Raw genomic sequence first — 143,042 nt, 5'->3', positions numbered from 1 at the left:
TGCCAAGCCTGGGTAGAGTCTAGTCTTTCTGTGACTATGTGGCATGGCCATAGGTGTGGTGGTATTTTGTTCCCCAAAATATTGTGTACCCTAATAAACTTATCTGGGGTCAGAGACAGAACAGCCACAATATTAAACATAGAGGATAGGCAGTGGTAGCACACACCTTTAATCCAAGCATTCCAGAGGCAGAAATCCATCTGTTCAAGGATACAGCCAAGCATGGTGACTTACACCTTTAATCCCAGGAAGTGAACCTTTAATCCCAGGGAGTGATGGTAGAAGGCAGAAAGATATATAAGGCTTGAGCACCAGAAACTAGCAGCATTTGGATGGTTAAGCTTTTAGGCTTTTGAGCAGCACAGTTCCGCTGAGATCCATTTGGATAAGGACTCAGAAGCATCCAGTCTGAGGAAACAGGACCAGCTGAGGAACTGGCGAGGTGAGGAAGCTGTGGCTTGTTCTGCTTCTCTGATCTTCCAGCATTCACCCCAATACCTGACCTCAGGTTTGATTTTATTAATAAGACTTAAAGATTCATGTTACACAGCTGGGTGGTGGTGGCGCACACCTATAATCTCAGCACTCGGGAGGCAGAGGCAGGTGGATCTCTGTGAGTTCGAGGCCAGCCTGGTCTATAGAGCTAGTCCAGGACAGGCTCCAAAGCTACAGAGAAACCCTGTCTCAAAAAAACAAAAAAAACAAAAAAAACAAAAAAAAAAGAAAGAAAGAAAAGAAAGAGATTGTGCTACACCTAGGAAACCGTTCTCACTCTCCCTTCCCTCCTCTGCCTCTGTGACAACTGACTGACTGTTCAGTAAGTCACCCATTCCAAACCAAGAGCCTAGAAGAGATCCAGGATCTCTTCCAAATCTCTGACCCTCTGGGCCAAAGACTTCTGGAGTGCCTACCAAGATTGCTAAGCACCAGGTAACTCTGGCCTGTTCCAGAGCAGGGATGGCTCCTGATCCTTGGGATTCTCCTGTCCAAAAGATGTTCTGCACAGAGACAATCCCACACATGGGTCCGGGGCACAGGTTTATAGAACCAGACAAGGTTATTGTAACCTCTGGCCTTCAAAAAAAGCTTGTGAATGTGTGCTTTTGGGTCAAGTCTGATCCCCAATCACTACAAAATTTATTCAAATCAAGTCTAGTTCACACCATACATTGGTTTGAGCCCCCTAACCCCATCCAGGTTTAGGAGCTTTGCATTTCTGCCCCTTCCTATTTGTCTGTGTCTCTGACCCCTTTCCCTTTCCCCTGCTCATCTGCCTGCTCTGTCACTCTCCCAGTTTCCTGACTGCTCTCTCACCCTAAACTGCATATATCTCATTGTTCTGTTTGTTAAATGTTTTGTTCTTCTGTTTGTTACTACGTGTAAATGAAAGCCAGAGACACCATAGCTTCATGCCCAGCACATAGCTGTTTGCTCCCTTCCCCAAGAGCCTGGGAAACTCACAGCTTTGGCTCCAGCTGCCCCTCCCCTTCCACAAACTGTTGCAATTGGCTGTCCCCATGTCCCCCCTTCCCCCCACAACATGCTAAAATTCTATTCATCCACTCCACCCATAACAAATCCATTCTCCTTCAGCGAACTCTGTTACATCTTCTTCTCTCCTAAAAATCTCTTTTTCCAAATCCTCCACTTGCTGTTCAGCTCACTCAACCAGGCCTTCTTCCTACCTCAGGAAGCCTGCTGCTACTCTGTTTTTCAGTTTCCCTCTGCAGCATCTTCACCTCTGGACTTAGATGCATGAGGCACCACTGCTTGCAAGCTCACCACCCACCTGCCTTGAACTCTGCTGTCCGTGAGCCAGACACCATGGATGGCAGCGCACAGATGCCCATGGCCAGCTGCTCCAACCTGATAGAAGCTGGGTTATGGCCAGGAAGCGTCTTTTATTCCTATGCTTTCTTACATGCTGCTATATACTATAAACTCTTATTTCAGGATTTTTTTTTTTGAACTGAGGACTGAACCCAGGGCCTTGTGCTTGCTAGACAAGCGCTCTACCACTGAGCTAAATCTCACACCCCAGGATTTTAAGTAGATCATCTGACATGGTTTCTCTCAGAAAGTCTTGTTTGTCTTCTTGTTGGAAAAGTCCTATCTACTTTGTGTGTATGGATGGAAATGTGGGCACTGTATGCTTGTTTCTGACTGGTCTTGGGTGCCGGAGTTTACTTGTTCCATGTGCTTGGTAACAGCTCAGCTGTTATTACAACTAGCTGCCTGGGCTCAGAATTTGCCTCTGGGATTTCCTGATCCTGAATCTGATGTGATAACAGACAGTTATTTAAGTTATTTTATACTCTTCTACCTTATTAAACAAAAAAACAGGTAAGAAATTGGGTATGGTTTAAAATCCGTAAAACTTGTAACTCCAGATTAAAACTACTCTGGAAAACATCAGATGGTCTGGCAGCACCTTAATTAAATACAGCATGTGGGCAGCCACCGTGGTGACTAAGGTTGAAAAGAGGGAGGTCATATGAGTTCATCACCATTTGTTGTTGTTGTTTTGTTTTTCAAGTCAGGGTTTCCCTGTAACACTCCTGGTTATCCAGGAACTTGCTTTGTAGCCCAGGCTGGCCTTGAACTCACTGAGATCTGCCTGCCTCAGCCTCCCGAGTGCTGGGATTAAAGGCGTGCACCAACACCACCTGGCTTTATATAAATAAAGGTGACCATGGGTTGGGGATTTAGCTCAGTGGTAGAGCGCTTGCCTAGCAAGCACAAACCCTGGGTTGGATCCTCAGCTCCAAAAAATAAAAAATAAAAAATAAAGGTGACCACATGGAGTGGCCCCACCAAGGAGACATTAGGTCTCCAATAAGATAAATTTGTTTATAATTCTGTCCTGTAATAAAAAACAAGGTTTATGAAAGGTAGGATTTAAAACAATGCTGGTTTACTGAGGCATTAAAGCTGCACCTCCATGCATTCATGTATAGGGATATATCTTGCTGACAGGCAGATTTTGTAGCATGAAAGTATTCCCCTTATTATTGATTTTAAATTGTTTACTGAGATATCCCTTCTAGTCATCTTGCTTTTTACTAACATTGGTAAGTTGTAGCTAATTGGGTAAACTGTATGTAAATATACTTAACAGACAATGATGCCTGATCTTCAAATGCTTCAGAGATCTGAGAATATGGTGTTTTAATAAAAAGCTTCTCGTGATAGAGACATGCCAGCTCTTGGTAGCATCTTATATCTTCTCCAAAGAAGATGGAAGAACTTCCACCTGCTTTAAATGTAGCAAAGCCGGCCACAGAGTAGATAACTGCTTTGTACCTTAACTGCTGCCAAGACCCTGTCCAGACCATGAACAAGCAGAACACTGGGGAATTGATTGCCCTGCTTTGCCAAGACAAGGTAGACCACTCTCCCCAAATTCCTACCCCACAGGAAAGTCTGTCAGATCTTCTGGGCTTGGCAGCTAAAGACTGGTACAGCCTATGGGACTTTTGTCCCCAGCAACCACAGAGACACCTGGGATAGCTGGAGAGCTGTCTCACTTCTGCTTACTCAGGTGAAATTTATCCTTCTCAGATCTGATGGTGTTTGAGGACTAGGGTTCTGACAGGTTTGCTAGTTTAACAGCTCTCCCCTGAACTCCCCAAGTCTACAACAAGCTGGGTAAAAATGCAGACAGGTTTGCCTCAACCACAGGCTTCATAGTACAGGGTAAATAGGTTTCAGGTGTAACATCAGAGGTTCAGATAAACTGATAGGAGCACTGACTACAAACAGTTTTCAGAAGTTCTTAAATTTCTGTCGATTTTACTGGTCCCAGCTTTTTGCATAAAAGCTTTTTGCTATGACACCAAAATGTAAATCTGTTCTAGCTGTCTTACAGACACCTGCATGTTCCTGGGAAAGAGATCTGTTACTGTATCAAGGAATCTGGCCTGGCGGATCAGTCCCTAGATGGGTCCACTCCTCCTGCCAGATGTGTGCCAAGGCCAACCTGCAGGGGTCCCTCCAGATACATCAGCCCCTGCACCAGCTCTGAGGACACCAACCAGGCCAGTACTGGCAGATTGACTTCACCCACATGCCCACTCATAAAAAGCTCTGTTATCTCTTAACTGTCATTGACACCTTTACAGGATGGATGCACTCCCCACCTCCAGGGAACAGCATATATGATGGCTCAGGTACTCCTGGAACATATCATCTCCCAATTTGACATACCATCCCCCTAAGCTCCTGGGACATCAATACCACCTCTCCAGACTCAAGGGCATATCTGGTCCTGAGGCTGGCTCATTCACCCTTATCTCTTTTATACAACCAGGGCATATCTCCATTCCATTCTTTCTGGCAGTCTCCACTCTTTCCATGCCTAGCCCCCTTCAGAGGACCAATGTTAATATTCTATTTTTTTCTTCTAGCAATTTGCTTTCTCCACTTCCTCGAGAAACAGATCCCTGAGGTTTCTAGGATGGCAGTTAACTGAATGCTTCTTCACCTACACTTTCCACTGAGTGTGAGCCCACTGTCGTGACTCCCAACTCCCCATATCATCCCTTGCCAGCAAGAAGTAGCCAGACTTGAACCGGCACCTATACATTTGCAAAAAGGTTGGGATGTTGGCAATCTCCAGCTTGGGCCCCATTCCAAACCCTGTACTCAGAAAACCTGCCAAGCAGCAGCTCCTCCCCCAGAGCCCCTCAAGACGACACCTACAGGGTATTTAAAGTCTGGTCCATAGACCTTTCACGTGGTTTCTCTTCTTCCCTTGAGATCATTTGGGGATGCTTTGCTCATTAAATCTGGACTTTTAATTCAGCTTGAATTGGCTTATTGCATTGGCAGAGTTACCCACTAACCAGGGGATTTAAAAAAATTCTTATCAATGGCTGAGGCAAGAAAATTGCTGCAAAGCTGGGGTTACATAGTAAGTACCAGATCAGCCAGGGCTACATAGGAAGACCCTGTTTCAAACCACCAAAAGCTATGTTATTGCTGTTGTCTTCCCTCTCTAAGTCAACTGGCATTCAGTCTGCTTCTTTTCCTGTTGCTGCGGCTCCCTGACAAAAGCAACCTGAAGGGGAAAAGGTTTATCTGGTTCACAGCTCCAGGGCAATGTCCACTGTGTTGCAGAAGAAGTCAAGGCCACAGGAGCTTGAGGTGTCTGATCGCATCCCACTGACGGTCAGGAAGAAGGTTGATGACTAAGTGCTGTGGTTCAGATACCTCCTCCTTTTCATATGGCCCAGGACCCCCTTAGCCTATGTGGGCCGGTCCTCCTACCTCAGTTAACCTGACCAAGACAACTCCCCACCACAGGCACGCCTGGAGGCTAACCTAGACAATCCTTTACAAGTGTGCCTGCAGGCTTGTCTCCCAAACTGACCAGATCTTAAAAGTAACACTAACCATCACATCATGTAATATTTTAAAGAATACTCCCCCAGAAGCTGGGAATGATGATGCAGGCCTTTAGTCTCGAGACTCAGGAGACAGAGGCAGTTGGACCTCTGAGTTCAAGACCAGTCTGGGTGACTACACAGAGTTCTAGGATAGACAGGACTATACAGTGACACACACCCTCTCCCAAAAATGGAAAGTAAAATCACCCAGAATTCTGTGTCTTACATGTGTAACTGATCTGAGTGTTCAGAACTTTTGGGACACTGCTTCAATTGTGGACCTTTGACATCATTGCTCCCTCAATAAGAGAACAGAAGCCATGTCACTTATCCCGTAGCTGCATGACTCTAGTCATCAATTCCATTGCTATAGAGAACAGCCATCCTAATAATCTTTTTCTTGACAGAGCTGGATCTCCCTGACAGTCCATCACTTTTTTCAAAGAATATTCCAGAAAACTTGTGTCCCCTGGCCAATAGGCATAGGGAGGTAGGAAGATCCTGAAGGAGAATTCTTCCCTGCAGAGTCTCCACTATGCGATGAGCACTGGGAATCTGAAGGGAATACAGCTCTTCCCAGATTTACTTGGTAAAGGAACCATTTTCCCATGACCAGCACTCCAGGAATACATTTGGGAGGTGCTGATCTGTGCTCTTACCACGAGACTCTTTGACCTATCACTCACAAAGTAGAGTGACCGCTAATGTGCCATCCCCAGGTCAAGGGCAGCAGGCAGAGCACTGAGCAGAGTGCAGCTGGGTAGCCACATGGCACACTCAGACTTTGCCATGGAAATCACTAAGCAACAAAGTGGCAGGCAGCCTAGAAAGCGAACTACTATTGAACATCAGGTAATATTTTTCTGTTTACAGACACCACTTATGCTACTTTTTTCTCAGCTCACTGGAGTTGGGCACTGAAAGAGGCTGGTGAGAGAAACACCAGCTATCTCAGTGGCTCCAGTTTCGACTGTAAGGCCTGTGGTCTGTTTTCCACCCCATCGTGTCACAGATCTCTCCTGTGAAAGAGCCGTAATGTGCACTTACTGAGGAGCACTCAAAGGGCTCTTTGTGATCCTCTTTCAAGACCTCAAGTGAATACTTGTGGGAATTTGTTCTGCCAATGGCTTTGCATTGGTATGGATTCTTGTATATTGATACAAATGTAAAATTATTTTTCTACTTGTTTATGATAATTTGTATAGATACAAATATGAAACCATATTTGTCATATTGTACATTTCTACTTCTGTTTAAAATTTTTGTATATTGATACAAATGTAAAATTATATTTGTCATACTGTATGTATGTTCTGTTTAGGATATTCTGTATATTGATACACATTAAGGATGTTGTCATATTTCACTATACATTTCTACCTCTAATATATTTTTGTATACTGTCCCAAATTCGAGGTCACTGTTCTTATACTGTACATCTGCCTACAGGTTGTTTGTTTTTATAATGGGAAGCCTTGGTCTTTAAACTATTTAGGTTGGTAAGAATTACAGGTCAAGTCACCCATGCTTGTCACACTTAAGTCATGTTAGGTTTTCAGAGATATATATGGCTAGGTATCAGATGGATAGGTAATCTTCAAATACTTCATAGGCCTAGAGAATATGGCATTTAAATGTTTTAATAACTTAGAATTCTGTTGATGTGAGACATGATTGCTCCTGGCAGCATCAATCTACTCCTAAGAGGATGTTCGGCATTGAAGACACTCCATATGGGATTTGTCTTCTTTTTGGCAAAAATGACCTGTTGGGCATAGAACTGCCCCTGCCTTGGCTGCTAACAGCAAACACGCTGTCCATTCCAGATTAGTAGGACACAAGCAAGTGCTGAACCTTGCCAAGACAGGGTAAGATGGTCTTTCAAAATTTCCTGCTTCTGAAAATGGTCTGTCAGATATTCTAGGCCTCTGGCCAAAAGTAGAGATGCCCCAACATTGCAGAGAAACATTGGGTGACTGTCCAGGCAGCCAGCTGCCTGTCATTCCTTGCATGTTTCAGAAGTTGCTTGCTTGTACTTCCTGTTTACTCAGGTAATATTATTTTCCTTCTCTGGTCTTTGATGGGGTTGAAGGCTAGAGAGTTACAAAACTCTTGTATCTTAGCTAAGAGCACATCAGGTACAAGATATAGATCCTTCAGGACAGGTTATGTTATCACCCTTTCTTTCTCCTGGATAATTCCTGATAATTGTTCTTATTGTATATAGTTTTGTATTAGGTTTAGAACCTTCTTATTTAGAAAAAAAGTGGGGAGCAGGGTGTGGGAACTGTTCCACCAATGGCTTTGGAGGTACAAATCCTCGGGTGTGGCTTTCTGTCTGTGTATGTGACTCAAGAGCAGAAAGGGCTGAGTAGTAAGCTCTCTCTGGTGGTGGTCAGAGATCCAACTGCTGGTTCCATTCACCCCAGGGGGCAGAACGGAGGACCACGGCAGCTGTTTACTTTGTTCTGTATCCATGAATCTATTTTCTCCACATTTTGTATCTTAACAAGTCCTTGATAACCCTTTTAACAGACTCTCATGGATTTGCTTACAAACACTGACTGCACAGGTGTGGCCTGCTATTCCCATCACCTTGCTGATAGCTGCTGTATGTCCTGATGTCTTTACTAACTAATCCTACAATACAGAATGTTCCTCAAAAAAAAAAGTTTTTGCTTAACCTAAAGTATCTTAAACCAACTTGACCTTGAGTTCTTTTGTGGGGGGAGTTAATCATATTTAACAGAACATATTTGAAAAACAAACCTTCATGGCCTTCAGAAATCATCCGCAAAAACAATATTTTTTTTTAAGCAGATGAGTTTTGTTTTGTTTTGAAACAGGGTTTCTCTGTATAGTCCTGGCTGGCCTTGAACTCAGAGATCCACCTGCCTCTGCCTCCCAAGTGCTGGGATTAAGGCACATGCCACAACCACTGGCTAATCAAGTGGGTTTTTTATTGAAATATTTTCTCTTGTTGCTTCTTAAATAGCTGGTCATTCCACCACACCACTGTTGATGTCATGAGGGTGGCAGCCATCCATATTGCAGCCCATAAATTGTTCAGTAACCAGGATCTCCTTTTAGCCAGAATGTTCTCTGGCTAAAGATTGGTGCCGCATCTGCCAGGCAATGCTGACCATCTCATCAAAAGTGTTTTTCCATGGTGTTTAAAAAAAATTAACAACAAAGCAATCAAAGGCTCATACCATAGACTCAACACATTTTGTCACACACCCAGTACCCCTGACAATAGGCACCAACTTGTGAATTTTTTATTTTATTTTTTTGAGCTGAGGATCGAACCCAGGGCCTTGTGCTTGCTAGGCAAGCTCTCTACCACTGAGCTAAATCCCCAACCCCGTGAATTCTTTATGTTATAAGATATTCAGTTCAGGGCTGGAGAAATGGCTCAGAGGTTAAGAGCACAGACTGACTGCTCTTCCAGAGGTCCTGAGTTCAATTCCCAGCAACCACATGGTGGCTCACAACCATCTGTAATGAGATCTGGTGCCCTCTTCTGGCCTGCAGGCATACATGCAGACAGAATATTGTATACATAATAAATAAATAAATAAATAAATAAATAAATCTTAAAAAAAAAAAAAAAAAGATATTCAGTTCACCAAGATATAACTGAGCATAGTCCACACAGCCTGGGTCTCATGTGCAGAAGCCAGGCACTTACAGTGTCTGCCTGTCTCCTTGGCTCTCTGATGCTAGGCTTAAACCTGGGGCTTCATCCACACAAAAGCTTGACCATTGAGCTATACCCCAGTTCCCTATAGTCTTCTCTTTAGTAAAAACTTGTTAACAGTCATAGTTGCATACCATATGACTGAAATTTTTTCAAAGAGACCTCACAGCTTTTTGTTCCTAACAAAAATAGTGTGTGTGCAGGGGTAAGGGTAGGGGATAGGGTTGGGTGGGCACAATACTTTAATACAAAGTATTCAACTAGCATGTTAAAGAATTAAACATATTCCCAGTACAGGAAAAGATGGAAACACTCAGATTATGAGATAAGGTAAACAGATCATCATCCACATAATTATATAATTTTAATTCTTGTTTCCAAGCAGTTGCACACTGTATTCTAAAACAGAAGACAAAGACTACCAGGACTCTGTGGGATTTGACAAAAATAGTTATAATCCATGTCCAACCAGGCTGTGAACCTGAATTCACACCTCAATGGCAATTCTTGCAAACCGATACTGCAGAGAGGTGGGAGGTCGAAGCAGCACCAGGCCCCGTGAGGCTGCCGACTGGCTGGACAACATTTCCAGCAAGCCGGTCACACTAACAAACCCTAAGGCTTCTCCACAGCCAACAGCCATAGAAAAGTCTCCCTGTGTGACAAAGCCCAGGAGGACTCTGGAGCAGTGTGAGGTTAGTCCTGGGAAGGGGCCTGACCACAGCCCCTGTACCAGAGCTTCCCGCCCAGCTGGAGGTGCCCCTGCGGCCAGGCCCTTGGAGACAGCCTGTTCTCGGTTCTGCCTCTTCTCCATTTTCTTCTTTTCTTTCTCTTTCAGAATCAGGCTCTTAAATGGATCGCTGTGTCTGGATTCCCAGGGTCCATGGAAACACTGATCCTGACTCAGCTGGAGCAAGTCCTCCTTGGATGGGACACAGATCATGGTGCGAGGCTGCGGGCTGCCCTTCCTGAGCAGGGACAGGCTGACCCACACCAGGGCTCTGGGGAAATCATCCAGGATGGACAAACAGGCCTTTCTGGTCAATTCCTGCTGGCCTCTGCAGGGAGCCCGCCTGGCCTCAGAACTGGGCCCACACCAAGCGGAGAGTTGTCTTAGTAATTTCCTACTCCTACATGAAGTGAGAGACATACGAAATCATAATTCAAAACCGTTTAAAGCACACAAGATATTTATAACAACACTCTTCTTTTCATGTGCCCACCATTCTGAAAAACTTAAAAACTGCCACACTGAAAAAGCCAGAAAAAATAAACAAGGTTTACAGAAAAGTATGATAGACCTTAGGATTATAATCAAAGCAAATTAAAGCAAACCAAAGCAAGAGGACGAGAGTTTGAGGATACAAAACTCTTAAGATAAAGGAGGTGAGGCAGGAACACTATTCAAAATGGGAGCACATATAGAACTCTGAGAAGCGGAGCTGAGCCCACGGCAGCGCCAACGGCAGTGCTCATGGAAGCTGCAGTATCACCACGCCACATGACTGACGGCCCACCCCACGTCCACACAATCCCCACATGACTGACGGCCCACCCCACGTCCACACAATTCCCAAGAACAGAAGCTTGTCACCAATCAGGGTCACTTGGTTTAGGACAGTATTTTCAATCATCTCATCAGTGAGTTTCATGTCTCAAATCAAATACTGATGTTTTTCTAGGTCCTCTGTCAACCATCAAAGAAATGGCTCTCCTTTTTAGAAAGTCACCAAGGAACATCCAGGAACAAGGGTAACTTTCACATCCCCAAGCATGTTCAATACAGGAAACAACTCCATGTGTGTGGCGGCTGCCGACACTCACCTAAGAACACAGAGCTGGCTACCAGCGGCAGCAGCGTGCTTCTCACTGACACTCTGCTCTAGGACCATCTCAGTCGCTGCCTGTGCTGGAAAGCCTGGGACTTCTGGCCCTGTGCGTTGGTTTTCAGCTATGCTTGCCTCATGAGGTGACTGACAGATCTCTTCAGCAACACCAGCCACTCCAAGTGGTCTTGGGTGGTCTTGAGCACAAGGCATGGAGGATACAGTAGCTGCCTCTTGGGCCTGAACCCTGGACTCCCAGTCCTGAGTCAGCTGCTCCCAGGGACAGTGGAAAGGTGCCAGTGTGCCCAGCTTAACATAGTTGGGCCTTTTGGCAGGAGGGCGTCTAATTAAAAAAGGAAATCAATTTTAAACAATTGAAAAGTAGAGAAATTAAAACAGCCATGACCATTATAGCACATCTCCAAACAATACACACACACAAGCCTCCCCAAAGAAAGTATAATAAGGAATCACCAACCCTGCTCATGAAGCTCCTTTGTTTTCCTCGGTCTTTTCTGTTTTATTGCTGCTGCTGCTGCTGCTGCTGCTGCTGCTGCTGCTGCTGGTGTGTGTGTGTGTGTGTGTGTGTGTGTGTGTGTGTGTGTGTGTGTGTGTGTGTGTGTGTGTGTGTGCTCACGCGCGGGCGCGCACATTCCTGGCATGCCTAGAACTCACTATTGTAGACCAGGCTGGCTTCTAACTCAGAGACCCACCTGCCTCTGTCTCCCGTGCTGGGGTAAAAGGTGTGTGCCACCATGCCTGATCTTTGGTTTTTAAATAGATGACACATCTACAAATGTGTGGGGCCTCTGAAAACCAAATGCAGTACTGTGGTGCTTTTCCTGAGTTTCATATCCATGGTGCCCCTGAGGTTGGGCAGTGCTATCCCTGAAGATTTACAAAGCTCCTCCCTCACTTCTGACCTGACAAGTATACTAAAGCTGAGTAAAGACTCTGCCTGCACACTTATATGTACAGACAGTGTGTCTGGAAGGAAGCAAGGACACTGATATGATGCTGTGTTTTGGAGGGTGGCAGGGATACACCTGGTCAGAAGTGAGGGAGAAGCTTCACTGTAAACCAAAGGCCCTTGGGAAGAATCAAAGTACTGATGTTCTGCTAAAGCAGTGGTTCTCAACCTTCCTAATGCTGAGACCCTTTAATACAGTTCCTCTGCTGTGGTGACATAAGCATTATAAAATTATTTCCATTGCTACTTCATAACTGTAATTTTGCTGTTGTTATGAATCGTAATGTAAATATCTGATATGTAGGATATCTGAAAGTCAGCTTTGACCCACAGGTTGAGAAACACTGCTAAATGTAGTCAAACTGCTTTCTAAATATTTACATTTACACTTATAGATTAGTACTGCTCTCAGCTGAGGTCTGAGGAGCTTCTTTTTGCAGCGGGTGGCAATTAATGCAGTCTTACTTGCCAAAGTACTAAGAATAAGTGACCATTGTGTGCTTGGTCATAAACAGGACATCTGCCTCATCTCCTCCAAGGTCCAGGGAACAGTGATGCAGAAAGACACAGAACTGAAAGAGGAGATGGGTACTATGTAATACTGTCCTCTGGACACGAGCCACGCCAGTCATGGACACACAGAGGCTACCTGCACAAGACCTGCCAAGATCAAGCTTGTCAAAACTCCAGCAGGATATGGGAGGGGTTCACCAGGCTCTCCCAGGAGCTATTGGCACTTAGTAGTTGCTCAAGAAGGGGAAGTCATTTTCTTCAGCGGTATAGCCAATGTTAAGGTGCCCATGCTCCACAGTAAATAGCCCATACCCATACAGACAACCCTAATTAAATTCAGTGAGTTTAAAAAAAAAAACCAAAAAACAAGAAAGAACAAGAAAATAGGAGGAGGACTTGGGAAGAAGGGCGTCAGTAGGAATGGGGGTGGGGCAAAAGAAGACAATGGGGTAGCAGATGCAAGTATGAAATCACCAAAAAAAATTAAAAAGTAAAGAAATTAACATTGGTTATTCTAAATAATAATAAAGTATCCATAAGTCAGGGGCAGACTTAAGTCTACCCTGTGCCTTTGAGAGCCACAGTGTCTAGAGTGGTGGTAGATCCAATAGTATGCTTGAAACAAATATGTGTTAGATGAGTGAAGATTTAGACAAATATATAGAGATGCACACAGGGAGAAGGTCCCAAACCACAGGACAAGAAAACAGAGGTAACCTAGAAGGCCACCAATGAAACACAGCATATCCATGCTCCAACCTTACAGAGTCCCTCCAAGCTCCACCCTGCACCAGAGCTGGCAAGCATAACAAACGGCCCCCATTAGGCCCGTTCTCTCTTGATATGACCCAGGAGCTAAGAAGGATTCCCATAGTTTTAGTAACTGAAAAGTAAAATCATCCCACTGTAGGACACTGAACATTTCATGAATTCCAAATGTGAGTGACCACAGATAGTCCTGGCTGGCACTCCACCACACACATCTGTTTATGTCACCTGCGGCTGCTTCCCTGTCATGGTAGCAGAGCTGAGACCTTGTTATGGGGACCAAGAGTCTCCAAAGCCAAAATTGCGTATCATTGACCCTCTACAAAAAAATATGCCCACATTTGGCTTATGACCACTGTTAATTGATATGGGGAAACCAATACAATATATGATTAAATGAAAAGGCCACATCTCAAAATAGTGTGACTAATACCTTTTTTTTTTTTTTAAAGAAAAATGTGCACCTATGGAGAGCATACATGAAAGAGCCTAAATAGTGAAAAATAAATATCCTTAGTTACAAGTCCCTCAACTACAGTCTGGGAGGTACACTGACATACAGCACATGACTGCTAGGAAGCTGATGCAGGGTCAAGTCACAACTTAGCCACTGAGTCATTCATCTGTCTATCATTCAACAAATGGTTAGAACACCAGCCAGGCTCCTGCCTGTCTCTGTGGTTGTGATAATGAGCAGGGATTCCCACCTCAGCCCTCATGGTCCTCCCAGCAAAGCCACTGAAACATTCAACTATCCACTCATCCCTCAAACAATGACAGTTAATGAGGCCTAGTGCATACCACCTATGGCTGGATCCACAGGCACCACGCAGGAGACAGTTTCTGTGCTTCCAGAAGCCTACAATTCAGTGGGAATACAGGTTCCTATTGGACTTCTCTATATAACAGAAATAAAGACCCTCACTCACCCATTTCCAATGAAAGACAGGTAAGAAAAAGGTAACAAGGATAAATACTAAAATATTAAAGACAGCGCATGTCTGTCTGGATGGCAGAACCGCACCATTTTAAAGTGTTTTACCTACCTCCCTGGTTTCATTAAACTTTAATAAATCAGTACCCTTCTACAATCAGTTGTCTAATTTCCACAAGAGTGGAGATGGGTGGTAAGATGTGTGTCTGCAGCTCAGATGTCACAAATCAGAAAGTAACCAAGAGAAGGGATGTACCAGGGTCTCAAAAGGCCAACGAGGAGCTCCTGGCTACATCTTCTTCTTCCTAGCCAGCTCTTGTTTAAGAGAACTCAAGAGGAAGCGCACACCACACACAGGGTTACTGCGTGACCCCCAGGCCATCACACCATTCACGCAGGTGCTCCCGTCCCTGGACAGACAGAAGAGCAGTTCCTTCCTTACCTTTTATAGTTTTCTAGAAGATCCTTGGCTTGATCTTCAGCAAACAGAGCCCCAGCAAGGCAGTCTGGGAAATCGCCTGGGATGTTAGGTGACCTTCTATACTGAGAATGCACTGTAGCTTCTTTTAACCCCCCAACTCTTACACCTTGGTAGATCTAAAAGAAACGTCAAAAGGCCCTGTCAGTTTACTAAAGTGAAGTGAAATTGTTTAACTATCTGTATGGGAAGTGAGAAATAAGCAAAAAGCCCATCAAAAGGATAATCCCATAACCAAACACCATACAGTAGTATAAATTAATGAATGGGACTTGAATCAACATGAAAAAACCTCAATACCCAGTAAATACAACAGGTTATAGAAGCATATATACAATAAGGCATATAGATTAAAAAAAAATGTACTTTACAGAGACACAAGCATTTGATAAAGGTATGAGATATGCATGGAGGTAACAAACACCAAAATCCTAACAGTGCAACCTGAAGGAGACCGGTGTGAGGAACATGAAGCACACTGGAGAGTCTGTATGCCTCATTTCCTAAGTGGATGGCAGGCAAAGGGTACAGAGCCCCTCAGTCCATGAGGACCTATCCTTTTTGTTTGTTTGTTTGTTTTTGTTTTTTTGAGACAGGGTTTCTCTGTGTAGCTCTGTGCCTTTCCTGGATCTCACTTGGTAGACCAGGCTGGCCTCAAACTCACAAAGATCCGCCTGCCTCTGCCTCCCGAGTGCTGGGATTAAAGGCGTGCGCCACCACCGCCCGGCTGAGGACCTATCCTTTCTATGTGAATGAAATGATGCCTAAGCCTGCCTAAGACCTTCAGTTCAATTCTCAGTACTGAGAAAACAGACAAATAAACAAACAAACAAACAAAAATCCCTAATAAAAAAAAATTAAGTGGAACAACTTAAAAAAAAAACAAACCCAAAAAAAAAACCCACTTTCCTAAATCATTAATGGAATGCTCTTTACAATAGGCATGATTACCAAAAATTAACTACCTGCATGAACCTAGCAGTCTGACATTGGCATGCCTCTTACCATCTCTAGCAAATTAATACTTAAAAAAAAAAAAAAAAACAACTAACCAGAAAATACACACAACACAGATTTTAATAAAAATGTTCATGACAGTTAAGAAATAGAAACAGCATATGCTTACAGTCAGCATTTTAAAACCACAATATGCTCCATACTTCTGTAAAAGCTGAGCTCACAAATTTATTCAAGTTGAAAATGCAGTATTACTGTGTGTGAGTGTGTGTGTGTGTATGTGTGTGTGTATATATATATATATATATATATTTTTTTTTTTTTTTTAGGACAGTTTTTCTCTGTAACCTCCCTGTCTGTCCTGGAACTCACTCAGAAGACCAGGCTGGCCTTGAACTCAAAGATCTGCCTGCCTCTGCTGGGATTAAAAGTATGCATCAACCACCGCCCAGCTATTGTTACTGCTATTTTAAAAAAACATCCTACTTCAAAAACTTAATATTACCGGGCGGTGGTGGCACACGCCTGTAATCCCAGCACTTGGGAGGCAGAGGCAGGCAGATCTTTGTGAGTTCGAGGCCAGCCTGGTCTATCAAGCGAGATCCAGGAAAGGCACAAAGCTACACAGAGAAACCCTGTCTCGAAACACCAAAAAAAACCCCTCAAAACCAAAACCAAAACAAACAAAAAAAACCCTTAATATTGTTCATTACTAGGTTGTGGGAAGGTGCCTGGGGAGAGTATGTGGGACAAGGGTAGACAGGTAGATGGTCAACACATAAAGCAAGTGCGCATGCAAATATCAAGAGTAGCTGTACAGTTAAGGTGTTAATCACTATGTTTTAAATACTGCAACTATTACCTGAAATCAAAAGGCAACTTACAAATGGAATCCAGAAAGCCATGCCCCAAGCCTTGGGAAGGAGGACATCCCAGCCACTTCCCCAGCCCAGTCGGTCTTCGCCAGTCATTTTTCCTGGCTGTTGGATCAAAAGTATAGGTATCTTGGATTCATGAGGCCCTAAAACAAGCTGTGACCCTGGCACCAGCAATTCACTTCTCATCCGGTTTAAATCCTAAAGGAGAAGAAAAAAGGTCAATACAAACAGCTACTGTCTTCTAGATCTTCCTTCTAGACTTTCCTTCTAGATCTTCCTAGACCTAATAGATCTTCCTAGACCTTCTAGACCTTCCTAGACCTTCTAGACCTTCCTAGGCCTTCTGGACCTTCCTAGGCCTTCTGGACCTTCCTAGACCTTCTAGACCTTCTAGACCTTCCTAGACCTAACTAGACCTTCTAGACCTAACTAGACCTTCTAGACCTTACTAGACCTTTTAGACCTTCTAGACCTAACTAGACCTTCTAGACCTTCCTAGACCTTTTAGACCTTCTAGACCTTCTGGACCTTCCTAGACCTTCTAGACCTTCCTAGACCTTCTGGACCTTCCTAGACCTTCTAGACCTTCTGGACCTTACTAGAACTTCTGGACCTTCCTAGACCTTCCTAGACCTTCTGGACCTTCCTAGACCTTCTAGACCTAACTAGACCTTCCTAGACCTTCTAGACCTTCCTAGACCTTCCTAGACCTTCTAGACCTTCTTAGACCTTCCTAGAACTTCTAGACCTAAGTAGACCTTCCTAGACCTTCTAGACCTTCCTAGACCTAACTAGACCTTCTGGACCTTCCTAGACCTTCTAGACCTTCCTAGACCTTTTAGACCTTCTAGACCTTCTGGACCTTCCTAGACCTTCTAGACCTTCCAGACCTTCCTAGAACTAACTAGACCTTCTGGACCTTCCTAGACCTTCTAGACCTTCCTAGACCTTCTAGACCTTCTGGACCTTCCTAGACCTTCTAGACCTTCCTAGACCTTCTAGACCTAACTAGACCTTCTAGACCTTCCTAGACCTTCTAGACCTAACTAGACCTTCTAGACCTTCCTAGACCTTCTAGACCTTCCTAGACCTTCTAGACCTTCCTAGACCTTTTAGACCTTCCTAGACCTTCTAGATCTTCCTAGACCTTCTCGATCTTACTAGATCTTCTACATCATCTTACTAGATCCTCTAGATCAGTATAAGAACAAATTTAAAAGTTAAATATTCTTTTAAAAGGGAAAGTAAAAGGCTCTGAATAAGGAAACATGAGCCAGTATAAATAAAAATATCCTTTCTATAAAGATTTTCCTCTACACACAGGCTTTGGTAAGAAAAGGCCAAATTACCTTAAACTTACTCTCTGGGCTGGGATATACCAGAAGACTCAAAGTTAACTTACATATATTCATTCTGCTAATCTCATACCAAAATTAATTCTACACTTATGATGTGTTATCATTAAGTAAAATAGTACAAAAATGAATGACAACTTCTCAAAGATGAGCAATTGGGAGAAAATGCTCTGCTTGAGAAGATTTTTCAGCAGGTCTGAATTATTAAAATAATAGAAGGCACTATAAATTGTGTGCACAAATGCAATGTATGGAGCGAACAACATCCTTTCAGATTTCATTCGAAGAAGTGATAAGATGCTCGGGAGGGGAAGGGCATGTGTGCTGAGTTCAGAGGTGTGCAGCTAGAGTTTTGTCCCTCAGCTGACTGATATCACCAACATTCTTTAAGATTTGAGCTTTTTACTTTTGCTTAAGACATCATTCTTGAGCTGTGCACTGCCTCTCAAATGTCTCGTCTTTCCCATGGTCCTCTTCCAAATCCCCATCTAACTGAATGATACCACAAACCCCAGAGCTCATCATTCATAGTCAAATATTTACTGGGTGCCTCTTATGTGTTAAGAACCTGGGAACACAACAGTGACCGAGTCAACAGGACTCTGGCTCTCTTTCAGCTGACACCCTAGAGCCAAACTAGAATGTTAGGAGCTAATATACAGATACCTGTTTCCTCTTCCGGTAATCACCAAGCCTCATCAATTTTATTCCCTGGAAATGTGTTCTGAACCCTAACCCCTTTACTCCAGTTTCTGCACAATTCAGATCTCCACCATGTCACATTATGTATTTCTTTCTTTCTCTACATTCAGCTATTTTACATACATGTGTTTCTTTTAAAGCTGTCTGGCCATAGTCCTCTCCCCAGCTTTCCCCATGCACAACCTCAGTCTAACCCTCCCTCTGCACACTGCTAGTGAAATCCAGTCATGCCATAGCCAGTCTTAAAACCTTCAGTGAAGCCCACATGGTCAGTCCAAATCTTCAGAATGCCATGAGGCCTCTATACTCTAGCCTGGGTGTCCCTGCAGCATTCTCCCTTGTCCACTGTTGACTCCCAGCTCCTGCCCCACCTGCGGATTGTGAACAGGTTCAGGCCTGGGCCATTGTACATGCTGTTCTTACTTCTGACTCCCTTGACCCTGGCCCCAAAGTCTAGTTCCCATCTGAGAGTACCTTCAAACATCAGCGCCTTCACACAGGAAGCCAGCCTCAGTGTCCCAGGCATTCTAATACCCTAATCATCTTTCAGTATCTAACACAATGCCTGGCTCTGGTGGGAGCTCAACCATTGTGAACTTAAAGACAGACTATTTAAGGGGAATCAGAACAAAGAAAATATATTTAAGCCACAAGGTTTTTCACTTCAGAAAAAGATCTTTTTCTAGAAATCATTCTTTAAAAAATTTTTTTTTCAAAGTATTACAGTAAAGAATATATAAATAACAACCGGGGTAGTGATAGTGCACACCTTTAATCCCAGCACGTGGGAGACAGAGGCAAGTGGATCTCTGTGAATTTGAGGCCAGCCTGGTCTATAAAGTGAGTTCCAGGTCAGCCAGGACTGTTACAAAGAGAAACCCTGTCTGGGGAGGGGTGGCGGGGCAAGGTGTGTGTGTGAATATTTAAATAAGTACATGGGACTCTGTAAAACATAAAATCACTTTGTAGGGTCTCTAAAACAGTGACTCTCCCCTTCATGCATGAGCTTACCAGTAATCCTGGCACATTAGTTACCTGATCTGAGATTTTATTCTCTGTGACACTCCTACAGATGTCACGGTTCCAGATAAAGCTATGCGCACACTCCACGGGCACACCCTCCAGAAGCAGCTGTCTAACTTGCTCATTATCTAAGAGGGAAAAGGAACAGCCTTCAAACCACACTTTCATTCCATCAAACTCTAATGCTGCAGACTGTAGTGACAGGAAAGTATTTCACAGGCATTTACTGAACTAGAAGACAAAAAACCAAGTTATTCTTATAATTGGTTTCCTAGTCCATGAAATAACAAAAGCTAATAAGCACTTTTCTTTGATATTTACTTTTGTACAGACACACAGTTATAATACAATTGTAATACAATAAAATTATAATATAATTATAACATATAATTATATGTAATATAATTATGTTTATATAATCCAATTTATAGTATATATTTTTTACAATTGCAAGCTGCCCCTTGAATTTAAGGTAATGACACCTTCTGTTACCCTTTCCCTCGGCTCTCTGATAACTAACTTACTGAGCTATTCGCTCCTGTCTGTAAAACACACCTCTCCACTCCTTTAAGGCGAGTGATGTTTGTAAACTGTACTGTCTCTTGAGCAAGCCACGCTGCACTTAGCACTTACACTGACACAAGACACTTCCACACGCACTTAAACACGACAGAAAAAAGTCCTTCAACTCTAATTTTGTTAGGCTGAAGAATTAAAAAACAACGGGGGGTGGTGGCTATTGTTCCAAACTACCGACACAGAAACTCACTCAAAAGCACGTACCTGTGTGGGTCTGCTGGCTGAGAAAATAAGCTGGAAGTGACTAGGTAATGGCGTGACAGGGATGAGGGGAGAACAAAGTTGGAGAGAATTAAATTGATGAACAAGCCTGAGAAGAAGGCTGCAGAGAGCTGCACCAGCGTCATAAACTGCTCTTCCTCGTGGAGACTGAGCAGTGAGGTCTAAGGTGCAGTGCTGAGTGCCAGGGAAGGCCATGCTACCAGCAGCCCCATTCCCAAACAGTCCTGGCTGACCCAGAATGCTGTCCTGTGGAGCCTACCACAGATCTGACAGGCGGAACTGAGGTATTCAGACTGAGTTGTAGACAAGAGGGAGAATTCTCAGAAACAAAGGCACAGGAAAGCACCAGCTCATCTTCAAATATTCTAGATGACAGACTAACAGGAATTCGCTAAAAAAGACACAAGACGGAGAAGGACTCGGTGTGTTTCACTAAGGGAAAGAGCCAATCTGAAAAGGCTACCCCGTGGATGAGTCCAATCACATGACATCTGGAACAGGCAAAACCACAGACAGTGAAAAATGAGGGTTAGCAGGGAAGGAAGCTGCAGCCTTCAACTCACTGTATTAGGGCAGGCCAGCTCCTAGCTGAAATGTCTAGTTTTCTCTTCCCAGAAGCAGAAACATACTTGTGTAAAATGACCCTAAACTGAGTTTCTCAAGTCCCCAGCTGCCCTGTGCCATAAGTGTTCACGAGCACTGGAAGAAGTCTCAGCTGCCCTGTGCTGTAAGAGTGTTCACAAGCACTGGAAGTCACAGCTGCCCTGTGCTGTAAGAGTGTTCACAAGCACTGGAAGTCTCAGCTGCCCTGTGCTGTAAGAGTGTTCACAAGCACTGGAAGTTCATGGCTGCCCTGTGCTATAGGAGTGTTCACAAGCACTGGAAGTCCATGGCTGCCCTGTGCTGTAGGAGTGTTCACGAGCACTGGAAGTCCATGGCTGCCCTGTGCTGTAGGAGTGTTCACGAGCACTGGAAGTCACAGCTAGAATATATCACGAGCACTGGAAAAGGAAATGATGACTACCTATCTTCCAGTCTTAAGGCAACTAGATTCTTTCATGGCTTTGGTGGTATGGCAAGAACATACAGCCACAGAGTATTTCAAGAGAAATTTTTAAAATGAGCCTACACACACAGTGTTGCTCAGTATTTTCTTTCTTCCCTTTTGCTTTGGTTTGTTTGCTGCTAGCCAGTGAGTGCAGGGAAGCCAGAGTGCATGCTTACAACACACACACTTAGCAAATTCACTGCCACTGAGCCACACTTCCAACTTCCAAGGCTAAGGTTAGAGTAAGCTCTTCTCTGGCAAGGACAAGTTTAAATAATCTATCAAAGCACATCACCAACTACTAAAGACAGTAAATAAAGTAGAACATATAGCACAAATGTGGCTTGAGGGTTTCTTTTCATTTTTCCAGTACTGGGATTGAACCCAGGGCTGTGTGCTGCTAGGCAAAAACTCTTATCAGCAAGCTACACCTCCAGCCTCAGATCGGTATTTTAAAACCTCACCTCAAAGATCAGTAACTTACACAATAAACTCCTCTGTTAATGAAGTTGAAAAGTGTTATAAAAACACGTTAATAATTAACTCTTAAGAAGCAAATGCTCGGGCAAACCTCTTTAAAGTATGAGAATAGTCAGGCTCCTAGGAACCTTTTCCTTTAAAAGCTGCCAAAGATGTAGTTTATACAAGAAAATAAGGAGCTTGTTACCCAAAGTAGGCAAACTCTTCTTTTCAGGCTAGCAACATTTGAATTGATTTTGTTATTGTTGTTCAAGTCAAAACAGGCAGAGAACAACTTCTGATATAGGCAGACTGCACTAGGTCAAAGAATTAGGTATAAGCTGTCCTGATGCTGAGATCCTTCTAAGGATTGATCTTTTAATTGACCTAGCCCACCAAAGTACACCTCTACACTTCATTTTGACTTACCTTCCTAGACTAGACATTAAAAACACTGACATAATACTAATTCATGTGAAAAGTGTACTCCAGCCAGGCATTTTGACTCTTGCCTGCAATCGAAGCACTCAGCATGCTGACGCAGGAATACTGACATGGTTCAAGGCCAGCCTGGGTTATAGAAAAAGTTCCAGGCCAGTCATAGCTACATAGCAAGTCCTTATCTCAAAACAACTGAACTAGGGACTGAACTAGGGCCACTCACATACTAGGGAAGCATTCTATTGAGCTACATCCCCAACCCAAAAGTATACTTCTTTATGTAGCTCCACATCGAATAAAATATATCTCCAAAGCAATTACAGTACTTAAAACATGTCCTAATGAACTCAGCACTCCGAGGCAGAGGCAGACAGCTCCATGAGTTCAAGGCCAGCCTGCTCTACATAGGGAATTCCAGGCCAGCCAGGGATACCCAGTGCAACACTGTCTCAAAAAGCCAAACAATAGCAAAAACAAAACAAAACAACAAAAACCAGGTTGTAATGAGATTCACAACAGTCTAATGCAATGATGAATTTTACAGTGGAAACTGAATCATATTTTTTATGACAGACTTTAATCTTCCTTTGACCGACGACTCATGTTAAACCTGTTAGAAAAGACGTTAGAACTGCCCGTCCAAAAATGCACAGAGGTAGCCAGAGGGATGCGGAGTTCACCCATGGCTTTGAGGTGATTACAGCTCCATTTGTAATTCTCAGGAGACACTCCAGCTTCCACATTTTGCTAGACCATAAACAAGACAGCAGCAGCAATGAAGTCGTAGGCTCCAGTCACTAACTTACCTATGTGTCTTCAAATCCTCTCAGGCACCATTTATGTGGAACTTTGACAGGGCCTTTATTGGTCCCTAGTAAGCTATCTAACTACATGTAGAGAGGTTAAAAACAAAATTGTGAAGTTGTTATAACATACACTTAAGTGTTTTTCTCCTGAAGTTCACAAGCTAGTTTACTCTCTTAATTAATGGTGTTCGAATGACAGTGAATCCAATGTGACGTCATCACAACTTCAGCAAATCCCAGACCAGCTTAAAACTTTGGCCAGCCCCAACCCACCTTCCCAGCCAAGGAGCTCTCCTGGGCCCCTCTACTCTGTCAAAACCATGTGGTCTGATACTTCAGCACCTGGGATGGCCTTGCCAGGATTCGAACCTGGATCATCTGTATGGTCAGACAGAGGCTTCCAAAGAGCACAAGACCAGCTGCCGGTGCACAGCCCTTCCTCACAGTTAAATTTTGAAGCTCCAGACATTTGGGAGAATTGAGATACACTTTAGATACTGAAAACAGAGTACTTTGGAACAAAATGAACATCAAACTTCAGCAGCCAGCTGTGTGGTTTACACTTCCCTAAAAGACACTCCGAGCCCTGTCCTCTGACATACACCTCCTGGGACTTGACAGCTGGACAAGGAACATGGCAAGCACTTTACCTTGGTATCTTTCTGGATGTGGCAAAGCTCTGGACCGCTGTGGGGGCAAATTGACTCTCGGATCCCTAACTGTCAATCCCAGAATAGTACCCGCAGGGATCTCCGCTGGTGATGATATCCCTTCAACAAAGCAGAAACAGAAGGGATACATAAAGAGCAAGCTCCCAGAAAGGCTCACACATGGCAGGTGATGTGTACGTCTCAGGGAGTAAAAGCACTGGCTGCCAAGTCTGACCATCTGAGACTAACCCCTGTGAGTACAAGAACTGACTTCCACACATTGTTCTCTGACCTCTATACACGAGTACACACACACACACACACACACACACACACACACACACACACACACAAGCACGCACGCACGCACGCACACACACACACAAATAAATAAATTTAATAAAAATGTTTTGGGGTTAGGGATTTAGCTCAGTGGTAGAGCGCTTGCCTAGCAAGTGCAAAGCCCTGGGTTCGGTCCTCAGCTCCAGAAAAAAAAAATGTTTCTAAGTAAAAAAGTCACAATACCTATTAATATACTCTTGTTTATATTTTGAAATCTTTCAGATTTTTCCAATCAAGCTATTTTCTTAGGGTAATCATTTTAAAATATATATCACCTTTTCCTCACTAATTATGCTTGGAAAATAAATTAACACTTGAAAAATAAAGTTTCTTGCAAAATAAAGTTTAAAGGTCATAAAAGTTATTATCTTACAACATGAACACATGTGTCTCTCCATCAGCTATAAGCATATGAGGGGCAGACATTAGGCTAGTACCTGCTTGGTCACTTATTTATAACTTCAGAATGCTAGTTATTTAGAATAAGGACAACCTTCTTATTTCATGAAGGTGAGCACAATGCTTTAATCTTGGACTGTGGGCTTCTTATGTGCTTCTCTAGCCATATCACAACAAATAAAGGTATGGTAAATGCGAGTACACAGAAGGGGCCAACTGCAAACTGCTTTTCCACTCCTTCCTTCCCAGCACAACCAGCTACTCCCTCTTTCTACCTCCCAACAACTGGAACGCCGCTTCTTGTCTCCGATGAAGGAGAACGCCGTCAGGGCTCTTGCAAGCAACGCTCCACCAGTGATGGGGTGTCTCCTCTGCATCCTCTTCCCCCTGGGAAACAAGAACTCCTCAGCAGGAGCAGGATGAGCCAGGCCTAGTCACTGTGGTGAGTCAGTCCTAATCATCACTACATTGTAACACGGCTGTAAACATTTCTGGGTGAGAAGGATTGTTTCACAAGGACTGCAAAGACAGCAATCCACTCTAATTAGAGTTCTCACCTGTCCAGAGACGCCACCGTGCTTTCCAAGGACACTAATTAAGCCCTGTCACACTCTTTCTTGTGCACACTTCCAGCAAAGGCACCGGCCCTCTCTGATTCCCACCACCTTCATCTCTAATTTAAGCAATAAAATGCTCCTTTCTCATCAAACCAGAGAAACCAAGCAAATCGCTTAACAACACTGGGTCAGATGCCTAAACACAGGGAGTAGAGTACTTCGAGTACTAGATGCACGAGAGGACAGTGACAACCAAGAGCCATGACTTGTGCTCAGACTCCCCTGGGCCCTAAGGTGGTGACTTGTAAGACAGGTGCCACCCCCTCACAGAACACAGGGAGCAGAGCCAAGTGGTTTCGATAGGCTGGAACTGGAGAATGAGGAAATTTCAGCCCAACCCAAGCAGCACAACAGAGTGCTCAGCAGGTAGAAAGAAAATAGGTATGCGTCAAGGGAATTGGAAAAGACACATTCTAGAGCGTGAAAGACCAGCACGGCCAAAAGGCAAAGGGTGAGGAGAGATTAAAAGTCCAAGATGACTGCCGGGCCGTGGTGCCGCACGCCTTTAATCCCAGCATTCAGGAGGCAGAGCCAGGCAGATCTCTGTGAGTTCGAGGCCAGCCTGGGCTACAGAGCAAGATCCAGGACAGACACCAAAGCTACACAGAGAAACCCTGTCTCAAAAAAACTAAAAGTCCAAGACAACACAGGCCACACTACAGGATCCTAGTTTTACCTTCAATAAAATGAGGGCTAAGTACAGTGACTGCTTCTCTAGCATGGATAAGGCCTGAATTCCATCTACAAAAATAACAAAAATGAATAAAACAGTAAAAGATCACTGTCCATCCTGGAAAGGAAATAACAAAGGAAAGTCCACTCCAGACTCCAGGCCAAGACAGCAGCAGAGGCTGAGAGGAGGCAAAGGGGACAGGAGAGGCCGCTGTCCTGGGTTAATGCCTCCTTCTAAAAGCTCACATCTGTCCACCATGTTTGTCCACGTCAAATCTGAGAGGCTGACTCAACTGACTGGAAAATAAACAAGATCTGAGCCCGAAAGGAGTCCTAACCACACTTCAGGCTCTACACCAGCCCTGTCTATAAGGCAGCCACAAGCTACAAAGAGCCGTCTGAATTAATGTTTGGTTAGTTAAAATTAAATAAAGGTACAAATTCAGCATCTCAGCCATCCAGTCACATTTTAAGTGTGCAATAGTGTCATGTGATTGGTGGCTACCAACCTTGAGAACACAAAAGAACATCATCCCTGCTTCTGATCTGAAGTGCTGAGTAGACGTTTAGCTTTCCAGAAAATCTGTCGTAAGCCAAACTAATAGAAACCAAAAACTGAAGGAAAGAGAAGCAGAAGGAAAAAAAAAAAAACCTGGCATACAATTTCAGACATTTTTATGGAGAGATTACCTTCTATAAGACCCACAAGAATAGTCCATAAATTAAAATTCAGTTGGCTAGCCAGGCATGGTGGCATACACCTTCAATCCCAGCACTCGGGAGGCAGAGGCAGGTGGATCTCTGTGAGTTAGAGGCCAGCCTGGTCTAGAGTGAGTTCCAGGAAAGGCGCAAAGCTACACAGAGAAACCCTGTCTTGAAAAACAAAACAAAAAAAAAGTCAATTGACTTTATCGTACCCACTGAGATTTAATCTTCTTGAAGTGAAAGACTTAAAAAAAAAAAACAACTTTATTAACAAAAACAAGTTGGGAAATACAGGTTTAAGGGACAACCCAGGGTTATCAGACTGTACGTCCGGTTTCACAAATGTGATGGACTAGCAGTCAGTCATATTTACTCACTGTGTGTAGAGGAGCAGCGCTCAGTGCCGAGGTCAGGATGCAGTGGGAAAGAGGCCCGATCAGCCGGAACCTGTTCATCTCCATTGTCAAATCACTAAAGAAACCACGCAACGGAAACTTTGATCACATCTCATGTCTAGACCACTGGCAACCTTGGGACCAGGCATAGCAGACATGGTAGCACACAGGACAGGTCAGCCAGGCGTGGTGCGCCTTTAACCCCAGCACTCAGGGGCAGAGGCAGGCAGGTCTCTGAGTTCAGGACAGCCAGGGCTACACAGGGAAACTCTGTCTTGAAAACCAAACGGGAAAGTGGGGAGTGAGGTCTTCACTGAAAGTGTCCAGCAGTGTCCCCGGAACTCAGCCTACCTGATGACAATCCCCGTGGCAGCGGAGCCCCAGGAGCGTGGCTGGCTCGGGTCTCTGGCTCCGCCCCCGATCGTTTTCTTAGTTCCTTTAGCACCTTCCCCGTCGTCTTTCCTTTTCCTTTTCTTGCCAATTTTGTCGTCAGCCGGCTCAGGCTGGCTTTCCTGGGCTGCTGTCAGGAGCGGCTCAGGAACACAGACACTTGAGTTGACGGGTTCCGAACACTGACACAATGTCTTCATTTCCTCCAGGACAGCCTGGGGAAGGAGTTAAACACTGACTTTAAACAGACGGCTGGAGGTGTCTCTCACTGGTTAAGACTGCTCTTGCAGAGGACGCAGGTTTAAGTCTCAGCGCCTACGGGGGGCGGGGGTAGACAGCCTCTGCTGGCCTCCATGGGCAATGGGCACACGCATGGTGCATAGATACACATGCAAGCAAAACACCCACACACATAAAAGAGCAATAAGTACATCCTTAGTAAATATTTCTAAGTTAAATGCAGTGTTGTTACAAATTAAATTGGTGGAGGTGGGTGTGCTCATCGTGGTAATCGTTACATAATGTTGTATATAATTATCAAATCATCATCTTCAAGGTAAATATTTCCATTCTTTATTCAATAGTTTTGGATAAAAAGAACTTTCTTAAATAAAGAAATATCAGTCAGGTATGATGGCTTTAATCCCAGCACTTGGGAGAGAGAACAGGCAGATCACTGTGAGTTTGAGGCCAGCTGGTGTACAAAGCAAATCCAGGCCAGCCAGGGCTACACAGGCCCTGTCTCAAAAAAACAAAAGGAAGGAAGGATGGAAGAAAGGAAACAAATTTTAATTAATCCATTAAAAAAATTTCATACCAAACTGTCAGCCAAACTTTTATACCACTGAAATTTCTAAATTACTGTCTTCCAATGGTAATGAAGAATCTAACAGTGGCTGGGCGGTGGTGGCGCACGCCTGTAATCCCAGCACTTGGGAGGCAGAGGCAGGTGGATCTCTGTGAGTTGGAGGCCAGCCTGGTCTACAAAGTGAGTTCCAGGACAGCCTCCAAAGCTACAGAGAAACCCTGTCTCGAAAAACCAAAAAAAAAAAAAAAAAAAAAATCTAACAGTAAGCAGGTGAGATGGCTTGGCAGGTAAAGGGATTGCCACCAAGCCTGATGACATGAGCTTGATCCCTGGTACCCACGTAGTGGAAGAAAAGAGCAGATTCCCACAAGTTGTCCTCTGACCTCCCCATGTGTACCCACATACTGTACATAGATTAACTAGGCTGCAACAGAATGATATACCAGTTTAAGAGTAGGATGAAGCCAGATCCACAACTGCCTATCCTCAGAAGTATCCCCGGGGGTCTTCTTAGACTTCCAAACAAACGTTACAGGCCCAAGCATTTCTCTGGGATACTTATTTGCCCGGTAAAGCACGAGACTCCCTTGCCGCTTCCCAGACAAGCAGTGAACTGCAGCAAAAGTCAGTCCTGGAACAAACACAACAAAATACTGTGATTTCAAGTGCTCACACACAGCATTATTTCCAGAGAGCCATACTATTAACCACTGTCTGTCTCCATGAGAGAAGAAACTTTAGTTCTTAAAAGAAAACCAGGCACATAGGAAGTTCTCAAAAAAGACTTGTTAAATGAGTATTTAGTGAGTTTCAAGCCATTACTCCACAGAATAATGGCTCACTTTACACCTAAGAATGAGAGTAAAGATCTAACTATCAACTCAACTTTTCTTACATTAACATACTCACTGGGAATAAAAATATCTCACACATTTTTATATCAAAACTGTGAAAACTCATCAACTAATTTATAAACACACGAAGATTAAAGCAGCATCCGGCTTGGGAGGAGATTACCTGTATCTGTGCTACACATCTGAGAAAGTGCCTTCAGTAGTTCTTCTTCTTGGCCTTTCAACTCCAAACAACAGTAATACGATAAGTCCTGAACAAAGAAGAACATAATTAAATATGCTATGATCTATTACATGGCTAAAACAAACAAACAAAAACCGCTAGGAAGCCAATTCTGTATCATAAAACCTGTTGAAGGACACAGGAGAAAAGTCTCAGAGGTTAAAAGCATGCACAGCTCTTCAAAGGACTCAAGTTCAAGTCCCAGCACACACTCTGGGTGGTTCACAACTGTGTAACTCCAGCTCCAGAGGGGATCTGATCTAACACCGCTGGCAGAAAGAAAACCTGTTCTAAGACACAAAACAAATCACTCAAAGCCAGCTTTTCACTGACTCAAAGCTTACAGCCTGCCTGTTCCTATTACACTAGCAGATATTCTTAAGCAAATCTGAGTCAAAAGTTAAGATGAATCTTCACTTAATTTACAACATACAGGGCCTTACATTTTAGCAAGCATATTTGGTTTTAGCCCACTCTCATAGGCAAGTTCAAAATGGGCTATAAAAACTGCTGCTTCCAAATAAAGGATTAGTCATTCCTCAGATCTACATAAGAGCCATAGTAAAGGAGCAAGACGGAGAATTCCACAAAATCATGCTGAAGCTGCTCACTTTGGCTGTCAGCACAGTGCCTGAGTTATACAGCACAGTGCTGAATTCTGACATAACAATTAACCTTTCCACCTCCCTCCCAGGCTCTGTCCTGACTAGGACAGTCTGACTAAGCAATGCACAAGGAAGCCCCAGAGACGACAGAGCTGCATACTGAAGACGACTCCTGAAGAACTGCGGCAGCAGCTATAGTCTTCCCTGCAACCTCACAATCAGTCCTGCTGCTCCTGGCATCGCAGGAGGGGGCACCAAGGCACCGAGACGGTTATTTGTGCAAAGCTACATAGTTGAGTACTCACACCAGGACCACTGACACCCAAACCTACCCTATCCACAGGAGCTTAAAGCAAGTTCAGTCTACTCAACAATCAGAACCGTAAGACAGAATCACAGCTGTGCTTTGGACAGATCCAGATCTACCACTGCCATCATGGGCACAGATACCTTCCTACCAACAACAGCTCCCTCCCTGTCAGGGACCAGATGGATCTCATCCAAATTTGTACAAGTGGGTCACAACAGAAAAACAGTCTAAAGTCAGATGATCTGACTCCACGCTCCGTAGTTGTGGTCACAGGTGAGTTACCAAGACCTCTAACCTAGTCTCCACATCTATAAAACAGACACTTCCTACCTCATGCTGTGGTTATAAGGACTGAATGATGAGTGAACACCTGTAAAGCACTGGAAACAGGCTGGATACAGGCTGTTCTAGTCCAGCATTGACTAGTGTGAGACCCTGTCTCAAAAGAAAGCATGGCACAGAGCTGACCAATAATTTGACAGGCATCTATCTCTCCCACTAATGCTGCTTCGTCTCCAGCATCCAGCAGCATCCCAGTCTTCACTTGTAAGCTGTGTAACTTCACAGAAAAGACTTGATCGCACCACAAACAACTCTAAAGTAAGCACTGGGAAGTGCTAAGTCCAAGAGCAAAGTTTACCTGCAGGAGGCAGAGACTTGTCATGGCACGATAGCAGGCTCGGTGGCTCTTGGCTGTGGGCCTCTCCCCAAGGCAGTAGCCCCACTTCTTCACCATGTGAAAGCGTTTGGCATGCCAGATGTGAGTCTCTAACCATATGTTCTTCTTTTGTCTGTGATTAAACTCCAGCGTCCGGTTTACGTGACATCTTCGGGCTTTGTGGCATTTATTTTTTGAATGTTCTTTCTTCTGATGAGTAGCTTTCTCTGCCTACAGATTAAAGAAGAAAGGCTGACCCTAGTTTGTAAGCACCTCAGAGCACGGTTGAGCATTAGGAATTCAAACGACTAACTATGAAAAGATGGAGTGGAGGCTTGACAGGCCACTTTGTTTAATTGGCTAGCTTGGAGTCTTCTCCCAAGTGATCAGAGAGACAATGGAAAGTGAAGATTTCAGGGCAGGAAAGCCTGGAAAAAAGGAAGCAAAGTTCTAACACTCACCAGTGGGGCAGACCTCATCTTTATGAAGATACTATACTTAGAAGATTTCAATACACAGGGCTGGAGAGATGGCTCTGTGGCTTACAGCACACTATTCTAGCAAAAGACCCAGGTTCAATTCCCGGCACCCGCATGGTGGCTCACAACCGTCCATAACTTCTGGTGCCCTTTTCTGATTGCCTGGGCACCAAGCCTGTACATAATGCACATACATACATGCAGGAAAACATTCATACACATAGAACAAAGTAAATAAATATAAAAAAATGTTCAACACAGTAACATAAAGCTTCATGTGGCTATTAGCAGAGAGCAGGATAAATCAAACACTAGCTTCATGTTTTAACCTTCACTTAAGATCAGAAATACAGAAATGGGAACACCAACTCACTCATTTCATTTAGGTGTGCTACATTTTACTAAGAAACAGACCTCATACTCAATCTAGAAAGTACAAAATTCCTGGCTAGTTTTCACACTTAACTCTCTTCCATTATTAAGCTAACATTCTTTAAAAACAAACTCTATAGTCTGTAAACCCCTTGAAAGATAAGGACTTCAGCCTGCTGACTTCTCACCCACTCCCAGCATAGCACCAACACATAGGAAGCATTTGACAAATTCATTTTGATGCATGGTAAAAACATGAGCAGTTTAACCAGTTTTAGAGTAAAGCCCAAATATAATTAGATTTGTATAAAAATTAAAACCAAGTTCAAGCTTTTAACTTTAATAAAGCCAAACACTACATGATAAGCATTGATGTTACTTTTTTAACCTTCCAACACTGAGCTGGCCATATTCTAAAAATACAGGATCCAAAATAAGTATCTGGTAAGAGAATCAGAATAATTTTTAAATTTTAGTGTGTGTGTGTGTGTGTGTGTGTGTGTGTGTTCATACACACATGCCATGGCTATGGCTCACACATAGTGGTCAAAGGACATCCTAAGGGAGTCATTTTTTCTCTCCACCATGTGGATCCTGGGGATCAAACTCAGATTGTCAGTCTTGGCAGCAAGAGCCTTTACTGGATGAGCCATCTCACCAGCCCAAGAATCATTAACTAATTCCGCACCATTAAAAAAGAAGATGTTTCACTCAATCTGCTGGTCCTGAAATCCCAGCACTATGGAGGTAAGGTCACCCTTAACTACAGGTCAAGTTTAAGACCAGCCTGTGCTATGTGAGACCCTATGTCAAAGAGGAAAAAAAAGGACAGACAGACGACAGAGGGGTTCCAAATGCTATATTTTAAATACTTGTTTGGGGATGGTGTAGGGTCTCACTATGTTGTCCTGGATGGCCTAAAAAAAATCACTGTGTAGACCCAGCTGGTCTACAGGTCTGCTTGCCTCTGCTTCCTGAGCATTGGGATTGAAGGACTACTAAAGCAGCTACAATAGCTAACTAGCTGCTAACATTGCTAGAGAAGGTGGACGGGGCTAGATAATGATCAAACAAAGATATCCAAGCAAAGGAAAAGAAGAAATGTCACAGTAGGTACGCTGATTTCCTTAAAATCCTTCCAGGCCAATACTTGCTAATACTTCCAGGAACTACTAACCCAACCGCTAACACTTAGTGAAATGCCTACCTCTTTTTTGGCTATCTCCTGTAACCGTCTAGGAAGGCGTTTGACATTGTGGCTCATGGCTCTTCGTCGCATGTGCCGTGGAAGAGTCTGGAAAACCAGTGAATTAGATGACTTCTGGGCCACAGCTTTTAACATAGCACTGATTTCAGCAGCTCGTGCCTGAGCAAACGTCGAGGCTGTGGAAGGAAATGGCAAGGTGACTAGTATCAGCAAGTCTTGACACAGCAGTCTCTGCTGGTGCTTGTGTGCACATGCCGCATATCAGGGTATGTGGCTCCATCACGCCCAGACTCACACATGCAGAGACCAGAGGAAGATGGCTGTGTGCTCCTGTCACTCTGTGATTCATGCCCTTGAGATCGGTCTCCAGCTGAACCGGAGGCTCACTGGTTTGGCTGGACTGACTGGCCAGCAAGTTCTCCAGGCCAACCATGCCCAGCTTTCCATATGGGCACTAGAGCTTCAAACTCAGGTCTTTGTTTACCCAGATACTGTTGTCAGCACTGAGCCACCTTCCTATCCACTAACCGTAACCATTTTTTTTTTTTTTTTTTTTGGAGCTGAGGATCGAACCCAGGGCCTTAAGCTTGCTAGGCAAGCACTCTACCACTGAGCTAAATCCCCAACCCCTCGTAACCATTCTTAATCACAACATTCACAAAGGAAAAAAAAACAAAGGGGAAAAACTTGAGTTTGACTTCAAGGGGGGTTTTCTTTTATCATTTTCTGCTTTTTCAAAACTTGTAATAACTACTATTGGTTTTCTTCACTGAAATACAGAATCAGTTTCAAGCTTCTCTCTGCATGTGCGTCTCTTTTTCTGTAATCTGGGTGCTAGAGAAACAAGGAAACTCATCTAAGAAGGAATAGATATCAGAAAACACATCTAAGCTGTGCTCAAGGAACACAGAGCACAGGGTATAGTGGGGATGGAGGTGATGTGTCAGTGATGAAGGTGGGGCTGCCTGGAAACCAGGCTTTAAATCTCACTTTCCACAGCATATGCAGAAGGCCATGCTAAAGAGAGTGTGCGGCACTCTCAGAGGGGGAGGAAAGTTAGGGGAATGGCTCCCAAACAGATCTGAGATAACTCAGACAGAATCCGAAGACGAGAGAACCACCAGCTTAAGGATGTAATGGTCAAAGTTCAGGCTAGTGGTAAGCGGTGGTTAGAACAGAGGAGAGAGAAGGGAGGCAGCCAGGCAGAGGAGAGACAGCAATGTGCTGGCACCAGAAACAATGGGCTCGTACTTCCATACAAACACCTACCAGTTATGTATTTGGGGATCTCCTGAGATGTGCCCTCAGGGCCGGCTTTCCAGCCTCCTTTCTTCTTAAACATGGTTTTGGAGGAAGACTGCTCACTCACATCAGACTCAGGAAGCACATGAGGGCTCATCTTGATTTGCCACTGCTGTGAAGCTTCAGAATGAAGCTCTAGGACATTTTCAAAAACAAAACGAAAAGAAGTATGTCACCCACACCAGAGACAGGATTACAGTAGAGAATTAACTTGTTAGCCCTAAAACCACCCTATAATTTTCTTTTTCTTTCTTTCTTTCTTTCTTTTTTTTGTTTTTGGTTTTTCGAAACAGGGTTTCTCTGTGTAGTTTTGCACCTTTCCTGGATCTCACTCTGTAGACCAAGCTGGCCTCGAACTCACAAAGATCCACCTGCCTCTGCCTCCCGAGTGCTGGGATTAAAGGTGTGCGCACCACCACCCGGCTCACCCTATAATTTTTATTACTTGCCCATAAAGGCTCACTCGTGCATGCACACATGTGCATACACACAAACACAAGCACAGGTTCTGAGGACTGAACTCAGGTCTTCAGGTTCACCTACCAAGTGCTTTTACCCTCTGAGCCATCTCACAGGTACTACTATCTTTTTTTAAAGAAGGATCTTGGGTAGGAAGGTAAATTTCACAAGGACAAGCCCAAGGTCACAGCACAACAGGTAGACATGTCAGTGGGACACATTAACAGGTACCACAGTGATCACACTGATGATGTGACATGTTAACAGGTACCACAGTGATCACACTGATGTGACATGTTAGCAGGTACCACAGTGACCACATTGATGAAGTGACATGTTAACAGGTACCACAGTGATCACATTGATGTGACATGTTAACAGGTACCACAGTGATCACACTGATGTGACATGTTAACAGGTACCACAGTGATCACACTGATGTAACATGCTAGCAGGTACCACAGTGATCACATTGATGTAACATGCTAGCAGGTACCACAGTGATCACACTGATGTGACATGCTAGCAGGTACCACAGTGATCACATTGATGTGACACATTAACAGGTACCACAATGATCACATTGATGTGACATGCTAGCAGGTACCACAGTGATCACATTGATGTGACATGTTAACAGGTACCACAGTAATCACATTGATGATGTGACATGCTAGTAAATTACCACAGTGATCACACTGATGGACATGTTAACAGGTACCACAGTGATCACATTGATGATGTGACATGTTAACAGGTACCACAGTGATCACATTGATGATGTGACATGTTAGCAGGTACCACAGTGATCACACTGAGGTGACATGTTAACAGGTACCACAGTGATCACATTGATGGACATGTTAACAGGTACCACAGTGATCACACTGATGTGACATGTTAACAGGTACCACAGTGATCACATTGATGGACACATTAACAGGTACCACAGTGATCACATTGATGATGTGACATGTTAACAGGTACCACAGTGATCACATTGATGTGACATGCTAGCAGGTACCACAGTGATCACACTGATGTGACATGTTAACAGAAGCAGGGACATTTTCTCCTTTTGAGATTTCCAGTGTAACATGAATTATTAATCTAAGCCCTATAACTGCTATGGTATAAACATTTGCAAACAGGAGAGAGTTAGTGTAGAATTTTACAGGGTTCCTGTTTATTCCACTGGAATGTGAATTATTAAGTTATTATAATCTTAAAACACATTAAAAGGCTTGTCACTGTGAGATTTAAATGAGATAATATTTGGGAAGGGTGTACCACATGTCAAGGTCATAGTCCTCATTTCTACATCTAAATCTAGCACTTAAGAATTAAAGCTAGGTGCTGGAGAGATGGCTCAGAGGTTAAGAGCAATGACTGCTCTTCCAGAGGTCCTGAGTTCAATTCTCATCACCCACATGGGGCTCATAACCATCTGTATTGAGACCTGATCCCTTTCCTGGTGTGTAGAAAAACATGAAGACAGAACACTACATACATAATAAATAAACAAATCTTACAAGAGAGAGAGAGAAAAAGAGAGAGATCTTAAATCTAACATTTACTTAATCGGGCCTAAAGCATGCTGTTCTTTAAGCCAGCTTTCCGAACTGTCATCCTCTGCTGCTGTCCCAGTGAGAACATCTCCACCTACCATTTCACAAGGGTCTGAAATGACCACATTGATTCAATAGTACACCAACTATATATATATATTTCTCTTAGGAAACACAGAAGTATAACTTAAATCAAACATATAGCTTTAAAATATGCACGATCATACTACAATAGCATATCTGTCTTACAAAGTCAAGTGAACCCTGAGTGAACAGCAAACCTCCACTCCAGTGAAAAGTACCTCTCCTCCTTCCCTCCCCATTTCTCTTTTCTTCTCTTCCTATGTAACACGCACACACACACGCACACACACACACACACACACACACACACACACACACACACGAGTGAAAGAGCTTAATCTCATACAGATTGTTATTTTATGAGTCATTATCACAGACTCAAACATGGCACACGAGTGAAGGGCAGAGGACAATTTTCAAAAATCAGTTCTCCCCTTCCACCATGGGTTTAGAAAATGGAACCCGGCCGGGCAGTGGTGGCACACGCCTGTAATCCCAGCACTCGGGAGGCAGAGGCAGGTGGATCTCTGTGAGTTCGAGGCCAGCCTGGTCTACAAATCGAGTTCCAGGACAGGCTCCAAAGCTACACAGAGAAACCCTGTCTCAAACCAAAAAAAAAAAAAAGAAAGAAAGAAAGAAAGAAAGAAAGAAAGAAAGAAAGAAAGAAAGAAAGAAAGAAAATGGAACCCAAGTGGTCAGGCATCTCCCACTGAGCACTGACCCACTGAGCATATGACTCACTGAGCACCTTAACCACTAAGTACTGACCCACTAAGTACTGATCCACTGAGTACTTACCCACTGAGCACATGACCCACTAGGCATCTTACCAGGCTGTAATTTTAAAGTCTAGACACAATTCATACTGGTGGATTCTATTGCCTTCTTTTCTTTTGCAAAACAAGAGAATGAGATTCAAGTGTTAAGTGGCTCACGTGGAGTGACCTCAGCTGAGAGTCAAACCCTAGGCAGAGCTCTAGTGTCTCCACGCAGCTGGGGACTGACACTTGGGGCAGTTCCACCTGGCTCTCTACACAACCAGGGATCTAAGGGTTAACTAGGGTTACAGGTGAACTTTAACTAGAAGGCAGATTGCAAGTACAAACTTTGATAACAAGAGTTTTCTGTATCTCTCTTTAAACCAATTTAAATAATTTATTAGCAAACAAAACTGGCAAAAGCAATTTAATGGAAAATGAGGTGGAAAGAACGGCGTGTGCATCTTACCTTGTTTTTGAGATTGGGAAGGCCTCCCCCCTCCAAAATGATGCTTTCCACCTCGGTCGGACACAAAGCCAGAGGATAAAGTCACACTAGTGGGCTGGTTTCTCATTTTCTTAGCATGTTTTCTTTCTTTTGCATTAGACATTCTGGAAAGAAAACAATACACTTAATAGAGGGAGCAAAAACTCTCATTTCACAAATAATGAATTGCCAGGCATGGTTGCTCACATCAGCATTTGGGAGGCAGAGACAGGAGGCAAGAGTTCAAGGCCAGCCTTAGCTACACAGCACAAGGCCAGCCTGGGCTACATAAGACCCTATTTCAAAATACAACAAAAGGATTTAATTTTTTTTTAAAGATTTGATTTATTTATTATGTATACAGAAGAGGGCACCAGATCTTATTACAGATGGTTGTGAGACACCATGTGGTTGCTGGGAATTGAACTAAGGACCTCTGGAAGAGCAGTCGGCGCTCTTAACCTCTGAGCCATCTCTCCAGCCCCAAGGATTTAATTTTAAAACAGGCCAGCAAGATGACTCAGCAGGTGAGGTGCTTACTGACAAACCTGATAGCCTGCGTTCAATCACTGAGACAAGAACAGTGCAAACAGAGTGCCTACTTCTGCGAGCTGTCCTCTGACAGCTACATGCCCACTGTGGCTTACCCCCAAACCCCCACACAAATTAATAATAAAGTAGAAATAATAAATTTAATGAATACTTATATAACTCAAAATTTGATGACACCAAAATGTTACCATATTAACATATACCTATAGCAGGCATTCCAGAAAGGAGAAATTTCAATGAAGTCATGAGTGGTACCCATTCCCAAAACTCATCTCAATAGACAGAAGCACATCCTTTGCACATATGAAGCAGAGGCCCTGGATCTTTCTCTAATCTCTCGTGGACAAAGAAAAGCAGAGAAATAATGACCAGTACTGCAGTGATGGCGTGCCAATGATGGCGTGCTCTAGTGTGGAATAAAGGACACCTGGAATCCTTCAACTGAGGTGATGGGATTTAGTGGCAGTACTTGTATAACTTCAGGGTGTGTTCCAACCGCTGCCTGGCCACTTACTGCCAAAGTCTGAGCTTGGACTGTCTCCCTAAGCCTTAGTTTCTCTCTATAAAACAGCAAGCACCCACCTCATGGTTGTTCTAGTATTGGATAAAAATGCAGAAGGCAGATTGGTGTGGTGTCTGGTTTCTGTGTATGTAACAGCAACACTGGAGCTGGGCTTGTCCAATCTGGGTCATCTATGTTCTTAAAAACTTTTTTGCTGTTGAGGGGGTAGATTTGAAACAGGGTTCCTCTGTGTAACCCTAGCTAGCCTGGAATTTATAGAGATCCACTTAGGAAGGTTCCTAAGTGCCAGGATTAAAGACATGCAACCCCATCAAAAAGAAAAAAAAAAAGAAAAGAAAAAAGAAAGAAAAAGAAAAGAAAGAAAGAAGTACATTTCTTAGCAATGTGTGGTACTACTGCATGCTTAGCACTCAGAGCTAGAGGTGGGGGCTGGGCAGAAGAGGCCAACCTGGGCTTCACAGGGCATGACCACGTCTCAAAAAACAAACAACAGAAAAGTTTCTTGATGAAACTGTCCCAACTGGCATTGTTTGCATTACCAAATAATTAAACTACATACAAATGGTAACAATGAATAAAGTGACATGAGATAAGATCACTAAAATTAAATTACTTATTATAACATTTTATCTTGGTTCTTAGATGAACTAAGAAGCACCAGAATAAACTATAACTAAAACATTTGATTGCAAACAGAAGATAGATTACTGCTATTTTCATAGACTTCTGAGCTGGGGTTGACTAGCTATGTCTTTAGCGTATAAGAGCGACAGAATGATTTTTGACTTCAGGTGAAAACACATAAAGAATGATAATAACACAAAACCTGAGGGATTTACTTAGTGGTTCCCAAATCTGGACCTCAACAGCCTCTAATCAATTTGAAACACTTGTTTTCTTTCTTTGAAACAAAATTCATAACATGGCTTACTAAAGATGTTACTTTTAACAACACCCGATGCAATGTAACCTAAAGACCCGAAAGGTTATTTTAATAAAATACACATTTATGTATGTGTTTTTCCACAACTACATTAGATGACACTCTGAAATGGAGACTTTTGAAGCTAGAGGATATTCAATATTCACATCAAAGGGACCAACACAGGCACTGGCAAAACCCATAAAGCCGGAGACAGGCCCTGAAAGCCCTCGCCCGCACCATGCCACAGCCATTCACTGTTTTGCCGGTGGAGGGAAGGGTGATAAGGTAGGGACACTGGAGCTAGGCCTGCATTTCAGTTCTGTAATATCAGAATTCACTTCTACTCACACATAGAATTCATGTAGACAACAGCAAAGACCACTGTGTTATTCTTGTGCCTCCAAGAGAAGGTAACCAAGCCACTAGTGACTTAATTTTTCAAGCTGCTGAATATTCTGAGATTCAATCCAGGCTTGCTAGTTCCATTCACTATTCCTAAAACTCAAAACAACTGGAGACTGAGAGCACACATAAAATATACTACACAGGGAAAGAGTGTGCAATCTCAGGAAAAGCCAGTAAGAAAATCTGAGCTGTATTTTTGTTCAGGACTCTACTGTGTGAACACAGGATTGAGAACTAGGCAGGACTATAGCAGGAAGATGGGGAGACGAGGACTGAACCAAACAGGCAGTGGAGACCATGCAGGAAGCTTTTATTCCAGGATGAAACCCCACACCAATGAAAACAATCCTAATGATCTTGAATAATGAGCAGGAAAGCAGTTCTTTGGCATTATGTAGAACAAAATGACAGGAAATATAGAGGATTTTTTCAGTACATACTGACAGGTCACAGATCTGACCTTACTCACTGTCACACAGAACTTAGCAGACTATCATAAACAGAGTAGGAGATCAGAACATCAGTATTGGATGCTCACATGCACAGACAAATGATGTGTGACTATACAGCATACAATAACAAGTAAGGAACATCTATCCCAGTACTATTCCTTCGGACACAGCATGATCTCCCTCCCCAGAGACCAGCTTGGGGGGGCACGGACTATACATAGCCTCAGAGCTTCTTCAACTATGGGGTCATGTAGATGAATGTGGGGTGATGAAAAAAATCTAGCAAGAATAATTCAAAATCAAATGTGTAATGAATCTGAGGTGTTTCTGGCAGTGTTCAGCTGTGTTGTACCATGTGACTTCACTGCAGCCTCAGTTCAGCACATAAAACTCCTGTGCTTTGACAATCCATGCTCACACACCATGCAATACCAACAAATGCTGCCTGAGACAGCTCAGTCAAGATTTCAGGCAAGTTATGAATCCAGGGTTTTTACCCTACATACATGTTTATCCCCTTAAGAAACAATATTCTAAGCTGGGCGGTGATGGAACACGCCTTCAATCCCAGCACTCCAGGCAGATCTCTGTGAGTTCCAGGCCAGCCTGGTCTCCAGAGAGAGATCCAGGACAGGCACCAAAGCTACACAGAAACCAAAGAAAAAACAAAAAATGTTATAAAGACAGGCTTAAGTTTTTCCTAAAATTATTCTCATCATATGCCAAATTAGTAAAAGTTTGGATTGTGTTATGTTGCATTGTTTAATTTCAAAAACTCCTATTTGAGTTGCTAACTTCAGTTTGTTTGTCTTTAAATCATGATTGGGTTTGGGATGATAGACTTTTCCAACAACTGGCCCTTATGATAGTTCGGCTTGTACTACATATTTAGGCAAAATGTCATCTCAGCACTGACAATTACAAAATTAAATAGATCAGCTCTGAAAAACACTTTAGATGCTTTATGTCCTGCGGTATCAAATAGCCCAGATTCGTCTTTATGAAAAAATAAACAGGCACATCTACTTCAGAGAGTGCTAATTCGTTTTTATCTTTAGTAAATGGTAAAATTACACCAAATACACTAAAGAATTGCTTTAAAGTCTTTATGATATAGTATCGGTAGCTGATTTGTACATCTACTTTCATGCCTGGGGTCGTGAATGGGAAGTCGAGAACTAGAGTAAAGGGCTTGAAACCAGTCCCCAGTGACCGGTCGCTCAGCTCGGGAGGCGATCTTGCAGAAAAAGGAAGCATGCGATGAGGAGAAGCAGACAACACACCACACCCGGCTTGGTTCCCCCGAACGACCCACCCCCGTCCTTTAGGAAACCAGGAAAGGGGTGCGAGCACAGCAGCCAGAGGCTCCGGGCTGGAAGAGGGCCCGCCCGGGCAGCACGGACCTCGGCATGAGAAAGATGCCCCGAGCCGACCCCGCCGCTGCGGGCGCGCGGCCCCACACGTGGCCCCAGCAAGCTGACAGACCCCGCCGGACACAAACCTCACCACCAACCTGCCAGACGCTCCGAGGCTCCCCCGGGTCAGAACGCTCCCACCGCAGCGTGAGAGGGCGAGTTGAGGACGCATGCGCCAACCTGGCTGCTTCCTCCACGTGTCCCGGAGTCGCGCGCGAACTACAATTCCCATCATGCGCTGCGAACCTTCCCGGGGCGGTGCCTGAGGCAAAAGCTCTGGTACCTAGGGGGCTGTGGTCAGAAGAGTGTAAAGAGTTGCCGTGGAGTCCTCTTCTGGAGGGTCTTCGTGAGAGGACTAGCATGTCGTCCGTAATCAGAAAGGTGATCAGCACCACAAAAGCCCCGGCGGCCATTGGTGCCTACAGGTAATGTTTCTTACGGTAGCACTGAAGGACGGGGTGTGCGCGGGTCTGGAATTTGGAACTGCGGCCGCTGGAGGTCTGAGTGGAAAAGGGTCTCAGAACCAACCCCTTATAACGCGCGAGGAAACTGAGTCCAGAAAGGGGACTTAGCGCCCAGATCCCCTCAGGGAATAGGAGAGCCTTAGTGTGACCAGAAGCTTGCACTCCTGGGACTTTGCCCCATCTGGAGCTGCATGGCTCGGGAGCCGTGCTTGCCACTCGCTTTCTCTGATTAGAAGTGGGATCGCCCACCCACCACCCACTCCCTCGGCTTTCGTCTTTGTAGCTTCTGGTTTTGGTTTTCGTGACAACTTTATTGAGATATAAAAAACAAGTCATAGAATTCTCATTCCTTTAATGGATACAATTCAGTGGCTTTTACTCTGCTCAAAAGTTGGGTGGCCATCACCACTTCTACTCCCAAAACGTTTACACCCATCCTGAAATAAGCTTTCCCTACACATAACCTCTCCCCCTAGCCCTCACAGCCACTATCACTCTAGGATTTACCTATTAAAGACGTGCCCTCTAAAAACAATCATACCCTATGTGGTCCTCTGTGACGGGCTTCTTTTCCTAGCATGAAGTTTGACCTAATCCTTTCTTAATTCACAAGAGTAAACCCGTCAACAGATATGCTTGACCCATATGGACAGTTGATGTCACAGCAATATTCTGCAAATCCCTGTATGTCTATCCAAGTCCCTGGTTTTTACAACATGTAGGCATGTACTGTGATGCTTATAAATGGTTTGCCACTGTTTGTTTATCACTAATATCAAATGCAGGTAACACCAAAAGTGATTTTTGAAATTGCCCTGTATACTATAACTAAACACACATGTACTGGATGAAGAAAAAAAAAATCACCCTTTGCCATTTATCTTCACTTGCCAGAAGTGCTTTTAAATAGAAATGGTACTCTCTTTTCACCTCGTTTTGTGGGGACTGTGCAGGACAGGGTCTCACTGTGTATGCAGCTCAGACTAACATGGTACCTGCTGGTCTGTTTCAGCGTTCTTATCTCTGAGATGGGGGCCAACACACCTGGCCTAAAGCCTTATTTTCTCAAAATGCCTCAGCTTCAAAAATCCCTGGATCGTAATTTATGTTTTCTTGCAAACTTTCTCCTTGCTAATTTCTCTTTGAGTATTCACAAAAGTATGTCTAGAGCCAATTTTCCTTTTGAAAAAGTAGTTTCTGATCTCGTGTCTCTTCACTGTCAATCAGAGCTGAAGATTTTCTACAGCTGCAATATTTCAAAAGTGGAAGCTGTGTAGTGGATGCCAAGTACTTAACTGATGCAAAAATGTGTGAGAAGTAATGCAGTGTGAAAGGCCCTCACCTATATAGCAAAAAGAAAGCATTAGTTTAGTGGATGTTATGTGGCAGGCACCATGGAACCACCTTTTCTCCTCTAAGCTGTCTCTCCATTTTTCAAAAGGACAAGATCAAGGTCAACCATTTCAAGGTCATAGTCTGCAAGTGAAATTCTCTAGAGAGAATTCCAATGTGCTGAGCCTTTCAGCCCTCAGCGTTGGGATGGATGGGGTGTTGTCACTAATTAGCTAGTCAGCTCAGCGCATTTCAGGACACTGAGGGCAGAGTCTGGGGGGATTGCAACATCAGAGCTGTTGTGTGGCTTTCCATTTTGTTAGCACGGCCATGATGTGGCATAGATCATGACCGATAGATCATGACGGGAAGCTTAATTGGAATGTTTTTGAAAGTTTTACTGCCCTTGGTTTTAGGGTTGGTTTGGTTTGGGGTAGATGTTTTCTGTGTGTGATTTGTTTAGACAATCTCACTCTCTAGTTCCAACCAGCCTAGAACTCACCACACATCCCAGACTAGCCTCACACGTGGTGATCCTTCTGAGTACAGGAATTGTAGGTTTGGACCATCATGCCTAGTGTATTTCTGGCCAGGAAGTAGAATAAAATGCTTTTAAGTGTCTAGAACCTGCGCAGGTGAGAGGGTTCAACAGGTAAAAGCATCTAATGGCTGATCCTGAAAGTATGTGGTACAAGGATAGAACTGACTCCTCTAGTGTCTACCATGGTGCGCCCACCACACGCATAGACACACACACACACACACACACACACACACACACACACACACACACACACACACACACACTAAAATGTATTTCAAAAAATTTAGGACTCAGCAGTTAAGAGCACTTCCTGCCCCTGCACAGGACCCAAGTTTAGTTCCCTGTACCCACATCAGGTAGTTGACAGCCATCAGTAACTCCAGTTCCAGGGGATCTGATGCCCTCTTCTGGCCTCTGGGTACCCACACACAATGTGGCATACATTCACACAAACATGTACACACATAAATAAAAATAAAGTCTATTTATAAAAACTTTATTTTATGTGTATGAAGGTTTTGTTTGCATATATCTATGTACACTACATACCTGAAGAGGGCGCTAGATCCCCTAGGACTGCAGTTACAGACAGTTGTGTACTACCATGTGGATGTCTGAAATCGAACCTGGGTCCTCTGCAAGAGCAGCAAGTGCTCTTAACAACTGAGCCAACTCTCCAGCCCCCAAATAAAATCTTTGGAAAAAAAAAAAAAAAACAAGACAATTTCTGGAACCTAACAACTGGATGAGTAGGATTCTCATTCCCGAAAAGTGTCAAGTAGCCAACTGTTTTTTTGTGAAATAACCTCTTTAAATCTTTGAGGTGTTTTACATAAATCAAGTAGCCTCAGCTCCAGTGACTACTTTTGATATTCTGAATACGTGGGTTTCTTTTTACTATCATAAAGTTTTTGATTGCTGATAATGCACTTGAGTTTAAACTCTCTCAACCTGAAGCTATTTTGTGAAGGGCCTAGAGCAAATGGCCTAACTCCACAAGGGGCAGTTAATAGTGTTAACTAGTGAGACTGATGAACCTGAGAAAAACCTACACACTAACACGCCTAATCGTTACCTGTTTCTGGATAGAGGTGAAGGACAGCCAAGAGTGGAGAAGAACCCTAGGCTCTCTGCATTGTCGGTCAACCTCCAGCACTTGAGGTCCCGCAGAGAATGTGGCTGTGACAGCCAGGACTGGTGGTGCTGACTGCTTAGTCTAGCAGCAGCAGCAGAGACACCATGCTGTGTGCAGAGAATCACCCCACACAGCTACAGAGGTGTGACTGTGCCCCAGAAGTTCACAGCCTAACATACTCTGGGAGATGGACTCAGAATAGAACATTGCCATAACATTCCTTAAAACCAGGCATAGTGGCCCAGTCCTTTCATCCCAGCACTCAGGAGGAAGAGGCAGGCAGACTCTGTGAGTTCAGGGTCAGCTGAGGCTACGTAATGGGATCCTGTCTCAAGAAAACAAACAGAAAATTCCTTGAAGCCCAGGGTGGGTGGTATGTGACTGACTGAACTTTGTTATCTGTGTGTTGTGGTGGCATATATCTGTAAATGCAGCACTCAGGAGGCAGAGGCAGGAGGATCACTACAAATTCAAGCCAGCCTAGACTACACAGGTTTCAGGCCAGCCAGGACTACATGATGAAGCCCAGTCTCAAAAGCAAAAGCAACCCTCCCAAAGTACTATTTTTGAGCAGGGTAGTGGTGCACACCTTTAATCCCAGCACTTGGGAGATAGAGGCAGGCAGATCTCTGTGAGTTCAAGGACAGCCAAGGATACAAAGAAACCCTGTCTCAAAAAAAATTTTTTTAAATACTATTTCAAGGAGGAGGCCTCTGTTCTCTAGGGAAGACACTAGTGGGTGTGGTGCTGGTTTCAGTGTAATCACAAATGAAAAGCAATGGAAGAAGGGTGGTTGAAGTATATCTCTATAATGCCATAGCTGTAAAAAATAATGAAAAAATGTGCATACAGAAGTTCACAGTGAAATGCAGAACTGCCTTTCTCCCAGTGGGTACCTTTGCTGTGATTCATCAAACAATGTATAGTCATCCACTGGATCAGTGGTTTGTTTGTTTATTGGAATCTTGTTTCTAAACATTCATGCAAAGTTTTAGATGTGTCTTCATTCTCATTTATATAGTTGCCTGGGGGATGGGGTAATCTGGGTAGTATGTTGAGTATATGTTGAATTTTAAGAAGTGGCTCAGTTGTTTTCCAGAGTGTGTCCTGTTAAGTGTGTATGAAGACGCCCAGTACTCTCCTTTCCCAGTGCATTTTGCTCTTCATGGGTGTGACATGTTCCTGGCACTGTGTGATATCAGTGGCATCTTAGAGTTTAGATTTGTGTATCTGTGATAGCCTCTTTCCTGTACTCCTTAGTAGTTGGAGTAGTTGGTATATCTTACGGATATCTACCAAAATCAAGTGCCTGTATTTTATCAGGTTGTGTATCTTATTATTATTTAGTTACAAGTTCTTCATATATTCTGGGTGCAAGTCCTTTGCTGTAAATATTGTAAATATGTTGTAAATATTCTCTCCCACCCTCTGACTTTTTTACATTCTTAAAGATGTCTTTCAATAAACAAAATTTTAATTTATTAAAAGTTATATTTATCAGTTTTTTATTTTACAAATTGTACTTTCTGTATCTTACTTAGTAAGTTACTATTTTAGTATTGACTTTTATGTTGTCTATTTTACATGTATATTGGCCTTTGTTCATTTCAGCCAAGCTGTGCTAGTGGACAGGACTGTTTACATTTCTGGACAAGTAGGCATGGATCCTTCCAGTGGACAGCTTGTGCCAGGAGGGGTAGTAGAAGAAGCTAAACAGGTGAGTCACCTCCAGATCAGAGGCTCTTTCTACCACTGTGTATACTGAGCAGTATTGATAGTCTATGACCCTGATTAGTTTGGTAGACATCAACAGATGTGTTTTCAGCTAGTCACTGCTTGATTGAAGATTTTTTAAAACCTAATTTTAGATTCATTTATTTTATGTATGTCTTAGAGATTTATTGTTGTGAAGACACACAATGACCATAGCAATTCTTATCAGGGAAAACATTTAACTGGGGCTGGCTTACAGTTTCAGAGGTTTAGACCATTGTCATCATGGTGGGAAGCATGGTGGCATGTAGGCAGACATGGTGCTGGAGAAGGAGCTGAGAGCTCTATATCTGGATCCACAGGCAGCAGGAAGAGAATGAGAAACACTAGGCTTGGCTTGAGCTTCTGAGACCTCAAAGCCCACTCCCAGTGACACACTTCCTCCAACAAGATATGTCTCCCAATATTGCCAGTTCCTATGAGCCTAGGGGGCTGTTTTCATTCAAACTACCACATTCCACTCCCTGCTTCCCAGAGCCTCATAGCTCTATCATAATACAAACTGCATTTAGTCCAACTTCTAAAGTCCCCATCGTCTATAACAGTCTCAATATTGTTTAAAAGTCCAAAGTTCAGAGTCTCTTCTGAGATTCATGTGATCTTTTAACTGTAATCTCCTAAAAAATTGAAGTGAAAAAGCAGATTACATAATTGCAACATACAATGGCACAGGATATACATTACCATTCCAAACAGGAGGAAAGGGAGAATATACTGGTGAGGAAGTACTGAGCCAAAGTGAGACCAAAAACCAGCCAGGCAAACTCCAAACTGCATCTCCATGTCTGACGTCAAAGTGCTCTTCAGATCTCCAACTCCATTCAGCTTTGTTGACTACAGCACACGTCTTTCTCTTGGGCTGGTTCCACTCCTCGATAGCAGCTCTCCTTCGCAGGTATCCCATGACTCTTGCATCTCCAACATCTTGGGTTCTCCAAGGCAATCCAGGCTTCAACTTCACAGCTTCACACAATGGCCTCTCTAGGCCTCCATTCAGTTATACCCCTGACAAATACCTGGTTTCAGCGGATTTCCTTAGTCAGAGAGAGATTCCATAACCCCTTTCTGCTATCCTTGACCCTAAAGCCAGAACCATGTGCCCAAAACTGCCCAAGTTGTGTTGCTTGTTGGGGCTGACCCCCTTATTCAATTACATCTTTACCAGCTTTCTGTTTTTGATGATTTTCCTTCACTGCCTAAGCTCAAACTCAGAGATCCACCTGCCTTTGCCTCCAGAGTGCTGGGATTAAAGGTGTGCAATACCACACCCTGCTCTAAACTTTGAATTCCTTCTCACAAGTTGGAAGTTTAGCTTGGTTGGGTTTTGCCCTGAGGTCACCACTCCCCTTATTCCATTTAATATCAGGATTTTCTTTAGTCTGTTTGTCTCCTTGAACACTTAGCTCTAGTCCATTTCCTGGTATCCCTTTTCTCTTCAGATAGTATATTTTGTAACTTTCCTTGCTCAGCCTGTTCCTTTTCCTTATATATAGATCTGCACAAATGTGGCTACTAAAAACAAAACAACATAGTCAACACTAGGCTATCTGGAAATATCCTCTGGCAAGCTGTAAATCCATAACTCTTCAATTAAGCCTCAGGCAGATTTGTTGGACAAAGGCAGAAAACAGACACATTTTCACCAAAATATCGTAAGAATGGTCTCTAGGCCACAAACTAATACTCTTCTCTGAAACCTCTTGAGCCAGGCCCCCCAGTTCAAATCATACTTAGCACCATCATCCATGCTCCTACTAGGACGGCCCATTAAGCCCCACTTAAAGCACTCAACTCTTTTTCTTTTCTTTCTTTCTTTTTGTTTTTTTGCTTTTTGTTTTTTTGTTTTTTGAGACAAGGTTTCTCTGTGTAGCTTTGCGCCCTTCCTGGAACTCACTTTGTAGACCAGGCTGGCCTCAAACTCACAGAGATCCACCTGCTTCTTGCCTCCTGAGTGCTGGGATTAAAGGCATGTGCCACCACCGCCTGGCTCAACTCCTTTTCTAATCCAAAATCTACATTCCTCCAAAGAAAAGCATAGTCTGGCCTATCACAGTAACACCCCAGTCTGGTGGTTTGAATAGGTATCGCCCCCATAGACTCATATGTTTGAATGCTTGGTCTATAGGGAGTGGCATTATAGGTGTGGTCCTGTTGGAGTAAGTGTGGCCTTGTAGAAAGTGTGTCACTGTCAGGGGTGGCTTTGAGGTCTCATATACTCAAGGTACACCCAGTGTGGGACACAGTTCACTTCCTTTTGCCTGTGGATCCAAATGTAGACCTCTCAGCTCCTAGCATCATGTCTGCCTGCCTACCACCATGCTTCTTGCCATGGTGATAATGGACTGAATCCCTGAAACTGTAAGCCAGCTCCAGTTTAATGCTTTCTTTTATAAGAGTTGCCAGGGTCATGGTGTCTCTTCACAGCAATAGAAACCCTAACTAAGACACCCAGTCCCTGGTACCAACTTCTATATTAGTTAGGTTTTTATTGCTTGAGCTTCTGAGACCTCAAAGCCTGCCCCTAGTGACACACTTCCTCCAACAACACCACATCTACTCCAACAAGGCCACACCTCCTATAGTGGCAGTCCCTATGAGCCAGCCTATGGGGCAATTTTCATTCAAACTACCACAATGTGTATGAATAATTTGCCTGCATACATGTATGTACACCATATGTGTGCCTGTTGGATTCCCTGGAACTGGTTTACAGGTGGTCATGAGCCACCGTGTAGTGCTGGGAATCCAACCCTGGTCCTCTGCAACAGCAGTAAGTGCTCTTAACCATGGAGCTGTCAATCCAGCCTCTTTAAGATGGTTTAACAATAGAGAAGAGTGGAAATCTCCTCCTTATCACCTGTGTGTTGATGTGTCCTGATAAGTTAGAAAGTTTATTTTCAGGGACAATGACCTCCCTCCTCTTCCCAAAGTATGTCACCACCACAGAAGTAAAAAAGTCAACATTTGTTAGTAAGAGTAAAACATCAACAATTATATGCAACATGCTTAAAAAAAAAAAGTGGAAGCCTAGTATACACAAAGTCCTGAATTGGATCTTTAGCCTCTCTCTGTCTCTGTCTCTCTCTCTGTCTCTGTCTCTCTGTCTCTCTCTCTCTTTGTCTCTCTGTCTCTCTCTGTCTCTGTCTCTCTCTGTCTCTCTGTCTCTCTGTCTCTCTGTCTCTCTCTCTCTGTGTGTGTGTGTGTGTGTGTGTGTGTGTGTGTGTGTGTGTGTGTGAGACACAATACACATGAGGAATTCTGTTCTAATCCTAAATGTCTATCTTTACGGGATCTATACCCTAGATAGAACACAACCTAAATGTCTATCTTTCTGGGATCTATACCCTAGATCTATGCAACTAATTTATACAAAAAGCTCTCTAATATTAATTACTATGTGGTAAAATCAAAGCAAGATACAGGATGAAATGTACCATATGCTACCACCATGTGTACAGTTTGTGTGTTGAAGAAAATGTATGTTTAAGATCTGGGTGTGGTGGTGCACACCTTAATCCCAGCAGAGGTAGACAGATCTCTGAGTTCTAGGCCATCCAGGACTGCACAGTAAGACCCTGCCTCAAAAAAAGAAAAAAAGAAAGGATGCGGGATGTAGGTATATTTGTGGATGAGGCTGTGGTTCAGTTGGTCAAATGCTTGCCCAGCATGCACAAAGTCCTGGACTTATCCCCAGTACCACATAAAACCAAGCATGGTGATGTGCACCTTTAATCCTGCATTTGGTGAATGCAGGATTATCAGAAACTCAAGACCGTCCTCAGCTGCATTGTGTGCTTGAGGCCAGCCTGTGTCCTGTCCGATAAACAACAAACATGGTTATGCTAGTATAGACATCACTGTTTCTAGAAGGATATATAAGAAATTTGGTTTTTATTTTAGGTGTGTGGGTGTTTTTCTGCATGTGCCGTGTATGTGCCTACTGCTTTCATAGGCCCAAAGATGACATCAGATCCACTGGAACTGGAGTTACGGATAATTGAAAAGAGTCATGTGGGTTCTAGAAATTGAACCCGGGTCCTCGGAAAGAGCAACTGTGCTCTTAACCACTGAGCCATCTCTCCAGCCCCATATACAAAACTTGAAATTGTGGTTATTTCTGGAGAGTGGGAGAGAAGGGATGAGGTATGGTTTTTATGATATATTTTGAGTAGTTTGCTTTATTCATATATTAAGGAGCTGGAGAGATAGCTAGGGGCTAAAAAGCAGCCTATTTCTCTTGCAGAGGACCCAAGTTTGCTTTGTAGCACCCACATCAGGTAGGTCACAGTAGCTTTGTGAGTACCTGTACTCACATGTATGTACCCACATAGAAACACACACACATACACACACACACACACACATACACGTAATTAAAAATAAATCTTAAAAAAATCAAATATTATATTGTTACCACCTAAATGGAGAGGAAGAAGAATAAATTGAGGCTAGAATTTTTAAAATAAGGTTTTTCCAGAGACCTCAGCGTCAAACATATATATAAAACTCATTATGGGTTGGGGATTTAAATCAGTGGTAGAGCGCTTGCCTAGCAAGTGCAAGGCCCTAGGTTCAATCCTCAGCTCAAAAAAAAAAAGAGTCACATGGGTGAAGTTTCCAAGCCACATTGGACAAAACTCATTATTAATGATGGTGTGATTATTTGAGGTTTATTTTGGATTTGGGGGAGAGGGGTTGTTTTGGGTTTTGAGACAGGATCTCATGAAGCTTACTCTGCAGCCATAGGTGACCTTGAACTCCTCATCCTCTTGCCTTAACCTCCCAAGTTAACCAACCATATCCATCTCTATTCCAGTATTCCTACAGAATAATACAGTCTTTTCACTACATTTCAGAAAGATTCAGTCCACTAAAGGAAACCAATACATAACTGACTGTGTGGAAACATCAGTTAAAGTAATTCTATAACATTGGCATCTCTGACCTCTCTTGGCTTGATTCACAGGCTCTTACAAACTTGGGTGAAATTCTGAAAGCTGCAGGCTGTGACTTCACTAATGGTGAGCAACTGTGTCTTTGTTCAGTGTTAGTTGCTGGGTTTTGTTGTTTGTGTTATGTACAGTGCTCAGGGTTTAACTCATGGCCTCATGCATGCTAGGCAAGCATTCCACCATTGAGCCACACCCCTACCACTGTTGATGTGTGTTTGGTGTTTCCTTGGGCATTGTGAAGGACATATGATACCCGACAACATGTCATTCCATGTCTTTGTTGCTAAAGGTTGTGGCTTTCATGGTCTGGAAACAACACTTTCATTCCACTTCTTCAGTCCCGTTTGAGTCCTGTTCTCATTGAGATAGTCATAAAATCATACACTGTTTTTCTAAGTCTTGTCTTGAGTATGATAAATGAAAACTTTTATCTTCTAGTGGTAAAGACAACTGTTTTGTTGGCTGACATAAATGACTTTGGTTCTGTCAATGAAATCTACAAAATGTGTGAGTAATTTGTCTTTATTCCTGCTTACTTTTAAAGGGAAATAAAACTGCTAATATAAATGAGTATCATTGTCAAGTAAAAATGACAGAGATATTAAAATGCTCTATTGTCCTGAAACAGTCCACCTTCTGCTTGGAAACAGACAGGATGCCCTCTTGGAAAAGATCTAATAGTATTTCTCTCGAAGTTCTGAAAAATAGAAGATACATAAACCTACCAGGTTCTTTTTCCTAAAGCTTAATTTTATTATTTGTTTCTTTGCCTTTTTAAGCCTTACCCTAAAGTTTTTCTAGACAGATAGGCTTATTGCTATTGCTGTGATATGATCTAGCTACTGTCTTTGTTCTGGCTCTCTCTGAATCAGGAGTTGTTATTTAACATTTTCATGCTTGGGTTTCTTAGTATGTAAAGAGAGGACAGTGTTCTGCTATCTTAGGAGGCTGCTGGAATGATTAAATGAATCACCCTATAAAGTACTTAGAACAGATGCTGGCACTCAGCAAATGCTACTGTTGCTGTCATTGCCAACGAGGAGGAAGTGGGTCCCTGTCTCCTGGTGGGATGAAATGAAGGTGTGGTGTGGAAAAAATATCAGAGAAGGCTGAAGTTAATGGGAAAGTCCTTGCTGAAGATAAGGATCCATTCCCTATTTTGGTAACTGCTCCATAGGTATCCTTTTAAAGTCCAAACCCATTCTCATCATTACAAGACAAAAATGCCAGATTATGTCTTTCCTTGTTTTGTAAAATATTTAGAAAGTACTAAATGTCATAAAATCATGTGGCAGACTATCTTGTCAGAGAATCTGAATTAAGCTTTTCTGAAGTGTCGCTTGTGTGTGGGTACTGGCCAGGTCATGAGGCAGTTTGCAGATTCTTGCTTCTGTTGCTGAGGCTAACCTGACATTCTACATTCAGATTTCAAGAGCAACCTTCCTGCCAGAGCTGCATACCAGGTCGCCGCTTTGCCCAGAGTAAGTACGCAGTAAGAAGGCCAGTGCACGGGCACACAAAACCTGTCACTCTGAAAGGACACTTAAAAAGAGTACAGTTCCTGTTTCTCAGAAATATAGTCCACAGGGAAAGTCCAGATAACTGCTGTGACCTAGGAAAAACCGGAGAAATCTTACAAAGCAACACATGGTCATGACACAACCTGAAGATTGAAATGATGAGAAACGCCTTGAAGAACAGTCGCGTTGTAACATTACTTAGGGAATGAAATTTGTGCAGGGTTTTAGTTCTGTAGTAAACCCTTCACCTGGAGGAGTGGTGCATTGTGGGCCTTCCTGTGTGTTGCCCTGCAGTCTGACTTCATGCTTCAGTGTCCTCCTTTCAGTAAGGACTTCTAAAAATGGAGCACAGTGTAGAATTCTGTGGAGACCTGGACAGCCTTTGCTCTCTTACTGAAGAAAGCTCTACATACCAGCAAGGTGTGAAACTAACTCTCTTCCTAGTTTCTCCTTATTTTAGAGTATTGCCCAGAGTATTTGGCTATTATTATTATTATTATTATTATTATTATTATTATTATTATTCATCCTAATAGAAAAAGATTCACTTGGCTCTCATATAATCGTCTAGACCTTTCACTGGAGCGATGCTCTCTAAACCACTGGCACACAATGCCACCACTGTGGTTTTGGTGTTTCCTCACTAGGGCCTCTTTCCTGTGCATCCTGCCCATACTAAACACCTGCAGCAGGTCCTGCTCTCTTCCTGTGACTCCAGTAAAGACAGTGTCACCCAGCACTGTCATCTGTTCTTTCAATTAGCTGTCACTGGGAAGGGTCATTGAGTGTAGTTGAAAAAGCTTTAAACTTGGAATCAAGAAACATGAGTTTGGTCATCCACTGTTCGTCTTTGCCACATGGGACAACTTTACCAGCCTGTTTCCAAGTCAGGCTGCTGTGGGTATCGGATGAGCTAATGCTGTGGATGTGCCTAGCATGGTAGCCTGACTTGTGCGGGCTCTTAGTGGATTCTCTCTATTCTCTGCTCCCTATGACGAGATTAATGGTAAAAATACTATGTTGCCATTACTTGCATATGATTTTAGAAGGAATTATTGAACCTTAATTTGTATTAAATGACTGAGATGGTAACTTTTTTGTTTTCCTTACAGGGAAGTCGAATTGAAATCGAAGCAATTGCTGTCCTGGGACCTTTCACCACAGCATGACTATAAGTGGCCATGCTGATGTTGACTCTAGATTTCTTTGGAATGTCTTTCACACCTTAATTTTTACAAATGATGCTGGGAAGTATAAACGTGACCAGAGTAGCTGAGGTAATTGTGGAAATAACCTTATATATGTAGACTTGACGTGAATTGGAGATTACTGAGTGCACTGGCTGATGTTCTAATTGTACTTACATACTCTGCTGAGTGAGGGAAGGCTCAGCACAGCTACTCAGATGAGCATCAGGGAAGGGACCAATGAGCTGTTGTTCATGACAAATAGTAAAGAGCATACTTAATTAATTAAGTTATATTAATTTGCTCATGTGAAATATTTAATTCTCATGTTAAAAATAGGAAACTCAATCAAAATACTTAAACTTGAATAACACAGGAGAATAGAGTGAACCAAAATCTTACACAGATAATATTTTTCTAATGGAAATAAAAATAAATGTGTAACTTTCCCTTCATGTGGTGGTAGTCTGTCTCTCTCTCTCTCTCTCTCTCTCTCTTTTTTTTTTTTTTTTTTTTTTGACACTTTAATTATACATCAAAAATACTGCCTACTACCTGGAATGGTGGCACGTGCCTTTAATCCCAGCAATCAGGAGGCAGAAGCTGACAGATCTCTGAGTTTGAGGCCAGCCTGGTCTACAAAGCAAGTTCCAGGACAGCCAGGGATATGCAAAGAGACCCTGTCTCAAAAAAACAAAATAATAATAATACTGCCTAATAAGAGAGGAGTAGAGGGCTGGAGAGATGGCTCAGAGGTTAGGAGCACTGGCTGCTCTTCCAGAGGTCCTGAGTTCAATTCCCAGCAACCACATGGTGGCTCACAACCATCTGTAATGAGATCCCGTGCCCTCTTCAGGCCTGCAGGAATACATTCAGGCAGAACACTGTAAACTTAATAAATAAATAAATCTTTAAAAAAAAGGGGGGGGGAGTAGAAATTGTGAAGTTAAATCTCCAGCTATTTCATTGCTCAAAATTTATTTCTGACATTCTACATTTTTACACTTAGAATTAGGTTGTGTATAATTATTTTAGTTAGGATTTCTAATGCTGTCAAGAGACACCATGACCATGACAACTCTTATGAAGGAAAACATTTAACTGGAGCTAGATTACAGATTTAGAGGTTTAGTATGTTTATCATCATGGTGGGACATGGTGCTGGAGAAGGAGCTGAAAGTTCTACATCCAGATCAGCAGACAGCAGGAAGACACTGGGCGTGGTTTGAACTTCTGAAACCTCAAAGCCCACCCCAGTGACGAACTTCCTCCAATAAGGCCACACCTAATAGTGTTGCTCCCTATGGATCTATGGGGACCATTTTTATTTAGACCACCACAATTATCATATGTTTATGCTTAAAGCTTTATGTGTGCCGGGTGGTGGTGGCACACTCCTTTAGTCCCAGCACTCAGGAGGCAGAGCCAGGTGAATCTTTGAGTTCCGAGTCCAGCCTGGTCTACAAAGTGAGATCCAGGACAGGCTCCAAAGCTACACAGAGAAACCCTGTCCCGGGGGACAAAAAAAAAAAAAAAAAAAAAAAGCTTTATGTGTATTGGTGGTTTGCCTACATGTCTGTTTGTGTCCCACATGTGTGGAATGCCTGCTGAGACCAGAAGTGGGTATTAGATCATCTTTGACTGGAGTTAGAAGGTTGTTCATCACTATGTAGATGGTAGGAGGTGAGCCCAGGTTCTCTGGAAGAGCAGCCAGTGCTTTGACCTACTAAGCCATCTCCCCATCTCCACTGTAAAGGCTTTGTTTGGTTGGATTTTTGAGATATGTATACCTTGCTATGTTGTCTAGACTCTTGCCTCAGCTTCTGTGATAGCCAGGCCTGATGGTGTACCAGCTCTAAAGCCTTCAGCATTTCAGACAACCACATGAGTAACTTCTCATGGTAGAATGAGTCCTAGCACAGAGTAACATAGTTTGAAAAGGACTGTTTTCCTGGTTCACATCCTTTCCATTTACCTCTCCCTGGGGCACCACTACCAGGTGCTCTCCGTGAAGCTGGCAGGTGGCCTTTCACCCACTGCATACTTGATTATCTGCCTTTGTTTTCCCTGTCTACATAAATGAACTGTCACCATATACATTATTCTACAACTTACTTCCATATACAGATATAGGTTTTGAAACTACAGTAGACTTTTGTTTGTTTTGTTTTGTTTTGTTCCGAGATAGAGTTTCTCTGTATAACCACCTTGGATGTCCAGGAACTCACAGAGGTCTGCCTACCTCTGCCTCCTTCTGCCTCCCAAGTGCTGGAATTAAAGGTGTATGCCACCATGCCCGGCTACAGTAGACTTAAAACTATATTTTAAAAACTTTTTCAAGTAACTACAGTAGAGTAGTCTTTTGTGTAGATAGATGTTAGGTGATTTAACTGCTTGTACAAACCAGTATTTTTTTTTTTTTACAGACCAGTATTTTTAAAATTAACGTTTTATATCAGTGCTACTATAGAATTGGTTAGGTGACTTTTTTCATATGTGGACAAATGTCTTTTCACCCTACATAGGACACCAACAACATGCCAAAGATATGGATTTCATCTAAGTCTCCCTCAGTGAGCCTCTTAGTTTATTGCCTCTAGGAGTATGAAGAACCAAAATGCCCACCCTAGAATGGGCAATGGTCCACGACAAGCTGTATCCCTGGGGCTCCCTACTCATTATGCAGGCAGCTTAGCTGGTCAGAGACTCCTCTGCCTCAACCTTGGGGAAGGGGCTTGTCTTAAGGTTTCTGTTGCTGTGAAGAGACACTATGACCACGGTAACTCGATTTTTTTTTTTTTTGAGACAAGATTTCTCTGTGTAGTTTTGGTGCTTGTACTAGATCTCACTCTGTAGACCAGGATGGCCTTGAACTCACAGAGATCCACCTGCCTCTGCCTCCCAAGTGCTGGGATTAAAGGCGTGTGCCACCACGGCCAGCTCATGGTAACTCTTATAAAGAAAAAACATTTAATTGGTATGACCCACTTATAGTTTCAGAGGTTCCGTCCATTATCATCATGATGGGGAGCATGGTGACTGGGAGGAAGACATGGTGCTGGCTACATCTTGACTTTCAGGAAACAGGAAGTCAACTGTCACACTGAGCAAAGCTTGAGCAAAAGAGACCTAAAAGCCCACCCCCAGAGTGACACACTTCCTCCAACAAGGCCACATCTCCTAATAGTGCCACTCCCATTGGGGGCCATTTTCTTTCAAACCACTGCAGGGCTTGTGGAGGCTCAAGAGCCTCCTAAACTGTCTCAGTTTCCTTTATGCCTGTCCAGCAAGGCTCCAGGATCCGTCTGGGACATTGAAGAAATAAAGAAAGAACATAGGGACACAGAAGGCTGGGATCCAGCAGTCTGGGCTGGGGAAACCCTGGCACTCTGGAAACTCAGCATGTTTATACATTTGAACAGAGGCGGCATTACTACACACAGCTGAATGGGGAGGTGAGGTCACCGTGTGCAGATAAACAGGAGGCAGGGGTTACAGTGTGCATCTGGTCAAGCAGTCTGGTTTAGGCAGCCTCCATAGGAGCAATCTTGTGGGGAGCAGTCTTTAGGCCATCATTATGGAGGTGGAGAGCTATTTTTTTTTTTAAAAGACTGATTTATTTTATGTGCACTGGTATTTTGCCTGAATGTGTGTCTGTGTGAGGGTGCCAGATCCCTTGGAACTGAAGTTACAGTCAGTTGTGAGCTGCCATGTTGTTGCTGGGAATTGAACCTAGGTCCTCTGGAAGAGCAGCCAGTGTTCTTTGTTAGGGTCCTGGAGAAGTCACACAGAAGACTACCATCTACGTATGCAACCAGCAAGAGTATTTATTATCTTGAGAGTAAAACTACCAGCATGCTGAGACCAACCATCCAACACAAAGCCAAGGTGGCAGTGACCCCAAGAGGGACGTGTGGGCTCCTTTTAAGAACAGCTGAGGGGAGTTTCAGGGACAGTTAGATCATCTCAGATATGATTGGCTCACGACAGTGGCAGTCATAACAGTACGTGCTAATTGTCTAGGGCTAGCAAGGGCTGGTTAAGGGTACAGCTTTTTCATTTTGGGGCAGGCCTGGACAAGTCCCAGGCTCTGTCCTTAGTTGGTTATTACCTTGAGCTGCTGTCAGGGGCATTAAAGATTGATTGTCCTTTGTTCATGGCTTCCTCAGAAACTGCTTGCCCAGTCTCAGGAAACTGAAATTGAGGCCTGACCTCTGACAGAAGACTGAGCAGTGTGTTACGGTGTCTGCTCAGTCCTCTCACTGCTGAGCCATATCTCCAGCCCCTATGTTGGGCATTTTCTGCACACACTGTTGTTAGGTCTCAAACCTGGACAAATGGCTGAGGCCAGGTCCACTTTAATATTTCAAATAGGCACCTCAGCCATTGGTCCTGGGTTTGAGTTGGCATCAGGTAAATGAACAAAAGAAATAAAAAGGATGACATGGCCTATGTGAAGCAGCCGTCCCCTCTTGTAATGGGACCAACCCTAACAGGACCGGTTGTTTTGTGTTGTGTTGTTTTGTTTCCACAGAGGCAAGTTTGCTAAGACCTCTGCCTTGTATTACCCCACTATCTTATGCTGACTTCGTGTCTGCCTTCAATCAGACCCTCAGGAAGTACGCCCGGTCTGATAGCCAATCAGGGTCCTACTCAGCCACAAGCAGGAACTGTTCTTGCTGTTTTCAGTCAGACAGACCCCTGACACAGCAGACAGACGCCTGACACTGTAACCACAGTTGCTGACCAGATTCCATGAGCCAATCATAAAATGATTCCTGTACCGGTAAGGTCTATACCCAATCACTTCAAAGTGCACTTACCCACAGCTGGAAGTCTCCTAGCCATGCTTAAAAGGAGCCTGCGGGCTCTCAGGGTCACCATTTCGCCCTTTGTCAGGTGGTTTGACCCCTGCATGCTGGAATTTTTGCTCTTGGAGAATTTTGGAGAATTAAATGTTCTTGTTGATTGCATAGTGTTTGGTGGTCTTTGATGGGACTTCTGGTGAACCCTACCACTAGGTATAGTGGAGAAGAAGGTTTATTGTAGATAAAGGGGAAGAGTACATCCAGAGGCAGAGATTTAGGAGAATCCAGCATGAACATGACCCTGAGCAGGGCCATGTGAGGAGAACAGGGAGGGGAGAGCCAAGAGAGTAAAGGGTAGACGAAAAAGGGGCTGGGTAACCAAGATCGCTGGATTACATAACAGGGCAACTGGGGGAAGAGCAGCTCAGCCCCTGGGCTGGAGAAGTTTAGGGTAGGGGGTTGGGTATGCTGCCAGCCTGTACCCTGTAACACATAGGGACCGAGAGCCGCTGGGAGACCCTGGCAGCCAGGACCACTTTGAGATGCTAAGTAGGGAGGGATTAGGGGGTGTGGCCTTGTTGGAGGAAGTCTGCCACTAGGAAGTGGGCTTTGAGGTTTCAAAAGTGCAAACCAGACCCAGGGCAGCCTGCCTGTCAGGATATAGAACTCTCAGCTCCTCCAGCACCATATCTGCCTGTGTGCCACCATGCTTCCCACCATTGCTGATAATGGACCAAACTTCTGAAACTGTAAGCAAGCCTCAATTAAATGCTTTCCTTTATAAGAGTTGCCATGGTCATGGTGTCTTTATGGACTTTACAAAGTTTAATGTGTCTAATTTGCATTTAGCTTACTTTGTTCCTCAAGGAGATTTATGTATGCTTTGTTATGCACATGGGAATGAGTTAATTATCACCACAATAATTTTCACTAAATTACACTGTGTGTAAATATGCCTGAAATAAATGACTTGAGTCATGTTGAGCCAATCTGCCTTCTTACCTCCCATGGCTCATCTCTCTGCTTCCCATGGAGGTCACAGAGACACCCTCCCAACCCCCTGCTCACATTTCAGTCATGACTTCCAAACCAAACTCTAGATAAAGATCTGGAAATAAAATGAGATGTGGCACCAATGTTAACTGAGTTGTTTGTGGCGGGTCTGGACTTTCCAGACCAAAGGAGAAGCACTTTTATTTTGTTAAATGTGAAGAATGGTAATATTGGCCTTCTAGGCATGATTATAGTAAACCAGGCACATGCCTAGAATGAGCACTCAGGAGTAGAGACAGGAGGATTAGAAGGTCATCATTGGTTGCATAGTGAGTTCTAGGATACCACCCTGGGCTACATGAAACCCTGCTTCAAAATAAACAAATAAATAAAAGTTAACATTCTACAAGATACCCAAAAACAAGTCACTCATATTTCTTTACTATTATCATATTCTGTAGAATGAGTTTTCCTATCTCAACTGCCTAGTCCCAAATAAACACACAGAGATTTATATTAATTACGAAAGTTCGGCCAATAGCTCAGGCTTACAACTAACTAGCTTTACATTTAAATTAACTCATTTCTATTAATCAATGTATTGTCACATGACACATGGCTGAGAGGACTGAGCAGACGCTATAACAGGCCTCAGAGTCTCAGAGATCAGGCCTCAATTTCAGTTTCCTGAGACTGAGCAAGCAGTTTCTGGGAGGGCCATGAACAAAGGACAATCACTGATACCCCTGACAGTAGGGGCCAGGGAGATAGGACGCACCAAGCCTGGCCACTGAGCCAGCGCCCACAGTCATTGTGTACTAGGATAGCCAGCCTCCACAGCAGCTCATGGACAAAACCAGGGACTTGTCCAGGCCTGCCTAAAAATGAAAAACCACCCTGACCAGCCTCTGACTAGCTCTGGCCAATTAGAACATAACTGATATGATTGCCACTTGCTTGAGCCAATCATATCTAAAATGACCTAACTGCCTTAGGATCTCCCCTTGGCTATGTTTAAAAGGAGCTCACACTTTCCTCTCAAGGCATCACCATTTTGTCTTTGTGTAGGATGGTTGGTCCCAGCATGCTGGAATCTTTCTCGAAATAATAAACGCTCATGCCTGTTTGCATATGTGGATGGTGATCTTTTGTGGGGCTTCTCCAGGACCCTAGCAGTGGCTTCCTCTAGCATGTCTTGCTTCCTGGGCAGCTGGCTCATGCCTCTCTGATTCCACCCCCACCCCCTAGCATTTCAGTTTGGTTCCTGCCTTGCCTTATTCTGCTTTGCTATACACAAATGAGCTTTTTTATTAACCAGTGAGAGTAATACATAGTCACAGTGTTCAGAGGGATTTTTCCACAGCAATATTCTTTTTTATTTTTGAAACAGGGCCTTGCTGTGTAGCCTTGGCTGCCCTGGAACTCACTTTGTAGACCAGGCTGGCCTCAGTCTCACAGAGATCCACTTGTCTTTGCCTCTCAAGTGTTGGAATTAAAGGGGCCACCACATTCAGCCTGTTGTTATAGTCATTACCTCAGAGTACATAGAGTGTGCTTTTTTCTGAAGGGCACAATATATCAAAAGAAATTTGTGTCTGTGTATTAACAGTTCAAACTAATATACCAGAGTAGGCTTTCAAATACTTTATTAGTTTTAATAACATATTTGCTTAATCAAAGTTCTAAATGTTGAGCCAATGATACAAAATAATTCTATAAAAAATTTGGCCATAATTTCTCCCACAGCCAATTATAATTAATTATAAGGAAACTGCCATGATTACACAGTGATAAAGAACATTTGTCATAGACAAGTATTCATATAATGCCAAATCTGTGTTGGCTCCTGTGGAAAAAAATAAAGATGAGCCAGACCTCAAAAAGACTAAGAGTCTCCTAACTTCTGCTGTTTGTCTGGCAATAGCAACCTGTCAGGCTTCATAATTTGTTTATTTATTTAACCAGAGCTGAGGACCGAACCCAGGGCCTTGCGCTTGCTAGGCAAGTGCTCTACCACTGAGCTAAATCCCCAACCCCTCATAATTATTTTTAATAAAAGAAATTCCAAGCTGGAGATGTAGCCCAATGGTAGAGTGCTTGCCTTATAAATATAAGGTCCTAGGTTCAATCCCTGCCCCAGGGGGAAAAGATAATCATAGTTTCAAATACCCCATTTAGTTCACTAGTCAACTGCTCTAAGCCATAACTTACTATCCGCCAAGTGCAGTTACACTTGGCACAGTTGCTTCCTCTGTAGCACGAATTGATAGCTATTGTTAAAGCAAGTTTTGCTGGAGCTGTCTCTCACTGATCTCTCTAGGGGTTCTCATGAACAGACTCCAGAAGAGCTGTTCCCAGTCAGTAGACTCAGTAGTCCAGTAAGAGTCGTGTTTTGAAAAAGGAAAATATCCCCTCATGTACATACATGTTAAAGGCAATGATGTTTAGTTGTTTATATCATGAATAACATTTATTTCTGAACTATATTTTCTGAAGTTTCTTCAATGAACATGTATTTATTTGTTACTGAGAAAAAGGGTTTTGATAAAACGTTCCCTACAATTATTGCCTAAGTACTCCATGTATGTCTTGTACCTAGATAGAAACCTGTTTCTAGGCCCCCTCACCTCAAATGATTAACACTCTGATATTCAGGAAACTTAAAACTAATCAATAAAATAATTACTAGTTGAAATAACTCCTTGGTCATCCCCGACTGAGCTACTGGGGTGAGATGACAGTTGGAATTGTCACCCCTGAGTCAGAGACTCTAGTGAGAACTGGAACCCTACTGTCTTTATAGAAACCCTGTGCTTGGAGTCTGAAAGCAGAAATGTAAACCCAGCTACAGTTATTTGACGATGCTACCCAGCATTCTCTGATCCTTTAAGCATGGAGAAAGCATTTCCCTTTAAAAAGCACCTCTTAATTCAAGGCCAAGTTTGTAATGAAACATCTGTTAACAGTGAATGGGTGTTTTGACTCTTCAAAAAGTATGAGCTACACTTGAGCTCCATGTAAAGGCCAAATGGAAAAGAATACCATGGGTGTCAACCACACACTTCTATTCTGTGGCCCTCCCAAGTGGTTAACACTTCCAGCCAAGAGTTTCAAGGTCTGGCCTGGGTATTTCCTAGATTTGAGGCTAGCAAAATAATTGATTGCCTATTGTAGAAAGCATTTATTCCCATTTCCTTCCCAGTTGGGTACAGAATATAATAAAGTTACCTTTTCTTCAGATTTATTTTTATTTTATTTTGTATGAGTGTTTTGCCTACATGTGCATGTGTAACACATGTATGCCTGGTGCCTATGAGAGCATCGGATCCCAGAACTAGAATTGCAGACTTGTGAGCAGCAGTGTGGGTGCCTTCTGCAATAGCAGTGAGCACTCTTGACCACTGAGCCGTCTCTTCACCGGGAACTGTAGTAATAGGACAAAACTGGGCTACAAAGTGGCCAAACATTTTTTTTAATGTAAAAGAAGAAAAAGTTTTAGGCTAGAGAGATGGATCAGTGGTTGAGGGTACTTGCTACTCTTGCAGAGGACCAGAGTTCAATTCCCAGTACTCATGTCACATGCCTCACGACCTCTCCTTATGCGAGCTCCAGGGACTCTGATGCCCTCTGTGGGCACCTGTATTTATGCCCACATACCTACACACACACACACACACACACACACACACACACACACACACACACACAATTTAAAAGTAAATCCAGCCGGGCAGTGGTGGTGCACGCCTGTAATCCCAGCATTCAGGAGGCAGAGGCAGGTGGATCTCTGAGAGTTCGAGGCCAGCCTGGTCTACAACGCGAGTTCCAGGACAGCCTCCAAAGCTACAGAGAAACCCTGTTTCGGGGAAGAAAAAAAAAAAAAAGTAAATCCTTGCTGGGTTGTAATGGTGCACACTTTAATCCCAGCACTCAGGAGGCTGAGGCAGGTGGATCTCTGTGAATTCAAGGCCAGACCAGTCTACAGAGTGAGTTCTAGGACAGCCAGGGCTACACAGAGGAACCATGTCTCAAAAAAATAAAAATAAACAAGTCCTTAATTTTTAAAAAGGTTTCTAAAGTCTCGGTAACCACATTGAAGACAAAAGTACAGAAAGTACCAAAAATGTCTAAGGAAAGTGGGAAAGAACTTGAGTGGCTAGAGAAAACGGGACTAGTGGGCAATTTGTAAGACTTTTATATTGAAGCATATCTTACTTCTGAGAGAGAGTTCTTTCAAGAATGACACTTGTCCCAGGAAAGGCGCAAAGCTACACAGAGAAACCTTGTCTTGAAAACTAAAAAAACAAAGACACTTGTATAAACCTGCTGTGATAATATACACTCGGAATGGATGCAGGAGGATCAGGAACTCAGGGTCTTCCTGGGCTGCATGAGTTCCTGTCTCAAAACAAAATTTTAAGAAAGGAAAGAGTTTCAAGCTAGGAACAATGGAAGAGACCTATAATTGCAGCACTCAGGAGGCTGAGACAGGTGGATCTCTCTGAGTTCAAGTCCAGCTTGGGCTACATAGTGAGTTCCAGGTTACCTTAAGACCCTGTCACACACATGGAAAAAAAAAAAAAGATAAGCCACCCGATAAGGAATGGACTTTTGTGACTATTAATTCAATCTTTCTATCTGAGTGCTTGCTATAAAGAAGATCCAGCTGTTAACATGATCTCTGATAGCTGAGTGTAATGGAATGCACTTTTAACCCAGCACTTGGGAGACAGAGGCAGTCGGAACTCTGAGAGTAGTGCTGCCAGCCTGGTCTACACAGTGAGTTCCAGGACAGCCTGGTCTACACAGTGAGTTCCAGGACAGCCAGGGCTACACAGTGAGACCCTGTCTCAAACAAACAAAACAAAAAAGAATGATCACAGATATTTTATACTAAGCCCTTACATTTAAATTTTTTAAATTGTCAACTATTAAGTACAAAATGATATATTGATGTATATGTATGTATTTCAGAATGGGTATGTCAAGCATATCCATTGCTGCACATACTTACCTGCTCTGAGATTTTCTACTTACTGAATATCTATATGAATATCTCCTAATCAGGAAAAACTCCTAGGTTAAACAAATGCAATTTTAAATGTATGTTGTATAAATTCTCCACTAATAAGACTTTCTGACCTAAAAATCCTTTTAGGAAACTACAATGAACATAAGGTTAGTCATTGAACTTGAGCAGTCTTGACATGAAAATGGATTTTCCCATTTACCAGATAGAACTGGGTAGTGTCACACAAATTCACATTTTCAATATATTGTTTCTTGGTAGTCATCCATTGACTCAACAGATACATGGTGGAGTCTATTGAAGAAACCAAATGCCTGGATTCAAGGACACTTGTTCTCAATGAGATCAGCCCAGCCTCTATTTTGCAGACAGTATGGTGTCATCTGCTCTTGTCTATCTGGTGTGTTGTCAGGGGCATAAGCTAACACTGAAGTCAGAACAGTGAGAATCTACTTTATATTGTCATAGTCACAGCTCATCTTATGCATCATTTTAATATAGTCACTAAAGCAAAAAGATGCATGCTAGTTCATCTCAGTGGTTACCTTAAAAATATGTATTAAAATTGTGTAATAAATTTTCCATAGGCCTACTTTGATATTCAGAAACAGAGCACTTAACAACAACAAAAATGAACCACTATATTGTGATTCACACACAGTCATCACCAGAGTCCCTTGCTTGCTTCAGAAGAATTCTGAAAAGTTCTTCTGTGGTGCATAAATGCACTTAAAATCCTGACTTCTTGGCTGTCCTTTGTGTCTAAAACCGAATGCCAATTTGCAGTCATTTAAAGGGGAGCAGGCCTCAGCAAGACTGCACATAACCCATAGAGCCAGGCGTTCTTGTTGGGTTTTGTTGTTTTTGTTTGTTTGTTACCTTCCCCCATATGTCACTGCCTTCCGGGCTGGATTTACAGGCGGCGCCCATGACCACCCAGAGTTGTTTCTGAGGCTCCAACCCCTACTCTTTTGCTTGGCAGCAAACACTTGAAATTGCTAAGATGTCTCCACAGTCCTGAAGCTGGGACTTAATCCTTGCTGGGTTCATTTTATTTGCTATTACCTCAGCAAAGCATTAAAGGTCAAGTAATTTAAAATTATTTCACTGTTAGTAAGTACAACAAACAAAAAAATCACCAACTGAAACACCTCTAGTGAGCATAATCATCAGCCAATTCAAAATGGCACTTGAAGAATGTGGACCCTTTCATTGTGAAAATGCCAAACCTCGCAATGGCACCCCAGCAGCAGCACCCCAGCGGCAGCACCCCAGTGGCAGCTCTAATTCCCATCACAAGACAGAAATATTAGGTGTAGTTCATCCTGTGTTCCGGGGTTATTCACTCTTATCCCATCATTCTAACTCTGCCATCATGAGTTCCTTAAATGTTGCAAATTCCTCTCTCTAGTCCCACTATATCGTTTACTCTTTCCTTTCAGGGTCTCATTTTATCCCCGAAAGGAAGAATATCACCTTCACATTCTTAAATGGTCTTACAGTTTTTATTGGTTCTGGCTATTGTCACTTTGAATGCATGCTTATCCTAAGTACCTAAAAACAGCTTGTCTAGCTTAGCAGTTTTATGGCAGAACACAATCAAAAACAGCATTTGTTCTCCTGTTCCTAAGTCAGTCCACAGCTTCACTCCTTGTATAAACCACATAGCCACAGAAAGATGGCAGGTGCCCCCACAGCCACAGATTTTCCCGCCCTTTGCTATGACGCGCTGTGTGCGCTAGCCCTTCCGTCGGTCTCTGCTGCCACTCCGAGACCCACAGCTTCTCCTGTTTCCTTTTCTTTGGCTTCAGTTTCTTCACTTTCTCTCTCGTTTTTCTTCTGTGCTTCCACCTTCTCTCCGGTCTCACCTAGAAAAATCAGCCAAAGGAGACAGTAAGAGACGCTTGCTTAGCAGTGTGTCCTGGCTAGTTTTATGTCTCCTTGACACAAGCTAGAGTCATCTGAGGGGAGGGAGCCTCAGTTGAGAAAATGCCCCCATAAGATCTGTCTGTAGGGCATTTTCCTAATTAGGGATTGGTGGGGAGGGCCCAGTCCACTGTGGGTGGTGCCATCCCTGGACTGGTGGTCTTGGGTTCTATAAGAAAGCAGGCCGAGCAAGCCATGGGGAGCAAGCCAGTAAGCAGCACCCCTCCATGGCCTCTGCGTCAGCTCCTGATGCAACATTCCCTAAGTGGATAAGAGTACCTGCTACACAAGTATGAAGACCTGAGTTCAAATCCCTAGAGCCTACATAAAAAGCTGTGTACAGCAGAGCACATCCGTAATGCAGGAAAGACAGGCAGCATGAGCCAGACAGAGACATCATTCAGTTAGTTAGAACTAAGTCAATAAGCTACAGATGGAGAGATTCTGCCCCAAACAGAAGGTGGAGGGAGAGCAGTTGGGGAAGCTACCTGATGCTGACCTCTGGCCTGCACACATGTGCACACCTGCACACACCCACATGAACATGGACATCCAGGCAGATACTAATAATAAAGTAAATTTTAAAAATTTTGGCACAGCCTGTGCTTTAGAAACAATTTGCTGGGAGCTGAACTGATCCTTGAGGGAATGTGTTTCCCAACTGTGGAAGTCTTTCATTTGGGTCAAGTGAACTTCGACCACCTGAGAGATACTTCAGGCCCCCAGAGCTGGCCTCCATCCCGTGGGAGCCCGTGCAAGCAGTTGGACCCTCAACTAGCCTCCTTTACCTTCAATGCGTTGCTGCTCTTCATCGGTGTGAATTTCTCTGGCCATTTCCACATCTGGTGCCATCTCTGCAGTTTCAGCCAGCTGTTCCCTGCTTCCAGCTGTTGCTTCGGGTTGAGATTCATGGGCGGTCCTGGTCCCATCAGGAGTTTCACAGAGTGACTGGTTCATTCCAGGAGTTTGCACAAGTTGGCTTCTGTCCGGCGTTCGTGGTGTTTCCTTCTCGTTGAGAACTGTTTCTGGAAGTTGGGGCCGCTCCTCTTTGCACAGTGTTTCCCAAGGTTGCTGCTGTTCGCTGCTTTCTGCAGACGGACCCACTTCTGCTGCTTTGGGAGAGCTGTTCTCTTTGGGACTTGCTTCTAGAAGCTGGAACTGTTTGTCCTTCAAGGTCTCTTGAAGTTCCTTTTGTTCAACTTGTTCCACAGACTGATATCCTTCCACTGTTTCTGCCACGTTGTTCTCATTAGGAATCACTTCTACAGTCTGTGACTTTGCATTCTTCCCTGTTGCTTCTTCAGGTGGTAGCTCCTTAGCTGTTTCCAGAGGGAGAGTCTTCTCAGCTGTTTCTGGAAGCTTCGTCACTCCAGCAGTTTGTGGAATCTCAGTGTCCTCCCCCGCTCCAGGGGACTCCCTCCTTCCTGGTGTCCTCAGAGGCTGACTCTTGGCTTCTGTTCCTAGAGGCTCAGTCTCAGCAGTTCCTTTTAAAGACTGGGCCTCTGTCCTTGTCTCCACATCTGTCTTCGTGTCCTCCGTTCCCAGTGTACCATCTTTGACCCCTGGCTGAGGTAGCTCAGATCCTTCCCCTTGTGCTAGAGGCTCAGTTTCCTTTGTGGGTCCTGACTGGTCTGTGGCATTCTTTCTAGGGGCCTCGTCATTTGTGAGAGATGGTTGGTGGCAGGATGTAACACCATTGGCGGTAGGCACCACTGAAGCCCTGGGCTTCTCTAATGGGGCGTGGCTAGCCCTTTGTGCATAGCCATAAAGGGCAGCTTCTCTTCCTGGTGTACGCGGTGTAGGTTGGGCCACACAGAACTTGCTTTGTTCTCCAGTGGGAGGATCCTCATTTGAAGGTACTTTTTAAGCATTTAATTGAAAAATAAGTAGAAAAGAGAGAACAGAGTTATTATTTAGCTATTTGAGAAAGCTTATTGACATCAAGTAGATTTAATGGTTCAATCAAACCACAACCCTCACTCCAAACCAAAGCCTTTAATATCATCAACCCAAATACCTCACCTTAAACATTAGGGTCCTCAAACCCAGCTTTCTCCTGAGCATCCCGTCCAGACTTCTGTTCCATAGTCTAATTCATCACAGCCCCTTTGTTTGCCTTGTTCTCACCCTTTCTCCTCCTTAGCTGTCTCTGGGCTTACACTCAGACTGGCCCTCACTGAAAAGGAAAGGCTCCACAATGGAAGCCTTGTAGTAAACGCTAGTACCCTGGGAACAGTAGTACAGGGACAGCTCGATCTGAGTCTCATGTCATGTTAGGAGACAGGGAGAAGTGAAATTCAGAACACTGGGAAGCATGTGGTTCACTTATAGCTGCTCTATTTCCTCCTGCAGGCTTGGGGGCAGAGTTCTCAGGGCCTGACATACAACATGGCAGGAGTCCTGTGAGGCATCCCAGCACATTAAAGAATGGCTGTGAGGATGCTTGGGACAGCTTAGCGCAAATAACTAGGTGACATGTTTGTACTCCTGGGTTTGTGACCCAGTACTCCTACTTCCGGAAATTCATCCAAAGCCTTTAGAAATCGAGGCAGGGGATCATCCAAACACTCCTTATAACAGCAGAAGCTGGAAAACAATGTAAACGTCTAAAACTATATTCCACTGGGTGAGATACTGCCCAGTGGCTGTGGAGACCATGTGCTGACCAGTGACAGAGACTGTAAGGACAAACAAAAGATCAGCGTTCATGTTGGGCTGGTAAAGGAGAAGCAAGGTCTGCTGTGTAGCGGACAGCTCACAAAGCCAGGTTTTGGTGTTGGAGGTGACTACACCTAAGTTCAAAGGAAGGAAAGAAAGGAAGAGGAGAAGGAAGAGAGGAAAAGCAAATCACAAAGGGAGGGAGCTGGAAGAAAATACCCCTAGTGTCAAAGTGGGTCTGCAGGTGATATTTTCTTCTCTGTTCCTGTCCCACTTCTAAAAGGTGTTTTTCTTGCTTTCCTTTTCTTTCCCTAGCCTGGTTACATATGTGCATGATCTAAAGACTTGTGTCCTGGCCCTCACGGGAGTTAAGTACACTTGGGTCTCCTCTTCCGGTTTCCCCTTCTCTGGGGCAAATATTTTCAACCTTTTAGCTGTTTGGGGAGGATGTTTGTTTGTTGACCGAGGCTGGCCTCCTACATAGGATCCTCTGGCTTCCCCCTTGCAATGCTGGGATTGTGAGTGTGCCCCACCACACCCACTGGAAGAGTGCTTCCCCCTAGGTACCTACATGAATTGTACTTTACCATCTTTCGGCTTGGGGCATTTCAAGTAACTGCTACTGTGGAAGAAAAGGACCTAGTAGCTCAGTTTTCTAACCTACTTCACCATCACCCCACCCCTTCCCACTACACATTCGTATTTCCTTTCAAGTCAGTAACTGTGCACTAATAGTCATTTAAAATAGTCACTCTGCCATAATTTAGAGAACTCAAAGTGAGAGCCATGTTTTCAATCTGACCTCAACAGACACTCCAACAGAAAGAAAAGAAAGTTTTCCAGTTAAACACAGTGTTATATAGAGGCCGTTTCTGAGCACACATGAAAAGCACAGACTCTGCCCTCTGGTGTCAATATACATGTGAAGCACTTAACAGTTACGTAAACACAGTAGGGAGAGATCCGGCAAGCACTGAACCCTATGGAACAGCTTCTTTGGAGTTCCCCAAGAGTGCCCAGAGAGGTCTGGAGGCCTCAGGGAAGAATCGCTGGAGGCCAGGCTGGAGTGAGATCGTGGAGGAGCCTGTAGGTGGCGCTGATGAGCTCAGAGTGAAGCAAGAACTGTGAACAGGGCTTTATTAACAAGATGACTAGGTGTATGCATTACGGGAAGTGGCGCACAGCTCACAAGTACTGCCTGTGTTCAGAGGACACAAGACTCTGGGTTCAGCTCTCAGAACCAAAGTTAAAACACACACAAGTAATATAGCACAGCCATCCCTCTCTTATTTTACCAGGAGGAAACAGTTGTTTAGAGAGATGTATAGATAAGATGTTCACTGTGCCTTTATTTGGGATAACTAGAAACTGTAAGCTACATTTTCATCATAAGGTGAATGGGCACATTGAGGTATATTCATTCATACAATGGAATGCTGTATCAAGCATAGTGGAACACACCTGGAATCCCAATACTCAGGAGACAGAGGCAGGAGGATCACAAATTTGAGGCCAGCCTGGTCTACATAATGAGTTCCAGGCCAGCCAGGGCTACACCATGGGACCTGACACAAACAAACAAACAAACAAACAAACAAACAAACAGCAATTTAAGTGCAAAACAATTCACTAATCTTCAAAACAAAATACTGCATGAAAGAAGACAAATATATACTGTATCATCATTTTTGTTTGTTTGTTGTATGTTTGTTTGAGACAGGGTTTCTCTTTGTAACCTTGGCTGTCCTGGAACTCACTCGTAGACCAGGCTAGCCTCAAACTCCTAGGAGTCTGCTTGCCTCTGCCTCCCAAGTGCTGGAATTAAAGACATGATTACCGCTGTGTAATCATATTTTTATAAACTAGAAAGTTATTCCAACTTGCTCAACTGTGGTAGAATGCAGAACAATGCAGGCCTGGACCTGGGACAGGAGTGGAGAATTCCAAGAAGCATGAGGAAAGGTTTGGAGAAATGGAAACAGTCATGATCTGAATTCCTGTGGGTGCATCTGTGGGTACACACTGTGCAAAGCTTGCTCAAATGTCACCGTAAATATGTGCATGATATATCATCAACATATCAAGATATTCTCCCAATTTAATTTTAAAATAATGAAATATATGAAAAAAACTGAACACAGGAGTGGGCAGGTCAGATATGGATTTTGAGAAGCCTCCTTCTAAGGCTAGGTCGCCAGATAGGAGAGATAATAGTTGGATGCAGTGACGGTAAGAGGGAGAGTCTTGGGTACCACTGGTGAATCATGTGGATCCTGGAGACAGAAAATATGGGTAAGGGTTTGGGTTGAGAGAGAGACATGCATGGTTTTGCTGGAGGCATGTGGTAGAGACAGATGTAGGTTGTACATAGAGAGCTAAAGTCTAGGAGGCAGCCAGACCTTGACTAGAAATGCATGTTGCCTATGTCTGGAAAAGGGCACTTTTGGCACAAAGGCAAAATGAGGATAGGTATAGGTGTAGTTGTGTGTGTGTGTGTGTGTGTATGTGTGTGTGTGTGTGTGTGTGTATGTGTGTGTGTGTGTGTGTGTGTGTGTGTGTGTGTGTGTGTGGTGAGGTGGGCAGAGATAGAAACAAAGACAGAGAAATCATATGTCTTTCCACCTAGCTCTACAGACTGAGTGTGACTCTTACAGGAAGGTCCAGAGTGATCAGGTACAGTCTGTCAGTGTTAAGGGCTCATATGACCAAACTGAGAGAGGTCTCTCTTCATCTCCCTTCCCTACCTCATTCATCATGAATGAAATTTTCAAAACACCAGCAAGAAAGTCAGCATAATGAAAGCAGGACCACAGGGAAGTCCATCATGATAAAGCATCTTTCCTGGGATCACAGGGAAGTCCATCATGATAAAGCAGCTCCCTTCACTCCCACACAGGCTGTCCTGGTAGTAAATGCCTTCAGAGTTAACATGGAGGCATGTTACTGTATTAGTCACAGATGCTTGCCCAGTGAAATTTCTTGATGAAATAGTTACTATAATGACCAGTACTGTCAGTGAAATGAAACAAGCCATGTTCACCCACTGCTGGGAACCGCAGAAAAATGAATTAGGAATTCAGCTGGTTATAGCAAAAGCTAACATCTGGAAGAAGCCAAGGGCATTTCCAGAGGACAAAGCTAAGCCTCAAGGAAGTCTTGGTGATATTGGCTCTTGAATATTAGCCATTTTCCTGCAACGAATTTCTTGAGTGCTATTGTAGCTTCTCCATTTCTAGATCAATGTTTTGATCATTCATTGGACACAATTTCCCCTATGCTATTGGAATATTTGGAGAACCTTCTCCAACTGTGCTAACGGCAGCAACACAGCCAGACACCCAATTTCAAGCCTTTCTATAACGATCATCATTAGCAACATCCAGCCAGAACTGTCTCAGGACGAAAGTATCTTATCTGAGAAACTCCCCAGACTTTTTAAGAACAGACCATCTGTCAGAGAAGGTAAAGATATACACTGACAACTGCCCAGACCAGGCAGATGTGCTAATTAAGCTTAACTTTCTGCTTTTCCAAATCTTATCTCTAGTTCCAGATATCCCTTTTACTAGGTGCATCTAGCTGTGACTCAGGGTGCCTAGCCACCAAGTGCACTCCCCCACCCTGCCAGAAAACAGCAGCAGCCAAGATAGCTTGGACAGATAAGGAGCCAAAGAAAAAATAAGGCAGTTTTATTTTCACTGGTCACCAACAGGCTCCTAATACTTTATCTAACCACTTCTAAGAACATAGTTTAAGCACACAAAAATCCCCTTTGCTTAGATATTAACTGAATTTAGCCCTTAGTTGATACATTTCCCCATTAGTCACTTCCCTTTTGGGTTGCAGATCATGGCTGACGATTATTGCTCTTTTGTGTGGATCGTATTGCCCCTCCTTTTGACCCTGAGGGAATTCAAGCCTGGTGACCTTGCCTTAGCCAGAGCATTGCTATTGCATGAGTATATAACTGTAAACCTCAGAGACTTGACAACAACATTTACTGGAGAACTAGACAGAGAACTAGAAGAACAAGATGGAAGATGAGGAAGAGCCAGGTGGGGAAGAACGAGATGAGAAAGGAGGAGATGGGAGAGGAGCTAAGATGGAAAAGAACTAGATGGATGAGGACCTAGATGGGGCAGGACTAGTTGAAGGAACTGAAATAGCATTTAGAGGGAACAACAGAAAAATGTAGAGAGAATCAGGCAAGAAAGGAGCTAACTAAGAGAGCAGAATAGAAGCTTGTAGAGAGAGAACTGACTCAGAAGAGTAAAGTGAATGGACTACAGAGTTTTGTGTATGTAGATTCATTTCATATCATCTAAGATTAGATTATCAGCTGGTTGTAGATTCTTCCACAGACCCTGGGAGAAGGCTATCGACCTCAATAGTCCCATTAACCCACCTGTGCCCACAGAGGTTTCCTAGTGAGATCTGAGCTTGCTTGACCCAGCAGGACTGCATAAGGGGATGACTGGACCACAAGCCTGGGTACCAGGTGTTTGGAAGGGTCTACACTTGGCTGTATCTAGCAAGCAGGAGGTCTTTTTGCCTTGCCCCTTGCCATTGTTATAAAAAGACCTTTTGAATACAGCTCTGCGTCAGAGCCAGATCCTCCCAAAGCTATCCTGTGTTTCTGTCTTCTTCTTGTCGGCCAGGTCTTTCTTTCTATCTAATATTTTCTTATTCCTCTCTCCTTAAGAGTACCCAGGGTAAGGTGGCGGTAGGCCCCCCATAATCCTTCCAAAGTGGAAATCTGGAGGGTAGGTGTTGACATGCCTAAAACACAGGCTCAGGTTTTTATATAGAATTTTGTTTTGTTTTTCAAGACAGGGTTTCTTTGTGTAGTGCTAGCTGTCCTGGAACTAGCTCTGTAGACCAGGCTGGCCTCGAACTCACAGAGATCCATCTCTGGGATTAAAGGCATGTGCCACCACCATCCAGTATATATAGGATTTTAACAGCAAATACATTCCACAAGAAGTTAAATGTATAAGACTAGAATCAGTTTGCTAAACAGGATTAACAGTAGCACCTGATAATCCACAGTAGAAGGTGCGGGTTAGGTGATCTAGACAGTATCTGAATTAGATCAGCATACCTTTCCTAAGAATCTAATGAGCTTAAAATATATGTTATTTTTTATTAATTAAATTTGTTATTTGACAATTAGCAACAGAAAGAATGAACTACAGCATGAGAAGGCTTTGGTACACAGGCCCCTAAACACTATGAGTTGTCGCTACTGACCCACAAAAGTGTCTCATTCTCATGGTGGGCTTTAAAGCATGATCAGTGATGGATAATGGAACCACTGGAACCATGGTCACAACAGCAGCAACATGATCAGATTTGACTGACTTCAAAAAGTGCCACTGGTAACTGCCTTTTTTTTTTTTTTTTGAGACAGAGTTTCTCTGTGTAGCTTTGGAGCCTGCCCTGGAACTCACTCTGCAGACCAGGCAGGCCTCAAACTCACAGACATCCACCCGTCTCTGCTCCCGAGTGCTGGGACTAAAGGCATGCATCACCACCGCCCAGCACCACTGGTAACTTTTATACAAAAAAAAAAAAAAAAAAAGTTTCCATGCTACAGAGATGGCTCTAAGGTTAGAGCATGTACTACTCTTCAGGAGGACTAGTTTGGTTCCCAGCACCCACATCAGGTGTCTTCTGTCACTCCAGCTCCAGCGAATCAGACACTTCTGGCCTCTACAGGCACCTATACCCATGTGCACATTCCAGCACATAGTACACACTCATACACATAATTGGAAATAACAAAAATGATTTTAAAAATAAAAAATGTTTCATTCTACTTTTGGCTTCAATTTCATTTTCCACCAAATATTTATCAATGTCTGTCATAGGCAGGCTCTGGACTGGGCATAGGGATTGTAGCAGGCCACAAGGAAGGGCTCTTCCCTGCTACCTTAGGGCTTATTGTCTGTAGGAAAATTCAAGCAATACCTACCTCATCATCAACTACAACTTGGTACTTCTAACAGTTCCTCGAACCCAAGCACCTCCATACACATGAACCCCTCCTCAAAGCAGACAAGGCAGAGCATGCCCTCTATCACCCTAACTTGCAGGCAGTGAGACACTTATTTTGGTCCACAAACAGGAGCCAGCCTGTTGCCTAGGCTATGTCATTATGTAATAAGTGCTGAGGATGGACGCACTGATTCCACCCAAGGCTGTTTAAGGATGTGTCTGTTTTCTGAGCCATCTATTTCATCAAATCTTACCCTGCTCTGGGCCTAATCCTTTGATGCTCATTATCTATGACTCTGTTATAAACTGACAAATTTGTTTCGACAGCTGAACCAACAGAACCTTTGTTGCAAGCACCGTTGTGATAAGCACACAAAGAAACTAAATACCAGGCCACATTACTGGTAGGATTGGAACCAGAGCTAACATACCTGAAATCCACATTATGGTGCAGGCTATTCAATCAAGCTCACTGCTCTGATCAGAAATGAAAAGTTTCTACCCAGCAAGGAGAAACACTCAGGTCAGTATTTCCTATGCTGTGCCACTCAGGATGCCGAGGGCCTCAGTCAGTCTTGGCAGTTTTCTACAGTAGCCCGAGGAAGTGCTCTTGGTGTGCTCTGTGCTGCTACTGTGGAGGCTCTAGGTTCTTAGAACTTTTATTTTAATTCTTATGCTGAGAAGTCCTCCCTCTTCAGATCACCTTTCATCTGTCCCATAAGCATAGCCATTAAAATCTACTCTTAGGTGATTTTGGAAAACAGTGGTGCAACAGCATGAACCTGCCCAACAGAGTAGTCCAGCACACTCATTTTCTTTCCTTGCCTTCTTCCCAGTCCTGTTCTACATCCAAGAACACCAAGGAGCCATTCGGGATGGCTCTGCCCATCCCCCACCACAGTGTGTGAATGCACTGTCCTGCTGCCATGGCTCCAACTCCAACCTCAGAGTGTGATGTGTCTATCTATCAGTAGACATTAACAGGGTCCTCATTTTGAGCAGAGGTGAACTTAAACAATATTTCACATAATTGAACTACAAATTTGCAGTGGGCTGCAAAATATATTATAGAGATTCAGCTGTATATTAAAGTTATACCTAGAAAAGTCAAGGCATTTTTTCAGAGGAAGCCATTTATCAAGGAATATTTGGTGTTATTCAGTTTTTAATATATCAGCTGTCTTCTGCTATGAAATTCTTGTGTGCTCATGTACTAGTAGGTCATATGGCAAACAGTTAAGCTTCTCAGACCTACTGTTGATCCACTAGGTAACACCCTAACACCCCTACAGTGCCTAGGAGACAAGCAGGCTGTAGATGTGTAGCCTTGTTTTTTGTGCAAATGAAGCTCAGACCATCCCCCTGCCTTCAGGCCTAGTAGCACTGCAGAGCTATTGACTGAGGAGAATAGGGATTTTTGTATAACCAGGTACAGTAAAGACTGGAGCAGGATTCCTGGCCAGAGCAGAGTCGCATGGCCTAGAGAGAAAGAACAAGGCAGTTTCCATAGATAGATAGTTAGGCAGAGTTGCATGACTAGAGAGAAGAGAAGAAGGCAGAGTTTCTCAGGGCCAGAGGTGAGGAGCAAGGAAGGAAAGATGGAGGATGAAGGAACAGAGGACGAAGATGAGGTTGAAAGCATAGGAGCTTAGTTAGGTCTACGACAGGGCAGTAGGTACAGATGTGCTGAAGCTGTATAGATGGAATTTTGTCCTAGAGAAATAAAGTGAATGGACAAAAAAGCATGGTGTATATAGATTCCTTTCCCTCAGATAACCCCCAGCCAGACATAGCATCTTCCCCAGGACCCTTGGGAAAATTCCATTACAAATTAACTAAAAAAGACCTACAAAGGTTAAATTTAAAAATCAATGTTTTCTAACTACCTGAATTTCTGTTAAAATTCTTTTTGACCACCATTAAGTAGATGGGTTTTGTTTTGTTTTGTTTTGTTGTTTTTCAAGACAAAGTTTCTTTGTGTAACAGCTCTGACTGTCCTGGAATTCACTTTGTAGACCAGGTTGACCTCAAACTCATAGAGATCCACCTGCCTCTGCTTCCTGAGTGCTGGGATTAATGGTGTGTGACACTACTACCCAGCTAATGCAATAAAATCTAAAGTCAAACTTAATGTAGAAATTTAAGTACAAGCTTTATCTTGCTGTACTGAGAAAGCTGCCACAGAAAATGTTTAATGAATGTCCAAGTCTGTGTTCCACTGAAACTTTTCTTAGAAAACAAGTAGTGGGCTGCATTTGGCTGGCAGTCCAGTTTGCTGTCCTTGTCTTGGGTAGTATTTAAGCTCTATCTAGATGCACTGTATCTGTTAACTTGTTGATTCCTCAGAACAGCTTTATGAAACGACATCACTATTAACCCAGCTTTACAGACGAGGCAAACAAACTGGAGTGACTGGTTCAGAGCAACACAACTAATAAATCATCTTGAACCAGGATTTGAGCCCCACAGTCTATCCATAGACCCACGTTCTTTCTTTTCTTCTCATTTTTGAAACAGGGACTCTTATTCTTTTTTTTTTTTTTCCCAGAGGATCGAACCCAGGGCCTTGAGCTTGCTAGGCAAGTGCTCTACCACTGAGCCAAATCCCCAACCTGGGACTATTATTTTTTTGCTACATCTTCCTAGTGTTGGGATTACAACTATGTGCCCCCACACTTATCAGGACCTATGCTTTGTTTTGTTTTGAGACAGGGTCTTTCTATGCAGTCCTGGCTGGCCTGAAACTCAAACTGGCCTTAAAAACGGAGATCCATCTGCCTCTATCACAGCTTACCTACATTTAAGATTCATTTTTAAAATTTTCTAAATATTTATTTTTATTATTTTTGGTTTTTGTGTGTGTGTGTGTGTGTGTGTGTGTGTGTGTGTGTGTGTGTGCGCACACACACACACATGATTGTAATTCCTGTAGAGACCAGAAGCCACTGGATCCCTGGAACTGATATCACAGTTGTGAACCACCACGTGAATGGTGGGAATTGAATTTGTGTCTTCTGAAAGAACAGCCGATACTCCTAATTGCTGAGCCATCTCTCCAGCCTCTAAGTTAAAAAGTATTTATCTATACTATGTGTGTGATGAGATGAGCATGGCACACGTGAGTGCACAGTGCCCAAGGAGGCCAGGAAAGGCGTGAGATCCTCTGGAGCTGTAGTTGAGGGTGTAAGCCTTCCCACAAAGGTTCTGGGGACTGAATTTAGATCCTCTACAAGACCAGTACATGCTTTTAACCTCTGGCCTACCTCTCCAGTCCCCAGAACCTACAGTCGTCAATGTGTGCTGTCTCTCGGTATGTTGAAACATATACATAAACACAAACGTGTTTGCACATACACACAAGTGCACAGTAACCAAAGCTTCCTATATCCATCTATCCCAGGGCAAGAAAAAGAAAAGGAATTAAATGAAAGAAACTATGTATTTTTTATCAGAATAATGGGAAAATATAAAAGGACAAGAAAATCGGCTTATAGACAAAAAAAAAAAAAAAAAAGGAAAAAGTCATTGTCATTATCAATAACAATAAAGAAAGAAATAATCAAAGAGATGCTGTAAGGAGGGCACTGTGACTCAGGTCTTTGTTGGTTAGGGTGACTGACAGCAGAAGCTCTCTCAGCCCAAGAACGTACTGGTGGAAACGACAGAGTAATGGCCTGCACACGCCATCCATCACTGCCCTCAGAATATGACAAAGGAAGGAAGCTGCTCCCTGAGGCCTTGGGCTGTTGACACCCTGCCTGGCTGTTTCCTGAGGGGTGAAGAATCATCAGCACACTGTAAATTGTTCACTCCTACAAGGCTGAGAAACAAAGACATACAACATGGACAGCACTTGGTAACAAATTTCACCTACCTTTGCAATGTTTAATTACTAGAGACTTTTCCCCCCATCTTTATTTTTAGAAGGCAAAGGTTGGACACCCTTGGACTTACACCTAAGAATGCAACACTCCTCCCAAAATGCACTCCCAAGAAGAGGTTCAAAGAAGATAACTACCAAAACTTCTGAGGTCACTGAGGCACATGGGAGACATTTATACTCATTACATGTATATGTCAATACCACATTCCAGTGCTTCTATTAAAAAAATTATGACCCAGTCCTACCAACACTTACACACACCAGATCTCACACATGTGAGCTTTGATGCTTTTAAATAAATATTGCTAAGGTTTTGAGTAAACCTCCCAGCAGCTATGATACCCTTTCAAACTTGATGTGAAACTAACTGCCTATGAGCTTAGATGAGCCAGCCTTGAGGAAGCTTGGCTTCATGCTACACAATCAAGCTTTGTTTTACTGTTTGCCTTTCCTACAAGCCTGAGAGACTGTCACCACAGGCCAACACTCCCCCAGCCTAGTGTGGCTTGAGCTACTTTTTATTTCCTGTTGTTTCTTGGATCCTCATTCTTCTGCTTTTCTACGCCCTCTTATCATCACAGATCCCTGACAATCCGTCCATTTGCTGCTCACTCTCAATAGTTGTTGACTTCACTCTTCCTACATACAAGGTCGTGATACGGTCAGATACAAGTTTCTGCAGGGCTGGGGCTGGACTGCAGGTGAACTGGAGGATGACAGCTAAGTAGGAGTTTTGGGGTCACATGGGCTTCAGCTCCATCTTGTAATACTGCCAGTACAAGATAAGTTGCTCATCCCCACATAGCTTCAGTTTTCAGGCTGTATTTGGTACTGATGTTTGCTTTAAAATGAAGCTGGAGGGTTGGGGATTTAGCTCAGTGGTAGAGTGCTTGCCTAGCAAGTGCAAGGCCCTGGGTTCAATCCTCAGCTCAAAAAAAAAAATGTTTAAAATGAAGCTGGAGTCAAGCAGTTGCCCCCTTTCCTGCACCTTGCCTTCTCTCCTCATGTTTTAATGTGGCTGCCTCAATATCTGAAAGCTTTCTGTCGTGAAAGATTTAATGCTGAGGCTGCACACTTATGCTACCGTTGTGGAGGCATTTAGGCAGTTTTCTATAAAAACTATAAACGTGTACCCCTTTGACCTAGCAGCACCCACTTCTGAGAATTGTTTGCAGATATGCTTGCACATGTTCAAAATGATGTGTGCACAAAGGAATTCACCACGGCTTGTTTAGGACGGGAAAGGCTGGAGACGGATCAAATGTCCCTCAGTAGGGGACTGGTCAAATAAGCCACACAACAGATTATTTTGCAGGTATAGAAGGGAGAACAATGTCTCCACAAAGTTAGGCTAGAAAAAATACAGAACAGTGGGTAGAGGACACTATGCTTTACAAATAAAGACAGGGAAAGAACATTTGCAATGCATTAAAAAGCAAAAGCAAAAACAAAACCAACACAACTCTCAGCTGAGGGTGATGGTATACATTTAGAATCCCAGAATCCAAGATGCTGAGGCAGGGGGATCACCAACCTGACCCACATAGTGTGATCCTGTCTCAAAATACCAAAAGTGAAGGCCTGAATGGTTTTGCACCAAATGGAGTCCTAGAGCTGAAAGAAGTGGACCGAAGCCTCCACCCCTAACCCAGCAGAAATCTCCGGTTGATAACAACCTGCAAATGAAAATCTAGTTTTCTCCCAGGGAGACTTACTGAAGCAACAAACTACTCTTTTTTTTTTTCTTTTTTTTTTTTTTTTTTTTTGAGCTGAGGACTGAACCCAGGGCCTTGCTCTTGCTAAATCCCCAACCCGCAACAACCCAGCAGTAGACGTCCAACAGAAAATGAACCCAAAGGCATCTTTGGAGTTTCCTTGTCTCACAATGTCCCGACAGGCTTTTGGGTTTTTGTTGTTGTTGTTGTTTTCTTTTCTTCTTTTATTTTTTCTTCATATTTTATTCATATTTTTCTTTTCTCTTTTTACCCTACAGATCCTTTGCATAGATATTATGGCTTCCAGTTTAGTGTTTTTACAGGATTCTGAGTGTGCAAACACTCGAGTGGGTCTCTGCATCTGTATCTATTTCTAGTGCCTTTCCTTAGGCTCTTCTCCTTCTCTTTGTTTTGTCGTGTTCTGATGTGTTAGTTTTTATTTTATCTTACTATATTATGTTATATTTTATTATTATCCCTCAGAAGACTGCTTGTTTTCTAAAGAGAGACAGATGTGGGGTGAATCTAGATTAGGGGGAGTGGAGAGGAACTGGGAGGAGTAGGGAAGGGGAAATTATAATCAAGATATAATATGTGAGGGAAAAAATCTATTTTCAATAAAAGGAAAAAATACCAAAATGAAAAATAAAAACAAAATTCAAGGGAAAAAATAAACAAAAACAAGCAAGCAGTTGAAAACAAAAACCAAACAAACAAAAACAAAAAACCTTCCTGTGTAGGGATAGCACACCTGTAATCTCAACACTTGGAGCACTGAGGCAGGAGGTCTGTCACAGGTTTGAGGGCAAGGTGACCTATGTGGTGAATTCAAGGCCAGCCTGAGGTACAGAGTGAGAACTTAAAACAAAACACACCAACAACAATACACCCAAACTAATAAACGCTGGTGACTGAAAAGCCGGTGCTGAGGGGAGGCAATGCTTTTCACACACATCTTTTTCAAAAACTTCACATTTTGAGCCACATATCTGCATTTTCTACATTTTATCTAAAGTAGCCATATGTGATACCTATGTCTATGCCAAAGGCATTCTGAGCATTCAAAACTCAATCCAGAGACTTCTAGCACGTGGAAAAAAATCCCATTCATATAGTATCTATACAGAAGAAAAACACTATACAAATTAATGTTAATTTTAGTGATGCTCTTCAATTACAATGCAACAATAATCTGGTTAAGACTGAATTCAGTCTTAACTTGCACTGTGTGAAAACACTGGTTGAAGTCTGGACTATGTCCTTTACAAAGACCATTCTCTTACCATGTGAAATTCAAATCTACCTGGTTGTCTAGGGAACAGGCTCCAAGCAGTTAGTGAAATTCAGATTAGAACAGATCATCGTAGCTGTCGTTGGAAATGTACACATTAACCCAGCAATGCATTTGTCGATAATTCCCATCTATTTCTTTTGTCTGCACTGATGCTTAACTGTAAACCCTAAGGATGGAGAATCCTGGCAGGAAAGGGTGTCATTTATGTCAGGAGAGAATGGGGCAGTCATTACTCATGTGTCAGCATGGAGATAGGCTGGGGAAGAGGGTGGAGAGACCTGTGGAGACACCGAAACCTATGAAGTGGATACAGGCTCTATGTTCCGACTCCATTAGGTCAGAACTGGCTGTAATACTTAGAATTTGCTCCCACAAAATTAAGAAATTCTAACTTCAACCTATTTATCCTTTCTTCCCCAAACAAAGGCCTCTTCCCTCACACTTTTCAGGGCTCTGAGTAAAAATGCCAGTGCTACTTTAACAATCAGGCCCTGTTCTAAGCTTGGAGCAGCCAGAGGCTGGTCTCCTCCTTTGTCCCTGAGGCACACACCTGCGCACTGGCTTTAGAAGTGATGGAAAAACCTGGGGTAGGCAGGGAACTTGTCTGCTGAGTCAGAGCAAATATCCCCCACCATTAGTGGAACACATTATGTTCCTATGCAGCCCATTATTTATCTGTCTATCCAGTGTCAGCCAGCTGAACGACATTTGAGCCTAAAAAATAGGGTCTTCTGGGTCCAGGAAAACACTCAGTTAGTGCCAGGCAAGGCTGAGAACCTGAATTCAGACCCCCTCAACCACCTAGGAGATGGCACCTATAATCCCAGCACTGAGCGGCCAGAGATAGGCAGATCTCTGTGGCCCATTGGCTGGCCAGCCTAGCCCAGTGATCTTCAAGTTCAGCTAAGAATTGTCTCAAAACAAAAAGGTGGGAAGCTGAGAGACAGCTCAGCAGTGAAGAGTCCAAGGTCAGAGAGCTCTGTTCCCAGCACCTACAGGAGCAGCTCACAACCACCTGATCCAACGCTATAGGCACTACACTCACATGTAGCTTTCTAAAAAAGTCTTTAAAATTAAAAATGTTTAAAAATGTCCTCCAAAAGGTAGGAATGGGGAGTGGGTTGGGGGGGAAGGCTGGGGGATGGGAAGAGGGAGGATGGGAGGAATCTGTGGTTGGAGTGTAAAATGGATAGAAAATTTCTTAATAAGAAGAAAAAAAGTGACAAAAAAAAAGTAAAAATAGAGGGCTGAAAGAGATGGCTTAGTGGTTCAGAGCACTGGCTGCTCTTCCAGAGGACCCAGGTTCAATTCCCAGCACCCACACGGCAGCTCATAACTGTCTGTAACTCCAGTTCCAGGAGACATGACACCCATGGCAAAACATCAATGCACATAAAATATAAATAAATAAATAAAATATTAAAAAATAAAAATAAGAAAGTAAAAAAAGAGTCCTCCTAATGTTCCTATTTCCCTGGCCTTACTTAGGGATTATAATAGATGTTTTGTTTGTGCAATATAGTTATATGGTATGCCTCAAATCACTCTAAATACCCATCAGGTATGTGGTCATTTGCCATGGAAATATAATACTAGTGTGTTATTAATATTGACATGTAATATTAATAGATTGTATAATGCACTAGTATATAATAGAAATGATATGGCGTTTGTATAACAGTGGCATATCTAATTTCTATGTAATATAGTACATATTTATAAATAATATATGATATTATATAATATTTACATAACACTTAGGCATGAGAATAGGTACTTTTTAGTGTATTTGTTTTGTTGTTTCCAAAGTGACCATATGCCTAATGGAGGTCCAGAGTGATCTGAGGCAAAAACATTTAATTCCAGTTAGCACAAGCTGGCTGAAGCCCTGGTGTCCAAAGCCACATTTCAACTCTTGGCAGGGCTGACTTGTAAATTATTTACACATCTCTGTAAAGTAGAAATAGGCATAATGCTTAGTTACAGCATTGTTGTAAGGATTAAATGAAGTAACCCATTCAACTAACAGCAAGCTTAAAGAATTTTTTATTGTCTACATGTAAGTACATAACATAATGGGGTTTTCTCCTCCCTGCCTCCCCCAGTTTTTTGAGACAGAGTTTCTCTGAGTAGCTCTGGTTGTCCTGGAACTCACTCTACAGACCAGGATAGCTTGAACTCAGAAATCTGCTTGCTTCTGCTGGGATAAAAGGCATGGGTTACCATGCCTGGCTTATGATGGGGTTTTCTCTTTGATTTTAAATTAGTAGTGTGTGTGTATGTGTGTGTGTGTGAGAGAGAGACAGGGGTGTTAGCTGTACCCATCATACACGTACAGAGGTCAGAGGACACCTCTGTGGCTCAGCTATCTCCTGAGCCTTTTCACGGGTTCTGGGCATGGCACACAGGCCATCTCACCAGTACTATGATGTTATAATAGACTTACCTTGATTCTTTGTCTTCTTTTTTATGTACAAAACCACCTACATCTACTCTCTTGGCAAATGAATATACAATATTGTTAACTATTTTCTTTATGATGTCTATATCTCTGGATTTACCTCACTACATAACTGAAGCTCCGTCCCCTTTGACCTACATTCTCACATCCCTCCTTCTACCCCTGCCACTCAAAACCAACATTCTACTCTCATTTCTCTGCAAGATAGGGCTTTCATACTCACGAATGAAATTATCATTTGTGATGTTCAATAAAAAATAAACCAGAAGCAAAACCCAATATGAGTTCACCTCATCCGTTACTGGAGACTGTGCAGGAGGCTCAAAGGTTCCGAGAACAGTATACAGCTTGCAGATTGAGCACTTGGGAGACCTTGGTCAGAATTTGATGGCACTTCCTAGATTGTCAAATGTGACTTCTTTAGGACACCTCCCAGGGAGGCTGCAGAGCAGTTCAGCGATTTAGAGCACTGGTTACTCTTGCAAAGGACCCAGGTTTCATTCCCAGCAGCAATGTGGTGGCTCATGACTGACCATTATAGACAGTTTTCCAGTTCTAGGGACTCCAGTGCTCTCTTCTGACCTCCTTGGGCACTGCATGCACATGGTGCACATACTTAGTGCACAAAACACTCATACATATAAGACAAAAAAAACAAATTAAAAAAAAACTAAATGCCTCCCACATGAGCTGCTGATAAAACAATCTGTTGATTTTTTTTTCTCATTGTTTCACTGCAGGAAGGGAAAAATATCACCTTGATAGTTTGTTCTTAGAAGTTGTCCTAGGTTTTTGGTTTTGCTTGTTGGATTTTTGTTTTTGTTTTTGTCTGTCAGCCTGACACAAGCTAGAGTCATTTGGGAAAGGGACCTCAGCTGAGACAATGCCCAACAGACTGTGGGCTAGCCTGGGGACATTTTCTCAGTTGTGGTAGGTCTAGCTGATTGTGATCAGCTCCACCCCTGAGCAGGTGCTCCTGGATTCTATAAGAAAGCAGGCTGAGCAAGCCACGGGGAGCAAGCCAGTAAGCCTCATCCCTCCAAGGCTTCTGTCTCTGCTCCTGCCTCCAGGTTCCTGCCCTGACTTCCCTCAGTGAGGAAGTGTGATCTGAGAAGTGTAAGCTGAAATAAACTCTTTCTTTCCCAAGTTCCTTTTGGTCATGATGCTTATCATAGCAGTAAGAACCTTAAGTGAGGCAGTAGTGTTCCACAGTGGAAGTGAAAGGTACAGTATAAGATTTATAAGATTTGGGAGATCTGAAGCTGGGTGTGGTGATGGAACAGACAGATTTTTTGAGTTCCAGGCCAGCCAGTGCTATATAGTGAGAACTTGTATCAAAAAAAAAAAAAAAAAGCCACTCAAAAATAATAATGTCTTGGGGGTCTGATTTAAGAGTATTCTCACAATGGAACCTGACTGGGATTGTGGAAAGAAGGAGGTGAGAGTCTGGTAGTCTTTCATAGTCTCTTGCCAGTCTAGACTAATGGCCATTCCCGTTACAATCCTGCACTTTTGCCAACTGGAACGGTTCACCAGTCTGAAGGTTCCTCTTTGGCTTTATTTTTCACCAAGAGCCTGTTATATACTAAACATTGTTAGGCACTGGAGCATGTGGTTAATGAATGCATATGATGAGCATTTAATTAAACTTGGACTATTTTTATCTAAAAGCACAATGCACTAGCTTGGGTTGTATCTAGGATTTAGAGAAATTTTAAGCTGTAGAGAGAGGAATGAATTTTTTATAAGGCCTCCAAGATCACAAAGTTGAAATGCTGAACATACAATAGTATTCAATTGCAAGTGTATTGTACCATGAAGGCTCAGAGGCAATACACCTGTTGGTTGCTTCAGTATATGTTTCGAGCAATTTATACCACATCTTAATCAATTTTCTATACACTTCAACTTGTTGGCAAGTGTTTAACATTCCTTCTGGAACAACATTCATGAAAACTTGCAACAAAAGAAAGCAGGGTAAAAAATAAGTTTAACTCATATGAATTGTTAATACAGTGATCAAATGTCTTCTAAGCCAGAGAAGCAAAGCGCCCATTCTATTGATTAGATATATTTGCCACTCCTTGAGTTACATTCCTGGGGTGTGTCCGTCCTGGGCATTGAGCCAAGGCCTTGGGCATGCTGCCCACATGCTGTACCACTGAGATACACCGACTCTAACACAGTCCTCTGCTTTTTAACCCAAGATACCTCTGAGAGTGAATGAGAGAAGCAGCTGTGATAATATCATCTCCTGAAAGCATTGTTTTTCTTACGTTTCTCATGTGGATACCAGTAAGGAATTACCATTGGAACAAGAGCGAAAATCCATCTGGTTTTATAAAATGAGACATGAAACATGAAAACAACTTCTAAGTGCTCTGGCCTCAACAGAGCCTTTTGGGGTGTGAGGGGTTCTGAACTCTAAGGGAAAAGAGTCAGCAGGCACTCTGCAGTAGGCATAGACTTTCATTTCTTCACATTGTCGCTTAAGGGATTTGAATCATTTGTGCATACGATTTTAAGTTCTGTCTAGTTCCTCTGCTTATCTACGGAAATCTTGATGGCCACACAGTGCCACAGCAACAGTAACAGGGTTCTGAGTAGGACAAACGGCTGAGTTCTGAAGCTTGCATGATAATCTTGTGTTCTCTGCCACAAAACAAAACACTCCCAAACTACTGCTACTGCAGTAACACAGGATGCTAACACCGGTGAAAAGGAATTCAAAGATAAAATTCCCCCTAAAGTGAACTAATGAAGACTATAAGCAACTTGAAGAATCCACTTAACTGTCAATGTCCAAAATGCTAGCAATTTATAATCTAGGAAGTGGGCTGGCTGTGAAACGCAGTCACTCCCAAGTTCATTCATCTACATCTAGTCTTTCTACAATATTTGTCACTGTCAGAATGATATTAATAACTTGTCTCATGTGCTCATGTTCCACTCCCAGCTTCTGTGAGTTACATGAGCAGCTCCAGCATCTGCGTACAGTAAGTAGAAGACTGAAATGTGTTCGCAGAATTTCTTTACAACAATGAGTGGTGACTACCTTTCATCACACACATATGCCTCGAGAATATATAAATTGGGGACAGGGGAAAGTGTATGTGACCCTTTAAAACTTTTGGAGGGATCTAGTGCATGGAGGGGATGCACAAGTGTGTTCTATGCATGTTGTCATCCGACGGTGATGACCTGTCTATGGGAGAGCAAAATAGAACTCTGAATGAGACATTTCTCATCTGTATGGTGAAGGGAATGTGGCGGCTAGCTCAATCAGTAATTTAGAGCCAAGTACCCTTTTTCCCACCCGGTAACGCATCACCCAGCTCTTGGCCCCGGAGTCTTGCAACAGGTGCACCCAGAGGGACACAATTCAGTCCCTCCTCCGGGAAGAAGCTTGCCCCCTGCTGGCGAGGTTGAGCCAGGGTTGCACCCTCTGGATCTCGGGGCAGCTAGCACACAGAATCCCCCAGCCGGAGTGGGTGCGGTGTGGGACCCTTGCTCACCTCCGCTGCGGAACCTGCTGCTGTCGCCCGCCTTGTTGATAGCGCTGCTGGAGCAGCCCATCGCGCAGAAGTGCAGTCACCTGGCCCAGCCTCACGTGAGTGTCGTCCCAGGGCTTGGATGCGATGCTCACCGCAAACCCGCAAACCCAGCCGCTGAAGTTTCTCCCAACTGTGGGATCTTGCTGCCCAGGAGTTCAAGGCGCACGCGCAACGAGGCCCTGGGTGCCCCGTGCGCACCTGAAGGGGCGAGCGAGAAACCAACAGGTGGATAGAACCAGAGAGTGCAGAGTGCCAGACAGCTGGACGACCAGCAGGCAAGAGAGAGCCGGGACAACTAAAACCAAAGAACCAGCTGGACAGGAAGCGGAGGGTGCCGGGAAGGGAAATGGGGAAAAGAGATGAGATGAGGGAGGAGAGCGAAGCACTGGGAGGGATGGGGTGGAATAATCGTCCTAAATAGCCAGGGAGGGAAGGCGGCGGCTTCAGCCAGAGGCTGTTGATTGGTAGACTAGATGTGCGATGACAGTCATCCTCTTACATAACTCCAACACAGTTACCACAAGGAAGTTTAACATCGGATACCGAACTGTTAAACCTGCCCTCCACAGTTAGCTTCAGGCTCTCCCATCCAGAACTACACCTATGACTTTGGTGCCTTGCTTCTTTTCGGTTTGCTGTGATCTGGAGCGGTTCCCCTAATTCTGCATTCTCTTTTTTTTTTTTGAGCTGAGGATCGAATCCCGGGCCTTGAGCTTGCTAGGCAATCGCTCTACCACTGAGCTAAAACCCCAACCACTAATTAAGAAATTTTTATTTTTAATTTGTCTCTTATTTGTGACAGGGTCCCTACATAGTCCTGGTTGTCCTGGAACTTGCTATGTAGACCAGGATGGCCTCGAACTCACAGAGATCCACCTGCCTCTGCCTCCTGAGTGCTGAGGTTAAAAGTGTGCATCATCACGCCAGGGCCATTAATTTTTATTTTATGTGTCTGGGTGGACTGTGCCCACAGAGGCCAGAAGAGGACGTCGGATCCTCTGGAAGTGGAATTACAAATGGTTGTGAGCCTGTACGTGGGTGCAGGGAACCTAACCTGGGTTGTCTGGAAGAACAACTTTAGCAAGTGCCCGTAAGTGCTGAGCCGCCTTTCCAGCCTCCTGTTTTGTCTTCGATGGCCTTAACATTAAGAACAGATTGTTTAGCGGGCAGCACGCCTTTAATCCCAGCACTCAGGAGGCAGAGACAGCTGGATCTCTGAGTTCCAGGCCAGCCTGGTCTGTAGAGTGAGTTCTAGGACAGCCAGGGCTACACAAGAAACCCTGTCTCAAACAAACAAAACAAACAAACAAACAAACAAAGCACCAGGCTATTAGTTTTATTCAGCATTTCTTGATTTGGCTTTGTTTGATTTGTTCAAGACTGTTTCCACATCATGCAGTTTGGGCAGCCATGATACCCTTTCATTCTTTTTTAGGAGTCAGCCATACCAGGGCATCCTGATTTTGGGAAGTTAATTAGCATTTACAGGGTTTCTCTTCTGCAGTGTCACAATTTATTCTTTGCAGTTTATGGGGTGGAACTGTTAGGTTAAGTAAGTAATATCATCTCTTATTTGGACCAATTATTAAATGGTGAACTTCTACTTATAAGTAGAATATATTATTCTTCCTACATTTGTTAATTGCCATTCTACTTTAAAGAAGCCCTTTCCTTTACACCAGTAGATACCCATGAAGTCTTACAGTACTCAGTGTGTTTCATTATCATCTGTATTAGTTTGCTGGGGCTGCTATAACAAAACACAATAGACTGAGTACCTTGAACAACAGAAATTCACTTACTCACAGTTCTAGAGTTTAGATCAAAGTGCCAGCCACAGGCTGGTTTCTTCCAAGGCCCTCCCCTTGACTGGTAGATGATTCTCCTTTCCACATATCTTCTGTATGTCTATGTCTTAACACTCCCTTTTAAAAGACTGGTTTGGGGACCTATCATTCTGACTTCACTTAGCACTAAATACCTTCTAAAAATCCTGTCTATAGAAACAGTCACATTAGGAGGTCCATCTTTATCCTATCAGTTTGGATGCAGGGAATGGTTCATGGCATAGAAAACTTCTTCATCCTCAAGTTTTTAAAAATAAAAGTCATGAGTCAGGAGGTGGTGGCTTTAATCCCAACACCCTGGAAGCAGAGGCAGTTTGATCTCTGAGTTTGAGGGCTACACAGAGAAACCCTGCCTTGGAAACCAAATAAATAAATAAATAAAAGTCATTTTTGGTTTATCTAGTGAAGGCTTAAAAAAACTTTTTCTTAGTAAGATATAATTTACATATTAACAAAAACTAAATATGTGACTTTAAATTCCCTAAACTCTACATTTTATGCTAAACTAGGATTCCGTTAACTTCTCTATTTTCCTTATCAACCAGTTTTAGGAATTGTCTGAAGTACCCTCAGGGATAAGTATCTTCTGTTATTTTCAGTAGAGGCACTTAGCGATCAGGTATTCAGTGATTCATGAGGTGAAGAGACACCATGATCACAGCAACTCTTATAAAAGAAAACTTTTAATTGGGCTAGCTTACAGTTCAGAGGTTTAGCCCATTATCTTCCATGGCAGGTGGCATGAAGGCAGACATGGTGCCGGAGAAGAGCTGAGAGTTCTACATCTAAATATGCAGGCAACAGGAGTGAACTGTGATAGTAGTCATAGCTTGAGCATAGGAGACTTCAAAGTCCACCTCACAGTGACACACTTCTTCCAACAAGGCCACACCTCCTAATAGTGCCACTCCCTATGGGGACCATTTCTTTCAGACCACACCACATTAGGCAAACAGGTACTTAATGAGTATCAGTCTTTTTCAGGAATCATCCCATTGCTCAATAAATGGGCTCAGGAATAAAATAGATAGAGGAATGGGGATGGAAGCCATATTGGGTTCAGCAACTCAGCAATTTGTTCCTCCCTTTACCAAAGTTTACCTGGCTGAGTGTGCAACTTCCCACAAAGTGATGACAAATGTTGCCTCTGAAATGATACTGTGATGAGATCTACTTTTTCTTTTCTTTTCTTTCTTTCTTCCTTCCTTCCTTCCTTCCTTCCTTCCTTCCTTCCTTCCTTCCTTTCTTTCTTTCTTTTTTTTGGTTGGTTCCCCCCCCCCCCCCCCCCCCCGAGACAAGGTTTCTCTGTGTAGCTTTGGTGCCTGTCCTGTAGCCCAGGCTAGCCTCGAACTCACAGAGATCCAGCTGCCTCTGCCTCCTGAGTGCTAGGATTAAAGGCGTGTGCCACCACCATCCGGCAACCTTTTTTTTTTTGCTTTTTTGCTTTTTAGTTTTTTGAGACAGGGTTTCTCTGTGTAGCCCTGGCTGTCCTGGAATTCACTCTGTAGACCAGGCTGGCCTCAAGCTTTGGTGCCTGTCCTGTAGCCCAGGCTGGCCTCGAACTCACAGAGATCCAGCTGTCTCTGCCTCTAGAGTGCTGATTAAAGTGGGGTTAAAGGCGTGTGCAACCATCCAACCTTCTCAAGGAAGATAAAATGGATTGCTTTTAGTATAACAGTGAAGCTAATCTTCTAAAGGTGTGTGTGTGTGTGTGTGTGTGTGTGTGTGTGTGTGTGTGTGTGTGCTTGTATGAGTGCAGATGTGTGTGCACTGTGTGTATGTGGAAGTTAGAGGGCAACCTCCAGTGCTGATCCTCACTTTCCATCTTGTTTGATGCAGAGACTTTGTTTGCTACTGTATCCATCCTGTTAGCTGACTCACAAGCTTCCAGGAATTCTCCTGTCTCTACCTTCCATCCTACTCTAGGAGTGCTGGCATCACAGGAACTATAGCATCCAACTGAATTCAGCTCCTCGTGCTTTTGAGGCAAGCACTTTATTCACTGAGCCATCTCTATATCCCTAAGTGAGCAGATAATTTTTTACTGTAGTGGATATTAGATCAAACTTGTTATTCCTACTCAGTCTCTCTCTACCAGTACCATTCATCAGTGGTCCTGTCATCAAGACATTAGACATCCTACTGGAGAGTCACTTGAGTCTAGGATGTTGAGACCAGCTTGGACAACACAGCAAGACTGCCCCACGTCAGAAAGAGAAAATGAAAACAAGACATCATACCTCCCTGAGACATTCCATTCCATATTATATCTTGTCAAAGAACTGTTGTTGTTTGTTTTAACTCTTTTGGGAGACCTGTCACCCAGCTCCCAAATAAATCACACACAGAAGCTTATTCTTAATTATAAATTCCTGGCCTTAGCTTGACTTGTTTCTAGCCAGCTTTTCTTTCCTTTTTTTTTTTTTTTAAAAGATTTATTTATTATGTATACAATGTTCTGCCTGCAGGCCAGAAGAGGGCACCAGATCTCATTACAGATGGTTGGGAGCCACCATGTGGTTGCTGGGAATTGAACTCAGGACCTCTGGAAGAATAGCCAGTGCTCTTAACCACTGAGCCATCTCTAGCCAGCTTTTCTTAACTTAAATATCCCATAACCCTTATGCCTCTGGATGTTTACCATTCTGTTCTGTTACTTCTGTAAATCTTTTTTTTTTTTTTTTTCAGGAGCTGAGGATCAAACCCAGGGCCTTGTGCTTGCTAGGCAAGCGCTCTACCACTGAGCTAAATCCCCAACCCTACTTCTGTAAATCTTATTCTTTCTCCATGGCTGGCTGGATGGCTGAGTGACTGACCCCTAGTGTTCTCTCTCTCTCTCTCTCTCTCTCTCTCTCTCTCTCTCTCTCGTTCCTTGATTTCTTTCTTTCTTCCCAGACTTCTCCTTCTATATCTTCTCTCTGCCTGCCAGTCCTGCCTATCTTTTCTCCTGCCTTGCTATTGGCCATTCAGCTCTTTATTAGACCATCAGGTGTTTTAGATAGGAACAGTAACACAGCTTCACAGAGTTAAACAAATGCAACATAAGCAAAACTAACGTTCCTCAACAAGGAACTCACTTTGTTATGAGACAATGAAGGTGACAGGTTAATTTCTACGTGACTTTCTGGTCTTTCCACTCATCTACCCAGAGACAGACAAACCTATAGAGTGGTGGAGTTGTAAGTGAAGCACTCAGTTACAGCACCACCCAAGATAATATTGAGGTCCTGTCCTGCAGTTTGCTTTGAACTGGTGACTAATACACAATACTATTTCTCCCACCACTAGTCTACACAGACCTGGATCTTGACCTCTGGATAGCTTGTCCATTTGTTGAGCTGCAAAATAAACTGCTTTTCTCCTTTTGTTTTTTTGAGACAGGGTTTATCTGTAGCTTTTGGAGCTGGGATTACAGGCGTGTGCCACCACCACCCAGCTGCTTTTCTCCTTAATTGTACTTCTTTCTGTTGTTTTAACACAAGTCCTCACTACACAATGCATGCCTCTTCCTGGCTGACCTCAACAACCACCTGTCCTGCCTTATTCTTTAGTCTTGTTAGATGTCTGGCTTGATACTGTCTGATCATAACTACTACTGTGATTTTTCAAGGTTGATATTGATGCTTTATATTTCGAAGGCAGTAGTTAATCATTTCACCCCCATTGATCCTTTTTTGTCATTTTTTCCTCCCATATATCCATGTTTTGATTTTATCACAAAATTGCATTATTACTTATTTCTCCATTGAGTAACCTGATACACAGTGTTACAACACTGAGCTGATAGCACTCTGGTTTAAAGGCAAATTGCCATATTCCTTTGTTTTCTACCCTTTCTAAGGATAAAAAGAGATAACAGACTTTTAAAATATTAGAGATAACATGTAAAATACCGTACTTTGTGGACAGACACTTTGAAATACACAAGAGTCCAGTTATAGTAAAATTTTTAAAAAATGACCCTAAGAAAAACAGACTAATCCAAAGACCAAGTTCATAGATAGTACTCTTTTTTTCCAAGAGTGTTACTCCACTATAACAAACACAGGAAGGAAGTATTCTCACTTGGTTCTTTGTATCAAAGGGTATAAAAAACTTATGCTACCTTAGATAGAAAATGGCAAAATCAAATAAAATTAGATGAGGGGAAGCGTTACTCTGGCCGGCTTTCAATTCAAGTGTATGGGATGTAGTCTGCTAAGTAAAACAGAATCAGAAGCACCCCTCATCTGAGCAGGAAGGGCTATGGGACAAGCACTTCTGCCCCTGTTATTGGGTAGACAGAAAGGATGGGTAGCTGCTGTTCTCTCTTGCCCCCTCAGTGTTCAGAATGCTTGGGTGAGTGCACATTGGTCACTCACCAACTTTTCATTATCCCTCCTTCTTACCAATATATTTATCAGCATGGCTAACATGGCTGGTAAGAACACAAGGCTGAGTCACACAAAGCACTGAGGCATGCCTTACATGAACATCAAGTCGTTGTTAATGAGTATGATCGTTTTAACCATTGGACAGATAGAGTGGATGCATTGAACCAATAACTATCAGATGAACTTGTTAGTACTGTTTGTGCTCTGACAAGGAATGCAGTCTGTCACTTCTAATTCTCATAGCAAGAAAGAAAAAAAGGGAAGCACAATGGATGTAGGTGCCTGTGGTTTTTACCTTGTTTTGTTTTCAGAAGCTTGAAGTAGCAATTTTGGTGACGGAGAAACAATGAAGAGTCTTGTGTTAATTTTCTTATCTCATAATTACCTGTTGTTATCCTCTCAAAATCACACTGAAATGCTAGATACAAAGAAGCATTCAGGAGTAGTAACATCTGGACAGCAAAGTCCTCTCAAAGCACATACCAAAGCTTTGGAGTGTGGAGATTTTTTTTTTTTTTTTTTTTTTTTTTTTTTTTTTTTTTTAGACAGGATTTTTCTGTGTGGCTTTGGCTGTCCTGGAACTAGGTGTGTAGACCAGGTTGGACTTCAACTCACAGAGACCCACCTGCCTCTGCCCCTCTGCCTCCTCAGTGCTGGGATTTAAGCCGTGGGCCACCAACCGCCCAGCAGAGATTTTTAAAGTAAGAGAATGTTGACTTGGACAATGAACATCTGTATAAACTCCACCTGGATTCAGTAGCTAGTGATACCTTTTTGAATTTGCCCTACTTAGTTCTCTGTTTATCTGCAGATGTTTTACTGGAATTCATCTGAAAATCAAGACATAATAGCAGTAATTTTCTAACACAGGCCAAATGTGCCCAGCTGAGTTTTCTAAAAATGTTTTGTTGGCTTTTACCATACAATAAAAGAGTATCTGCCAAAAAGCAATTCTTTCTCTTTTTTTAATGTGTATTTTTGGTTTTTGTTTGTTTGTTTTTCAAGACAGGGTTTCTCTGTTTATCCTTGGTAGTCTTGAGACTCGCTCTGTAGACCAGGCTGGCCTCGAACTCACAGAGATCTGCCTGCCTCTGTCTCCCAAGAGCTGAGATTAAAGGCATTCAATACTATTGCCCAGCTACAATTCTTTCTCTATGGCAAGGACAGGAAATTAACCTCATGGAGTTATTACAAGACCTTTGATTCTCTAAAACAGAGGTTGAAGTAATTCTGATTATTTTGAAGGAAAATGAATATATGTGGACAAAAGTGATATATATGTATGTTTCTTTTCTTTCTTTCTTTTTTTTTTTTTCAAGCAGGGTTTCTCTGTGTAGCTTTGCGCCTTTCCTGGAACTCACTACGAAGCCCAGGCGGGCCTCGAACTCACAGTGATCCACCTGCTTCTGCCTTCTGAGTGCTGGGATTAAAAGTGTGTGCCACCACCGCCCAGCATATGTATATTTTAGATAGAGTTTTATTGCTGTTATAAAATACCATTACTAAAAGCAACTTGGGGTGGAAACCTACAGTTCCACATCACAGTCCATCACTGATGGAAGTCAGGGCAGGAACCTGGGGACAGGAGCTGATGCAGAGACCATGGAGGAACACTGCTTCCTGGTTTCCTTTCCAAGTCTTGCTCAGTCTTGGGGCGGCTGGTTCTTGAGACAGAGTTTCTCTGTGTTAACAGTCCTGGCTGTCCTGGAACTTGCTTTGTAGACCAGGCTGGCCTCGAACTCACAAAGATCCCCCTACCTCTGACTCCCAAGTGCTGGGATTAAAGGCATGCACCACCACTGCCTGGCATGATTCTTTTTTCTTTCTTTCTTTCTTTTTTTTTTTTTTTAAAGATTTATTTATTTATTATGTACACAGAAGAGGGCCCCATATCTCATTATAGATGGTTGTGAGCCACCATGTGGGTGCTGGGAATTGAACTCAGGACCTCTGGAAGAGCAGTCAGTGCTTTTAACCTCTGAGCCATCTCTCCAGCCCCTGGCATGATTCTTATACACCCTAGGACCACCTGGTGTCCTCAAAAGCCAGAAGGGGGAATCAGATCCCCTGGGACTGAAGTTGTAGATGTTTGTGACACACCACAAGAGTGTTGAGAACTGAGCATGGGTCCTCTAGAAGAGCAGCCAGAGCTCTTCACTTTCAGCCCATAAAAATCATACTGTAGTTTTTGAGACAGATCTCACTATGTAGCCCTGTAGTACTCAGTATGCACACCGGGCTAGCCTGGAACTGAGATCTTCCTGCCTCTACCTCTTGAATGCTGGGATTAAAGGTTGGCATCACCATGCTTGGCCCCAAACCATAACTTTTTAAAACTTTGAAAGTATAGAATAGTATAGTATTGAAAACGGGGAGCTAACACCAAGATGTTGCAAGGTCAAAATTTATTTATGCCTGGGCCAAACTTTCCATTTCCCATAGGAGGAGGATGAAACGGCAAAAACCAAAGACAGGAGAGCCTCTTTATGTGATCATGGGAAGGGTATGTGTTATGGGTTATGGTCAGGTAGTTATTAGAACATACAATGAAATAGTTTATGGTCAGTCAATTCTTGGAACATATGAAACAATGAAAACAAATTATGTAAATCATAAGGTTATAGAGGAAGAACAAGTCAAAACAACAACAAAACAAGTTGCCCTTCAGCTTGGGACATGATTAGAGACTAACACTATGTTTAACTAGGAAAAGGAAGAGAGCTGTAGTCAGTTGGCCTTAACATGGAACTCAGTGCAAACTAAGGCATCACTTCATTTGGTTGGGATCTATCTGGAGATGCACACCTCAGAACCACCTTGGCTATCTCATTCTTTAGGTCTTCTTACACTTAGAATTTATATGAGTCATCTCAGCTGCTTGTTAGACCCTGATTCTCAGCCCCGACATCCTGAAGTCTCTTCCATAGGCAACGTAGGCCCAAGAATCAGAGCTCCAGGTGATCCCAATGCCTACATTTTGTGATATAACTTGTTATGGGGTATCCATCAGAAAAGATTCTTGGACATGGGCATAAGCCAATAGAAAGTCTTTATTAGCCATCTGGTGACTCTACTGGGTATTTGGGATCCCAGTGCAGCCCTGAGCTTTTCTCAGGGTGAGCTTTTTAAGCACAGAAACCCTGTTCTGGTTGACATACTTCAGTTAACAAGAACAGTTAGCCAGAAGCAGAACTACAGAAACCAAAAAGCAAGGTTAGTACATTTTGAGACTTTCCCAGAACTATGGATAGATTAGACCTTTGTTTTAGTTTTGGAAGATGGTGCTGTCTAGGTGCTGAGTTTTACAGCCTGAGTGGTACTTCCACCATGGAGTCAGTTGTCCTTAGGTCTGGGAGCCTGTTACATAACTGATGTCTTACAAGACACCAGTTTGAAAATACAATACTAAACAAGAGTAATTTATTACTTAAAAGGAACTTTTTGGGGTTGGGGATTTAGCTCAGTGGTAGAGCACTTGCCTAGCCAGCGCAAGGCCTTGGGTTCGGTCCTCAGCTCCAAACAAACAAACAAACAAAAAAGGAACTTTTCATGTGATAATCAGTAATGCACACATGTTATAAAATAGTTCAAACAGTGATGAAATAGACACAATAAAAACAAATGTCCTTAAAACAAAACAAAAAAAACCCCAAAACAGAGCTAGGCATGGTGGTGCACACCTTTAATCCCAGCACTTGGGACGCAGAGGCAGGCAGATCTCTGTGAGTTCGAGGCCAGCCTGGTCTTCCCTCTCATGAAAACTGTTTGCTAGCAGACTGTCTTCCTGGATTTGCTTCCACTGTCCTTGTCTAGGCTTTATTGTCCCCACCCCCACATTCCAGTTAATATTTTAGAGTTCAGGCCTGACAAACTTATTTTTGACACATGGTCTTATGTAGCCCAGGCTGGCCTTGAAATTTCTCAGCATCCAAGGATAGCCTTGAACTCCTGACTCTCCTGTCTTATCTCCTGATTGCTAGGATCACAGGCAAGGGAGACCGTATCTGGTCTTACTTTACCTTTGAAAAACTAATTACTTTCTTTCTAGTTTTGTCCTCTATAAAAAAGATTAATGTGGCCTATGACATTTTCATGACCATAAGTTAAGGTTTGTTAAAAGTGTGTTGAAGCCTGCACATTTGTGAACAGTCATTATGTTTTTTATCTAGCCATCCTATCTTTATTTTTTCAGATAAGGTCTCAGGAGGACCTTGAACTTGTTATGTAACTGAAGATGACCTGGCTTCCTCCCCCTCCCAAGTGCTGGGGTTACACAGCATGTGTCATACCAGTTTTAGGTGGTACTGGGGACCACATCCAGGACTTTGTGCATGGTAGGCGAGTGCTCTACCAACCGAGATGCAACCTCAGTCATTCTGAAAGCACCTTAAAGGACTAGCAGTATAAAGGAGCTAGTCCACAGTGTCATTTGGGATGAGTACATGATGTCCGTAACAGTTTCTTCACACAGCAGTTAGAATTATACTGTGTCTTAGCATGACGTCAGTTTTGAGTGTGGTTCATTGTAATCAAGTATCTACCAAGAATATTTGAGAATGGGGGAAGGTGGGAGAAAGATGTGTAACTGAATGTATAATGCGAACAGGAGGACATCATTCCATTCCCAAACTGTACCTGAAGAAAACTGTAAAGCAAAGTGCTCTTAAGCAGACATTCCATCTCATAATAGCATGAGAACCACAAACCAAACAGGTCAGCAAAGAAAAGCACAGGATTAAGAAAAAAGGGGTGGGGGGGATGCTGGTATTTTAACCAGCCATGTCACAACTCTAATGGCTTATTTCATTGAGTTTTCAGATGAGCTATTTGTTAGTTTTAAAGTTCATTTAAAGATTAGTATGTTTACAGAACTAGAATAACAGAAGACAAATATCTGGATTTGCATAAGCTTGTAATTCCATTTCTGGAACATGGACAGATCCCTGAGGCTAGCTGGCCAGCCAACCTAGCCTAATCTGTAAGCCCCAGGTTCCAGTAAGAGATAGTAACCTTGTTATTCTCAAGTTTTTACAGCTATTGTATTGTAGAAACAGGAACAGAACCAGGTCTGTAAATTAGGTATTTTTACAATTAAAACTTATTCAACTCTTAGGGCCCATGTTGATGTGAATTTGACCAAGCAGTAGTGTTAGATTACCTTACTATTTGCTTTAACATTTAGGCAATGCCCTCTCCCAACCTCCAGGACAAAGTAACACACCATTCAGCTTACTTACTAACCTGATCTTCCTTTTTTTGTGTGCTTATGTTGACTAGTGTGGAAACTTGTGCAGTTGGGCAGAGGCCATGGGCCAATTTCAGGTGTGCTTCCTCTGTAGTTGTCCACCTTATTTTTCCAGAGAGTCTCTTACTGGAACCTGGGGCTTACAGATTAGGCTAGGTTGGCTGGCCAGCTAGCCTCAGGGATCTGTCATGTTCCCGACATGGAATTAATTACAAGCGTGCACAAACACGCCAGACTTTTTGCGGGGTCGGGGTGGGTGGGTTTAGGCATAGAATCACTCTCAACAGCCCAGGGTTTGTTGGTAAGTAGAAAAGGCTTTCAATCTTTTGTTTCTCCCCCTAAAATATCTCATGTTAAATTTATACGACGGTCCAAGTTACAGAGCGAAGATTTAAAAAATATTTTTATTAAGGCTACTTCTCTACTTTTGTATTCGAATGTGTGCGTCCAAGCGCAGATCAGAGAACAAACTGCTGAAGCAGGCTCTCCTTCCACCACGTGGGTCTCGAACTCAGTTCATCCGCTTGGTGGGAAGCGCATTTACCCTCTGAGCCACCGCCGAGCTCGGATTTGTTTATTGCAGTCCCTGTGCAAGGCGTCTGGGGAAGTCTCCCACAGAGCGGCAACCTGGACCATCGGCGGCCGGTGGACAGGGCTGCTTCCGTCCGCGAAGCGCAGAAGCAGGGAGAGCGGCGTCCCGGGGTCCTTCCGGGGGCCCACCAGAGGCAACATCCGCCAGAGACCAGCTCAGCACCGGCCAGACCCTGGTGGCCGCCGCCTCACACACCCCGGCGTCACCGTCCTCGCCAGCTCCCATCCGACTCCCGCTCTCCCCGGCTCAGCCCGCAGCTTCGGAACACAAGTCGAGAGCGGTAGGGCGCAGCCTAGGCCAGGCAGCATCCTAGCCACCAAACTAACCCAGTTCCCATAGCAACTGGCGGCGGCAGTCGGCTCCTTGCCAGGGCCCTTCCGCGTGTGATCTGCCTCTACTTCCGCTTCCTGTCCCAGCGTCCCCTGTTCATCCAGAAGAGCTTTGCATTGTGGGAGCTCCTTCCTTTCTCGCTCCCCGGCCATCTTGGCGGCTGGTCTTGGTGAGTGAGCTCTGGCTGCGTGGAGGATTAGGCGGCGCGGGGGGGCCCGCCGGTTGGTGTTTGGCGCTCCGGATCCTAATCCTCTCTTTTGCCCTCTCTATGTGCTAGGTTGGGGGCTGTCCCGCACCTAAGGCAGGAAGATGGTGGCCGCAAAGAAGACGGTGAGTGAAGCCGACCGGGCCCGGAAGCCGATTCACGTGGAGAGCCGGGTCTGGGCCGGGGCGGGTTGATAGGAGCACACTGGGGCGTCAGCATGCCGCCGCCGTTCCAAGGTTTCAAAGTGAACCCGACAGGCTCTCTGTGACTTCTCAGGCATTATTAAAGGGTTCAGTTCCAGCAGTCTGGAACTGGGTTTGATTTTGAGATGGCTGCACCTGGTTTTCAAGTCTCGAATGTTTGCATTGTAGAAAAAGTCTCTGGAGTCGATCAACTCTAGGCTCCAGCTTGTTATGAAAAGTGGAAAGTACGTGCTGGGCTACAAACAGACTCTGAAGATGATCAGACAGGGCAAAGCGAAATTGGTTATCCTCGCCAACAACTGCCCGGCTTTGAGGTAACGGAGGGAACCCGACTGTGCGTGGCCAGCTGTAAATTCATTGTGGACGAATGTCCAGTATTGGATGGTTGTTGCTCTCTGATGCATGTTCTTCTGTAAACGTACCTTTGAAGCACAGTGCGTGACAGGAGCGGTACAAACCATACACGCCCAGGGAAGCACAGGGGCATGTTTCCTCTGTATTTTGTGCTTCCTTATTTATTTATTTATTTTTTTTAAATAATCTTTCTAGGTTTAAAGTGTTACACTCCATTGCATGTGCCTGTTTTGGTTTAGAAAAGTTCTGGTTGATTTATGGAGGTGAAGGTATAAAACCATCCATTTAGCAGTGTCCAGTTTTCTGAACATATGTTTATTCTCAATTAACTGCTTGAGCTTGAACATAGTGAGCATTGTGAATAAGCTAAAGAAACTTGGGAAAATATAAGCCCCTTGATTTTTCTGTGGCAGTTGAGTGTCTCTCTTCAGTCTTGTGTTAGGGTGTCTATACTTAGTGGCAGAATTCCAAGTGTTTGGTCTTATTCTAAACCATTCAAGTTTATAGGGGATTTTTGTTTATATTTTTAACCTACCTTTTATAGTAACAGTATAGACATCCATTGTTAAATATAAGCTCAGACTCTGGTCCGGGGGCAGGTTGGGGTTCAGGTTCCCTCTTAGAAGCTCCTGGTGGCACTAAGTTCCCTACCCTTCACTTTTATTTGCCTTAGTTTCTTGTTAGTTAAAATGGAGTACATAATACCTATTGTTAAATTAAAATTTCAGACACTGCTAAGTTCAACCTTTTTCTTTTTTTTTTAAGTATTTTTTTTAAAGATTTATTTATTTATCATGTGTACAGTGTTCTGTTTGCATGTATCCCTGTAAGCCAGAAGAGGGAGCCAGATCTTATTACAGATGGTTGTGAGCCACCATGTGGTTTCTGGGAATTGAACTCAGGACCTCTGGAAGAGCAGTCAGTGTTCTTAACCTCTGAGCCATCTCCACCCCCCACCCCCCTTTAAAGTTTATTTGTTATTGTTTGTGAGAGAGAGTGAATGCATGCGCCCTTGGGAATCCAGAAGTGGGTGTCAAACCCCCTGGAGCAGCAGTTGTGAGGTGGTTGGTCTGGGTGCTGGGAACTGAACTTGGGTCTTTTATAGGCAATACCAGCTTTCGCTGAGCTATCTATCCCAGCCAACATTTTTTAAATGTCTGTTACAACCTTTTTACTAACCTAGATATATCCTCGTCATCTTGTAACACCCCCCCATCACCCCCCTTCATCCCCCCACCCCAGTCTTCAAGTACCTTACACATTTTAAACTTTAGTAATTTGAAACATGAATACAACATACTTAGAATTGAATACTACCTAAACAAAATGAGTATTCAGTAGATATTTGCTACACTTGGAAGTGATTTGGTTACTATTGGTAACCATCTATCAGTACTTTGGTATGGTATTTATTTGACTTTTTTGTTGTTCCCAAAGGAAATCTGAAATAGAATACTATGCTATGTTGGCTAAAACTGGTGTTCATCACTACAGTGGCAATAACATTGAATTGGGCACAGCATGTGGAAAATACTACAGAGTATGCACACTGGCTATCATTGACCCAGGTATGCTTTTTAAATCATAAAATATTTTCTTCCTTTCTAATGTTAGTGCTCTTTACTAGACAGTGGCTTTGGTGCCTGAGTTCAGACCATTAGAATTTTAATATTGCAAGAAATATCATAATTTTATTTTGTAGAGAATTGATCATGCATGCCAGTACGTTGTAATTTTAACTTTGAGATTATGAACTTCATTAATGTGGCACTTAATAGCTTGTTAAAACGTGGAAATAGCAGGTGAATTGAAAAGTAATCTTTGTTGCTTGGGAATAAACAGTTTGTGCTGAGTGCCTACAAATACACAGTCTGTGTTTTGAACTTGGAAGTTGTAGAATACTGCGAATATTCTCGCTGTTCTGATTCTGTGATAATCAGGACAGGCTAGACATTCGCTATAGTAAGACCATGCATGTGTCCCTGGACCTGGTTCTTTACCCAGGTCTGGTTTTCTCAATGCTGGTGACAAGCAGGTCTGGTTTATTGTGATTGTTCTGTGTGATTGTGGGTGGCTGAGATTCTAAGTGACAGTAACGACGGTAATAATTTGCAGATAGTGCTAATCTGCCTCCTTAGCTAAAGAACATGTAGCCATCCCAGGGAAGTTCTATGACTATCGGTTGCCATTACATGAATTGTAAAACTATTATTTTTATTTTCTAGGTGATTCTGATATTATTAGAAGCATGCCAGAACAGACTGGTGAAAAGTAAACCAGGAAAGTTTTTCTTTAATAAAACTTTACCAGAGCTCCTTTTAAAAACATTGTGTCCCTTTGGGTTGTTTTCTTCCTAACTTTTGGTTCTCTTACACTTGAATGGAGGGTTAGAGCCATCAAAACAACAAGGTCTGGTGGCGAGACTTAGGTGAAGTTACATTGCCTAGTTTCCATTTTGTGAGGTTTTCTTTTTTCTTTTTTTTTTTAGTTTTTTACACACCCCTCCCCCCCATTTGTGGGGTTTTGTTTTGTTAAACACTGTATCACTGCAAACAAAATGAGTGGGACCACAGGGATGTTTCAGAGTTTAGAATTCCGATGTTGAAATACACATTTGTGTTTATATAGTATATATCTAATCAGAAAGCCTTGTTGATTGGTATTTTTTGTGGGTGGGTATGTTTACGCTAGAGGTTGACTGGTGTTTTCCTCCATCGCTCTTTACTTTATATACCTAACCTAACCTTACATACCGAGGTAGTCTCTCACTTAAACCTAGGTAGAGTTTGGCAATTCCAGCGCTAGTTTAGCTAGCCAGCTTCCTCTTGGGGTCTCCTGAGTGATAGAATCACAGGCTGGTTACCCTGCACGTTCACCATTTATTTTACATGGATCCTGGAGGTTTGAGCATCAGCCCTCAAACTTCCACAGAAAGTGCTTTGTCACTGAGCTGTTATTTCCAGCCCCATAAAGACAGGCTTGTGAGTCTGGCCTCAGGGTGTTTGCATTGTATATTTGGGTATGTTTGCAAGGCATTGGTGGTGACTGACCAAAGCTATGTAGCAAGTGAAATGCTGTTAAAAGCTGCCGAAAGTATGGGACAGAAGGACCTTCTCTGAGTTTGTGGAAAGCAAGCTTGTACAACTTCAGAATAAGCCTGGTCTTTAGTTCATAGTGTGTCAGGTTGTCCAGGTATGTTTTATATCCTTCAGTTCTAAAAAGTGAATGTCCCCAAAATTGTCCATTATCCTACGCAGGTTAGTATTTTTTGGGGAGACTCAAACTAATTTGGGGGAGAATACTGACTTGGTATTCTGAACCAAATGGGCTTGGCATGTATACTGTATGTAATCTGCCAAGCCTTTGAGGGAAACTTCAGGAGTATCAGAAAGGCTTCTTGGGCTCTCCTTCCATCCACCGAGGATACCTTCTCTATACTATTCAGAGTCAAAGTTGACTATCCGTAATAGCTACATAACACTGGTGTGCCTCCCCTTTTGACAGGTGAGGAATTTGGTTTCTTTGAAGGTAACATGTTAAATGGTTTCAGAAGTTAACCTAAGGTGGATGTACTTCTAAGAGTGACCTGAGCTTCATTGTCCTCTCTTATTTTGGGAGCAGCTACTAACACTTTGTGATCAGCAGTTCAGCAGGGAGGGGCTGTAAAGAACCAGCCTTTCTCATTTTTGATTCTTCTTGTTGCAAGATGGTATCTTCTCCCTCAACCTCCCACCCGAGATTTTAAACTAGAATGTTTCCAGGTTAAGTATTGGCCGAGTTGAGTTTAAGTGTTCTCAATTCTTGGTGTTTACATACTTAAACTGGTGTGCTCAAAATTAGGTATTAGATCTTGTATGCAGATTGGTTAGGTGTGCTTTTTAGAGATATTTCCATGGTTCAGAGTGTTATGTCTTGGTTAAAATTAGTGTGTTTGTCTCCTACAGTGGACCTTTCTATTTAATTCCTTAATGTATGGTGAACTGATGAATTTCAAAGCACAAATAACTGATATATAACTATATATGGAGTTTGTAAAGATTTATTTTTTAAATATTTATTATGTTCACAGAAGAGGGCACCAGATCTCATTACAGATGGTTGTGAGCCACCATGTAGGTGCAGGGGAATTGAACTCAGGACCTCAGGAAGAGCAGTCAGTGCTCTTAACCTCTGAGCCATCTCTCCAGCCCCTAGAATTCTTTTAACGTGTGGTTTCTAGGGCTTTGTAGGTAGTGTTAATATGGTATAAGATAATTTGGCTTTTAATTTATACATACTTTTGTCTAGTCATTGTGTCTGCAAGAATGGTTTAAAATGAAAGTTTAAAGCTAGGTGATAGGAAACACCTTACTCGGGTGTGTTTCTGTGGAGGAGCTGTGATGAAGTGTCATTGTGCTGCTACATCAGGGGTGGTAACAGTTGGCATTCTGAGGTGTTCTTTTCTAATTAAAATGAAATAAGATTGCAGTTGGGTTGCTTTAATATGAGGGATTGCAGGGAATTTATCTGAGTGGACTCCTGTTAGGTGTGGAGACAGGTGCCAAAGAAGCTGGATATTGAGTGTGTTAAAAATTGCAGATGAACAAACTATCTGACACAATTTGAGCTTGCTATAGCAAGAAAGTCTAACCTATTCCGGTGTTCTCTTCCTCCTGAGACAAGCCGTTATATAGGCTCAAACAATATTTAAGAAACCAAGAATTAAAATTATGTAATGGTGGCAACAGCCAATGGTGGTGTGTGGAAAAGAAACCAAATTTTAGGCTAGTCATGAATGGAGTCGTATAATGTGGAAGATGGTCATGTTTCATGAGAAGATTTTCTCTGCAATTTTGCTGTGGTGGCAGGTTTCCCGCTCCCATTCTAGATCTGTATTTGATCTGAGGACAAGTCCAGTAGTCCAGTCGAGGCTAGGTGCCACCTAGTTAAAATTGAGTCTTTTTGTTTTTTGTTGTTTTGTTTTTAAATAGCATTAGTCACATCTGCCTCTCACTAAACTATGGTCCTAGAGACCTAAGGGACTCAGCATTTTCAACTTGATACTACATAAAATTTTGAGTGAATATTTTTCTGGTCCTAAAACAGGTCCTCAATATATGTGTGATTATCTAGTCCAGGATTTTTCAAACATTTTGTCTTGATAATAGTAATTTTTCAGTATCTTATATACATTTATGATTTAATTTGCTATCTCCCATCTAGTTCAGAGAGTCAAGACAAAATTCATTCTGTTTTCATCTGCTCAGTATAAACCCACCTAAGCCCTTGCCATAGACTGACTGCTGAAAAATAAAAATGTCACAGCTAATACTGAGCATTTAAAATGTGTGTGTGTGTGTGGTGGTGGGTGGGTGGGTTGCACAACCCCTTCTAGAATCTGTGGGCACTTGGCATACATGGCATTCACTTATACATATGCCTGAGATTTTTTTAGAAGATGTATGTGAGTGTTATGCTTGCTGTTATGTCTGTGCACTGTAAGCATGCCTGGTACCTGTAGTGGCCAGTAGATGGCATTGGTGTATGTGAGTTGCTGTGTGGGTGCTGGAAAACTGAACCTAGATCTTCTGCAAGAACAAGGTTTTTTTTTGAGCTCAGGATCGAACCCAGGGCCTTGTGCTTGCTAGTGCTGGTGATGAATGGTGGAATTGCAGTTTGAGATGGTTGTGACTTATGTGGGTGCTCAAAACTCAATCTGGGTCTTGTGCAGGAACAGCGAGTGCACTTAACCACCAAGCCATCTCTCCAGCCCTGCAAAAAAAAGTATATATATGAGAAATGTTTTGCCAGGTGATGGCATATGCCTTTAATCCCAGCACTTGGGAGGCAGAGGCATGTGGATCTCTTGAGTTCCAGGATAGGCAGGACTACACAGAGAACCCCTGTCTCAAAAAACCAAAAAGAGACATGTTTTGAGCTTTGCTAAATGTGGATGTACACAATTCTCTGACAATCCAACAAGACAGCATTGTGAACCTGATTTTACAGAGTAATACAGGCTTACAGAATCAGCAGTGAAGTGGAAAAGCAGTGCTGGTGACACTTGATGATGTAGACCAGTAGCAAAGCTAGGTATCTTAAACTACATAATTTAAACATTGAAACATTTAAGTTCCTTATGCTATCATAAGGAACTTGCAAACAAGCACCACACATCAAAATGAACAAGGTAATTTTTTAAAGACTTCCCTGTGTCTGTATGTAAGTAGGCATGCCAGATAAGGGCGTTGTATCCATTATACCTGGAGTTACTGGTGACTGAGCACAGCTACCTGAATGGGAACTGGGAACCCAGTTTGGCAGCATACACTTAACTATTGCATCCAGTCCCTGAGCTGTAAATTGATGCATAGGCTTCAGGTTCCCCTCCCCCACCTCCAAGCTTTTCAGTGTGGTACCAAGCAGGAGAAAGGGATACTTTTGTGCCACTAGAGGGAGCGTGAACAGAACAGCCAACCGGGAGTAGCTTAATACCTCAGTCTTAGTCATCCAGATAATACTTTGTAAGGAAAACGCTTATTTTGAGTTACAACATAAACACCTTTCCAGATGAGGTTGAGGCTGAGGCTCCCCTGTAAGAAGACATTTAGTGAAAACCCTTGAAGTATCAATATAAACTTAAGGTATTTTGGATATAAAAGATTCATATCCTAAAATGTAGTTGCTTTGGTGGGAAGAATGTTATTTTATCTGTATGTAAGTGCCTTCTTGAGGTGATATCCCTGTACTTAATGTACATATATCCCTGAATAGCTAATTGTGTGTGTTAGTTAAATAGAAATTACTGGAATGCTAGACCTTGTTACTGGATCTCCCCCCCCCCCCCCCCCCCACAAGGTTTCTCTGTGTAGCTTTGTTCCTTTCCGGGATCTTGCTCTGTAGACCAGGCTGGCCTCAAACTCACAAAGGTCTGCCTGGCTCTGCCTCCTGAGTGCTGGGATTAAAGGCATGCGCCACCACCGGCCCGGCTGGATTTTTTTTTAAAAAAACACATTCTCTGAACTCAATGGTATGCCTGCCTGGCTCCTAAATTGTCATTGGCTTTTAAGGTTGGTCTCAGGACTGGGGTGTGGCTCAGTTATAGAGTGCTTTCCTCACATGCACAAGCCCTGGATTCATTCCTTAGCACCATGTAAACTGGACATGGTGGTACATTCTCATAATCCCAGCACTCAGGAGTGAGGCAAGGGCATCAGGATGTAAGGTTATTCTCAGTTACATAGTAAGTTTGAGGCCAGCCCAGGACACATGAGATCCTGCTTTAAAAAGCAACTTAGTTTTGGGATTCACCATGGCTTGGTAGATTTGGGGAATTTCTGTAAATGAATAGTATTTCTGTGGTATAGACTATGCCCTAAAGCAGTTCTGATATTTAGTCTATTTCTAATTGTTGCTTAGTGACAATCCTCTGCAGGTCTCTCCTATATGTTTGTGATAAAAACCACTTGGTTTGATAGCAAATGGTATGACAGCTGCTATAGTTCCAATTTGTACTCATTAGCAGTGTACAAGAGCTTGTATTTCTACATTGGTAACCATCACTAGCCAGACAGTGGTTGTATCGAGCTGATGGGCTTTTTAAAAAAGCTATTATCTAAACCTTTTTTTTCTTTTATATTGGCCTTTTTTGTCTACGAATATTTTATATTTAAAGTTACAGTGAGGCTGGACTTGGTGCCAAGTGCCTGTATTCCCATTACACTGAAGCAGGAGAATTGGGATTGGGGGACATCCTGAGTTACAACCTCAGCAAAAAGCAAGACCCTGTCTCAAATTTAAACTAGGAATTTTATTCGACACCATTTTTCTGTAGTGGCGAATTTTAATATTGTGTAAAAATTAAACGTTTACAGAACAAAGGTCCTATGACTTAGGTATACGTCCATATATATCAAGGTAAATTCCAATACAAAAAAAGTAGCAATTCAGGGAGTCAGTTTCCTGCAGAATTGAGACTCAAGTTGTCAAATGAGATTTCAGTGCTAAGGCAGGAAGAGGCAGAATTGAATCCACAGAACACTGAATAGCATATTTATTCTCATAGTAAACTTTTGAGAGTTCAGAAGGATTCCCCACCTCCCCCAATATCGAATTTGGACACGTTGGTGTCTGCATTTTCTCTTTGTTGTAGAGCAGTCCAGTGTCTTCTGTTCTGGTTGTGTTTTGCTTTACAGCTTACAGATTTAGCTATGGTGTGAGCTCTGAGGCACCACCACTGTTTTTGAAGTCTTTTTATGATGATGTACAAATACATAAAAGCATTTTAGTCTTCATCTGTATCGTAGGCGGTTTTCCAAGGCTTCCATTCTTTGTGTCATTTCTTCTAGTAAATCCCAAATTAAGGAAGAGGAATCTGGGTGCCTGTTTTAGCTTACAATCAAGTACAATTTGATTTGATTACTAAAAAAAATAGTTCATGTGAAGCTCATTTGCAAAACATCAAAGCCAGATATTTCAGTTTGAATTTGGCTTTTTCCAAAGGTTTTCTAACACACCCATGTTGCTTATAATTTACCACAGTGCCTCTTTGGGAGCTGCAACTGATAATTTGGGAGATGTAAAGAAAATGAAAGGATTATGCCTTACAGAGTGAAGGGCATGGGAGTGGGGTTTATTGATGGTAGGTAAGGCCAACAGCTAAGGAGTGAGTGGCCATGAATTTTTTATTTAGTCTCTTCTACATGTAGTTTCTTAATAAGTACACTTCATGAGTGGGGCAGGGAGAAGTTGTAGAGTTAAGCCCCTTAATTCCTCCTATCTGACCCCATGGCAGAATGACACAGCCCAGCTTTATCTGTATTATCTACTGTCACAAAGACTTAGTCTACAATCTTAAACTCCACATAGAGAACCAGTCCCCCTCCCCTCCCCTCCCCCTCTCCCCCGACAGGGAGAATTGCTATGTGCTGTTCTTAGTAAGCCTGTTGGCACAGGGGTCATTCAGAATTAAGCCATTTCTCTATGGGCTAGTTGATGCTCACTGAGATCTGTATCAGCCAACTTTAGTAAGTAAGTAATTTTAAGTTCAGAGCAGCTGACAATGTGTTCACTGTGTAAAAGCACCAATCACTCTGTCATCCCCATGCATTCCTGCTTAAATGAGTCACTGGGCCTGTTCCTTTGGTAGAAAATTTAATCTAGAGTGTTGATATAAAGGATCTTGGCTGCCAAAAAGAAAAGGGGAACACCCAGTTCTTCAAAATCTGCACATACACGTAGCTTCTGTGTGGTTAGGGTTGAGGGTTTAGAGATTAGACTGAGATGGAAGCCTCTTCATTCTACAACATACTCTGCCTAGACAGATCTCTGAGGCACACATTCCTAGTGTTTATCTATCCTTGTATAGAGTTAAGTGCCTCCCCACTTACACTATATACTGCCTAGTTGGCTTTAATGTTACTCTTCCTGTGCTAGCTAGCAGATGACCACCAAGTGCTTGACCATGGCCACTAAGCTTGGCTTGACCTTAAATCTCAAACACCTGTCAGGCTGCCTTTTATAGAAAAGGCCTTTTCTGATTCAGTGTTGCTAGCTTTGTGATGAAATCCACAGTTATTTGTAAAGTTTTGCTAGTATTCTTTGCATTACATACAGAGCATCCTATTGGAAAAGGATATAGCGCTGAGTTAATTTTCTTACTTCTTCATTTGCAAGGTTCTGGAACATTATAAGGTTTTCACATTTGCATTGGTCTTGGCTTTCTTCCAAAGGGCTTCCTGAAAAAGCAGATGGAAAGAGTTCACCTCTGTCTTTCACCACACTTCCCAGATACATAATAACCAGACTGAGTCAGTCAGTACACAGGAAACCATGAAAGAAGTGGTCAGCCTTTTCCATGTGTCCAGATCCAGGGAAGTAAATGCTGGGAAGAGCTGTGGTGGCTTCAAACACTTGAAGAGGCTTTCTTTTTACACTAGAGGTCAAGACTACTGCTGCTGCCTTCAATTTAGTTTTGAGTTATTTACTTAATTCTCCCTTTATTTCCTACATCAAGCTAAGTCTGCTGAGCTTATGTAGTAGTGATATTTCACTTGGATCACCTGAAGATTTTGTCGAGTGGGAGAGTTTTTGTGTCGACTGTGAATGATTGTCTTCTTCAAACAGATACCTATGTTGCACTGCAAAATTAGAACAGGAAAGTAGGTCTCGGATATTTATGGTGACTGGCTCAGATTCTGTAAAGAGAGAAAACCAAATTCAAACCTGCTTCACACTATTGTGGTCTAAAGCAGCCATGCTTTGCTCTGAAACATACTGTGACATAGACTGTCAACAGGGGTGGTAGCTACCACATGGTTTAAAGGACAGAGTAAGTCCTTCCTGTCTGTCACTGTACAACTTGTATCTGCAAGGGTAGCTGAGGCAGAAGGCTCCAGTGAAGGCTGACAACACTGCCCGGAAAGCTTACCTGTTGGCTGGTGGACCTGCTTTGGTGGCTCCCCTGCTGGGGAGTCCTGTCTTCCATCAGAGTCTTCTAGAGCTGATTGGAAAGAGATGGCCAAAAGGAGTAACAGTTTCACACATGCTCATTAGGACACGGTTAGAACCCAGGGTCTTTTGGTGTTACTTGGTAACCAAAAGATTCTGTGACGATACATGGCCATGGTAGAGCAGTTATCTCTCCGAAGAGACTTAAATCACATCTAAAGATTGCCCCTCCCTGTGTCATGTCAAGTAGGTAAGGCAGGAAAAAGTTGCTAAAGGATCCAGTGACCCCTGTGGCCTGCCTGGACATTTCACTGAGATGAAAGCGCCAAAGGCAAAGCGCACTCCACCCTTGGGGATCTGGAAGGCTTCCCTCTGGATCTCCCTTCACCCCAGTGTTTAGAGGGGTAAGGCATCATTTAGGTTGAATTTTAAAGGTGTCTGAACTCAGTATGTGAATAAAAGGGGAAATGGGTAGAATTCCTATGTGTAAGCATAACTGGATTAATTAGTGAACTGGAAAAACTACATAAAATGTCTGAAATTGAAAGGATGGACATCTGTTTGCACAAATTTTCTGAAATAGTACTTCTGATTTCTTTAACAATGGCTCTCTGCCTAGATGATCACTTCTCTAGGGTTTGAGGGTTGAGAACGACATGTTAGCATTTAGCATGCTGTTCAGCACAGGCTAAGCGCTCAAGACATGGTAGCTACCGCATTTGTCTTCCCCTCTCTTCCATTCTCTGGCTGTAGTGTCTCTAGGTATCACTTGTCTTGGTCAGCAAGGAGGTGTTTTCTGAGCACCAAAGGAATGGATTGAGGATTTTCTGGGTTCATGCTGCCCTGTGGCTAAGGTTGATCCTAGATACATTCTACAATACCTTCACAGATGCCTTGCTTCAGCTTTTCACTTATCTCCCCCATTGTGCTGAAGTCTTCAGCATAGAAGAGATGCTTATTGGTGGGCTCAGAGGCAATCTCCTGTAGTTCTTCCTCAATGGCTTTTCCTACCCCAACAGCATACACAGTGATACCTAGGCAGCAGAAATTAGAATAAGATACAGTTGCATTCCTAGTGTCTGGACATTGTGCTATGCTCAAAGTCAGTTAGATATTAAGTGATGTGATTTGAAGCATCAATGCCAATACCTCTCTCTATTTTTCAGCATTGGTATTTCAGACTTATGAACAAAAGATCCTAGAGATGTAGCATATAGAAGAGGGTAGACAGCTATTGATTAGCTCTAGAGGAGGTCAGGTAACAAATGTACAGCTTTTCCCTGAATTGGCTTTCTAGATAGCAGGGAAAAGTCTCACAGCTTACTAAAATGAGAGGTTTCCTGGCAGCTCGAATTATGACCTTAGACAGGCTCTTATCATATAGATAAGGCTGGGCTGGAACTTGTAATTCTGAGTGCTTGGATGGTTTCTTCTCGAAAGGAGAATCTTAACTGTCTTGGGCTCCAGTGGAGCTGCCTTCTGCCCACCTCTCTTAGGGGTGAAGAGCATCATCTTGAGCAGAAATGGGAGTAAGTCTACAGACCATCGGAAATCCCAGTCAGGAAAAAGAAGAAATGTAAAATATCTTTCTTAGATTTCAAAGGGCTATGAAGTTGCTATAAAACCTTTTCTAAATCAAGCTAGTCTTTTGACTCCACTGCCTCATTGAGAGTAAAACAAGCAATTGAGCTCTGTTGGACTTCTAACAATTTTCAGCATTGATGTCTTTGGCTAATCTGACACACTAGAGGTTTGAGAGTACATTTTATTTTATTTTATTTTTTTTAATTATATTTGTGTTTTAATTTTACACATCAGCCATGGGTTCCCCTGTCCTCTCCCCATCCCCTCCCCTCAATTCCCATCTCCTCCAGGGCCAAGACTCTCATGGGGATTCATTTAAACCTGATGGATTCAGTACAGGCAGGTCCTGTCCCCTCTTTCCAGGATGAGCAAAGTGTCCCTGTGTAAGCCCAAGGTTCCAAACAGCCAGCTCATGCACTAAGGACAGGTCCCGGTCCCACAGCCTGGATGCCCCCCAAACAGTTCAAGCTATTCAATGGTCTCACTTATCCAGAGGGCCTGATCCAGTTGGGGGCTCCACAGCTCTTGGTTCATAATTCATGTGCTTCCATTCGTTTGGCTATTTGTCCCTGTGCTTTTTCCAATCTTGGTCTCAACAATTCATGCTCTTGCAGACCCTCCTCTTTCTCGACAATTGGACACCTGGAGCTCCACCTGGGGCCTGGCCAAGGATCTCTGCATCCACTTCCATCAGTTATTGGATGAGAGTTCCAGCTTGACAGTTAGGGTGCTTGGCCATCTGATCACCGGACTAGGTCAGATCAGGCTTTCTCTCGACCATTGCCAGCAGTCTACAGAGGATGTATCATTGTGGATTTCTGGGGACCTCTCCAGAAAGTGCATTTTAGAATGGTCCTGAAAGCCAGTGGGTGAGAGGACACCTTGTTCTGAATCTATATGAATAGCTGAGTTTGGCATATTTGTTTGGGTGCCAGTGGTGTGTACATGGTACTTTGGATAATCCTTGTTGACTCAAACAACTAAATGTCTGTTCCTACCAGCCTTTGGGCAATTTGCAGGAGGTGTAAGGTGGACTAGTTAATTTATTGAGTCAAGTAAAAGGCTAATCTGATTTAGAAAGCAAAGATTCTTCCCTCTTACTTTTTAAGAATGTAGTCTAGCCGAGCCTATGAATTAGACATGAGCTCCAGCAAGCTAGTTGTGCGTGAACAACCAGTTTTACAGACTACTCAGATGGCCCAGGGGTCCCTTTCTCTTGGGTGAGGAAAAATTAAGTGAACAGTGAGGTAAGAAATGTCAATAAAATGGATTGGTTGGGAATCAGTAGCCCTTTTGTGAGGGAGAATGGAGTTCACCTATAGGACCAAGATCCTGGTTTTTGTTGTCGTTGTTGTTTTAAAAGTGTATTTGTGTCAGTAAAGTTGCCACCAGAAATCATTAAAAAATTTTTTTTTGTGCATTGGTGTTTTGCCTGAATATCTGTGTGAGGGTGCCAGATGCCCCAGAACTGGAGTTACAGACAGTTGTGAGCAGCCATGTCGGTGCTGGGAATTGAACCTGGGTCCTCTGGAAGTGCTCTTAACTGATGAGCCATCTTGCTGGCCTCCAGAAATCATTAAAAAAAAATTCTTTGGGTGACTCTGGAAGGAACATACCAGGGTATTGGACCAGTTGTATGTTGCAGTTTAATAGTATGGGCTGAGGTAATCTCTCTACTGGAGGTCACACACTGGGTGGTAAATCCTATTACTCAGGCTGTGAGAAGCATTTTATTTAGCATCTCCGGGGTCCCATTATGGCCTCTAGGTGGCAGTATAGTCAAGGTGTTTTTTTGTTTGTTTTTGTTTTTGGAGACAGGGTTTCTCTGTGTAGCTTTGCGCTTTTCCTGGAATTTACTTTGTAGACCAGGCTGGCCTCGAACTCACAGAGATTCACCTGGCTCTGCCTCCCGAGTGCTGGGATTCAAGGCGTGTGCCACCACCGCCCGGCTCAAGGTTTGTCTCTTTTTTTTTTTTCCCAGAGCTGAGGACCGAACCCAGGGCCTTGCGCTCTACCACTGAGCTAAATCCCCAACCCCATCAAGGTGTATTTTTAATGGCAGTTATCAGAAAGCCTTTTTGTACTCAAACACTCTGACTTCTAAGGCCAGCTATGGATTTAAAAGACCTGAACTTTGAGTAATATAAACCGCAACTCCACCTCATATTACCATTGGCCTTGGCTTTACTGGCCCACTCGGAGACATCATCCTGAGCCCGTCCGTCGGTGAACACGATGGCTGCTCTGGGCACTCGTGTAGAGAGGGGCCTGGCCCCTTCTGCTTGGGTAAAACTTCTCTCAAACATGTGTTTCAGGGCCAGCCCAGTCATAGAGCCTTTGCCCATGTATTTCATGTGAGCCACAGCTTTCTTCATGTCCTTGGCTGAGCTGAAGTCCCTCAAGGTGAACTCTGTGCGGACCTGTGTGGAATACTGTAACAGCCCCACTCGAGCAGCTTTGGGGGAAATTGCCAAGGACTCTATAATCCCAGTGACAAAATGCTTCACAATCTCAAAATTGTCTTCTCCAAGGCTCTTGGATCCATCAATCACAAAGACAAGGTCAACAGGGCCCTCAGTGCATCCTATAGGAACAAAAGGAAAGGTGACATGGTTACAAAGTTAGAGTATGTACATACAAGAGTATAAAAAGCATGCTTCCCCAGGAGGCATAGCTGAGCTTGGAGAGCCCTCTTTGTTCGTCAGCTAGCTCACTGACAAGTGGGGATATCACAAGTAACAATTGTTTCCAGATACACTTTTATGTTTGAGTCACCAATTAATAACACTAGTAATTTCCCTAAATAAGTTACACAGTATACACACATTGTAAAGGAAATCACACATTGATTGCCAGCAGCCAGTCCTTGGAACTGTGCATACAGTAACTGGTAAAGGATTAGAACAGTGGTTCTCAACCTTCCTAATGCTGTGACCCTTTGATATAGTTCCTCATGTGACCCCAACCATAAAATTAGTTTTGTTGCTATTTCATAACTGTAACTTTGCTGTTGTTATGAACTGTAAATATCTGTGTTTTCCCATGTGAAAGGTCGATTGACTCCTAAAGGGGTTGCTACTCACATGTTGAGAACCACTGGATTAGACTATACCAAGTCAGTTCTTTTTGCTTTGCTGTGGGAGGCAGATAAACACAATATTGATAAACAGTATTTTGACTGACAGTTGAGATGATTAATTTTTCCTCAGCCATGACTTCTCCCAAGAAGCTTCTAGGGTACCCAACTTGTGTCAGCTCTCTGAATAAATACTACCAACACATTAATTTATGCAAGGCAGTGGACATAGCAGGATTATGATAATGACATCATGTTGCTTAAGTCCAATGTGCTGTATCCATATAGGGGGATAATTATTTAACAATGGGTCTTTCTCCCCTCATGTGAATTGTTCTTCAGTAGATACTGTGTCTCATTTATTTTTGTGCCCATAATGTTTGGCACACAATAGGTATTCAATACATTATTACTGACAGAATAAAAGAACAGGGTGGTATCCATTAGGCAGCACACTTATAAGTACCCTACTGACCTATTAAGACTTAAAAATGTTTGATCACTGAATTCTTTACCCTTACCAAAGCTTTTTGGGCTTTAGATGGTTGACAGTAAAAAGAGAAAAGTTTTATGCAAATACATAGGCAATTTGGATGCTAAGAGACTTTGTTATGTGGGGCTGCATAAGAGAATTGTAACAATCCCAAATTGTAGTGGGTAGCCATCCCAGCATTAGCCTGGAAGTTCCAACCCCCATTGAGGCTTCGGTAAATGGTCACGCCCACAAGGCAGGGCAGAGGAGGAAGCGGAAGACCAAGGATCGAGAGGAGGTCTCGCTCTTGGTTCTGGGACCCTGGACGCTGGAGGTAGACCGAGCAGAGTTCTACAGAGAACACTGCCGGACTCCGCCATACCTTTGCCAGACCCTGCAACCTACCTATCCCTTCATTTGTAAGTTACCCCACAAAATAAACCTCCCTTTTAACTACATGGAGTGGCCTTAATAATTTCACCAATACCAAATGAATGATCTCATCTCAAACAGTCTACAGTATGTTATTATAATATTTTCTTTTATATATCAAGCAGCTGTCTAATCTCTCAAAGTGAAGCACAATAATAAAGCAAGTAAAGACACACATAATGCAAAAATACTTGTATGCTTGGCCAGTGGAAAATGCTACTGAGAGTGCACACAAGTGTGTAGGCATCAGGGTTTGGCTTCTCTCTTCACTAGATGCTTGTCCTCATTACTCGATTGATTCTTTAATCATGGGAAGGAAATCAGAGAAGACTCAGGTGTCATGCATATGGCTCTCCAGCAGATTCAGAGGTCTTGGTCCCTCTATCTAACCTTTGCTTACAGAATGAGCCAGCCATTGTCCTTTATTGTTCTGGCTGTTGTTGCTGAGCTTAGCCCTGTCTTCTGTCAGTGTACACATCTATGTTTATGGGAGAAGCAGGGTTAAGAGGTCTGAAAACGCTCCAACACCAAATGGAAGCAGAGAGCCAGTTCAGGCCACCCACTCTTGCAGCGCCTTCCATCCTCGGCCAGGACAAACCCCTCGGAGCATCTGCATGTGTAAAAATCTCCGTTGTTCACACATATGTGCTCACAGCCGTGGCGGGTCGACTTGCAGACATCCTTCCCTGGGGAAAATTCAGGGAGGTGAATTGTAGAAATAAGCCAGTGTGAAGAGTCATGCCAGGGGAGAGTAAGGGAGTAATCTGTTTTTAAAGAGTCCAACTTTGCTAAACCGCTCATCTTTGCAGTTCCCGGGCATCTCCTCTCAGAACTCTGTTCCTGCTGGCTCGGGTGGACTTGTCACTTGATTTTGAATGACTAGATAAGCTTTAGCTTCTGACTTTTTAGTAGAGAACCCAAATATCCCATATAGATTGTCTAATGAGCATGTCTCACAGGTGAAGTAATTTGAACTCCTTGAAGTAGTTATGACCCTTTAATCCTCATGACACTCTAGGGACACAGCTAGGTATACACAGGGAATAAATGAAACAGGGGATGTCATGAGTTTGACTGAATTATTCAAGATGTCCAGCACAGAGCCTCTCACTAGATACAAAGTGTGCCCTTGCCTGATGAGCCATCCTACTTAGCTTTGCTGACATGTGGAATGCCTCATGGTCTCAGGGGAGTCTGTGTGAAACCTGCCCACAAAGCAACCTCAAAAGCAAATGTACTTACTTTGTTTAACCAAGAAAGGACAGTACAGCGGTATCAAAACCAAGTAGATATTATCAACCCCCACCCCTAATGAGGACTACTATCTAGAACGGGGAGAAGGTTTATGCCTGTATTCTCACTGAGCTGCTTTGGGTGGCATAATGGCTAATTTATGTGAACTTTGGCTGGGTTATGGTGCCAGCTGTTTTGTCAAATGTAGGTCTAGAGATGGCTGTGAAAGTACCTAGTACATAAGGTTAACATTTAAGTCAGCAGATTCTGAATACAGCAGACCGCCCTCTGTAGTATGTGTGGGCCCTGTCCAATCAGTTGAAGGTCTTGAGGGTAAAAATCTAAGATTCCCAGAGGAAGGGAAGACTCTCTTCACCTGAACATCAGTTCTACTGGGTTTCCAGCCTTCCTTACAAACATCTTCCTCCCCAGCCCCCACAATCCCATGAGCCACTTCCTTGAAATGAATTTCCCTTTCTTTTTCTCCCTTTTTCTTCCTTTTATCCACAACATGCATGTACATGTGCCTCCAGCACATAAACACTATTATCTATTTTTCTGGAGAATCCTAGTGTGTGTGTGTGTGTGTGTGTGTGTGTGTGTGTGTGTGTGTGTAAGGTCAGTGTCTTCCTCAGTCACTATCCAGTTCATGTTTTGAGACAAGGTTTCTTACTGAACCTGCAGCTGACCAATTCAACTAGACTGGCTGGCCAGCAAGTGTCTGGGACCCTCCCATAATCCCCTCCTGGCACCGAGGTGACAGGTGTGCTCCACCACGCTTGCTCTTACATGGCTGCTGGGGATTGAACTCAAGTCCTCATGCTTTCACAGCAAGCACTTCACCAACCAAGCCATCTTTGAAGTCTCTCCTAACACTAAAAACCCCAAGTCTGCTTCCGGCCCCTCTCCTACCCTTCACCGTACATACATGGTCTGCCAAGAAGGAAAGGCACTGGAATTACCGTTTTGGTCCTGGTAGTCATTGCCACCACTGAGTCTAATCCTGCCCATGGACTTGTAAGGCACTACACTAGACCCTGCCAACCCATCTACCCACCATTCAGAAGGCCGAGAGCCGAGCAGAAACAGAAGCAAAGAGCCTGATGGCCGGCTGGCCGACCAACCGAAGACTGCCACTGAGACATGCCTGACTTGACTCCTTGGAAACACTTTCAGAGCACCGAAAGTTGGAATCTGAGTTTGCAACATTAAGAAGTCTACAAAGGGAGACTGAGGAGTAAGTGAAGTGCTGTACCCAGAGTCCCACAGGAGAAAGGCTTTTCCCACAAGCTACTTACTTCTACAGTGTTTCCCATCCTCAGCCAGCCTGAATCCTTCCAGACACTTGCAGATGTATGATTCGCCACTGTTTTCACAGAGGTGCTCGCAGCCATGGTCTAGAGCCTGGCAGACATCTTTCCCTGAGGAGAGTACAGCGATTAAAACTATTGCATCAACGTGAAGTCCACTTGGACTCTCCCTGGGAGATCCGTCCTTCTGGCCTCGGGACTCAAGTGCCACTTGAGTGGGAAGGAAAAACTGGGGGTAAAGTTTGGTGGCTCTAGGGTGGGCGGACTCTTCAAACTTGCTCACTGTCATTGCCATCACCGCTCACCAGCATGACCTCAGTGTCAGGATCACTTCCGCCCCAGCTGTCTGCAGACATGACCTCTGGTTTCAAGTGTAGGATCACATAGGAGAAAGCTTCAGTTTAGATCTGCAGCACTGGGATCTAAACTTGCCTTTGTCCCTGGCATAATCTATGAGTTAGGAAAATCACATAACCTCTTGGAATCTTGGCTTTCCTGTTTGGAAATAAGAGTAACAATCGCAGGTACTCTTCTTTTCTTCACAGCTTTTTGGGAAGAGCTTTGAGAAGTCTGAGAAAAAGAAGACTGACAGAGATGAGAACTATTTGCCTAGATTTGCACACTCCACTTTGATTGTTATTGTTATTATTGGGGTATCGTAGACTGAACCCAGAGCCTTGTGTGTGCCTGGCAGATGCTCAGCTACGAAGCTACATCCCCAGTCCATTTATTTATTTTTAATTTGTATTTATGTGTTTGGGTATGTGCACATGAGTACAGTTGCCTGCAGAGGCCAGGAGAGGGTGTCAGATTCCCTGGAGCTGGAGTTACAGGAGCCTGTAAGCCACTAGCAAACTTACTTCTGCAGGTCTTCCCATCATCACGGAGGATGTATCCCTCAAAACACTGACACACGAATGAGTCTTCACTGCTTACACATGAATGTTCACAACCATGGTCCCCCAAAGCACAAGAGTCCAGTTCTGATTAGAATTACAGAAATAGAAGAAAATTACTCATAGATTAGTGACCTAGTCATTCATAAAAGACATTGCAGACATCTTAAGTTAAAACAGTATCTTTTCCCACACAGTTCATTTCAGGATAGAAAGTATCTATGAGCAAAAATTCTTAATATATACAAAGCACATACATAAAGCAAAACTTCCAGCTCCATAGGAAAAAGGGAACAGAAGACAGTTTCCAAAAGGAGATGTAAATGTCAATGACTATGAGAGAATAAGTCTAATACCAACTTTCCTATGGATCTACATATGTATGCAGAAGAATACTTAGCTGATTCATTCATATATTCAAAGTCAGCAAAGCTCTTTGTTGTTGTTTTGAGACAGGATATCCTATGTAACCCAGGCTGGACTTGAACTCAAACTCATTACCTTTTGCTTTAGCCTTCCAAGTGCTAAGGTAAACTTGAACACACCTAGATAGCAAATTTGTTGTGAGTTCTTACTGTGGGCCAGGCATTGTTCTAGCCACTAAGGACGGAACAACCAGTAAAAGAATGGTTTTGTCTCCATGGCACTTTGCATTCGGTGATGGATTTCAGGAATCTATGAGGGTATGGCAGGCAAACAACAGACAAGCATGTCTTCTCAGTGGGGAAGAAAGTGCCTTGGAGAAACAGAAGACAGGAGGGACAGAGAGTCACTTCTGGGTTGAGGTTGACATCTTAGCCCTGGAGATGGAGAAGAGGTGAGTGCCGGTGTCTAGACAAGAAGGAACATCTGCACACTGCAGTTGCAAGAGCATGTTCACCATGTTGCAGAGAAGGCACAGAGCCCAGCATGGTAGGACTAGGCAGGATGTGTCTGAGGGAGAAGAGCAGTCACAGGATGTTTTGAGCAGTAGAATCCCCCAGTCTGGGCTGCATTTTGAAAGCACAGAATGGTGTGGGTAGAGAAGGAATACAGGGGATGGATGTAGCCTACTGCCATGATCCCGTTGGCCCAGAACACTGGTGATGATGTGGTTGAACTGGCTGTGATTGGGACTGATGTTAGATCACAGATCTTCTAGCTGCCCTTCTCTGCCTTTCAGAAACAGCCACCCCTCCCTGAAACCTGGCTCCCTGGTAGTTCTCTCCTGCCCTCTTAGAGCTGTGAACAAGCCCAGCCACCCTGATTCCCAGACCACAGACAACCCTTGAACTGTAACTGTTTTTGTCAGCACCAGGCCCAACTAGATCACACGGTACGGAGGTGGGTCACCTCTGCTGAAAACCTCTGAATCAGAACGCCTTTGTTCTTTAGAATGGAGGGCTCCCTCTCAGCAGCTTCTCCACCCTGGTGTGGCTGTCTGCTAATGCTCTCCCATGTCCTGGCCTGATCATAGCTGCCTGTGGCCATTAAGCTCTCTCCTAATAAAGCTCATCTAAAGGCTATTTTTGTGTCAACTCCTGTTCTTTCCAACAATGAAGTAAAGGGTCCACCTTTATATGGATGGCTAGGACAGAAGAGTCAAGGATGACTCGGTGGTCATTGGACTGAACTACTGAAGGACAGCATTACTGTTTATAGGGCTGAATGGCTTCTGGGGACTAGAAGGTTTGTGCACTTGTGAAAACCAGGCTGATGGTTCAAAGCTTGAAACAGGACCAGGGGCAGTGACAACCATACAGGTAACTGAAAGCTAACCCAGCCCTTTAGAAAATGAACAGGATTTCAACAAAGGGCACGCACCAAAGTGGTTAAAGGCACATGGTAATCATACTCAGGAAGAACCATCTTTTGTTAAGCATTTCTCTGAGAAGGGGAGTCCTCAGAACTACCTGCAGGGAGACAGTGTTACTCTCATTTACCAGGAGGAGAAGCAACATTGAGGAAGGCTAATTACAGCTAGCCAAGACCACTTGCTAATAAGTGGAAGAACCAGATGAAAGATGTTAATTTTTGGTAATGAAGCCCGTGACTTTTCCCAACTGCACACAACATCCCCATCTGCTAAGCTTTCAGACTCGAGGGGAAATTTGCCTTTCTTTGGGCAGGAACACTGCCAGAAGCTTTGAACAATGGGAAAATGATGTTAGCTGGAATTTTAACTGTAAAGGAGACTCTAAGCAGAGCTGGGTACTCTGGTTTGCTCTGAGTGTGACTTACTTCTCTGGGCACATTCTGGACTCATTATTAATGAGGACCATTTCCCTGTAGCTGAAGTAGTTCCTCACATAGTTAGAAGTACCACTGAGTGATACATAGCACTAACAGCTGGCTGGCACAGAAGGCAACATTTCCACTCCTTCACCATGAATTTATAAGAATACTCCATTTTCTAAGGTTATAAAATAGCAAAAGCTCTCTCAGCCAGTCTTGCCAAGCCCTGATCCAGAGCAAACCCTCTGAGCACACTCTTCTGTCTGGGACTCCCCATCCAGCCCTGATCCACTAGCTACAGCTCAAGCTGTCCTGGAAGATTCCAGGGGTTCCTCAATGGAGATACAGCTACCCAAGCCAGAGTAGCCCAAGCCTGCGCCTGTCAAGTGGCACTTCTTTTTATCAGAGGGCAGCCATGGATAAGCCTGTGCCCACAGGGTCATGTCCTCATCCTTGGCTATATGTCATGCCAGCAGCACCCAGCCCAGCTCCTCAGTTCTCCCAGAACTGTTAATGTGTGTATGCTTTAAAGTAAGTGAAGAGTTTTCAAGTTTATCTTTTCCTCTGCTCATCTCCTCAGGGCATCTGATCCAGAGCAGAGTGGGTGACTTCTCAGTCAGTCATAGGAGGCTTCTGCAGTCGCTCAATGCAAAACAGACACTGCCTCCAAAGTAAACTGTACTAAAGGGCATACTTGCTTATGGAGGAGTACCTGGCAGTGTCTACAATGCTACAGAATGCACCTTTCACCTAGCAGCTTCTCTTAGGGACTCCCTTCTGCAGGTGCCCTTGTACCATGTAAAGGAATGTACTTTCAAGTTATTGACGGAATCACTGTTTGTAAGGGTGAAAAGCAGGAGTCAACCCAAGTATTTAGAAAAGGGGACAGACCAAATGAAATGGAACATCACACAGCTCTAAGAAGAATGAGGAACTTCTCTGTGTAATTGTGGTGGTTTGAATAAGGATGGCCCTCATGGGCTCATATATTTGAATGCTTGAGGAGTAGCACTATTTGAAACGTTGAGGAGGTGTGGCCTTGTTGGAGGAAGTGTGTCACTGGGGATGGGCTCTGAGGTTTCAAAAGCCCATGGTAAGCCCAGAGTCAGTATGTAGCTCTCAGCTACTGCTCCAGTGTTTGCCTATGGGCTGCCCAGCTCTCTGCTATAATGATAACAATGGACTAAATCTTTGAAACTGTAAGCCAGCCCCCAATTAGATGATCTCTTTTATAGGAGCTGCCTTAGTCATGGTGTCTCTTCATAGCAACAGAACACTGACTAAGACACAAGTTGGTACCAGGAGTGGGGTATTGCTGTGACAGGCCTTGACCATGCTGCTTGTTGGCTGAATGTGGACTTTGGGACTCTGGATTAGGAAAGCAGTTGAATGCTTTAAGCAGGGCCTAATGGGACATATTAGTAGGAGCATAGAAGACTGTGGTCCTGAGAGCAATGTAGATTATGATGGCCTGGTTCATGAGGATTCAAAAGGAAGAATATTAGTAAGTGGCCTAGAGATTATTCTTGTGCTATTGTGGCTGCCTTTTGCACATGTCCTAAAAATCTGCCTGAAGCTAAATTGAAGAGTTTTGTTAATGGTGTTGGCAGGGGAGATTTCAAGAGAGCTTAATATTAACTGTGTTATGTGGTTATTAGTAATCATTCTTATGAAGCTCTATGATGAAAAGGAGTAAACTAGACAAAGAGAAATATAAAATGTACAGTTTGAGTGTAAAAGGAGCATAGGAAGTATAATGGTGCTAAGTCCTGTGCTTAAGGAGATAAAAAGTTTAAAGAATAAAGGGAGTGGTGACCTCAGGGCAAGACCCCACCCAGCTAAGCTTCCAACTTGTGAAGAGGAATTAAAGGAAAGCTTCAGCAGTGATGGAAGCCACCAACTACAGAAAGCCATTGCAAATGTTACTGAAGGAGGGGGTCAAGTTCCAGCCCCAACGAGCAGCAGAACTTGGCAGCTCTGGCCATCTGTTCTGGTTTTAGAGTCAAGGATACAAGAAAGGGGCTGTGGAATCTCCCTCCACAGCTAAGAAAAGTCATTGAGGACAGGCATATGTCAAGGATGTCCCTGCATGGGGACCCAGAGACGCCATTGCATAAAGCTGTGAAGGTGACGTCTAGATTGTCTTGGAGAACCCAAGATGTTGTAGATGCCAGAGTAGTGGGATACCTGCTAAGGAGAGGTGCTAACAGGGAGTGGACTCAGCCCAAGAAAGAAAAATATGTTACAGTCAACAAAGCTGAATGGAGTTAGAGATCTGAAGAACATTTTGACATGAGACATGAGATGCAGAATTTGGAGTTTGCCCAGCTGGTTTATAGAACTCACTTCCTGCCCACAGGCTCTAGTGCTTCCTCTGTACCACACTGGAAACCAGCTTGTCCTCAGCTTCTCCCCGAGCCGATGATACTTCACTGTGGGAACACACGTCAGTGCCTCCTCAAGAAAGTAAAACAGCTACCATCTCTGACTCCCCACTAGAGCAGCCACCAGCCTGAGGAAATAGTGTGCACACCAACTGTACTTGTTTAGCAAACATTTGTGAACCGGTGACCTGTGCCCACTACTATCAATATTTGGAGTCTAGAAAAGACCTTGGAAAGGTGCTGGTCCAACTCCATTTTAGAGAGGAGGAAACAGCTGGCCAGCAAGCAGAAGTGACTTTCTGAAGGCTCCTTAACTTGAAGATGTGGCTTGGTTTGGCTGACCTAGGTAGGTCACTGATCTGTCCCCTCTGTGTTTCTTGGTCATCCCAGCTCCATGGGGTTAGTCAGTTTGGTTAGGTTCTTGGAAGACAAACTAATAGTTTGATCAAGATAGGCTCCAGAAAGTTTCCTGTCACTTTCCTTGCTACAGGTTCCCACCTGCTCCTGTGGTTCCCTCAGTATACTGACCTCCCTGTTCAGATCATGGACCTGCACGTGCTGCTGCCCAGGTCTGGGAAGCTCTTATGTGGCACTTATGGCTGTCTCTCCTGATTAAGTCTCTAGGGTTAGATTAAACATCTCTCCCTGGACTTGGAAGTGTGCCCTACTCCACGTTCTTGTGGCAGTTCTGCTTGAATCCCAGTGGTCACCAACCAGATTGGGTTACACATCTTACATATCTCTTCCAGAGAAACTTTAACTAGTGCTGGGGCAGAAATTGAATTAGTTCAATCCCAGGAGTCACCAGCACTTGAGAAACCACAGGCAAAGTCTTGAGAGAATAAGGACAAAGAACCAGTTTAAGCAAGTGTTGAGACTCCAGCTGGGGAAGAGATGAGTCAGACTCAATCACTAGTCAGTGCTGAAGTAGAATGGGGTAGGAGGCTTAGAAGTCTCAGGAAGCAGGAAAAAAGAAAACATCTTCTGCTCAAAGAGATGCCTTTTGGGGCTGGAGAGATGGCTCAGTGGTTAAGAGCACTGGCTGTTCTTCCAGAGATCCTGAGTTCAATTTCCAGCAATCACGTGGTGGCTCACAGCCATCTACAATGAGATCTGGTGCCCTCTTCTGGCATAAGGTCATACATGCAAAAAATAGCATCATATATATATATATAATAAGTTAAAAAAAAAAGGAGTTTAGAAAAACAAGAAAAGAAATGCCTTCCCTTTTTTGTTCCCATGGGAGGAGGCAGGTCACACATTTAATTAAAGCCTCATTGTGAATGGGGTCTGTCATGTGACCATGATGGCTAGAGGTTTCATAGCATAGCTCAGGTTTTTGGGGTCCCAATACACCGAACAAACTGTGTTTCCCACATCTAAGTTATATACCAGGTGAGTTGTATATGTGATATGGGGGTTGCAGCAGAAATTGTGGGGTAATGTGTCCAGTGTACTCAGACTTCGTCAGCAAAGACAGATAGCAACCCTGGTTCTTGTTCTGAGTTCCACATATGATGTAATTAAAACACACCCGACCCCAGAGGGATGTGGCCATAGAGACGGTCTGCCGAGAAGGTGACCCAAGGCCAACCACTAACATGATAGTTTCAGTGGGGGCAGCTGACCCTTTCGTACCTCTGTAGAAGCCTTTTTCTCAAACCGAGAAGCAGCCACACTGAGATGTTCTCCAGACCATCGCATTCTGCTCATTGTGTTCTAAAGTTGAGGACCCCCAGGGCATCTTGAAGTGAAGGTAGTCCCTTCTTCCTCATTCATGCTACTCACTGGACTGTGTCCTCAATCCCTAATTCATAAACTGGCCCCCTAATCCCTACCATGATAGTATTTGGAGTAGGGCTTTGGGAAGTAATTAGGTTTGGTTTACAAGGATGGGGCCCAGATAACGTTCTTATTATCATTATATTATTATTATTATCATTATATCATTATATTATTATTATTATTGCCATCGTCATCACAGCCATCACCATCAGAAAGTGTATGAGGAGTTCATATGCCATAGTGCAAACCGGAGGTCAGAGAAGAGCTTTCTGGAGTCAGTTCTCTCCCTCCCCTTTATACAGATGTGCATTCTAGGGATCAAACAGCTCAGCACACTTGCATGGCAGGGCACTTTTCTGAGTTATCTTGCCAGCCCAGGACTAGTGTTTTTATTTAAAAAGATACCAGAGAGCTCATTCACTCACTCCTTGTCTCCATCTCCTTTCCTCCATGGGAGGACACGGACATTGGTCGGGGAAAGGCCTCCCCAGAGCATTACCACGCTGGCGTCCTGCATTCAGACTTTTAGCCTCCAGTACTATGAGAAAGATGTTTCTGTGGTTAGGAGACAATACACAGTCTGATATTTTGCCATGGCTGCCTGAGCAGACTTGGACACTAGGGGTGGGGTTAGGATTTCAGGGCTGGGGGCCTTTTCAGATCAGCCTGTGGTGGCTGGACTGGAAGTGTGGCCAGTTGGATCCCTGAGGTTTAAGGCTGTGGCTCCTACCCAAACAGTGTTCTCCACAGCTAGAAGTGAGGGCCTCTCCTAGGACAGTGTGTGAACTACTGAGCTTGCCAACTTCCAGAGTATGGTCTCCCTGAGCCCTGCAAAGAGAGTGTGCCTGAGCCTGTCCCTGGGAGACTGGTCTCCAGACACCAATTCAGGGAGCTTCCTGTGGGCCTCTCAGTGAAGAACAGCCATAAGCTGAGGAGTGAGACCTGACAGGGGTGTCAGACAGTTTAAGGCCCACTCCACATTCTCAAAACATGTCTATGAATATATGTTCCTGTGTCACACAGGGACCATGGAAGACAGAAATTATCATTCCCAGTTTGAAGGTGGGCAACCAGACACATAGGGAGGGCCAGCTTCCTTGCCCAGGTTAGAAGCAACAATATGTGAATTTGGGCTTTAGAAACCCAGATCCATGTTCCTGCTCACACTTGTGCCCAGGTGTTCAGGGGCTGGAAGGAGGAGTCCTCCCTAGCCAGTGCTTAGGGAGGAGGAAATTTCCATGACTCTGTGATAGACTAGGTTTCCTCTATGCAGGGCAGAGGGCTGGGGAAGAGAGGCTGTCCTCAAGGGAGAGAGAATAGTGTTTGTTCAAGGACTACTTTAGCTGAAACACAGGAGACCATGAGGAAGACCCAGGAAAGGGGTTCCCAGGTGGAAGAGGGGCCTCTACTACACTGCCAAATCAAGGACTGTCATTGGAATTTTTTTTCCTGGGAGGTAGTAAGGAACCATTAAAGGGGACTGAGCTTGGAGTGGAGCCTGCACTAGGGGTCACAGAGCCAAAGGATAGCAAGCTGGTCTCTGTTCATTCACAATCCCATTCATTTACTTTGCTAGGCTGGGCCCTGGGAATTCTGACTCCAGATAAGACCTGGCCTCTGACCTCTGACTCCCAAGGACTTGCAGGCAGTGTACACCATGCATAGTGGGCCTATGGAGTCTTTAAAGGAAACTTCTAGTGAGGAAAAGAGAATCCTAAGCTGCAGCTGGAAGAGGAGGACACCCCCCCCCCACACACACACACACTCCCAATCTATACAGCTAGAATCAGCATCAGAGGATTGAGAGGGGAGGAGGGTGGACTTCACCCCAGTACCTACTTCGTTGTCCCAGGACCCTGGGAACCGGGACTTAGGCTCTCTAAACTTCAGGCAACTTCGAGAATGAGTGAGGGGCTTTACAGATCACATGTTGTCAAGGCCAAGGAAACGCTCATCTTTTGAGCAAGGCCTGGCAGACCCCAGCTTACTCCCATCCCCTGTCCACCAGGCTTTACTAAAAAGGGACAGTCACGTTTATCTGGCTGTGTGTCATCTGGCCTGGGGCAGGGGAACATTCATCCCAACTGCCGTTAGCTGTGACCACAGTGAAAACCTAGGCCATGATTACAGGATGGAACAGCTGGACTGAATCACTTGACAGCAGAAAGAGAGTCTTCAATTAGGGGGAACAGCTCTGGTGGGTAATATGTGTCTGTCCTGTATTGTTCCGAGTTAAGTCCTAACCCATCTGATTACCTCACACGTTCTCATAACCACCCAACCAGGCATAAAGCTCACTTGCAGTTGCTGGACTTTCACTCATATAGATGACACAGACTATGCATTTAGTTACAAGCACAATTAAATTAAATGAGAAAACAGGCAATGTTTAAAGGCAGCAAAGGCAAAGCTTTGATTAGGAGAGAGGCAGGAGAATGAAAGAAGGGAAGCGTTTCAGATTCGGAGAGAAGATTTCAGAGGTCCTGCAATTATCTCACACTCAGCCCTTGATTATCAGAGTGAAGAGAACAAAGACAGGGTGAGGGTTATCTAAGACGATGGAGAATTACATCCATAATCCCCTCGCATCTGGGTTTGGCAGGCAGGCAAGTGTAGATGTTGTTTAACTTCCGCCACACCCCCAGTGCCCAGGCCCTGCTACAGTTGGCTGCTGCAGCATGCTGCGCCCCGAGCAGCTGGGCGGGCATCCATGAGCAAGCTGCAGCATGGACAGCCTACTTGCCAAGATCCAAGAATCCATCTCAAACTGGGACAATATTTTCTCACAAGGAGCACAGTTATTGTTGCACAGCTGTGCAGACAGCTCATCTGCCCGTGTGAACCGACGATACAAAAAAGGTGATTGTGTCAGTACTGTATCTACGGCTGAATCGGTCCTACAGCCAGAAAGATGGTAGCCGGGGAAAGCAAAATTTGGTCTTTGCTTCCATTTTGACACTTTCTCTCAAACTGTTGTTAGTCCGTGATCTTGTCCACTTGGAAATAGGAATGCAGGGCAGAAAGCTCATGGCTTTCTTGAGTTGGAGAGACAAGGAAGCCTGCAATCTTGTCTTTTAGCTGCCGTTTGTTTAAATGGAGATGGGAATTAGGCCAGCTGCAAGGAAACATGTTCCTAGACAATATCCCTGCTGACCTGGCCTTGTGTGGAGAGGTCACAGGGAAGTCAAAGGATTTCTCAGACATGCCCCTTTCAGAACTAACTGGAGTCTCACAGAGAGTGAGTCCCTACTTAGTAGGGGGCCATCTCAGACCCTTTGCTGAGTCTGAGCTGTGGTTATCCCATCTGTTCTTGGAGTGTGATAGCATATGCTTAGCACAGTGCTCAGCCTGGCCTGGCATGCAGGCAGCTGGCAGTCAGCAAGTTTCTGTATTGTTGGTCTTAGGCATGACTGGTAGGGGGTAGAGCTGAGAGAGAGTGTGTATGTACTCTGCTGTTAAGTCACAGTACATGGATAGAATGATTAAGAAGTTAGGACTTTATTTCCCTTCATCTTATGGTGGGAAAGCCCAAAGGTGATGAATTATGTACAGAAGAGGTGGGGACAGAGGGACTGACTGCACTTTACAAGAATCCATATCTCTAACCAGTCCACTCCCCCAGGAAAGGCATGAATCCTTCCCACCAGCATAATTGCCCTGGAAAAGTTTCATGTCTCAAACATGTCACAGTGGCAACCAAATTTGAACGTAAGTTTAAGCATGGACAAACCACAGCAGCATGCCAAGAATGAGGGCCTGTTTCACAATGGTGGTGAGGCCGAGTGTGGAGACAGCAAAGTTTGGGGCCGAGGCTCCAAGGGCTGTGAGATGCAGGCACACATATATGCAGGGGCCAGGTCAGACCCAGAGAACACTCAGACATGCACACATCAGCAGCCCATTGGCACCTACAGGGGTCTGTGCTGAGTCCTGTCTGTCCCATGATCTCAATGTGATGAAACTCACTTGCACAGGTTTTCCCGTCGCTGCGGAGCATGTGACCCTCAGGACATTGACAGGCAAAGGATCTGTCTGTGTTGACACAGGAGTATTCACAACCATGGTCACTCAGCAAGCAGTAATCCACCCCTGTAAAACCAAAGCAAAGTGAGATCCCTGGGGCCTCTGTCAGCAAGGCTTCTGGGCTGCAATAGGAATGAAGTAATGGTTCACATTTACTGCCATTGAAAGCACTGGTCCCCAGCAGACTTCCTGCAGTCCTCCCAGAGGCCAGAGGAGAACGTGCTGACCTCCGCCTTGTCTGTACACTTCCCGCCTGTTGCAAACCCTCCCTAGTAGAGAAGTAGGTGGTGACTCACTGGAGCAGGTCTTGAGGTCATCGTTGATGAGGAAGCCTTCTGAGCACTGGCAGACAAAGGATTCCTCCGTGTTCAGGCACAGCTGCTCACAGCCATGGTCCTGCTGTGCACAGTGGTCCACCCCTGCATTGGTCACAAACACAGGAAAACATAAAGGGACTGAGGTGCCAATACTCCACTCACAAAAGGGGGAAGATTCCACTCTACCTCACAATACCCGGCTTGCTGGGAGATCAGCCTTGTCCCTTGTCATAGCTAGCTTCAGTGGCCTTGACATAAACCTAGAGTCACTTGGGAAGAGGAACCTCAGCTGAGGAATTCTCCATCAAACTGGCCTGTGGGCATGTGTGGCATGTTCCTGATTGCTGATTGATCACAGCCCACTGTGAATAGTGTTCATCCGGGGAAGGTGGTATAAGAAAACAAGCTGAATGAACTTGGATGCAAGCCAGTAAACACTGCTCGTCTGTGGTCTCTGGCTCAGTTCCTGCCTTGACTTCCCTCAGTCATAAACCGTGACATGGAAGTGTCAGCTGAAATAAACCCTTTTGTTCCCACGTTGCTTTTGGTCATGACATTTATCAGAGCAACAGAGAAGCAAACAGAACAGCACTGATTTCCACATCCTTGCTGAGGATGCTGGATGGACTTAACCTCTCTGTCACCTCTGGAGATGATGGCAGTCCCTTTCTTTTTTTTTGTGTTCACGAGTTACACATGCAGGTGTGTGAGCATGCTTGTAGAGGCCAGAGGACAATTTTGTCATTCTCGTGAAATGTAGTCTACCTCCTTCAGACAGACAGGGTCTCTCTCATTGGCTTGGAGCCCAGCAATTAGGCTAGACTGGCTGGCTAACGGGGTTAGGGTGGGGTGAGGGGGGCATTCTGTTTCCACCTGCCTGGTGCTGAGGTGACAAGCGCATGCCGCCATGCCTGATGTTCTACCTGGGTTCTGCAGGTAGATCTCAGACCCAGGCTTGCAAAGCAAACACTCACCAACTGAGTTTCTCCCTGACACGTGGTGGTCCCTTTCTGGTGGTAATGCAGTGAAAGTTAGAGAAAAGGACACATGTAAGACTTTTCAAACAGTGGCTGGCATACAGCAACTGCTTAATGAACGGTTGTTAGTATGACTACGTGGTACTCAGAGAGAATTAGTGAGTAATTTGTTTTTATTTGAAAAATAAAAAAGTGATTTAAAAAAAGTCTCTTAATCAGGACATCCAGATTCAGAAAATAAACAAAAGCCTCGCTGCCTGTGTGGCCCCTTCTGGCACCCAAACGCCACACAGCTGGTCCTTGGGCAGGGAACGCCAAAGGCCAGGAAACACACAGCTGTGGTGGACGGCTCCCAGAGAGCCCCCTGGACTGCCTCCCGATTTACTGAATGGAGAAAGTACACCCTCCATCAACTGGACAGACACTGAAGACCCATGATGGCCCACTGAGGTAAGCCTTTTCACTCCTTCGTGGCTGAAGACCAGAGGCTTCTAGAACAATCCACTGGTAGACATACCTGTAAAACACTTGCAGCGTCTCAGGAGCAACATACCCATTTCACATCCGGAATTCTGCCATTTACCAGGCAGAATTGTCAGGAGGCACATGAGAGCTGGAATGTTGGAGGTGCTCACAACTGTGCCTGCAGAATGAGTAGTCAAAAGCCTGTGCCATCATGCCTAAGAATCCCATGGATTTCCTTAGTGACTTCTAGACAAAAATAGCTTGGTTTAAACTTTCTAAAAGTTTTAACAGAGGAAGACCTCCATCTCTTCTGGGCTCTTCTAGACTACCCAAGGTGCTGTTACAAGATATTTCATTGCACTGTGAAACTCCGAGACTGTGTTAATAAAATTAACCTTGGATGGGGGAGGGCGGAATTGACAACAATTAGCCATAGAGTACAGAAGACCCAGGAAGATGGATAGAGAGACACACAAGTTGACAGGAATTAGCCATAGAGTACAGAAGACCCAGGAAGATAGATAGAGAGACGCACAAGTTGACAGGAATTAGCCATAGAGTACAGAAGACCCAGGAAGATGGATAGAGAGACACACAAGTTGACAGGAATTAGCCATAGAGTACAGAAGACCCAGGAAGATGGATAGAGAGATGCACAGGAAGGAGTAGGGAGGACTTAGAGATTCGTGCTCTGTTTTTTGGGTTGAGACCAGTGGAGAGATGCTTCTCTTGCTGGGTCTCTGGACAAAAAGGAAGGTCATAGGTTGCTTCTCAGCTTCTCTGTTCTAGCAAGTTTTCACCCAATATGACTCCCGAGTCTTTATTGGTAAATAGAATGATAGAGACTTAGTTAAAACCTACATTTGACAGCCACAACTGTGGCCCAGCTGGTGTTGGGGGACCAGAAATCCCTGCAGGCCACAGTCTGAGCAGTGGAGTGCTGACTGCAGGCCACAGGGCACAGATAGTAAGTAGTTAAACTATCAGTATATTCAGGTGCAACTGCTAAGCCAACAGAAAAACACCACCAGGGCATGCTGGGAGTCAGGATCATGCTAAGAAAGCCAAATCAAGGCATTGCTTCCTCTGAAGACAGGAGAATGAGGTTCCCCTGGCTGATTCTGTAGCTCATACTTCAGCTGTGAAACTTGCCCCCCTGGCAGTCAGGGCCCAAATGTGGTCCAACAGCTGTACTGTTCCCATGAACAGTTCACTTCTGTCTGTAGAGCTGAAGCAGATGCACAGTGTACCAGGTGCAAGGCCACAGAGAGGACCCTATTGGAGGCCAATGCCACTCTCCCCAGCTCTTAGTGTGCCAGGGCCCTGGGGTCCATCACAGCCCCACATAATCTTATCCTGCTGGCTTGGGCCTGTGGAGACCGTAACTCAGGAAAAAAAGTTAGGAGCCCATCCAGCTGGCAAGACCTGAAAGTTCCCAAGCTTTGTTGTGGTTCTGAGACGAGGATGTTAAGTAAAGGCTTTACAAAAGTCTATGTGGTCCAGTTCTGCCCTCATAGTCCATTTTCCCAAGGTCCACCCCTTCTGGCCTCTTGTCCCAGCCTGGTACCAGGCATTAGTCACTTTCACAGGCTGGGTGATACTCACTATTATCTTTTATCTTTAGTTGTATGTTTGCTACAAACTAGGCACAAGACCAAGGGATTGAAACGGCTTCAATTATTGCCCAAAACCACCCAGGGAATCAGTGCTATTAACAGTCTCACTTTTTTTTAATAAAAAAGATTTATTTAGTGTGTATTATGTATACAGTGTTCTGCCTGTGTGCCAGATCTCATTACAGATGGTTGTGAGCCACCATGTAGTTGCTGGGAATTGAACTCAGGACCTCTGGAAGAGCAGCCAGTGCTCTTAACTGCTGAGCCATCTCTCCAGCCTGCATCTGACTTTTTTTTTTTTTTTAAATTATTTCTTTATTATTGTTTTTCAAGACAGGGTTTCTCTGTATAACAGTCCTGGCTGTCCTGGAACTTACTTTGTAGACCAGGCTGGCCTTAAACTCACAGAGATCCACTTGCCTCTGCCTCCCTAGTGCTGGGATTAAAGGCGTGCACCACTACCACCGGTACATCCTCACTTTTTAAAACAGACAGGCAATCAAAGCTTGGAGAATCACCTGTCACAGGTCACATATGTAGACTTCGAGAGAGCTTCAATTTGAATTCTGGCCTATCTGACTTAGTAAATGCTTTTAGTAGCAAAGAACAATAGAAGCAGTCCTGTTCTGAGCAGGCCACACACGTTCACGCCCTCCTTGCCCTGCTCTCCCGGTTTATGTGGTGCTGGGGATCTAACCCATGGCTTTGTGCATGCAAGGCTAGCACTCTACTGAGTGAGCTACACCCGCAACTACTACACATGTATTTATTTATTTATTCACACCCCCTCTCAATCTTGTTCTCTTTTGATTTTTTTAGATGATATCTTGCTGCAGAGCCCATGCTGGTCTTGAACTCAGCATCTTTGTGCCTCCGTCTTCTGAAATCTGAGATTGTCAACCGTGCACTGCTGTACTTGGCATATACTAATTTCTTTAATGTTATGTTAGCAGAGTTTTTCCTGTCTGTCTGTATATGTATTATATGTATGCCTGGTGCCCAAGGAGGTCAGAAGAGGGTGTTGGATCTTCTGGAACTGGAGTTACAAACAGTTGTGAGCCACCATGTGGGTGCTGGGAATGGAATCTGGGTCTTCTATAAGAGCAGCAAGTGCTCCTAATTTACTAAGCAATCTCTATAGCCCTCATATTGATTCTCTTAATTATTACAGCTCAACCTTTGAAGTGGGTGGTACTAACAGTACCATTTGATGGTTTATAAAATGCAGGAAACCATGAAGCTATAGAAGGGCATAGCTGCTAATGAGCCCAACAGGCTGTGCATGGACCCCACCCCATTGGCACCCATACTCCTGGGGCATACTCACGGCTGCAGGTCTTGCCATTGGGGTCCAGAGTATAGCCCCGACGGCAGCGGCAGTAGTGGCCCTCCTCTGTGTTGACACACTCGTGCTCACAGCCTGGTTTGTTCAGGGCACAGTAGTTGATTCCTGAAGGAAGAAAGTAAAGACCCTCCTTCAGACTCTGTGAGGCTATTAGGGTGGACTCCAGGGTTTCCACAGTCCCCATGGAGAGAGCTGGTAGGTGCTGCTTGCTGAGGCAAGCCAGGAATTATCATTCCTTTAGTCATTTACCAGCCAAGGGCCAGGCCCTAAGTTAGATGCAGATGTGAGCACTGCTGTAGCCCTGCCTTCAGGGTTTGTGCTCTGGAGACACAACAGAAAGGAATCGTGAACACTAGACACCAAAGATGTAATTGAGTGACAAGAAACAAAGTGAGGTTATCGACGCCTCCAATGCACTCCAGTGCTGGTTACACCCACCTGGGTCACATTTGTAATTGATTCAGAGTCTGCTGAGGTTCCAGGCTTTGCATCGCCACCTCATGATCAGTGTCTGAAATCGACGATGGCACTCACTGTCTGTGAGCAGGTGAGGAGCAAGACTGAATCCTGGCCAAGGACTTTCTTTCCTTCAGTATGACGTTGCCCCGAACAACTTTTCCAAGTTTAATATTGGATGATGTTGAATTCATTTGAAACAGATTGTTTTTAATTTGATTTGAAAATAGCCACCAGCCTCCTGTTACATGAAAATGGCCCAGTGTCTGTAAGACCCAGAGCACGAGAGATCTTAGATTCCTAACTACAAATCTCAGATTTTAAGCCAGCAGCTTTGCTTCCCTCTGCCATGTGATGCTCTAGAGAACACAAGCTCTCCCTTCTGCTCCCAGCTGCCTGCTGTAATGTAGGGCTGAGTGCAAGGACTAAGCCAGAGCAGCTCTGACAGGCTGACCTCAGAGGTCCAGGCCCGGGCTCACAGCAAAGACAATGGAAAATGTAATGATGGGGAGGAAGATTGAGAGATGAGCTGATGAGGACACTAGCTCTTAGGAAAAGTTCTGCTTTTTTCTGGATAAAAAAAGCAGGACACCTGGCTGCAGAGAGATGGAGCTGTCACCATCAGATATACACGGATGAGTATGAGGGACTCCGGCAGGAGCTGCAACCTACCAAACAGCCCATCTTTGGGCCAATTTGGTGTCCTAAAGCTGCTTTCTCAGCCTCTGTCCTCTCAGCAGCTCCCCGCCCCCTCTGGCCTTGAGGATATGTGCAATGACTGCTTAGAGCCTTCTCTTTAAGGGCCTCTCCAGCAGGGTGTGGACGGAGTGGCATAGGTCAAGGAAATCTTTGAGATCTGGCAGGAGATGTGGAATCTCCAGCAAAGTCTCCATTAGTGGCTACGTGCCTGACTGGCTCCCTTGTTCTACTACATTAGTAACACAGGAAGCATGCTACCATAATGCCGCTGTGCTGAACAATCTAATTATGTACCTGAGAGCCCTCATCCACCTGTAACTGATTTCCCCTGGTGCACTCAGCCCCTCAAACATCCATTCCTAGAAAAAAGGTGTCCACAGCACAGAGGGAAGTGAGATGAAGCTGGCCCTCGGACATATTTTGGGCATGTGTGGTCTAATTGTCCTCACATTTTGAATGCTTTCCATTTAATTGCTTGACTGTTTTAAAGGTTTGTATTCAGACTTGGCAGTAGGAATTACCTTTTATAAGAGAAGCTCAGTTTCAAAATATGGCTCTGTAATCACACAAAGCTTAATACTTATTAGGATGAATGTGGAACTTAATCTGTGCCATAAGCAATATGTGATTTATCTAGATTCAGTTCCACATATTGCCCATAGTGCTTTTCAGAAGAGGTACCTGGTACAGTCTTGCCATGAACACATGCTGGCATAAAGTCTTGCCATGAGCACACACTGGCAGACAGTCTTGCCATGATTACATGCTGGCATAAAGTCTTGCCATGAGCACACACTGGCAGACAGTCTTTTGCCATGAGCACACACTGGTAGACAGTCTTTTGCCATGAGCACATACTAGCATACAGTCTTTTGCCATGAGCACATACTAGCATACAGTCTTTTGCCATGAGCACATACTGGCATACAGTCTTTTGCCATGAGCACACATTGGCAGACAGTCTTTTGCCATGAGCACACATTGGCAGACAGTCTTTTGCCATGAGCACACATTGGCAGACAGTCTTTTGCCATGAGCACACATTGGTGGATAGTCTTGCTGTGAGCACACACTGGCTAGGAAGAAGCAGCACAGCAGCATTTAGGGAAACATCCCAGCAGGCATGGTAGCATATACCTGCAGTCCAGCTCTCAGAAGAGAGGTGCAACTTTGGGGCTAGCTTGGACAACATAGCCAGAGTCTGTCTCAAAACAAGCCAAACCAACCAACCAACCAATCAAATAAATAAATAAAAAAGAACAAGAAGGAAGGAAAAAAAGGAGGCAAGGAGAGAGAGAGAGAGATGGAGGGGAGAAAGAAGGGAGGGAAGAGGGAGGGAGGAAGGAAGAAAACACACCACTAATTGGAAATTCCAGAGAATTCTGCAAATGTCATGGTCAGGAAACCACAAACAAAAAATCAAGGAATTCCAGTTAAATTGTAATTTCTCCAGGATGATGTATCTCAAAGCAATTCTTTCACTCACTCATTCACACATAATCCATTCCACAAGTCTGCACTCAACCCACTTGACCTGAGTACTCTGAGCTGTTGAGGATTCAGTGATGGAAAAAGCAAGCACCTGGTAGGTCTTCTACTCTGGTGTCATTCAGGAACAGTCTGGTTTGTCTTTGTGCGTGTGTGTGTGTGTGTGTGTGTGTGTGTGTGTGTGTGTGTGTGTGCGCGCGCGCGCAAACACTGGGGAACTAGTCTAGTGGTCTGCTCTGGAGCAGGCGCTCTAGTTGCTGGCTATCTCCTCTGAATTTCAGGTGAAGGCATCTGAGCCCCCTGTACTACCTCACCCCACCTTGCTGATGCTCTGCTCCCTTGGATGCTGCTGCAGTGACCTAGGGCATTCCTTCTTTCTTCCTTCCTCTCAGAGAGAGCAGAACTTTAATGTCCCACACGCAGCAGCCACCAAGTGTCCTGTCTTGTAGGACTTGCAAAAACCAGCTCCTTTAATGTCCCATCTCTGGGTCCAACCTTTTTTCTCCCTCAAGGTTCCATAAACACTTCATGGGGACATGGAACAGGGGTGCACGCCCTCATTTCAAGGAGACACTTCGTCATGGACTGGGTTGCTAAACAAATCTTGTGACCAGAGCCAGTCTATTCAGTCTCTAGGAAAACTACCCACAATAGGTTCTAGTGACCACAGGAAAATACAAGCAGACGAACATTAATAAACACAGACGTAGCCGGGCGGTGGTGGCGCACGCCTTTAGTCCCAGCACTCGGGAGGCAGAGCCAGGCGGATCTCTGTGAGTTCGAGGCCAGCCTGGTCTACAGAGCGAGATCCAGGAAAGGTGCAAAGCTACACAGAGAAACTCTGTCTCGAAAAGCCAAAAACAAAAACAAAACAAATAAACAAACAAACAAAACCACAGACGTCCATTACAAACATGGTGTGCTGCAGGTCTGCCGAGACGGGAAGCCTGTGGTGGAAAGCCACAGTGGGGGATGGGCCAGCGCCACTTACTTCGGCAGGTTTTCCGGTCTGGATTCAGGGTGAAGCCTTTCAGGCAGCGGCAGAAAGCAGACTTCTGGGCATTAACACACTCGTGCTGACACCCATGATTAGAGGAGGCACAGTAGTCTATCTCTGGAAAGAAAGCAAGGTCCTAGGAATCATGAATAAGTCAATGTGGCTAGCCATGAAAACAAGGATTCTCAGTCTCCATTTCCCCCAAGTGTGTAAAATACATGCCTTGACATTTAGACCCAGAAGAGCCTTCTTCAAAAAGCCATTTCCTTGTCCAGAGATTATGTCCTCATCTCAAAGATCTTTTTTCATTTGTTTTTGTTTTTTTTGAGACAGGGTTTCTCTGTGTAGTTCTGGCTGTCCTGGAGACCAGGCTGACCTGCATATGCCTCCTAAGTGCTGGGATTAAAGACGTGCACCACCACACCAGGCTTAAAGATCTTCTTGATATTTTTATTTTACAAAATATTTATACAACAGTTGCTTCTTGTAAAAGCCACTGAAATTGATGGGTATGGTGGTGCACGTCTTTATTCCCAGTCCTTGGGAGGCACAGGCGGGCGGATCTATGAGTTCAAGGACAGCAAAGACTACATACACAGTGACATTTGGTCTCAAAAACAAAACAAAACAAAACAAAAAACAAAAAAGCTGCATTGGTCTGGGGAAGTATGTCAGTGGTAAAGAATCTGGGAGGCATTCTCAAGTGTTCTGCATAACACTGAAAACAAACCTAAAGTGTATGGTTTTGGGAATATGACCCAGGGCATAGTGCTTGCTGGTGAGTACCGGGACCAGAGTCCAGAACTCCAGTACCAACATAGACGTCATCTGTAATCCCGGCACTGCAGAGTCAGGACAGGTGATCCCTGAGCAGGCTGGCTAGCGAGGTTAGCCAAATTGGCAAGTTCTGGGTTCAGGGATCTTGACTCGATGTATAAGGTGGAAAATGACCAAGGAAGGTACCCCATGTCAACTTCTGGCCTTCACATGTATGCACACATAAGTGCATGCACACCACCACCCCACACAAATGCTCATACACATGTGAATACGCATATACATGCAATATAATGAAAACCGGATTTTGTTTACTATGTTATAAGCTAGGGAGAGAGCATAGCTGAGTATTTAATGGAATTTATGAAATTAAAGAGATTAAAATGTTCCCAAATAAAACTCTAGACCACTTAAACTTTTTACACACTGAGTCAGATCCCAGGAAACAGAGCCTAGAAAGGAAAAGACACAAATATTCTGAATTTAAAACTCCTCCCTCATTATCTTGGTAGACTGAATGAACATAAATAGTATCCCCCCAACAGACACCCCCCCACACACACACATACACACACACACACACACCACACACATATACACACACACCACACACACATATACACATACACATATATACACACCACATGCACACATACACAGACACACACACACACCACATGCACACATACACACACATACACACACAGACACACAGACACACACCAATAACACCAATAACATTTAAAGAACAAGACTTAGTCATGAACTTGAGAGGAAGTGGGGGAATGGGAGAAGCTGAGGAGGTAGAAATGATGTAAATGCAATACTCATGTATGAAATTCTCAAAAAAATTAAATTAAAAAGAGAAATTGGTCCAAACCCAGTACATATTTTAGGTGAATAATTTAAGGAGTTTTGATTATTTGCGGGCTGGAGAAATGGCTAAGAGTGCTTACTGTTCTTCCAGGGGACCTGCGCTTGGGTCCCACCACACATGTAGGTAAGTCATACTCCCGTAACTTCCAGCATTCCCTCAGTTTGTGTCTTCTTCATTGTTTCTGTTTCACTTTTCAGGTCTTGAACTGTTTCCTTCACCTGTTTAATTGCTTTTTCTTGATTTTTTGGCTTTCTTTAAGGGATTTATTGATTTGTACCAATTTTTGTTTGTCTTTTCCTCAATTCTTTAAGGGATTTTTCATTTCCTCTTTAAAGGCCTCTATTATCTTCAAAAAGTTAATTTTAAAAAATTATTATTTATTATTTATTTATTTATTTATTTATTTATTTATTTATTTATTATATATAGCATGTATGTCTACAGGCCAGAAGAGGGCACCGGATCTCATTACAGATGGTTGGGAGCCACCATGTGGTTGCTGGGAATTGAACTCAAGACCTCTGGAAGAGCAGGCAGTGCTCTTAACCTTTGAGCCATCTCTCCAGCCCTAAAAAGTTATTTTTAAGGTCTCTTTTTTCTGTTTCTTCTAGGTTGTGATGTTCAAACCTTGATGTTGTAGGTTCTGGTGGTGCCATATTGCTCTTTATGTTGTTATGTGTAGTTTTGCACTGGGGTCTTTCCATCTCTTCCTCCAATAGGTGCAAGAGGTGCCTGTGTCTGAGCGAGCTGCTATTGATCCAATCTGTGCTTGCTGTGTCTGTGTCTCAGGGGCCCCTCTGGGTCCAGTCTTACCTCTTGGTCTTAATTGGAGCTGCTAGATTCTGTGTCTCAGGAAGATGCTGAGGTCGCAGGAGGATGGGTGGGTGTGGGGTAGGGAATGGTTCTTATAGATTGCAGGGTCCGATGAAAGGTGTTGGTGGAGAGGCATGCCCACAGAAGTCTTCCCTTCTGGCCGGCAACTTGGGTAGAATGGGTGAGGGTTCTTGGGCACAGGTTGGTCCAATCCTCTTCAATTCTTTTACCAACATTTTATACTTTTTCAGTATACAGATATTTCACATCGTCCTTTAAATTTGTTCACAAGTATAGCAAATTGGTGCTATTGAACGTTATTAGTTTAAATTTTGAGAGCAC

General features: G+C 43.7%; 5 protein-coding genes and 2 non-coding genes across 8 annotated transcripts; 4 read left to right on the top strand and 3 right to left on the bottom strand.

Moving 5' to 3' along the window:
• Nucleotides 1-9,036: 9,036 nt before the first annotated feature.
• Nucleotides 9,037-41,841, bottom strand: Pop1 (POP1 homolog, ribonuclease P/MRP subunit). 2 transcript variants are annotated; one of them, XM_036208997.1, is made up of 16 exons: nt 41,761-41,841; nt 37,373-37,515; nt 34,002-34,169; nt 32,733-32,908; nt 30,657-30,905; nt 29,042-29,129; nt 28,468-28,655; nt 27,178-27,431; nt 26,809-26,902; nt 24,713-24,824; nt 23,697-23,816; nt 19,504-19,619; nt 16,418-16,609; nt 14,541-14,695; nt 10,912-11,256; nt 9,037-10,217 (listed from the first exon to the last, which is right to left on the bottom strand). In XM_036208997.1, exons 1-16 carry the CDS (start codon nt 41,832-41,834, stop codon nt 9,575-9,577), a joined length of 3,117 nt encoding a protein of 1,038 aa, XP_036064890.1. In that variant the 5' UTR covers nt 41,835-41,841; the 3' UTR covers nt 9,037-9,574. The 2 variants fall into 2 exon arrangements, with proteins under 2 accessions (XP_036064890.1, XP_036064889.1); XM_036208996.1 differs by having other exon boundaries at nt 41,749-41,829.
• Nucleotides 41,842-41,909: 68 nt separating this feature from the next.
• Rida (reactive intermediate imine deaminase A homolog) lies at nt 41,910-55,024 on the top strand. Its single transcript, XM_036208287.1, has 6 exons — nt 41,910-42,087; nt 46,749-46,854; nt 51,877-51,931; nt 52,301-52,369; nt 53,288-53,343; nt 54,495-55,024. Exons 1-6 carry the CDS (start codon nt 42,023-42,025, stop codon nt 54,549-54,551), a joined length of 408 nt encoding a protein of 135 aa, XP_036064180.1. The 5' UTR covers nt 41,910-42,022; the 3' UTR covers nt 54,552-55,024.
• Nucleotides 55,025-66,473: 11,449 nt separating this feature from the next.
• Nucleotides 66,474-89,129, bottom strand: Erich5 (glutamate rich 5). The gene is made up of 3 exons (XM_036208874.1): nt 88,849-89,129; nt 68,114-69,184; nt 66,474-67,267 (listed from the first exon to the last, which is right to left on the bottom strand). The coding sequence occupies exons 1-3, from the start codon at nt 88,907-88,909 to the stop codon at nt 67,119-67,121; spliced, it is 1,281 nt and encodes a 426-aa protein (XP_036064767.1). The 5' UTR covers nt 88,910-89,129; the 3' UTR covers nt 66,474-67,118.
• Nucleotides 89,130-101,358: 12,229 nt separating this feature from the next.
• On the top strand, nt 101,359-104,363 carry Rpl30 (ribosomal protein L30). The gene is made up of 5 exons (XM_036208297.1): nt 101,359-101,443; nt 101,552-101,604; nt 101,851-101,996; nt 103,474-103,604; nt 104,262-104,363. Exons 2-5 carry the CDS (start codon nt 101,584-101,586, stop codon nt 104,309-104,311), a joined length of 348 nt encoding a protein of 115 aa, XP_036064190.1. The 5' UTR covers nt 101,359-101,443; nt 101,552-101,583; the 3' UTR covers nt 104,312-104,363.
• Nucleotides 103,938-104,069, top strand: LOC118597514. The gene has a single exon (XR_004946821.1). It is a non-coding gene; the product is annotated as a small nucleolar RNA SNORA72 (small nucleolar RNA).
• Nucleotides 104,364-106,598: 2,235 nt separating the features above from the next.
• LOC118597522 lies at nt 106,599-106,720 on the top strand. Its single transcript, XR_004946828.1, has one exon. It is a non-coding gene; the product is annotated as a small nucleolar RNA SNORA28 (small nucleolar RNA).
• Nucleotides 106,721-110,044: 3,324 nt separating this feature from the next.
• LOC118597061 (matrilin-2) lies at nt 110,045-141,061 on the bottom strand. Its single transcript, XM_036208306.1, has 14 exons — nt 140,992-141,061; nt 140,228-140,350; nt 136,576-136,698; nt 132,170-132,292; nt 131,817-131,939; nt 121,432-121,554; nt 120,560-120,682; nt 118,592-118,714; nt 116,219-116,632; nt 113,346-113,498; nt 112,445-112,516; nt 112,077-112,211; nt 111,654-111,752; nt 110,045-110,362 (listed from the first exon to the last, which is right to left on the bottom strand). Exons 1-14 carry the CDS (start codon nt 141,059-141,061, stop codon nt 110,307-110,309), a joined length of 1,860 nt encoding a protein of 619 aa, XP_036064199.1. The 3' UTR covers nt 110,045-110,306.
• Between the last annotated feature and the right edge of the window lie 1,981 nt (nt 141,062-143,042).

This window comes from Onychomys torridus, chromosome 16 (assembly GCF_903995425.1).
Source record: "Onychomys torridus chromosome 16, mOncTor1.1, whole genome shotgun sequence".
NCBI lineage: Eukaryota > Metazoa > Chordata > Mammalia > Rodentia > Cricetidae > Onychomys > Onychomys torridus.
Note: the sequence above shows the minus strand (reverse complement) of the source record. Positions and strands in the feature narration are given on the sequence as shown.

Bases quoted from the DNA above. Each gene is read 5' to 3' on its own strand.
- Pop1 (XM_036208997.1), bottom strand. From the start codon at position 41,834: ATGCGTCCTCAACTCGCCCTCTCACGCTGCGGTGGGAGCGTTCTGACC. The intron at 34,170-37,372 runs GTAAGATGCACA...AAAATGTCCTAG, and splicing joins TTCCCAATCTCAAAAACAAG to AGCTTCATTCTGAAGCTTCA. The intron at 16,610-19,503 runs GTAACTAATGTG...CTTCTCCTTTAG, and splicing joins AGAATAAAATCTCAGATCAG to GATTTAAACCGGATGAGAAG.
- Rida (XM_036208287.1), top strand. From the start codon at position 42,023: ATGTCGTCCGTAATCAGAAAGGTGATCAGCACCACAAAAGCCCCGGCG. The intron at 51,932-52,300 runs GTGAGCAACTGT...TTTATCTTCTAG, and splicing joins AGGCTGTGACTTCACTAATG to TGGTAAAGACAACTGTTTTG. The intron at 53,344-54,494 runs GTAAGTACGCAG...TTTTCCTTACAG, and splicing joins AGGTCGCCGCTTTGCCCAGA to GGAAGTCGAATTGAAATCGA.
- Erich5 (XM_036208874.1), bottom strand. From the start codon at position 88,909: ATGGGCTGCTCCAGCAGCGCTATCAACAAGGCGGGCGACAGCAGCAGG. The intron at 69,185-88,848 runs GTGAGCAAGGGT...ATGCTTAAAAAG, and splicing joins CAGCAGGTTCCGCAGCGGAG to TACCTTCAAATGAGGATCCT. The intron at 67,268-68,113 runs GTAAAGGAGGCT...TGATTTTTCTAG, and splicing joins AGAGCAGCAACGCATTGAAG to GTGAGACCGGAGAGAAGGTG.
- Rpl30 (XM_036208297.1), top strand. From the start codon at position 101,584: ATGGTGGCCGCAAAGAAGACG. The intron at 101,997-103,473 runs GTAACGGAGGGA...TTGTTCCCAAAG, and splicing joins AACAACTGCCCGGCTTTGAG to GAAATCTGAAATAGAATACT. The intron at 103,605-104,261 runs GTATGCTTTTTA...TTTATTTTCTAG, and splicing joins ACTGGCTATCATTGACCCAG to GTGATTCTGATATTATTAGA.
- LOC118597061 (XM_036208306.1), bottom strand. From the start codon at position 141,061: ATGACGTCTATGTTGGTACTGGAGTTCTGGACTCTGGTCCCGGTACTC. The intron at 136,699-140,227 runs GTAAGTGGCGCT...TTCTTCCTTCAG, and splicing joins AGACCGGAAAACCTGCCGAA to GAATCAACTACTGTGCCCTG. The intron at 113,499-116,218 runs GTAATATGAGGT...TCTGCTGCCTAG, and splicing joins CAGTAAAGCCAAGGCCAATG to GTATCACTGTGTATGCTGTT.